The sequence below is a fragment of the Cyprinus carpio genome, chromosome B11 (genome assembly GCF_018340385.1).
Source record: "Cyprinus carpio isolate SPL01 chromosome B11, ASM1834038v1, whole genome shotgun sequence".
Taxonomy (NCBI): domain Eukaryota; kingdom Metazoa; phylum Chordata; class Actinopteri; order Cypriniformes; family Cyprinidae; genus Cyprinus; species Cyprinus carpio.
This window is the reverse complement of record NC_056607.1, coordinates 6,139,181-6,283,359: the sequence shown is the minus strand read 5'-3', so window position 1 is coordinate 6,283,359 and position 144,179 is coordinate 6,139,181. Positions and strand designations below refer to the sequence as shown.

Here is a 144,179-nt window from a genome sequence, read left to right as displayed (position 1 = left end):
TGGAAGCATATGTTGTTCTAGAACTTGGATATACCTTTCAGCATTGATGGTGCCTTTCCAGATGTGTAAGCTGCCCATGCCACACGCACTCATGAAACCCCATACCATCAGAGATGCAGGCTTCTGAACTGAGCGCTGATAACAACTTGGGTTGTCCTTGTCCTCTTTAGTCCGGATGACATGGCATCCCAGTTTTCCAAAAAAGAACTTCAAATTTTGATTCGTCTGACCACAGAACAGTTTTCCACTTTGCCACAGTACATTTTAAATGAGCCTTGGCACAGAGAAAACGCCTGCGCTTCTGGATCATGTTTAGATATGGCTTCTTTTTTGACCTATAGAGTTTTAGCCGACAACAGCGAATGGCACGGTGGATTGTGTTCACTGACAATGTTTTCTGGAAGTATTCCTGAGCGCATGTTGTGATTTCCATTACAGTAGCATTCCTGTATGTGATGCAGTGCCGTCTAAGGGCCCGAAGATCACAGGCTTCCAGTATGGTTTTCCGGCCTTGACCCTTACGCACAGAGATTTTTCTGAGAGACACTGCCACTCTGAGAGGCTCTATTTATAACCAATCATGTTGCCAATTGACCTAATAAGTTGCAAATTGGTCCTCCAGCTGTTCCTTATATGTACATTTAACTTTTCCGGCCTCTTATTGCTACCTGTCCCAACTTTTTTGGAATATGTAGCTCTCATGAAATCCAAAATGAGCCAATATTTATCATGACATTTCAAAATGTCTCACTTTCAACATTTGATATGTTATCTATATTCTATTGTGAATAAAATAAAAGTTTATGAGATTTGTAAATTATTCCATTCCTTTTTTACTCACAATTTGTACAGTGTCCCAACTTTTTTGGAATCGGGTTTGTAGTTGCTTACAACAGCACAGTACAGTTGCTTCAGTAGCTGGGTTTCCATCACCCTGCTTTTATGTGCATTTTGAAGTATCGCATCAGAATCAAGTTATGGAAACGCTGAATTTCGAATAAAAATGCCTCAATTCGCAAAAAAAAAAAAGTTTTTACGCTTACTTGAGGTGGTTTTTGATTTGTGCGAAAAAGGTTAATGTGAATAATGGGAGATTGAAATGCATTTTACGAATAAATTCCTCCAAGCGCATCAAGAAAGTCATATGACTTTGCACTATGGGATGACAAATCCTGACTAACCAGTAGACCGATCACATTCCACAGCATCTAAAATGTTGTTATGGTCATTCGGAAATGCCCAAGTAAAGTCTGTCAAAGTATTTCTGTATAATTGCCTCCCAGAACTGTTAAACGGCTGTGTTCCCAAACAGCAGCATCCACATCCGAAAGCAATAACCGCATTCATTGTGTTTCGTCTGTAAGTAAGTGTAAGTAATTTATTATATATAAGAATTATTATATTCAGTAGCTTCTCCTACTTTTCTGAGTGATTTATAGTGCCAGTTTATCAGGAAGTGATGATTTTATTCTCTTTGACTCATTGGATGGAAACGGTGCTTATTCGCAAATGTTTTGTGCGATATTCCAATTTTGCGCATAAGTTAAATTAGCAACTTTGGATGGAAACCCGGCTTGAGATAGTGTCTAATAACTTGTGCCATATACAGTGACAATAACGGCCATCCATGTGTGATATGCTTGTGCTATAATGGAATATGACTTCGTCCAGTAGTATTAGCTGTGAAAGAAATTACTCTTGGCTTGAGAGTCTCTAGGAAAGCAAGTACATAATGATGGCTGGCAAACACATCACCTGCTGTTGGGCTTGTTTTCCTCCCATCTGAAAATAGAAGCTTTTCGGCATTTGGTAAGTTGCCAAATTGAGGACATTTGTGGTTATTGTTGGTGAGGAATTTATCACAGATATGACTGTGTTTTACACATTTGTGTGGTGAGGCTCTGACATTATTGTGTCTTCCCCACTGCTGGCACGATAATTCTTCCTGCAGCAGCCATGATTCTGTGCCTATCAGGCCCTGTAGCCATATGGTGCTTGCTAAGTACACCTCATCAAGGTGGCTCTCAGTTTGCATTGCATGCAGTGGCCAAGCCAATTTGCTCGCTACACAGCAATATGTCTGCATTAACGGTTTTATCTTAGAAGACTGAACATGTCACAGATTCGTTTGTTGACTGGGTACCAAACTGCTATTATAATGCACTATATAAATATGCTCCAATGTGTATTTTTCAACATATCAACAAATGAAATATACTATCATAGATTTTGACCAAAAAATTAGGCCTAATTATCTTTGAAGTCTGCCTAATGTTACTGCCTAAGTTTTGAAACAGCCAAGCTATGGTGCCCTAAAATGCTTTTGAAGTAAGTAGCTTAAAGGGATAGTTCTCCCAAAAATGAAAATTCTGTCAGTAATTACTCACCCTCATGTCGTTCCAAACACATAAGACATTCTTTCATCTTCGGAACACAATTTAAGATATTTTTGATGAAGTCTTTGATGTAGACAGCAAGAGAACTACCACGATCAAGGTACAGAAAAGTGGTTCAACTGTAATGTTACGAAGCAATATGAATAAAAAAATTTTGCGCAAAGAAAACAAAAATAATGACTTTATTCCACATATTCATCTCTACTGCATCACTTGTGGTCGCCTTGCTGTCTATGGGAGGATCAGAGAGCCCTCAGATTCCATCAAAAAAATCACAAATTAATATCAAAAGATTAAACAATACCTTACCCATTCTAAAACAACACAAGTTTTAAAAAATAATAACATAATTTTACTGTGAAATACAATGATAAATGAAAAGTGCATTCAAATTTACTCACCCCCAGGCCATCCAAGATATAGGTGAGTTTGTTTCTGTAGCATTACATCACTTGCTCACCAATGGATCCTCTACTGTGAATGGGTGCCATCAGAATAAGAGTATAAACAGGTGATAAAAACATCACAACAATCCACAAGTAATCCACATGACTCTAGTCTATCAGTTAACACATTTTAAAGTGAAAAGCGTCATGTTTGTAAGAAAGAAATTTTGTTGTTTCTTAAAAATGCACAGCTTTTCACTTCATTCATCTTTAACTGATGGACTGGATTTGTGTGGATTACTTGTGGATTATTGTGATTAATCAGCTGTTTGGATTTTCATCCACCCATTCACTGCAGAGGATCCATTGATGAGCAAGTAATGTAATGCTACATTCATACAAATCTGCGTAATTTTCATTTTTTTGTATAACTATTCCTTTAACAGATTTTGTTTAGTGCTATTAATTTATGTTGATCTCAGAACTGGCTGACAAGGAGACTTTTTTTTTCATCTTGGCACTGCAAGGCCTTATTGGCGCCTCCTTCCTTCTTTGTCTCTCTGAAATCTCAAAGTCACCCTGGTGGTGTATTCCAGGTGTGCCACTGGCAGGTCTGATGGAGTCACAAGGTGTCCCTCAGCCCCCATGACCATGCCAGCTGCTCCAATCACTCTGATTAGCCAGAGTTTGTGTCTCAGAGCCACTGGAGAGGACAGGGCACCTCTGGGTCTGAGGTGCTCTTTACGGACATACTGAACATACTGAATCAAAAGAGGGAATTCAACTTGTCTATCTGCAAATAGCTTATGACAAAATCTAAATTTGGTGGTGTATTATGGGGATTTCAGCCAATCAGATTGCTTATTGAATTCAAAGCCCACATTATCTTGTTATATTGTTTCATTGAGACTTGAAATGCGTGAAATATGTTATCTGAAAAATCAAATGTGAAACTGTAAGTCATAAATATTTAAATACAATTCCTTTTTCACATCAGAATTATTCTGCTGAAATACCAGTAACCCTAGAGGCAATCATTACAAGCCTAGCAGATAAAAACAGAGATGAAACAACACTCTTGTTTTATCCCCAGAACACTTTAAATGCACGCTTTTCTTCTTTTTTCCATTTGCCTGGGTGAATACAGATTGAATCCGTTCCCGGGTCAGCTTGCCACCGGAATCTGTAATTTGTTCCTGCGTCGAGGGAAGTCGTTGCTCTCTTGTCTAACTGGCCTAATGTCAGCCGGGATGACAGTAAGTTGTGATAAGTTCTAAAACTCTCACTAAGGTCTCAGACTTGTTTAACAATTCCCACAAGAACAGCAAACCACATTCAACATAAAAAAAAAAAAAAAAAAAAGCCATTTATAAAAAAAAAAAAAAAAAAAAAAAAAAAAGTTCCTCTCAATTTCCCTGATGCCCCTATAATTTTCTGCATACATGATGCAATAAACAATCCAGGAGATTATAATAACTGTGCCTTCAGAAACTCTTTAAATACATGACCTCTATATACCCAGTGAATTCATTTATTTAACCCTCTGGAGTTGACTAACGCGGATACGCGTTTTGTGGCAAATTCTCCTGATAAAACCAAAAGGAACTTAAATTACACTTTCAGTTTTGATCGTACAGATAAGAGCAATACATCAAACAAATATGTAAAGGGTTTACTTTTATTTGTATACACACAAAACGTTGTGCATTTATAAAATAAAGAAAACAAACAGAGTACGCTGTCTGCCGCCTTGGTTCTGCATGATCATTTAGAAACGCATCATTAAAATGAACCAACTCAGCAAAAAAAAAGTGTATCAAGTAAGCTGTAAATATCATTGACAATAAATCTGCTATGTGGTAATTGTGTTCTTTTACCTATAAATTACTACTAGTATCAGTGACCATCACAATAATGTTAATAATGCAGTTTATTTGCATAAACAGTATGCTTACTTTATTTCAGATAAATAATAACCTGTTGCAAAGCGAGCCAATGCAAATAAGCAGCCCACTCAGGAACCTGGAACACAGCTAAGACCAAGCGAGGCACACACTCACAGGAGTCTCTTCAAAAAAAAAAAAAAAAAAAAAAAAAAAAAAAAAGTCCTTCAGAGCACATAAACATTTTGGAAATGCCAGGTATGTGATGTTCATTTATATATTTCAACATGACACATGAGCCTGCATTTATTTGATCCAAAATACAGAAAGTTGCTGTAACATGGAGTCAGATGTTCGGATCCATATGCAGTACTTTATTAACAGAATGGTCAAACGGACAATGATCAGAGGAAATCGTCAGGTATGTAAGGGGATATCCAAAATCAGCAACAGTAACAAGCAGAGGTCGGGGCAGGCAGCAGAGAGTCACAGTCAGTATAAACAATCCAAAGTCAAACACGGAAGGAACAAATACTAGGAAAACACTTGGAAATGCCAGATAGAACTAAACAAGACTTCACAATGTGAGTGTGGATGAGTGCATCCTATGTAGTGTCACTGATGGGAAACAGGTGAGGTTCAGTAAGGAGTTCCTAGGCAGGGGTCTATGGGAAATGAAGTCCAGGGTGTACTGTGTTGTGTGAACACAATACCCCACCAAGGAGCGGCTTCCAGATGCTCTATACAATCTAGGAGGGCGGTGGAGTGGAGTGGAGGCGGAACAGGGGGAGGGACGGAGGGCCAGATACAGGGGCCCGTCAGGGCAGAGCAGGTGGCGTGGGAGCCCGCCAGGGCGGAGCAGACGGAGCTGGGGCCCACCAGGGCGGAGCAGACAGAGCTGGGGCCCACCAGGGTGGAGCAGAGGACCACCACAGTGGAGCAGATGAGACAGAAGCCCACCAGGGCAGACCAGAGGACCACCACAGTGGAGTCGATGGCACAGTAGAGCAAGTCTGGTCAGGTAGGACTGAAACAAAGAACATGAACAGGTTAATGGCGGCCTCCGTGGCCGTGAGGAGGTGGTTAGGGAGTTCCCAAGCGGCCTCCATAGCCATGATAGGGCAGGCGGTGAGTTCATGGATGGCCTCTGTGGCCGTGACAGGACAGACAGCGAGTTGGTGGATGGCCTTCGTGGCCATGACAGGATAGAACGTGAGTTTGAGGATGGCCTCCTTAGCTGTGACAGGACAAGCAGTGAGTTCCTGAGCGGCTTCCGTGGCCATAACAGGACAGGCAATGAGTTCATGGATGAATACTACGGACACCTCCGAAGGTTCTGCAGCAGTTGCCACCACCTCTGGAGGTTACACAGCAGTAACAGTCTCCTTGACGGCAACACAATGGGCTGAGAGAACATTGCTGGGTGCAACAGACAGGATGTGATGAGGATCTGGAAGTTCAGCTGAGAGGTGACAAGGCTCTGGAAGTTCCGCTGTGGTATGATGAAGCTCTGGAAGATCTGTAGTGATTTGACTGGGCTCATGAAGATCAATGGTGACTTGACTTATGAAGTTTAACTGTGGTTTTACTTGACTCATGGGTGTTAATGGTGACTTGACCTGACTCTGGAAGATCAACGGGGACCTGACCTGACTCTGGAAGATCAATGGTGGTGGCCATCTTGTGCAGTGGCGCTGGGCTGGTGGCCATCTTGTGCAGCAGCCAGCTTGTGCAGCGGCGCTGGGCTGGCGACCATCTTGTGAAGCGGCGCTGGGCTGGCGACCATCTTGTGATGAAGCTCAGGTACAGGGACCACAGAACGGAAAGGAGCTGGACACCTCGGAGTAGTGACCTCCTCAACTGTAAAGGGAGAGCCACAAAACTGCAAAACAAAGTCCATAAACTTTTCCAGGGTCCAGCTAGGGTCTTCCTCTGGTAAATTTAAGCTTATGTTAGCATCAAGACCACTCCAGAAACAGTCCTTTACCAAATCCTCATCCCCAGGCATAAGGTGGCTATACTGAAGGAATTCCTCCACATAAAGCTCAATGGGTTGGCCATCTTGAAAAATGGAGCAAAGCACACTTACGGGGTCGAATGAACTTTTAGCTGGCTCCATACCTGGTCTGGTGCGCAATAAAGCTGCTAGATCCTAGTTTGGCGAAGTCTTCTGTAACATGGTGTTAGAGACCTTCGGATCCATATGCAGTACTTTATTAACAGAATGGTCAAACAGGCAATGATCAGAGGACAGCGTCAGGTATGTAAGGGGATATCCAAAATCAGCAACAGTAACAAGCAGAGGTCGGGGCAGGCAGCAGAGAGTCGCAGTCGGTATAAACAATCCAAAGTCAAGCACGGAAGGAACAAACACTAGGAAACCACTCAGAAATGCCAGACAGAACTAAAAAGACTTCACAATGTGAGTGTGGATGAGTGCAACCTTTATAGTGTCACTGATGGGAAACAGGTGAGGTTCAATAATGAGCTCCTAGGCAGGGGTTTATGGGAAATTAAGTCCAGGATGTACTGTGTCGTGTGAAAGTCTGTGTGGTGAATAAACGGATGTGCAGTGACTGGATCATGACAGTTGAATTTTTCTAAAGCAGTAATATTGTGAAATATTTTTATTATTTAAAATAACTGCTTTCAATTTGAATATATTTTAAAATGTATTTTATTCCTGTGATCAAAGCTAAATTTTCAGCATCATTACTCTGGGTGTCAGTATATATATATACGACCCTATATATATATATATGACCCTCTTGGTCACATACCTGGCTGAAAGGCTCATTATGCAGCTCATTATGCAGGCCTTTGTCTTCTCAGGTGTGAATCACACAAAAATTCACGGTCAATCACAGCCACTTGCATATGCCCTTTAGAAACAGAAAGTGTCTTAGAAAATTTAAATGAATCTATTGTTTACTGTGAGTGAGTAAACAAGATGATTTTCATATCATTTTGAAGCAAAAATTCTACGCTACAAGGTCCAGTCTTGTGAACAAATGTTCTGTATGTTTTATGACCTTATTTCAGTCACTACAAAATTGTAGTTTTTTAACTAACCACGCATAAAGGTTGTTTTCTCAAAAAATACAAACAATCAAGTACATACATGCTATTTACATATTATTGTAGCCCTGTTTGTACTGATTGCAGTGTTATTAGAATATAGCCATGTATCTATTTATAAGCAATTGTAAAAAGCACAAAAGTCAGGGGATGTCAAAACTTCTCGAGGCCCCCAAAACCCCTTAGACCCCAGAGGATTAAAGAGATCACATTTTGCGTGCAGTATTGTCTGAACACGTTTAATAATATTAAGTTGCAACTGTAATGGTGGCACACCTTAATGATAGGAATTTCAACTGTAAACTTGGCTATATTATCAGTTCGGGCTCCAGGTAGAACTTAGTCTGCCACATTAATTAGAATTTAAGTTAACACTTTCTTAACCCAGGATAACTGAAACCACCAGTTACAATCAGGAATAATAACACAAAATAATTTGATCAAACGTTAAAGAATCAAGTCATTCAAAAGGTGTTGCTGTGAAAATGTAATGAATATATTGTTCAAATAACAAAAAGTAATTTTCAACAATTCTCAAAAAATTGTCAATCAATTCACAATTTAAACAAGGTCCTTCGAAGTTGTGTCAACATTAATAGTTCATAGGAAAAAAGCTTGCTTTCAACAAAAAACTGCAAGGAAGCACAACAGTATAGGACTCTCAGTTTCAATAATCACAGCAATCAATTCACAAGTTCAAAAGTTACTGTAAATGTAGGTTTGTTTGTTGAACGTGCGTGTTAGGTGTTGGTGTGTGTGAGTGTATGTGTGTGTGAGCTAGATCCAAACGCTGCCTGCCAGCTGTGTAGGAAAACTTGTGGGTAGACGAAAATGAATACGTGGGTTTGGAGAGTACCTGCGATGAGTCGTCGTCACTTTCGGAATCAGCACATAGAAACAGGAGAGCTGAAAATTATCGGGTGAACGAGGAACACGCCAGGGGGTAGGAAACCAGCTTGTGATCTGGCAACATGCTGCAAGTGGCATCGGTGTCGGAGAAGTGAGTCAGACAAAAACCCATCCATTCATCCGTACCAGGAATAAACAGGAACAGGCAATAATCCAGGCAATGACCAGGCCACAGTTTGCAGTCTGTGCCAGGAAGAATCCAATTATACAGTAATAGCTATTTCCTATGTTTGGCATTACTAATCCTCTCTTGTGCATCTGATTCGACAACTTGACTCACTCTGCGGCAGCACCAGCGATGCTAAGGTATGCAGCACACACACCACGTATCTTTGTGCCTCTTTGTACAACACACCACCTTACCCCATTTCTGATTCCTCTTTTATTCACAGAGCTCCACTTACGATTCTGTGACGTCAATTTTTGTCTCTTTTGTGATTGGTAAAACTGTTTGTGTGTGCGGTTTCAGTGCAAAACAGACTCGTCACCCCCCCTCCGCCCCACCACCAGGAAAAACACAACCTTCGGGTTATGAGGGATTTATGATATGCTTTAAAAACCTAAAAAATCAGCATCTTCAACTGAAGATACGTGAGTATTTCTAACATCTTCGCCCGTTGATTCTAGTGCTATTTGATAATTTGGTGGATTCAACTGCTGTATTACTCGATAAGGTCCCTTCCACTTTGGAGCCAATTTCGGACTGAAACTTTGTTGTGTGCTGGATTGTGGAAAGTTTCTGAGCCACACGCGATCTTGTTCCTTGAACGTGACTTCTCATCTGTTTTTATTGTAATTAATGTAATGTAGCTGTCGTTTTCTCGCTCTTCCACAATTCTCTTTCGCTTTCTCCTTCAGGCGTGCTATGTGGTTTACCACATCATACAGTGGATCTGATGGTGAGAGGCTGTTTTCCTGAAGCTAAAACAGCTTGTCAATGGGTCCTTGGAGTTTTCTGCCCAGTTGAAGTTCTGCAGGAGACATGCCAATAATTTCTTGGATGGCTGAATTATTAGCAAAACGGAGCTCAGTTAAGTAATTTTCACATTTTTTTTTTTTATTATAATTTTTATTTTATTTTTTGGTTTTCGTGCACATAGGAAGCAAACATACATTTTAAAGTGTGGTTTACCCTCTCTGTCATGTTTGTTTGTGGATGGTAAGCGGCCGTTAGTTTTTGTGCAATGTTTCATTTTGAGCACAGTATCTTGAAGAGAGAAGAGACAAATTGGGTTCCCCGATCGGATAGGATGAAGTCTAGCACACCCCAATGGATAAAAAATTTTTTGCGGAGAATTTCAACGATAATTTGTGCACTTGCTTAATGGATTGGGAACATTTCAACACAATGTGAAAAATAGTCTATACAGACTTAAAGATATTCATGGCGTCGTGGGCTGCTGGTTGGTAATGGTCCCATGAGATCCACTCCTAACATTTCATTAGGACGTGTTGTTGTGATGGGTTGTAACTTGCCTGCAGGTTTTTGATTGTCATGTTTATAGGTTTGACAATTCTTGCAATATTTCAGAATCAGAATCAGAATGAGCTTTATTGCCAAGTATGTTTACACATACGTGAACAGCTCTGTGAACAGCCAGCCTCTTTTGCAATGACCTTTTGTGTCTTGCCCTCCTTGTGCAAGGTGTCAATGGTCGTCTTTTGGACAACTGTCAATTCAGCAGTCTTCCCCATGATTGTGTAGCCTACAGAACTAGACTGAGAGACCATTTAAAGGCTTTGCAGGTGTTTTTTGAGTTAATTAACTGATTAGAGTGTGGCACCAGGTGTCTTCAATATTGAACTTTTTCACAATATTCTAATTTTCTGAGATACTGAATTTGGGATTGTCCTTAGTTGTCAGTTATAAACATCAAAATTAAAAGAAATAAACATTTGAAATATATCAGTCTGTGTGTAATGAATAAATATAATATACAAGTTTCACTTTTTGAATGGAATTAGTGAAATAAATCAACTATTTGATGATATTCTAATTATATAACCAGCACCTGTATTACAATGAGCAGTTATGTATGTACAGGTATATTATGTGCAAAAAAATTAAGTGTACACTAAGTATGTGTGTTAGATAAATAAGTGTATGTGTCTGTAAATATAAATAGTGTAGTGTGTTCCACAGTTATTATCAAGTGTTCATTAGATGGATTGCCTGGGGGAAGAAACTGTTCCTGTGTCTGGTCGTTCTGGTGCTCAGAGCTCTGTAGCATCGACCAGATGGCAACAGTTCAAAGAGGGAGTGTGCTGGATGTGAGGAATCCAGAGTGATTTTGCCAGCCCTTTTGCTCCCTCTGGATAAGTACAGTTCTTGAATAGACGGGAGGGTTGTACCGATGATTCTCTCAGCAATCTTCTGAGGTCAAATTTAGAAGCTGAGCTGAACCAGACAGTTACTGAAGTGCAGAGGATGGATTCAATGATGGCAGATTAGAACTGTTTCAGTAGCTCCTGTGGCAGGTTAAACTTCCTCAGCTGGCGAAAGAAGTACAACCTCTGCTGGGCCTTTTTCACAATGGAGTCAATGTGAATGTCCCACTTCAGGTCCCGAGAGATAGTGGTGCCCAGGAACCTGAATGACTCCACTGCAGTCACAGTGCTGTTCATGATGGTTAGTGGAGGGAGAGCATTGGGGAGAGAACGCAGCCCTGGAGAGCTCCGGTACTGATTGTACGGGTGCGGGATGTGTATTTTCCCAGCCTCACTAGCTGCTGCCTGTCTGTCAGGAAGCTGTTGATCCACTGACAGACGGAGGTGGGCATGGAGAGCTGCGTTAGTTTGGGCAGGAGGAGGTTTGGGATGATCGTGTTAAAGGTGAAGTACACAAACAGGATCCTCACATAAGTCTGTCTAGGTGTTGCAGAACATAATGCAGTCCGATGTTTACTGCATCGTCCACAGACCTGTTTGCTCTGTAGGCAAACTGAAGAGGATCCAGCAAGGGTCCAGTGATGTCCTTCAGGTGGGCCAGCACCAGTTTTTCAAATGACTTCATGACCACAGACATTAAAGCCACAGGCCTATGGTCATTTAGTCCTGTAATTTTGGATTTCTTTGGGATGGGGATGATGGTGGAGCGTTTGAAGCATGAAGGGACTTCACACAGCTCCAGTGATCTGTTAAAGATCTGTGTGAAGATGGGGGCCAGCTGGTCAGCACAGGATTTCAGACAAGCTGGTGTAACACAATCTGGGCCTGGTGCTTTTTTCCTTTTCTGCTTCCGGAAGACCTGGCGCACCGCATCCTCACTTATCTGTATTGCAGGTGTGGGGGAGAGCGGGGATGCAGGAGGTGTGAATGGTGAGGGCGGTTGTTTGGAGAGGTGTACATGACGGGTTGCAAGAGTTGTGAATGGTGTGAAGGGTTGTTTGGAGAGGCGTTCAGGGTGGGTTGCAGGAGTTGTGAATGGTGTGAACGGTTGTGTGAAGAGACGTTCAGGTTAGGTGATGGGTGTTCTTCTTTCAAACCTGCAGTAAAACTCGTTCAGATCGTCTGCCAGTCGTTGATTCTCCACAGTGCTGGGAGGTGGTGTCTTGTAATTGGTGATCTCTTTCAGACTTTTCCACACTGATGCTGAGTCGTTGGAAGTGAACTGAGTCCTTATTTTTTTCAAAATAATTCCTCTTTGCCACTTTGATCTCCTTTTCCAGTGTGTATTTAGCCTGACGGAGCTGTCTGAGTTTTTCAGTGAACCACGGTTTGTCATTGTTGTAAATTAGTTGAGTCCTGGTAGGAATACACATATCCTCACAGAAACTGATATAAGATGTTACAGTCTCTGTGAGCTCGTCCAGATCGGTGGCAGCAGCTTCAAAAACACTCCAATTAGTGAGGTCAAAACATGATTGTAAATCCTGCTCTGCTTCATTAGTCCATCTTTTTACAGTCCTCAATACAGGTTTAGCTGATTTTAGTTTCTGCCTGTAGGTTGGTATAAGATGAACCAGACAGTGATCAGAATGTCCCAAAGCCGCTCGTGGAACAGAGTGATATGCATCCTTTAGTGTGGTGTAACAGTGATCCAATATATTACTGTCTCTTGTGGGACATGTAACATGCTGTCTGTATTTTGGCAGTTCACGGGAGAGATTGGCTTTATTGAAGTCCCCGAGAATGATTATAATGGAGTCTGGGTGTTGTTGTTCTGTCTCTGTGATCTGATCAGCGAGTTTCTGTAAAGCCAGGCTTACATGCACTTGCGGAGGAATGTAAAAACTCACCAGAATGAACGAGTGAAACTCCCGCGGCGAATAGAACGGCTTGCAGTTAATGACTAGTGTTTCTAGATCTGAACAGCACATCTTCTGTACACCACTGTTCATTGATGTAAAAGCACGTCCCGCCGCCGCGCGAGAGAGCAGAAGGAGTTCATCCATTTTGTTGGGTAGAGAGCAGAGATTTGCCAGATGGATGCTAGGCAACGGCGTTCGAAATCCATGTTTTCTGAGTCTCACGAGCGCGCCAGCTCTTTTTCCCCGTCTTTGCGTCCTCCTGAAGCGTGTGATCAGCGCAGCTGCTCCACCGACAAGAATGTCCAGCAAAACATCAGAATAGTCGAAAACCGGTAATATATCAGAAGATGTGTGGTGCCGAATGTCCAGCAATTCGTCCCTGGTGAAACTGATTGCAGGAATATAACTAAAGACAGGACAAACTAACAAAAACACAAAAACAACTGCAGAGCATGTCACGGAGGCAGCCATCCTGTATCGGCGCCAGCTTCCTATGCTAAGAGAGCATTTTTTTATTATATTTTTACATTTACATTTTTTTAACATAGTTCTTGACATCTATCCACATCTTAGGCCAGAAGACAACATTCTGTAGACGCTTGTAGGTCTTGAAGATACCACTCAGAGGATGTGAATGGTAATGTTGGAGGATTGTAAGCATAAGACCCTTGGGCAGGTACAATCTGTACTGAACTTGTCCTTTTGACAATGGAGTCTTAAGGTACAATTTGTCTTCCACCATCTCATATTTTTCTGAGGTGTCTTGATTGTTTTCTGCCATTGCTTTGAAGATATTTTGAATTTCAGGGTATTTATGTTGTTCTTCCCATAGGTCTACAGCAGTGATTGGAAAGTCAACCTCGTTTTTTCAGGCTGGTGAACAAGTTGCATACAGGTAAGTTGGACATCCTGGCATCTGGTGCTGCATTTAGCTTGCCTTTTCTGTATTCAATGACAAAGTTACATTTTTGTAATCGCAGGGCCCATCGGATGGGATGACTTGTGGTCTTAGTAGAGGACATTACCCACTGAAGGGCAGAGTGATCAGTAACTACTGTGAATAATCTATGCTCCAGGTAATGTTGCCATCTCTCGAGTGCCCAGACAACGGCCAGTCATTCTTTCTCTGTGACTGAGTAGGTTGTTTCTGCTGGGTTTAGGCTTCTGCTCACATATGCTATGACTTCTTCCATCCCTTGTTCTCTTATTTGTGTTAACACAGCACCTAGGCCTGTGTCACTGGCATCAGTGTATACAGTGAAAAGCTGTTGCAAATTTGGATGACCAAGGACAGAAGGTGAAGTAAGACATGTCTTGAGTTGCTCAAATACTAGCTGACCAATGAAATGTTCTTCCCTTCTTTTTCAGAGCATTAATAGGTTCTGCAATTTGTGAAAAGTTTGGAACAAAAACGATAGTACCATCCAGCAAGGCAGAGGAACCATTATATTTCTTTGAGACTGGTGGGTACTGGATAAGATCGAATGGCCTTAATTTTGCTTGGGTCTGCCATGATACCTTGAGTGCTTACTATATGACCCAAGAATTAGATTTCCTTGAGATAGAAATTACTCTTCTTTAAGTTGATGGTCAATCCTGCATCTTGTAGCTAGCAAAAGACAGCTTGAAGGTCTTGTAGGTGTTGGGTTAGTGTTGATGAAGAGATTATTATATCATCAATGTAAACAAAACATAGTTTTCCTTGCAGTTTTCCTAATAGGGTCTCTATCAACCTTTGGAAGGTTGTGGGTGTATTTTTAAGCCCAAAAGGCATAACATTAAATGGAGGAGTGATGAAAGCAGTTTTTTGTTTACTTGAGTGGTCCATGACCACTTGCCTATAACCACTGTTGAGGTCTATTGTGGAGAAAATAGCTTCCCCTGAGGGTGATCCAAGAATTTTGGTCATGTTTGGCAAGGGGTAAGCGTCGCTTTCTGTTATGGCATTTAACTTCCTGTAATCAACACAGAATTGCAAGCTACCATCTTTCTTGGGATCAGGAACAACTGCAGAAGGCCATCCCAAGCATGATGGTTCCACAATTCCTGAACATTTCAGAACATTAGTATATCCAAATTGAAGTGTACAAACTTGGGTGTTTCGTGCTTAATGGGACTGTGAAGAAAGTTGCTAAAATGTCAGCATCGGTGAGGGAGTGCAATGCCATGAAGTCTTGACAATGTTCTAAATATAACAGTAGGTCACAATAATTAGAGGATCTTTCAAAGGTAGAGAAGGTCGGTTTTAAGTGATCACTTTTGACAGCAGGGGCTGTTAGATGTGCAGGACTTAATACTGGTTGAGCAGATATGGTGTGTGGAGTTGTAGATGTTAATACACTTTTCTTTTCTTTTCTTTTCAGTGTCTGCGTTGACTTTTCCATAAACTTTGAAATTGTTGTTTATTCATCTTCTTGTCTAGTTCATCCATTCTCTTGTTACCTCTGGCAACTTCTGCAGAAAGCCAACCTGACTATATTATATTATATTATATTATATTATATTATATTATATTATATTATATTATATTATATTATATTATATTATATTATATTATATTGTTTGACTAAAAAAGCGAGGAGGAGAATCTTGTATTTTGAAGAAACATGAGAAAAGTGACTGAAAGTTTGTTTATTTGTTTATTTTGGCCATTTTCTATTAATGCATGTAAATCATCATCATCATTATTATTATTGGTGTTATAAACTTTCTTCCAAGGTCAAAGTTTAGAGTAAAACAATGTTACCCTGGACCACAAAACCAGTCTTAAAGGTGCCATGTGTAAAAATTGATGTAAAAATATCCAAAAAATGACCTACACGCATCAAAAGAATGAGAAGAAATAAGGGCGATGATGTCATTAAAAAAATGTCAAGTTATAGTGCTGCGGAGATATCAACCTTAATTAGCATTAGCATTACTAGCCACGGCCCGACAGGTGTCGTAATACCAGTTTCGGCCATAGGAGGCGGTATGCGGGCAACATAACCACCAGCCAACCTGCAATACACGAATAAATCGCACGGCTTGTGGGCGTACTTGAACCTGATGTCAATCGTGTGGAAAGTACAGCCCACTTCTTCATTTCAGTTCAGGGAAGAGAGCGGAAGGATGGCTGAAGCCCTTGGCAAGAGACACCTACCACCACCACCCGCTACAGGGAAACAACCGCGCTCGGAGTCACAAATCAAATCCAATAAGAAAAGGAGCCGAACCAGAGTAAACATCGGCACTGCTTTCCATCGCTGGAGACAACTGATGGACTTGAAAGAAATAAGGTTCGACTCCGAACTTGCAACATTTCTTTTGGATTGGTAAGTAAGATGCTGTTAGTATTTCGCTAGAAGGTTTGTTTTGTATATGTTTGCGTATTTTTTTTTCGGGAAGTTATAACATAGAAATGTATCGAAAGCTGTTCGATAAACGTGCTAATGTTAGCGATGGCTAACCGTAGCTGCGTTTGATAATTAGCTAGATATAACTTACCCACAGATCCGATCCGGTTTTCACCTGTTATCTACCAAAGCCCGTCTCTACCAAGCTGATGCTAAAATGTAACATTACCTAAGAAGCTTGAAATGTCTTCGATGATAATGAACCCGAGAGAGAGACAGAGAGAGAGAGAGAGAGAGAGAGAGAGAGAGATAGAGAGAGAGAGAGAGAGCGCCCCGGCCGCACGCGCACTCACTCACTATATTCAGAGCGGCCAAGTTTTTGCTAATGAAAATCAAACTTGATATATGCTGCTAAATTAGCATCAGGCGGGCAGCATACGTAACACTCTAAATAGATGTTGTCCCTATTTTCACTTGTATATGTGCAGCTAAGAATACTTTATCATTTTTAAACTAAACTACAACAGTTTTGACGATGTTATGTAAAGTGATGGTGAAGTAAGTTATGCATTGGCGATCGACTGGCTAGCTCTGTCTAGTCTGTTTGTCTCCGTGTCCTCTTTGTTTCGTGGTTTTTTCTGTGCGTGAGAAAATTGATGTGTGGCGTGAAAGCGTGTGAAAAGAGTCAATTGCGTGTGTCTCACGGTGAATGCTTGAGAGTTGGCAGCTCTGGTTACGTTGGTTGGTGCTAGCTTTGTCAACATCAGCTGTCTTATGTTGACCAATGATGTTGACAGAATGCTGTCTGTCAAAATTAATTTAATTCAAATAATGTGTATATACAACTCAAAATGTAATATGAACAAAACAAATATGAACATATTCACTGGTAAAGGTGAAGGGGAGTAGCTTGAAGATGTCATGTTTCAAAATCACTTGACATCACCCAACGTTCCTCTGGAGGCAAAATCTTAGGCTTAGGCTACGGCCATAGCTCTATTGTTAATGTAAAGGCAGAGCATAAACACAAAGACTACTCCATATCTCGTTTGTTACTCTAGAGTAGACCAATTCACTTTATTGAGGCATACTGCCCCCATCTGGTATGGAATGTGGAGTATGACTTGATTTTTTTGCCAGATATGACACATGGCACCTTTAAGTCACTGGGGTATATTTTTAGAACAATCTAAAATATTTTATGCCAAAAATCATTAAGCAAGGCAAGTTTATTTATATAGCACATTTCTTACACAATGATAATTCAAAGTGCTGTACATAAAGAAAGTAAAAATAATCATGAAAAAAAAAATCATAAAAATAAAACAAGGAATTTAAAAACTTTGAAAATGATTTAAAAATTGATTAAAATGCATTTAAGACAGTTAAAAATAGAAAATGATTTTACATAAAGTACAGTGCAATCTTTTTGGGTTGCATAAAATACAGTGCAATACAGTGCAATCAGTTCGGACATCGCACAGTTCTTATTTAATAAATGCACAGCTAAACAGATGAGTTTTAAGTCTAGATTAGCACATCTGATCTCTCCTGGAAGCTGATTCCAACTGCGGGCGGCATAATAATTAAAAGCAGATTTCCCTTGTTTTGTGTGAACCTTTGGTATTTCTAACTCGATCCTAATGATCTGAGTGGTCTGTTAGGTTTATATTCAGTGAGCATATCTGCTATGTAATTCGGTCCAAGGTCATTGAGTGATTTATAAATGAGTGAAAGTACTTTAAAATCAATCATCATTGAAATTTTTATGAAAATTAATATCATTAGGATATTAAGTAAAGATCATGTTCCATGAAGATATTTTGTAAACTTCCCACTCTTAACTATATCAAAACTTAATTTTTGATTAGTAATATGCTTTGCTAAGAATACATTTGGACAACTTCACAGGTTATTTTCTCAGTATTTAATTTTTTTTTTTTGCACCCTCACATTCCAGATTTTCAAATAGTTGTATCTTGGCCAAATATTGTCTTATCCTAACAAACCATACATCAATGGAACGCTTATTTATTCAGCTTTCAGATTATAAACATAATCTGTAAACGCTTCAAACTGGTTTCGTGGTCCAGGATCACAAATAAGCATAACTCAATGTGCACTCGGCTAGTTTTTCACCATACTGAAAAAAATTACTTTATTTTTTATTCAATTCACTTATTTATTTATTTTTTTTTTTTTGTCTGTTTGTTTGTGTGTTTGTTTGTTTGTTTACATCAAAATTCACTTTTTCATAATGTTCATTTATATTTCACTTTTTTGTGAGAAAAGAAAAAAACTGCTTGAAATTAGTTTTGTATAAAATAAAAACAAATTGTGCTTACATATGAATTTCATCACATCGCTAAAGCCAGATTCTAAATAAATAAGTAAATATAACCAACTTGTTAATAAACCTAATGAACTGTACTACAATTCATATACTTCCATTTCAGACAGGACCACTTTGGCAAGTTACTTGAGTTTATTGAACACAATTTATCTTTGGCGTTATGGTTCCTTATGGGGGTTCTTGATCCCAAATTAATTGAACATACAAGAGCTTAAACATTAACACACTGGAACCATCAGCTTGGAAATACATGACAATTAAGACACTTAATAATGTCTTTAAAAGCGAACAGTGGTAATCATGTAGATGTGGCAGTGGGACGTCTATCCTGTAGCTTGGTTATGAGAATGAGTTTCTCTCAGCAGTGAGGTCCATGCCAACCGGGACTTGAAAGCCTTAGTGATCTGAAACAAAGAAGACATCAACCAGAAGGTGCACGGTAACATGCTCATGCTTATAATGGGGATGGAGGGAGGGTTGCGAGCCATTGGAGCATACTTAACGAGCAATAATGTCACGTATATATGTCCCATGTTTAATAGGAGAATGGTAGTGATTGGAGCGATTTGATAGCTGAACGCGTCAGCTGGTCACAGCACTATGCCTCCGTGGCCTGACTGAACTAACACTGTGCTCGATTTGTGTCATTTCATCATTTTCATGGTTTTACTATTATTCTAAAGTTTGATAAATTTTGTAATTAACTACAAGTTACAAGTATGTGTGTCCAAACTTTTGCTGGATACAGGAAAAACAGCCCTCACCCTGGTATGAGAACCTCGGCATAGATGGTGCTGCATGCGCATGCACGTCTTCATAGATGAGAGCTGAGTATAAATGAGGCAGAAAAATAAGCAGATAGAATAGTGGAATGAAGCACATCTTTGAATAATGAGATCATCATAATGACCGATTCCTCTCTGCAAAGCGAAGCTTCTTTCTGACCTAACAAACAGCACTGATACAGTAATTAATGTCAGATTGGGAGAGAAGCACTTGAAAAGGGGCTTTTAATGAGTCTTGCCGTGCATGCAGCAAAAAGGTCTTCTTGACAAAGAGCAAAGCTGACAGTAATTAAGTGTGCATTGCTGGCGAAGACAGGGCCACCACTCTCTAAAAATTTAATCTAAAAACAACAGCGAAGTGTCCTTAAGCATTAAAGATGTGTATGTGCACTTGTGATGGTTAAAATGCTAGTTGCTCCTAAGTGGCATACTGTCTGTTTGTAATTCTTCAGCTGTACAAACAGTAGATGACTTCATGTAACATCAGGTGACGTCTACGGAAAGATGCACAGACTGTGCAGTGACTAAAACAAAGAAATAACTCTATCATTCAGACAGTTACCCTCCACAATCACTCATTCTCTTCCTATGAAAATATAATCTCCACCTGATTTCTCTCATTTGGGTCTAGACTCTAGAGCTAGATCAACCACGTGTAATGGGCTGCTGGGTCGCTTCTGCCATTGTTTTTGAATGTGTCACGTTTTTATCTGCACTGCTCATTTTTTTTTAGCTGTGGACAATAGTGTTTTGGCAGATTCTAGTTATCTATTTATATGCACGAAAGGGTTTAAACATTATGCGGTAACACTGTGTTTTCTCCTGTTGAGTAGAAGTCCTCTCCCACTCTCTCCACGGATGGTGCTTTGGAATTAGTTTACAGCAAATCTGGTGGGGTGAGGTTAGCCATAACTGGCAGAATATGAAATAGTTACTTTTTATGTCATGATGATATTATTTATTTATTTACATATATGTTGTGGCAGAAGTATGAACCCAAAACAAGATCTATTGTCACTTGAGCATGTAGTTATAGATGTAAAAGTGTATATATTTTTTTTTTTTCATTCACACAAGCAAGGAACACTTTTAAACATAAATGGATATGAAATTACCAGACAAATACCAGACAAATTAATTCATATGAAAAGCATGGATATGGTATGAATATGAAAGTTTATAAGAACCTGCATGGCCAGGGCTTAACCACATGGCAGTTTATCATGTCGCTGTACACTAAAAACATAGGTACATGTTGCAAGGGTGCTTTAGATGGCTACTGCTGTCATTGCTATGCGTTTTTAGAGCACTCTCAACAACTCAAGTCAAAGTACCCATTCTAAAGTTTGTTCAGCAGTAGAAATCAAATGTCAGCTCTGCTTTAAGGCCATGACATACCAAGTCTACTATCGTGTTCTTTGTTTGTGCTTCTTGTTGGACTTAGTTTAGTTCAGTTCCGGTTTTCTGTTATTCCTTCATTGCTCCTTAATCACCTGTGACTTCTTACCCTTATTAGCGTCTAAACATAGGTAATGTCTGTTTCATTCATACTGGAAGCCAGAGGGGGCTCTTGTGCATAAACTCCAAATATGCTTCACAGAAGTAGTGTAACTGATAAGTTCACTTTGACTGATTAAACTTAAAGATAATACCAATGAATGTGACAATATATATGTGTTCCTCAAGCCAACGCCAGTCTTTTCGCAATAATAAAATATATTTATAATCCAATACTAATTGACATAGCCTTTTACAGTGTAGAATACATAGTTCTGCCTCATTCTATTATAAGAAGTCACATCAGATCACAAAAGAAAGTTATTTCAAACACTTGACTGACATTATAAAGTGTTCTCTTTTGTTTTACAACAGGTTTACCCTTACTTTTTATAGAACCGTGTTTTAGAAATGATCTTTCTCTATGGGATTTTCTACTCTGTGGCATTTACTTTTTGTTTTTTGTTTTTTTGAATGCATTTTTATTAGTTTTAAATTGCACAATAGACACCAAACAAAACAACAGCAATTAAAAAAATAAATAACTAAATAAATTAAATAAAAAATAAAAAAAATAAAAATAATGATAGTAATAGTAACGTATATAAGCAGTTTAAGTAGAAAAACAAAGAAGCACTCAATAGGGAGCAGAGAGAATGACACTCTTAGCAATAATCATTCCGTAAATTATGGTACTTTGTACAGACACATTTTAATCTAACAGAGAAACAGAAGACCCAAGTAATGCAATTTCTGGATCAGGTATAAACACAACCGTACATGTCAGAGAACCACTTAACTATGTCACACTAAAAATCTTAAAGTTCTAAACGTCCAAAAGAGGTGGTACAGAGAGCCTTCTGCAGATTTACACTGGTCACAAATAGGAGAGATAGTAGGGAAAATTCTGTGCAATATAGATTTTGAATAGTGCAGTCTATGCATCACCTTCAACTGAATTAACTGATATCTAGAATTAATAGAGCAAGATTGAATCCTGCTGAGACTGTCCTACCATACATCAGCCTCAATCTGTATGCCCAGTTCCTCTTCCCAAGCATTTTTCAAAAAATATGAAGAATAACTCACCTCTTGAGAAAATACATTTACAAAATCTGAAAACAAATGTTTGTAAACAAGTGAGCCCAACAATAGCTTACAAATCCTTCTTTCCTTCGGCAATGATTCAAAATTGGTTATTGTGTGACGTACATAATTTCTAATCTGTAACTGTCGAAAAAAAAGTGTGTTGTGGGGAAAGAAACTTCTCTATTAGCTGAGAAAATGAGGTAAAATGTTTGTTGATATAGAAATCGTCCAGGGTGACTATACCACTCAGCGTCCAGATATTGAATGTCATATCAGTGATAGTTTCACATGTACATGTATGATCTGTTTTAGTTTAGCCTTCTGTGTTTCCATTATACTGCCTAGTTAGTTTCCATGGTTTTTGATTAATTAGCTCCACACGTGTTTCTGTTCTTCTTGATTATGTTCAGTGGTTATAAGTCCTGTGTTCTCCCCTGATTCCTTGGTCTGCTATTAATGTTTTCTTCGTTTAGATTTGTGTTTGGTTGTGCCTATTCTCTCCTGTGGATTATTAAAGAACTCTTTTGATTATACTCCTTTGTTGTACTCTTTGTTTTGCACAACAACACATGACAGAATAGCAGACCCTCAAGGTGAGTAATTTTGTGGCTTTTTTTGTGTGTGTGTGTTGTTTCTTTCAACCCTCTCCCGGAATGGACCTGTCCGCAGTCCAGCTGCTTTGCCTGGAGCAGCAGGACCGTCCGCTGGAATACCACACTAGGGACTTTATCGATCTAGCATGCCTTACTCAATTCCTGGACCACTCGCTCTGTGTTTTCTACATCACCAGCCTGAGCGAGCGGTGTAAGACACTCCGCTTTCGTGGAGTGGGTGCTGGAGAGAAATGGACTGTATTTCTCCGTCTGCCCTGCTGAGGAGGACATCTCCAGCCCCACTCATGAACCAGAGACTTTCCAGCCATCATCCTGCTGAATGGAGCAAATGCCAGAGCCCAAGCCATTCATTGTCCCGGAGCTAGGACTCTAAAGTGAGACTGACCAGATGTGTGAGCCCGCAACACCGTGCGTCGTGGGAATACTGGTGGATATTGAGGGCTTGGAGGAAAGCCCCGCCCACACTCCTGCAACTCAGGGTGAGCAGCAACTGGTTTCTGGGAACTATATGGAGGAACTAATAGACATTTTTCAATGGACTTTATAGACTGGTTTGGGGAGGTAATTCCCAGTTCTCCTGTGTCTCCGCTGGCTCCATCCAGCCCTGAATCTCTTGCGTCTCCTCTGGTTCCGTCCAGCCCTGAATCTCCTATGTCTCCACTGGTTCCGCCCAGCTCAAGTCCTCCTGTGTTCCCTCTCAGTCTCCCTCTCCCACCTCCTCTTAAACCAGCCAGTTCCTCAGCTCCATTTCTGCTGGTACCTGTCAGTCCCTCAGCTCACCCTCAGTCAGCGCCATCTGTGCGCTCTGATCCACCTCGGGACTTCCAGTCTCCAGCTCCACCTTGGCATGAGGATCCCCTGTCTCTGCTTCCAGCCTTCGAGTCCTGGACTTCACCTCAGTCCTTTGCCCCATCGGTTCTGTCTTGGCTCCTAGCTCCCTCATCTCCACCGTGGCATGTCATCCCACCAGCTCCACCGGGCTCCCTTGTCCCTCCGGCTCCACCTTGATCAGTCTTCGACCAAAAATTCAATTTTTTTCAAATGCAACCGGGGGGGTGTATCAGTCAAGATATCCACTTTATAATCCTCCTGCCAATAGACAAGAGCCATGGAATTCGCTGCCCAATAATAATAATATTATTTCTTGGCTTCTGTAAATGTATCTTTGATATTCTGTCAGCTTTAAAGCCCCAGATAAAAGGGAGAACTGCCAAATCTGATGTTTTGGAAAAAAAAAGACTTTGTCAAAAAAATTAGATGAAAACGGTGGAAGAGGAAGTGTCCACCATTTGCTTATGTCTATCTTCAGATCTTCCAATTTCTGAGGAAAATTCATCTTAAAAATTTATTTGGGGCTTTTGGGCAGAACAGCTCCAAGATACTTAAGTCTGTCTGTGATTTTAAAAGGAAGATAATGCAAGAATTCAGTATCAAGATCAGCACCTAAAGACATAAATTCACTCTTCTTCCAATTAATTGTATATCCAGAGAACGAACCAAATGATTTTATAAGATCTAAAAGTATAAAAAATAAAATAATAAAAAAAAGTGATGTGACATACAGCCAAGTATGGTGACCCATACTTGGAATTTGTGCTCTGCATTTAACACATCCAAAGTGCACACACACAGCAGTGAACACACACAATCGGAGCAGTGGGCAGTCATTTATGCTGCGGCACCCGGGGAGAAGTTGGGGGTTTGGTGCCTTGCTCAAGGGCACCTCAGTTGTGGTATTGAGAGCACTGTAGATTCACTCCCCCCACCTACAATTCCTGCTGGCCCGAGACTCAAACTCACAACCTTTGGATTACGAGTCTGACTCTTTAACCATTAGGCCACAACTGTAATGTAATGATACACATTAGTGGAATTATTTCTAATACTAATCGCAAGAAGCTCGATTGCAACTGCAAAAAGCAAAGGACTGAGGGGACATCCTTGACGTGTCCCACAATGTAATAAAAATGGCTTTGACTTCTTCTTTGTAAGTACAGAAGAGGTTGGGTAAGCATACAATGTTGTAATCCATGACACAAAACGACTACTGGGATGGTGGGTTGGGCTCTGGGTTGGATGCAAGACATCTGCGAGGTGTGGCTGGACTCTGATGTTACAGACTACATCCGCTTCGTCTGCTGTAAGTGTGGATCTTCTTACCCACAGCGCGAAATTTATGTACTTCTTGAGGGTCCAGCGCGGATTTCCCATGGGCATGACGAAGCGGATTTCGTCATCCAGACCACACAAAATCCCTCCATCAAACAGATGACATCCATCTGGTACAGTGACAGGTGTTGAGAAACTCCTCATCATAGTCCTCCAGGTTATGGCCATTTTGAAACATAAAGACTGTCTGTCCATTAAGCCATTTGTTGCCTCTCCTTGGGGGAACATTAATGGATATATACAATATACATGAAACAAACAAAAATAAACAAACTGAAACACTTTCAAAAAATGAGAAACAAAGGCGGGGTAGATTGGCGCCATACTTTCTTTTAGGTCCAGTGTTCTGTCATGGTGCGGTGTGAGAAACATACGACGAATGCGAAGATGAAGATGAAGAAGAATAATCTTTAATATAATCCACACATAAGGAATCCACAGAAGGTAGCCAGGTAATACACGCACAACCCACCTTTAATAATGGGGAGCTTGACAAGGGAGAGTCAGGTGAGAAGGATGAACTAATAATGACATAACGAGAACAGGAACATGAACATAACCAAATATGGGCACAAGGAACTAACAGAGGCAAATCAGAAACAAGGTCAAACGGAGCACATGAGGGATAAAAACACAACAAAATGTCCAAAGGGGTGTGACAATATATTCATACTTTAACTTAAGGATATTATGCAAGTTGGAAGGGTGAGAGGAAATTCTATAAGAGGGTTCTAATTGAAATAATTCCTGTTCTATTTCTGAAAGGCGTTTACGTCTGTCTTTTCTGGCCGATGACTCAAAGCAGATAATATGTCCCCTGGTAACAGCCTTGAATTCCTAATGAAGTAGAGTCTGTGACTTTAGAATTATCATTGATCTTTAAAAATTCAGAAATCTTTTCAGACATAAATTGGCAAAATGATATGTCAGAAAGTAGAGAGGGGTGAAATCACCAGCGATGTGACTTACTCTTATGGCCAAGGTCAAGAACTTTTGAAGTCGGAGAGTGATCAGAAATTATGTTAGTATGATAGTTTGATATAAGGACATAAGGACATTATGTAAGTTTGGAGTCTAGTAAAAAACAATCTGTTCTAGAGAAAGACTTGTGCCTTTGTGAAAAAAAAAAAAAAAAAAAGAATAGTCTTTACCTGTGGGATGTGTCAGTCTCCATACATCAACCAGGTTCATGGATGACTTTAGGTTATTTAAAACTATGAGGCAGAAGACAACTGGCTTATTTGGGCAGACCTGTCCAAAAAAAAAAAAAAAAGATCAAATACACAGTTAAAATCACCACCCACAATCACATGTGAATCAGTGAAATCAGACAATAAATTAAATATTTTAGTAAAGAAGGCAGGGTCATCAATATTTGGTCCGTATACATTAAGAAGTATAACATGAAATCAGTAAATGTAAGCAGTTACCAATATGTAACATCCATTTGAATCACTAATCATTCTAAGAAGAACTGTTTCACAGATTAATTTTGAAACTGATCTAGCTTTGCTGAAGAATGTTGACTGAAAAATATGGTCAACCCAGCTGCATGTGAGCATCTACTCTTTCGTGGGCCTTGTGTCTCTAGTAAATACATAGACAGACAGTGATTTCAAGTGTGAAAATACTTTAGCTCGCTTGAGCACATGACCCAGGCCGCGAACGTTCCATCTTGTAAAGATAAAGCCACTGCCCCTTGAAGGTAAATTTGGACTCATACAAAAGTTGAAAATAAACAATGTACACCCTTTGAAAACAATCAAGGAGAGAAACGATCATATTAATGTTTATATTATTTATATTATTATTATTAATGTTTATAATATTAAAGTGACTGCTCAATAAGAGTCACGTACCAGAGCATGTCCAGCCTGCATACATACTGTATAAGTTATTTTCAAGACAGTGTCCCAATGAATGCCTCCACCTCCTCAGGTGAGGAAAACACCTTGTCAGTAGTGCCGTGGGTGACGTCTTGCCGGGTAGATGAAACCACTCCTCACTACAGCTCTCCAGAGATGCTTCCTAACATCACTGAATGCCTACCGTTGCTTCATTATTTCAGCTGGGAGATCAGGAAAGATGTGTATCGGCCGGCCCACATACCACAGAGGAAACTGTTGATGAACCAGTTGAAGTATTTTTTCCTTAATTTGAAAGTGATGAAGCGGCCGCGCATCCTCTCTGACGAGCTGCCTCCAGAGCCAATGAGCGCGATCCACTTCCAACCACTTAGAAAAGTTGCTTGCGCCCAACAGGTCAGAAATAAATTTTGTCAGAAATTCCGTAGGGCGCCCATTCTCGATTTTCTCAGGTAAGCCAACAATTTTGACGTTTTGTCACCTGGAGCAAGCCTCCAGGTCGATCACTTTATAATGGAGGGCTTCATCCTCTGACTGTATTTTCGTGCACTGCTGCTCAACGAGAGAGAGGCGGCGGTCATAATCCACCGTAGCATTTTCAACCTCCTTGATTCTATCCCAGAGGCTCACTAAAGATGCTTGAGTGGACGCCAAAGATGCTTCCAGGAGATCAAACCGATCAGTCATCATTTTGCTCATATTCTGTATTGCCAGAAGAATACTGCTAGATTCCGCTTCAGACTTCCCCGGTGGTGACTGAGCAGGAGGATCATTCAAAGGTTTATCCAACTTTGTTCCCCTTTCGGCTTTAGGCTTTGTCATTATATAGTTATTTTCCAAACAAAGTTATGTAAAGATACCGGTGAAAAAAACCTGAGTAATCAAAATAATGATCGAAAAATTATGAAATATAGAGAAGAGCTTCACCAACCCCATCTTTAATGGCATCAGAGTCACACCGATTAGTAAACAGTTTATTGCCTGTCTGAATGTGAACATTCAGATATATTTGGAGTCCCTCCTAAATTAAATTTAATTTTCTAATGTGTTTTATCATCCACCAGTTGAAAAACGTAAATCTAATCACAGTAAGTACACGAGAAAGTTCTACAAAACCAGGTCAAAACCTTTCTCTAAACTAATAATTTCCAGTTTGCAATTAAAAGAACAGATTAAAATACATGAAAAACACAGTAAACCAAACTTAGTCTCTCTCAGAATCATATGACAATTTTCAGGAGGGTATCACTCTTGTAATCTGTAGATTTAACTGCCAGCTGCCTCAGTAAAGTTATTAGAGGCTGGGTGTGTCTTGGTTATCACTACCGTGTTCTGGGTCCCAGACCTCTGTGGCTTTTAAACTGCACCAGAGCTTTTATGAGTGTCTCAGTAAGGACAGTCAGAATCTCATCAGTCCAGACAGAGTACCCGAGATGGAATCCACTGATAAGTTTTATAGCTCTTCCCTGAGGATATGGCCCCAGAAATCCGACAAGAGGAGGGAGGATACGAGCGCGGGGTATTTTTCCCCAGAAAATTACTTAAGATAGACCTCATCCTAAAGTTTTTTCTGTGGCGCAACAAGACTTCACCAAATTGTGGGGCAGTTAACATATTCAATGAGATAAATTCTACTTGCAGATTAAAAGAATAGACCCATTGTGCTCAAAATTTGGGCTCAAATTGTCATATTCTGTCCCCTTAGAATTTGCTTTGGGAAATGGTGAATGGAGTATGCTTTATTTGGCACTGATTATCTGGCATTCGGTGCATCTGAATTAAAAACAAGGACAAAATGGGCTATGGGCATAATAAAGCGGCTAAAGCGGTTCCTGGTTTTGCCAGTTTGCATTCAGCGTTTTCTATTCAGCTCATGTTTATGGAACTATTTAGTGCCATTTAACCAAGCTTTTATATTTAAATGGGGGCAGCTATAAGTCTTTACTATATTAGGCATATTATATTTGTTGCTGTCCACTTTGTTGCTGTGGTAACTGTGATTGTTCTTTCTCAGTAGCCTTATAATAAAACACACCCACATATTATTCTCATTGATTATTTTATTATTTATTTTTATTTATTTATTTATTTATTTATTTATTGATTGATTGAATTGAAAATTCCAGTATGTCATTTTATGTGTTTAAGATATTAAAAATGTTTTGATTTGGTTGGCCTGTATGTTAAAAAAATCTGGAAATCCAACCCTGCCATCTAAAGACATGACAACAGTGACACCACTGGATGAGAGATGGCCATGAATTTATAACATATCACTTTGAAATATAATGCACAGGGCCATGTTTGTACATTAAATACATTATGTATGCCAATATAGTGTATTAATATCTCCTCAAATGACACATGAGTATTAAATATGATCTTTAAATCCATAAATGTGTGGATATATTAAGGCCCTTGAAAAGAAGTATGGACACTTTGCCCTGGATATTGACATACACATTTACCATTGGTTGTGTTGATTTCTAATGGGCTTATGGAGGGGAGACTGGGGACATAGTTTGCTACAAATCTACCAGCCATCTTTTTATATAAGAAATATTTATAGCTGCCTAAAGTGCCTGTACCACTACTAGATGCCTGTAAAAATACATTTAATAAAACTTGTATCTCAAATGATGTAATTGCTTTAATGCTTATTATTACAGCATAGTTCATTTGTATGAATTATTATCTGTCAGAAATAATGACTGAACGAATTGTCTAAGTATGAGCTAAAGTAAATTAAAAATGTATGACTAAACTGAAATAAATAAATATAATCAATCTTTAAAAAAGCATAATAAACATTAAAAAAGATTTAATTGAATTCATATCATTTTAAGGTACACTTTATTTTTCACAGTCTACATTAGACATTCTATTAACTGTAAGTAACTTTGCAACTGCATGTCAATTATCAACATTATAACAGTATTAGTAGACTTTCTTATTAATATTGGCAACATTCCCCCAACAAATGTTCTACTAACTATAAGAAACTTCGCAAGTTGACTTATTGTACTAACCCTAACCCTACTAATACTCTAATGAGAGTTAGTAACTAACATGTAGTTACTTATAGTTAGTAGACTGTCTAAAGTGGACTGTCAAAATAAGGTCTAACAAATTGTAATTTTATTGTGGTTGTTGCATGATAAAATCAAGTGTGAGTACTGGGTTAGCATGATGATGACCATGACAGGTGTATATTTAAAAGTATGGTGGCAGGGCCTTCCTATATGCTTACATATTTAAATACACGTCATATGATTTGTGAAGTGTAGGGAAACAAATGGAAGAGCAGAAATCCTGTGTACCTTACTTCAACATACTTTGCCAGTGCAAAAATACATGTTAAATATGTTTTCAGTGGGCATTCACTATTTGCTTTGCTTGAGAAAATATGAAAATACACAGTTACAGTTGATTTAGTCAAGTTAGTTTTGCATTGAATGCTATATATGGGTATGCAGAGCATTTTGCAGATGGACTGAATACCCCTATACACATCCATGTTCTCTGGATAACTTTTGTCACTATAACTGATCTGGCAACAGAATTTTCCATTTGTTTGTTAAAATTTGGAAAACTTTCATGAAATAGACTTGAATTAGAAAAGTGCAAATGCATGTCTGATAAAAGGGTCAACTGCCTCCAGTTACAACTGTTCTCTCCTACTTGGATTTAAATGGAAGGTGCATTTAAAACCAGCCGTGATTTATATAATCAGTTGTTAATTTTAGTTGTGAGCAGATTAACACACTTTGACAGGATGTTGTCATTTTCCTCTTTGGTGAACATATCTGCATGTCCCTCATCTGCAGATAGCTTCACGTTACAGCTGTCATCTCAAACTTATTCCTGACGATTTCCGAATACACATCCAAATGCAAATATAAGTGAGATAATAACATAAGACCCATTTCCTACAGGTGGCCTTTTGTTATCTCTGTCTTTCTCTTTTTAAATGTGGTGTCTGGCCTAGATTTAAAGCACTATCTGAGGGAACTGCGAAAGGTAGATTAGGTTTGTTACTCAGCTAGAGTCTGCAAGCAATCATTCTCCTTTCCCTTTCTCTCATAGACAGCTAATCAGCACCTTCAATTACCCAAATAAATGAATCTGCTCCCTCTCCAGCCAGCATGAATTAAAGTTCACCATACCGTCTCAGCGAAATAAAGACCGCTCTAATTAGCTTCTGCGCTCCATTTTAATTGTCAGACCGGTTGAAGATTCTGGTCTATCTCTTTATCCGAATGGTGTGATGCAGCATCACCGTTTCAGCAGAAAGTCAGCATTTCAATTGCCTGGGTATCCTGTCGATATAAGGTGGAGTCCAAATGTGCTCATATTTATTTATTTATTTATTTATTTTTTTTGGGGGGGGGGTTAATTAATTATTCATTAATTCATATATATTCATTAATTCATATTTATTCATTCTTTCATTCTTTCCACATAATGATACAGTAATAAATAAGCATGTTATTGGTGTTCATTTGTTAGAAGTCTGCAACTGTGGGAGTGTCACTAAAATGGGAACAAATGCACTACATCAAATTCAGGGACTGTATGGTGCAATCTCTCTCCCCTGATGCAATGCAAAAATCGAACTCCTGCCACAACTGGGGATTAGCCAAGGCCAAGAGAAAATAATGATAATAATTACAATTATTGATCTCTTGTACCATGTGTGCAAACTGAGTAAACCAAGGTGTCTGCTGCTCATTCTCCTTCCTCCAGTGAGAGTTTGGAGCTTTGGTGGGTTAGATAATGAACTACTTTAAGCATTAGATGCCACACTCAAAATATTTGATAAACACTTACAAGGAGAAAGAGAAGAGGAAAAAGTCAAGTCAAGTCACTTTTTTTGGCTTTATGCAGTAGAGTTTGTTCCAAATCATTTTACAGTAATAAAAAGAATAGTATCAGAATCAATGATGCATGCTTTAAAAAAAAAGTAGGCAAATCCTAATCCCACTGTAAAGCATCTGTAGCAACACAATAAGTATAATTATTCAGTGTAAAGCAGTATATTGACTGAGCCAGACTTTTGACTATATATATATAGAGAGAGAGAGAGAGAGAGAGAGAGATAGATAGATAGATAGATAGATAGATAGACATATGTTTGATATGTTTGGGCGTGTGGGGTGGGGAGGGGGATATTGCAACATAAATCATTCAAATCATTTTACTGATAATAAGCTGCAAACATTGCAGTTCTAGTATTGAATTCTCTTGTGAAACAATATACAGATTCTTCACAGATATTCACACAAAAACACTGCATGCATATCAAGCCCGAAACAATAAGCTGATTAATTACAGTGGTGTAGTAATTATGTCAGGCCAGCATAACGAGTGTTTTAAATTAACTTTCTTATGAAACATTGATCAAGTAACAACATAATTTCACAAACTAGAGTGAGGAATTAGTTTGGAGGTTTTAGACCTGGGAAGAGACTCACATTAAAGGACATGTTCAGGCAGTCAGTCATGAAGAGACTCTTTGACAGACAGCAAATGGCCGTCTACCTCTGTATGTCTCTTTCTTTGTCGCCAGCTTGGATTTACTGAAATTTGAATGTCACAGTGCTACAAACTGAAAAATTGAGTCTTGTCTGTACAAGTGTGGTTTGGTTCAATAGACTGAAAAATCAGTCGATCAAACAAGTGAATGAATGGATGGATGAAGGAATAGTTGAATGACATCAAATAGAAACAAACAAGTGAACGAATGGATCAAAGCTTTAATAAGTTTAAAAAGTAATCAAAATAAAAGTAATTAACTATATATATTTATATATATATATATATATATATATATATATATATATATCTATATATATATATATATATATATATATTCTGTTAAATATTTTTACATGGACAGTATAAATGGATCCTGTGTTTTGTATTTTGGGAATGTGTCATTTTGCTATATCTGGTGATCCTTGGCATTTTTATAATGCTCCAAACAAGTCTATCTTTAGCATTTTTTTAATGTTGAGATGTCATTCATGCACCAACATAGTTGGATGAATTATACCCTGAAGTTTAGGATTTAGGTTTAGAGGTTTATTCAGATCTTAAACTCATTATGTTAGGGAAAAATAAAAAAATAAAAAATTATATATAATAATAATTAGGGCTGTCAAATGATTAATCACGATTAATCACATCCAAAATAAAAGTTTTGTTTACATAATATATGTGTGTATACTGTGTATACACATGCATGTATATATTTAAGAAGAATATGTTATGTTTATATATTAAATATATTCATATATAATATAAAATATAAGAATATAAATATATAAATGTATATACATGTAAATATTTTCTAAATATATAATTTATGTGTGTGTATTTATATATACATAATAAATATACCCTGTACACATACATATATTATGTAAACAAAACTTTTATTTTGGATGTGATTAATCGTGATTAATCATTTGACAGCCCTAATAATAATCTATTATTTTATCAAGCAATAAATGAAAGAAATGAAATAAAAAAGAAACAAACGAGTGATTGTCCAAGGCTTAATGGCTGTTCGTCTGCCATTTTGCAGGAGCATTTCTTCACATCTTTTTCCCTGCTCAAATTAATGTAGTTGAGGAAATCCATGCCATCCGAACGCATCTGACCTTTCTCTGATGAGCTAGCTGCGGTAGCCCACTGTTTTCCAGCGCTTCTGACGAGGCGAGAGGAACGCGCACTGATCCATAATTTAGAGAGCAGGCCAAAATCAGACGAGAGCGACTGCTTTGAAAACAAAAAGATAGACAAACAAGAGTTCGCTGAACCGCAGGAAGGAAAACCACACCAAATGCCAGGGACTGGCTCAAACGCTCAGAGCCTCATCCAGCTTTGAGAGGCCCAGAGCTGGAGGCATCGCCTTGCTTTCACCACAACACCATGAGGTCACAGAGTTTTGAAGCTGAAAGACACTCACTCATATCTAGAGGACATTACTCAGATATCGGACAGCAGACCTCTTCACCCTGTCTGCCTTTATCTGTCTCAGATATGAAGAACAGTCGCTTGCCTTTGGTGTTGTAATACTAGGCATTCGCCTCTCGCATCCCAAGTGACTTTGCTCATGATATCAAGAGGTATTGTGGTAAAATCGCCTGTTTGGATTCAGCTCCAGCCGAGCATACATTAACTCCGCGGGAGCGGATCTACTGCGTTCCGAGCATGCGATGCTTGGTTAACCCTGCATTCGCTTGAGGCTCTGAAGGACGGCAGCCTGAAGCCGTTTCATTCCCAGGAGCGTCTACACACCTGATTGCTTCACCTTCTCTATCCTAAGTATCCATTCTGTCAAAGCTCCTCCGCTGGAGTCTTTAGCCTCACTAATTAGCCACCAATTGTGGCGTTTGATGAATAAACCGTAGCCAACGGTTTCTTTCCCACATCATGGCTGATGAGATGTGAGTAACCTTCACTTGATTATCTGAGTCCAGCATCCTGTGCAAGGAAAGAGAGAGGGGTAGCTGTTATTCACAGATTCAAGGATTGTTCACCCAGTGCACTCAAGAATAAAGGGGAAAAGTTGTTACAATTTCTGATTTGGTTTACCTTGTGTAATTATACTTGTTGAAGCACAGTCATAGAAAGTTAATTCAAAATGAAAATTATATTATTATTCACCCACCATAAAATCTGAAATTGTTTTGTTTTTGTTGTTGTTTTTCCTGTGAAAAATAATTCAGATTATTATTATTATTATTATTATTATTATTATTATTATTATTTTATTTATTTATTTATTTATTTATTTTTTATTTATTTAGGAAATAGCAATATTATTTATTAAATTTTTTTTTTTTTTTTTGAGGTAAATGGTAACCAAAAAACTCTTTGGTCTTCAAAATATTGTATCTTGTGCTCCACATAATGAATTTATTTATTTATTTATTATTTTTTTTTTTTCACAGTGTGCATTAATGAGTACTTACAATGTACTTACTTAAAAAAAAGTACTGGTAATATAAGGGTTTAGTTTAGGTTTAGGTGCAGATTAAGAGTTAGTACCTATTTATTACCCAGTTACTATAGTTACTGTTATAAGTAATATGTAGTATGTTACTATTATAAGTAGTACGTAAGTAGAATGCAAGTATGTACAGGCAGAGAGAGAGAGAGAGAGAGAGAGAGAATAGGCTGTCAAATGAAGTGCCACTGACTTTATGATGACAGATTGTTGTTGTTTTCTTTTTTGTTGTTGTTGTTTTTTGTTTTTTCAATAAGTGACAATATGTCTGTACATCCCAAATTCAAATGTACTGAAAAAAAAATTATACAAATTATTTTTAAGGTAAGTGGTTGCAAACAATTTATTCTAGCTACATTTAAAAAATAAAAACATGTTGAAAGTTGGTCAACTAAATTTGCATATTTAAATTTATCTAAAACAATTTGATTGCAACCACTTACCTTAAAAAAATGTAGTAAATTCAATGAATGTATGTAATTCAATGAATATGTATATATATACATATATATATATATATATATATATATATATATATATATATATATATTTTTTTTTTTTTTTTTTTTTTTAAAGCAGCAGTTGCACCCCCCCTAAGGAATGCCCTGGTCTGGGACATGAATATTAATTAAAGTTCGGTAATGTTCATGACTGATTTGCTGATTTTTCTTTCTTCTGAAAGCAGGGGTTCTCAAACATTTTGTATGTCTCGCTATATCTGACCCACCCAGTTCAGGTCTTGCAGTCTCCACTAATGAGCCTATGAGTTGAATCAGGTTTGATAGATGAGGGAGAAATACATATGTGCAGGACAGGGGATACTCCAGGACAGGTTTGAGAATCACTGTCTTAAAGGGTCCAGCCAAAAACTCTTAATATATATATTAATCTGTACATAATTATATAGAAAATATTATTAATTTAAAATATAATTAATATACAAAGACATGACCTGGGCAGGTCTTGATCATTTTCATGAGACAAACATGTCCAACACGTCATCAGTTAAAGCGCTGAATAGCTTTATCTACAGCAGTTAATGCTTTCTGTGGATGTTGTTACAGTAAGTTCATTTCTTGAGCTTGTTTGCTGGTGTTGTTTGTCACACTGATGGGACACAAAGGATCCTCACTCCTGTATCTGTATTACTATCTTAATAACCTTACCCTGTCCATTCTCCCAGCACCTATTACTCCCAAACACGTACATCGCTGATCTGATAGAATAACCACTTAACCATCAACTTTGTGCTAGTATGTGTAGATGTTGCCCTATTGCTGTCTTTATCTATGTCATAAATCACAAGTTATTACTAATATATAGCAGGTTAGAAGAAAGATTACTACAGTATATATAGTATACATATATATAGTATAAGAACTTCTTTCTTCATGATGTAAACATTGCTTTATAAGTTATCTCAATGTCACGTAAACAAAGAAACAAACGGATCATTAAAGAAAACATTGTGATTTCTGGAACAATCCAGTGACTCCTCAATCATTGTGAATCTTCATTTGTTTGGAGTTGCGGCTGGTTTAATGGCATACTGCATCACTGTTTTGCGCAGTCTTGCCACAAGGTCCATTAAGTTGTTTCTATTCATTTTAAAGTAGGCAAACAGACTGGCAGCAGCACTGGCAGAGGAACAGAATAACCGTTAAGAATAACAGAATAAGAGAATAAAATCTGGAAGAAAAAACATCTAAAGAGTGAGCAGACAGATTTAGAAAACAGAAATAGTGTAAAAGCTGATAGGAAACTTTTTTTATAGAGGACCAAGCAGTGAAATAGTCAGTCTTCTCAGTCAACAATCGAGTGTCACAAAATTGTGTAGCGTACTGGAGTTACTGGGGTATTCTCTATAAATGCAACTTACTGTCAGTGAATTTGCATATTCATTCAGCTTGTCTGCCATGTTTATGTATTGCTTTGAGTAGATAGATTGCAATCAATCAATCAATCAATCAATCAATCAATCAATCAGTCAGTCAGTCAATCAATCAATAAATAAATAATCACAAAGTAAGATGGGCTGTCATTTTTTTATTCTTTTTTTTTTTTTTTTTTTTCTTTTTTTTTTGCTTTGCAAATCATAAATAATATTTTCTATTTAATAATAATAATAATAATTAAGGTTTTTATTTGGTTGGACACATTAAGAAAAAAGAAAAGTCAGCAAATCAGTTAGGATTATTTTGCAACCATTATTTCACCTACTTAATATGCATATGCCAAGTTTATGTCCCGGGAACATTAATTCACTACATATAAACTCCACAGCTATGTGGAAGGAACCTAGAATGACAAAAGGTGAAAAATAATTTTCAGTCTAATTTATCACTTTGAGTATATACTATAGATTGAATGTGTTTATTTATTTATTTATTTATTTATTTATTTATTTATTTGCCAGCTATTTAAAGAAGATCTCAAAATGGCATAACTGAATGTTTCACAAACTATATGATGCTGGCTGAGTGTCTCTTCTCATTGCTTCATCAGAGGTCTGCTTTGCTTCCATGTTCTTCTAGCATGACAGAGCCGATGCTTGCCTCTTTCTGGGAGGCTTCAGAGCTTCAGTGTGATATAAATACCCCATTTGCAGCTTTATGAGGAGCCTGTCTCTACCTGTGTCTACAAAGGCAGAAACTATTCTCTTTCAGCGTCAGGTGCTTTCAGTTTACCATGAATTAGAATCTGGCTCAGGCGGCTACACAAGGGTCCAAATGACCTTAAAAAGCTGTTGCAGGAACTGTTATCTTTGGCGGAAGCTCTGTTATCTCCTCTCAAAGCCTGATGCTGAGAGAAGCCCTCCTCTGGAGCCACCAGAGCATGTTCGTCTGAGACATGTATCAGTGTGTAAACTCACACTTACACTTACACTTACTGCTACCTTGTTTAATAAACTTGTCGCAGAGGACAGGTCTGAGAAGAAAAAACGCTCTGCATGTGTTTCTCTTATGCCTATTCATTCTTCCTCTCTTCAGCCTATTGTTGTTTAGTGTTTGTGCGTAGGAACAGCAGTGTGGGTGTCTCCACAAGGGCCGTCGAGTTGTGAGAGCTCTCTTTGCATCTTAATGTCCTTGCTTTCACTAAATGACCGGAGAGAGCAGCACAGCGGTGCGACTGAAACAAAAAGCATCATTTTGCATTGTATGGAAGTTTGTCCTCGTTCCAGCTGTGCATTGAGAATTATGGCTCATTGGCTCCCCCTGCTGAATGGATAGAGATGTACAGGGAGAGTAGTTGCTCTTTGTTACAACTCTTCAGAGCTTAAATACATTTCTCAGGTCTTTGCATTGTTTTTAAATAAAGTGTAACCAAACAAATAAAAAGATTAATTTGTTAATTCATTCATTCATTCATTTAAGGGGCTTAAGCAAATAATTATTAAAATAGAAATATTGAATTATTATTATTATTATTAAGTCTAATGAATTAAAGTCTAATTAAAATATTGATTTATCATGCATAAAACTCATTTATATTTATGTTAAAATATAAATGTAATTAAATTTAAATTAAGCTAATTAATTACATCCATAATTAAAATATTAATTAAACAGTAATTAATCAAACAATAAATAAAAGTGGGTGTCCAAATCTTTTTGTATATGTATTTTACATTATATTTTAATGTATGTTTAATGATTGATTGACTGACTGATTGTCATTTTAATATTAACAATAAGTATAATATGTAAATAAAATTAAGTTGCCAATATATATATATATATATATATATATATATATATATAAAAATGGTCTTTCACATTCTTTTGGCCACATTTGTACACATTTGTATTTGCCCCATTTTAACTTGCTACATTTGAATATTTCTGCATATCTCAAAAAAGAAAAAAAAAAAGTTTCTAACAACATTCAGTGTGTAATATTAATTTTGAACGACAAGCCAAACCTTCATTTTCATCAGGATTTTCAGTGTTTGACTGTGTGAATGATCCTCTTTGACAGAGTGCATGATGGGAAGGAGACAGTGAGAGATTACACATCATCAGAGCAACGTTTGCCAGGAGAAATGTGTTTGCCGTTCAAGCAAGGCATATTTTAGAAATGCTGAGGCATATCAAAAGTGCCAGCACTCTCTCAGTTTAATGCACCGAACCACACTTGCTGATTCGAACTTGCGCTTTTTGTAATTACATCTCCAAAAATACCTCCTAAACCCATTACATTACAGAAGAAGGTGAGAAATGAGATTCTATATTTATCTTATTGGTTTTATCTTTTAATTACACATTTGATCACAATTGTGAGACTAATCTATGAGATTTCCATTTGGATCATTCGAATCGTTGGACCATTTCGGAGCCAGCTGTAAAGCCCATAGGCATGTACGTATTCAACATGTTTTCCGAGGGACTGAAATGCATACTGAGGAGATGGAGAAAGAACAACCTTCACATCAAAGCAAAGAGGATATTGCTGGGAGCCGATGTGCTGAGCTCCAAGCGCATGAGAAATATCTGATAATCACTATCTCTGAGAGCAAGTGAACTTCAGCCAACTTCAGAAAGCAGAAATCGGTGCAATTACACATCCTATGAGCCATGCTTCCCACACAATGTGCTCTTGAAAACAAAAGGTTAGCTCTTTCTGTATTTATCTGAAGTTCTATCTAAAGATTCAGCTTAAGAGAGTGAGAGGCTATGTCATTTCATTTTTTTGAGCGTCAGCCCGCAAGAACAGTCTTTCAATGACAACAAAGGGCCATGATTCAACAAGACAAGTAAAATGAGAGAGTCTGTTTATATGTTTCCATGCTGCTTTTTCATTTATTTGTTTTTTTTTATTGATTATATTACTCTGTACTGTAGTACTATAAAAATCATCCTTCTTTATATTGTCTATTCAAAATGCATTTATTCTTATTAAATTTATGTGCAATGAACATATATTACTATATTATTTATTCATCTGTAGTTATGTATTTTATGATATAATATGTTAGCACTGTATAACTGATATAGGCTTATGTTTTATTTATTTTATTGTATTTATTTATTTATTTTATTCGAAATATTCCCAAAAATATCTTGATGCTTAAATGTGTAAATACACCTTTATAGATTATGTTAGTTGATATATATAATAGGCGATGGGCAAAAAAAAAAATCTGTCTTTTTATTTAAGTACCAGATATGGGTGTCATGCCATATATATATTTTAATACGATCTACTTTGTATTTAATGTGAATTTAATAAAAACATTGTAAGTTAATAATTATAACACTTTCATTGTACAGAAAGAGAGCAAAGAATGTTTACATTATCAAACAGCATTTTTATTCAGTCTAGCCAGATTTTAAGCACTCTCAAAACCTCCCATTATAATCACTGAAGCTGTGTACAGTGTGAAATTAACATCTTACTTATATTCGTACGCACATCTGCACTTTGTTGTTTCTGATGAGAGAATTTGCCAGGGGATTCAGTCAGCGAGTGAGTGAACAAAACAGCAGCGTTACAGCGATGACTCACCTGAACGCTTCTGATTGGTCATTGCATTCATAAGCTCAACAGAGTCGTATGTGGTTGGTTATAATGCACAACGCCAGCCAGCAAACACAGATTTGAATTTAGCAGCTGGTGATGAATGTTCTAATCACACCGGTGTGATTGTATCAAATATAAAAAATATTATTAGACTATGTTTTGTCTCTTGGAAGCTGCATTCAAAATCCACTAGGCTCAAAAACCAGTTTGAATGGACATAACGCTCCTGAACATATTGAGCATAACGCTCCTGAACATGTTGAGATATTTGCACTGTTAAACACAAGACAATAATACTAACAAAAAGTTTTATTCAGCAAGGATTAATCAAATTGATCAAAAGTGAAGAAAACACATGTAATGTTCAAAAAAAAAAAAAAAAAATATATGCTATGCCTTTCTTTTGAACTTCCTATTAATTAAAGAGTCCTGAAAACTGTATCACTGTTTCCACAAAAATATCAAGCAGCACAGCTGTTAATACTGATAATGTCTCTTGAGCACCAAATCATCAGTATATTAGAATGAAACAGTACATGACGGCCCTAAAAATTTAATGTTCTCCATTCATGTCAAATCAAGTGAATCGAGTGCATCAGTTCTCAGTTGCAATTTTTCTTTCTGAGAGGCTGACCTCAAAACATGTCAGCTCCCTGAAGAAGGAAGTGGTAAAGTAATGACCTTGGGAGCCGGCTGTCAGTTTAGGTTAATATCAAGATGCTTCTGAACCTTGCCTGTTGATGGAGAGTATTGATTCAGTGAGATTTGCACAGTAAAGCGGCAGACTTGTCAAAATGTTCCTGTTCTAGGAACCATAATGCACATTTAGCAAACACTGACAAAATGTTTTTTGTTTTTCTCTCAGAGTAGTGAAAGAGAGCGCGAAGGGAATGGTCTAATTTACCCACACTGCCTCTGTGATGAGGGTCCATCCATTATATCAGCGCACACACGCACACATGAGTCCTAAGAGGATCTTCACGTAATTACTGTGGGTACGCTAGATTAAATTGGGCCTGTGTCCAGCTCTGAGCAAAAATACTGAGGACCATTTTCAGTCAAACATTTCAAGCCAGCTGATAAGTCATTCAGCACACAATGGTTGGCGGAGCAGGTTACTGCCCTTAAATTATCCGTTTACATTTTCATTGGATTCCACATTGAACCCCGGTAACCCCCACCTGATTTCGCCTTCCTTTTGAATCTCAGTAATGCTACAAAAGAGATAGTTGAGGGAAATGTGTGGAGATCACATTGTTCTCATGTGCGTCATATCTGTCTCTCACACTAGCTGTGGAAAAGGGGCTTTGTTAGCTGAATTACATATCACAGTGGTTCTCATAGCTTTATTTCCTCTCTAGATTGGATGTTTTCCATTGCATCTGGAAAGCACACATCAAAACCTCCATGTCTGCCTGGCTATTTATGGCTTGTTGTACTCTAAAACTTCCCCTATCCTATTCTCCTGTTAATAATCCAAGCTTTTCACTTTAACTGATCCCTATTCTTTGCAAAAAGGATTATTTGGATTTGATGGGGTGCGTTGAGGGTCCGGGGGTTGGGGGTTGTTGTGAACAAAGAGGAAAGCTAATAGGGCTGCCAGTGGAGAGTGAGTTAAAGGGAGAGTTAAAATTCAGTCTGGTTTGACATCTAACATCTTTGACCGATCTTTGATGTCAAATCTGATAATGCATCTTGATGCACCATTTATGCACACACAAAAAAAGTAGCATATAGCCTCATAAGTTTTTTTTTTTTTTTGTTATTATTATTAATTTATTTTTTTCTTTCTTTTTTTTTTGCACTAGACAGCACCAGTCCCTATTCACTTACACTGTATAGAAAAGACTACCTTTCTGTTCCATAGAAGAATGAGAGTTTGGGATAACATAAGTACATGTTGATATAATTTGTTTTTGGGTTGAGCTAACCTATTAATTTGTTGATGTCTGTACTGAAAGACCAAACAGAAGAATGCAATATAAGTCCTTTGTTTTTGTTCAATTCAAGACACCACTGAGACTGGGAGGAAACAATGGAGATTGTTCTTTACAGCAAGACTAGGATATAAAGATGCTTCTAAGAACATGTCGACTTGCAAAAAAGATGGATTTTTGATGAGATTTGACTCACTCTGTGTACTGTGATGAACCAGAGTCAATGGCCTGATCTGCAGTATACCTTGTTAAACTAGTTATGAAGGGTACATAGATATCTAGTGGTCTTCCAAACATACATTTAATCAAAGTAGTGTACAGTATGTGTATGCAGTTTCAAAATCAAAATGAATGAATGAATGAATGAATGAATGAATGACATCCAGCAATAGCTAGAGTGCATGTGCTCATTTGTCTGACTGACAGAAAATATACTATAGGCAACAATACAATAGTAATTGTTTTCTTATAGAGTTTTCTTGTATTGTTCGGCTACCGAGTGTACAAGGTTTTTCTTGTAGCCCTGAAGGAGAATTTATCTACCTGGTTAAAAATAGCCCTGCTAGCGGTACAAGGTTTAAGATGGTCTCAAAGGGCCAGGTGAGTCTGACACCGCTGGTACCACGGGAACTGATTATTTTAGCAAGTCAACAGAGAAAAGAGTTTCACTACAAATATTCTCAGGCAAATTCAAGAAGACACTTAGATTGAATTGCTAATGCATTTGGATCTTTTGAGAGATCTCAATGTTTCAGTTTTTTAATATACATTTTTAAGTATAGTATGTTAATGACTGCTGAAAAGGATAAACAGATATAGTTTTTTGTCTTTCTGCTAGTTTAAGGAACATCAAATACATCTCGGATCAGGTGAATCAGATCGAGTTTACTTGTAAAGAGCAGTCACTTTTATGAAGGAAAAAAAAGCAATAGCCTTCAGATGAAATCAGACAAATGTCATGGCCTCAAAAAACTAATTTCATTGCAAAACAACAACAAAACTCTTTATTCTGTGTGAGAGATGTCACACAGATGTGTTTAAACTGAGAGACTGTGCGTAATGCATCTGAAGGATTCATAGTTATTACAGATTAATGAAAGATGTTCTAATGGCCTTTACGTTTGTATGTTCATGTTCTTAGTGCATTTCATATTCTTGTGCTTTTCCCTGAGTGATAAATTAGCTTGATTTCCATCCCAAAACAGCAGAACAACTGTAGTACTGCATAGGGAGCAAAATAATATTTGTGTCGTTTTCACTGGCAAAGACAGAGGCTCAGTGTATGTGCATTTGCTTTGCTTTTGTTCATGATACCAAATATTTTTTTTTTTTTTTTTTTGAAGGACTTTGTTTTGGTTAAAAATAACACTTGAGTTTGTTCTTAAATCTTTCCTCCCCAAAGGACAAAGCAAAAGACATCTCTTAATACGGCAAGCATGGGTGGCAAAGTAAAGGCAAGGAAAGGATTTTTGTCCTCATCAGAAGAGCCAAGACGTGTTAGAGCCAATTATGGACTGTTTCTTTTGCAGATGCATCCGAGGACAAGAAGGGATGCGAGAACAGAGGAGAAAATAGGTGACTTAGCATCAGCTGCTAAAAGCCATGTGCTTTAATAGGCCTAAACCTGCAACTGATCTTTACAAAACATATCCCACAGTTTTGATGTACTGTACGTGTCATTATTCATTTTATATATTTTTGTAGGTTTTTTTTTTTTTTTTTAGGGTATTTACTTGTGTGTTTGTGAGAATATGGAAAGGCGGTCACACCAGATCTAAATGAAACCTATGCACAACAAATACATCCAAAATCATTTCTTTATACATCAACTTTTTGAGTTCACTCTTTTTCACACACTAATGTGATTATTATGGATTTTTATATTCATGTATACAAGTTATATAAGACTATTTAGTTGTTTTTACCTTAGTACTGTGTTTGTACTGGCCTGTCTCATAAGAAAAAAAAGTTTGTTTTTCTCTCTTAATGTAATTTTATTTAAGGAGTAAAGCTGTGTTGCAGAGGTGAATGCAATCAGAAAGAAAAATTACTTTTTAAAAGCAAAGGTTTAGCACCTACTCTATGATCTGTCATCATGTCTTTGTTTTTGTTTTCTGATAAGTAGGTAATTCTCCTCATTGTAGGTTTAGCCATTAAGATGTGCCAACTGTTTTATTTCTCTGTTGTAGTTAAGACAGTAGGGTATGTCTATACAAAAAAAAAAAAAAAAAAAAAAAAAAACTCACTTTAAAAATAAACCTGAGAAATATTCACTGGAATTAAATGTGTGACAGCTAATGCTGATCTCTCTTGTAGTAGGCCATCATTAACACTTTAAAGGACTGCTGAGAGAATATGAAGCAAGCAGGAAATTACACCTTGTTTTAGCACACATATTGTAACTTACATTTATTTGCAATGAAGACGAAAATTCTTTTTTCTTTCTTTCTTTTTTCTTTTTTTTTGCTATAAATGTTGAACTTAATGTTAAATGTCATGCCACATGAGTGTGTGTTGAACATTAGCGGGACCAAAAAAAAAAAAAAAAAGGATGTTATGCTATATTGAAGGGTTGATAAAGATGTTGGTTCTCTACGCCCTTCTTTCCTTCGAAGAATAAACCCTTTGTAGAATTATGGCATAAGGATGAGCCCTTCAGAAGGGAATGCAACAGAAGTGAGATGCTCAGTCTTGCTCTCTCTACACACCTGCCTCTAATTTTCAAATCACTTAGATTTGATTATGGTCTGATCTAAACTCTGCATGTAGGTTGATATCCCTATAAGATATCCCTATAAGATAATCTCTGAATGAATGAATAGTTTTCATTGCTTACAGAATGTCTAATGTGTTATTCACATTTATTTCAATTCAATACACATTTATTTGTATAGCGCTTTTCACGATACAAATCGTTGCAAAGAAGCTTCACAGAAAACTACAATTTCAACAGTACATTAGGAGTAATGTCTATAGAAAGTCTTTGCTTTACCAGCAGATGGCAGTACTGCTCTGTTTGTTTTTGCACTGGGTAAAATCACCATTGACCTTTGGCATTACTGGGATTAGATCATTGGTCTTCAACCCTGCTCCTGCGGACACACTCTGCAGAGATTAGCTACCACCCTGATCAAACACACACTCTTCTTCTTCTTCTTCTTCTTCTTCTTCTTCTTCTTCTTCTTCTTCTTCTTCTTCTTCTTTTTAATCTTACTTATCTCAAACCTTTCAATGGTAGTGTATCATGGTTTCTAGAAAAAAATAAACTGTACTGGGCAACAAAACCATATTTTCAGTTTAGATAAAAAAAAAAAGAAAAAAGAAATAAAGAAAAAAAATCTGCATATTATAATGATTCCTGAAGGATCACATGACACTGAAGACTGGAATAATATTGCTGAAAATGTAACTTTGCCATGACAGGAATAAATTATATGTCAAAACTTATTATACAATAATAGTCAAGCTTATACAATAATATTTTTTGGTGTTTTTATTGTTTACTGCATGGGGAAGAAAAAAATATATAAATATATAATCAGCATTTGAAATATATTCCAGCATGTCTCACACTATAAAAAAATTAAAAAATAAATAAAAATAGCTTAATAGCTCAAAAAATAATAATAATAATAATATTACCATCTGTGATTGACGATCAGCTGAAAATGACTTTGTGATGTCATCAGACTGGGCCACATGCCTGTGTAATGGCAGCTGTCCCTTTTGTGGCCAGACTCCCAAAGTAGGGGACATTGTACATGGTACGTCCTGACCATAGTACTGTTCACCACTACATTTCTTCTGTAACGTACAGTAAACATACAGTAAGTAGACCACCCATGCCTTGATATAGCCAGTAAAAATCAGAATCCTGACAGCTACTCTGAGGCCACCCCACCATGAGATTTTCCCAAGACTTCCTACTCTGTCACTGCCAATTACCATAATCTCATTGCAGTGGATAAGTCCTGTAAGGAAAGCGGAGGAACAGGTGCCACGGATGGTCTGGTTGACTATGACTCACGCGCTCAGTTTGTTTTCAGTTTGTTTAAAGCTAAGAAACCCATGATGACAAAATAGCTACCTCATGCTTACAAGCTGGTCCTTTTTGTCAAGCCAAAGAATCTCAGAGAGACTTAGTTATTATTATCTAATCCAACTAGTCACTTTTGCTGGACTACCCCACTGTTGTCAAGGTGCCAGGGAGAGCGAGAGGGCTTTTCTGTCTGCACCCCCTCCCTCCTTCCCTCCTTGGTGGAGCCGAAGTGGACACAGCTCCAGTCGAGGAGAGGAGAAGAATTCGGAATCACAAGGAAATCTCTGGGGTCTGGGCCTAGCAGACAGACAGCAACCCCAAAGTGTCAGCATGGGGGCGTCCTATGGCAAGAAAGTAAGTACGCTTTTGTAATTTTTGTTAAGCAGTTTAGGTAACTGGGTTAGTGTTGAGTGGATGACACAGGCCATGGCTTGTTTTGAACATGACATGCATCTTAAGAGATTGTTATGAATCAGAATCCTCACCAATCATTCAAAGCTGCTGCTGTGTCTTTAAATCATTTTAATATGTACAGTAGTGAGAAAACAATATTTTAATATGTACAGTAGCATCTTTTAAAATACAATTATTTATGTGTTTTCCAGAAGGTATACTTAATTGCGAATGCGCATTTTAGATTTTTTTTTATTATTATTTTGTTATAGAAGTCAACATTCATGCTTTTAAATGAACACTTGTTTAAAAATCTCTAAAATAACAGTTGATTTCATTATATGCACTTGAATCCAGGACACTTTCTGTTGACATTTTACATCAAATACTTTATACAATTTTATACCTTCTTTTATACAATTCAAAACCAAATTGCTCTAGTTTCCACAAGTTTCGGATTAAACCAAAGCCCATTGTTAGTGTTTTGAATGTTTGGGTAACATCCAGTGGAGTATTGGAGTAGTAACACTGAAAAATATTTGAGCTATGGGGAGGACTGCATGCTGGGAAGGTGTGGATGGTGGGTGTGGTGGTGACTGAAGTTGACTCATTGCTCGGTTCTGCTAGTGACAGCTGACAGCTGCTGTAGAGAGGGTTACTAGAGGATTACAGGATACAGGAGCCTCTTCTGATTACCTATGTCTGAGTCATTTGCTTGTACAATCAAGTGTCAGATTTATCAGGGTGAGGAGTCACAGTCAGAATTAAATAAACCGTTCATTCATTTCATGGATAAGGAACTGTGCTGTATTGTACTGCCATATGCATGTAGCTAGATGAACAACTGTTTTGTAAATTAGCACCGTATTGGATTATTAGCATCAAGGACCATAACTACCTGTTACTAATTGTGAAAACAGTTATAGGTGTATTGTGTCTGTGGGTTATTCTTAATCTTTGGCCAATTTTATGTTAGCAAGATTTATTTATTTATTTGTTAGTTAGTTTGTTTGTTTGTATATGTATGTATGTGTCTATGCATGCATGAATGTATGTATTTATTTATTTATTTATTTATTCATTCATTCATTTATTCATTAATTTATTTAAAAGGGACTTTATCAATATAATTTATAATTAAGTATTTGAGCTAATTTCCATATGTCTTTTTTGTATAGACTTGTCTTTCCCAGACCCACTTTGTCAGACCCAGGCTTTTATCTGAGTAAAGTAATTAATTAAGAGTGAAGTAATAATAAACTGTTTCAATATTTTATGTGAAAATAGATAGATTCTTTTAATATACAGCACTTGTTTACAATAGTAAGTATGCAGCAGTGTCACTGAGTTTGAGATGACATGAAACGTGGTGTGTAGAGGATTACAAAAAAAAGTAAATATCACTTGCAGACAGAGTATTTTATTGTGTATCATTTACAGTAAGTAAAGTCAAATTTAAAGTAATTTGATCAAATTTAAATGAAATGAAAATACTGTGATAGTGTGAGATGTGGTGGACATGACATCGGTGAAAATGTTCATAACTTTCAGAAATGTAACATAATAATAATAATAACAATAATAATAATAATAATAATAATAAACTGAAAGATTCAGATTAAGAAGTTTATTGTCTAAATGTCCACAAGTTTCACAAGTAAATGTCTACCAATGACCATGCACATTGCTCTCCAGGACAAATAAAAGTCCCACATGCAAATTGGTGCCAGACCAATTCAGCATCCTGTATTTGCTCAAATTATACAGTCGTGGCCAAAAGTTTTGGCGGTGACATAAATATTGAGTTTTGCTTCAGTATTCGTAGATTATTTTTCCACATGTGTCTATGGTATACTGAAAAACAATGATAAGCATATCATAAGATTTTAAGGCTTTTATTGGCAAAAAATGTAATGAGTCAATAATTACAGTGTTGACCCTTGTTCTTCATAACCTCTGCAATTCACTCTGGCATGCTGGATATTAGCTTCTGGGCCAAATCCTGACTGATGGCGATCCGTTCTTGCCTTATTAGTTCTCAGAGTTGATCACATTTTGTGGGCTTCTGCTTGTCCACTCGCCTTTTGACGACTGACCACAGGTTCTCAATGGGATTGAGATCCGGGGAGTTGCCTGGCCACGGATCCAAAATTTCAATGTAATGATATTCGAGCCACTTCGTTATCATTCTGGCTTTGTGACATGGTGCTCCATCATGCTAGAAAATTCACGGATCATCATCAAATTTCTCATGGATCGTTGGAAGAAGTGGATCTTGCAGGACATTTTGATACCATTCTTTATTCATGGCAGTGTTTTTGGGCAGAATTATGAGAGAGCCCACTCCCTTGGTTGAAAAGCAACCCCACACATGGATGGTGTCTGGATGGTCCACTGTTGGTCCAACACAGGACTCATGGTAGCGTTGACCTTTTCTTCCCCGAACAATCAATTTTCCAGATGTCCCAAACAGTTGAAAGGGAGATTCATCAGAGAAAATAACTTTGCAGCTGTCTTCTGCTGAGCAGTCCTTGTACTTCATGCAGAATTTCAGTCTGTCCTTGACGTTTTTCTTGGAGAGAAGTGGCTCCTTGCTGCCCTTCTTGACACCAGGCCATTGTCCAAAAGTCTTGGCCTTACTGTACGTGCAGATGCTCTCACACCAACCTACTGCCATTCCTGAGCAAGCTCTGCACTGCTGGAGACATGATTCAGTAGCTGACTCCTCAGGAGGAGACGGTCCTGGAGCTTGCTGGACACTCTGGGACGTCCTGAAGACTCCTTCACTGCAGTCAAACCTCTCTCCTTGAAGTTCTTGATGATCTGGTGAATGGTTCTTCCAGGTGCAATATTCTTTGTAGCAATTTCCTTGCATGCGAGGCCATTTTGATGCAAATCGATGATGGCTGCATGTGTTTCTTTGGAGGTAACCATTGCTAACAAAAAACACCATGATTGGAAGCGCTTCATCCCTCCTTTTACAGCAATCAGTCTTGCTCTCACAATCTATTTAGTATGATAATGATAATGATTTGACCTGACTAGTACTCATTCACACTTTCACGTGCTGCTGATATGTTTAGTCAATTAATGTTAGCTGGTCATTTTGTGTCAGTATCAAAAACCAGTGAAATTTATTTTATTTATTTATTTATTTATTTATTTATTTATTTTTGGTGAAAAGTTCATTTTTTGGCCAATGAAGCTTTTAGCAATTATTAAAAATGCATCTGACTCATCACTCTACACAATAATCTAGAAACAATGTGAATGAACACCACAATAGCTTAAGCAGCAAAAAAAAAAAAACACAAAACTTAAATCACCACAAAAATAATTTTGCCATGACTGTAGACTTATTTTAAGGTTCACATCCACCTCATTCTGTTCAACATGGTGGATCATATCCTACCTTAAAACTTATATTTGAAGTAAAAGATGAACAAGGACACCTTGTTGAACAAGGATTCTTGTTTCAATAGTCCAGCAGTTATTGGAATGTGAGTTCTTCAGTACTGTCTAAGGTGCAGCACAGAAGCAGTGCTCAGTAAGAGAGCTGAAAATGTCAGCTTGTCTGAGCTGTAATTTCATCCTCTCTGCCAGCTTCCGGGCCACTTGGTATGAGCTAAATACCTCGACTGGACCCCACAGTTATAGACACTCACATCACAAGACCCCTCTTTCACTTTTTCAAATCGGCTGATGAACTGAAGCCTAACTGTAAAGGGAAATCATGCAAACATTTGTAATTATTAATACAACCTAATGCAGTGCCATGCGCTGCTTTGTTGTGTCTGGTTAACTCGGTTGTTTTAATTAAAACTTTTTTTTTTCTTTTTTCTCCATGTTCATCCTGTTACAAGCTTTATTCCACTGAAGCGTGTGTTTCCGCTGTGGCATTTCATGCATGGGTGAGATGAGACGCACCTGCACAAAGCTCACTCAATCACGAGTGAATATGGAAAGATTGGTCTCTATCCAAGCCAATGAAATCTCTGCTAACATTGGCAGTGTTTGTAATAGCATACTACCACACTGCTTGCTCTAGCATTTCTGTCAGTGCAAATATATTGTGTATTTATGCATGGAATACTTGGTTTACCCATTTAATTTGCCAAAACATGTGGTATATAACATATATGATACATACTGGATGAGCATATCTGCTCCTAAATTATAATAAATAACAACAAAGCTGATCTAGGATCAGGACTAATGCAGCTACGTCAGCCAACTCCTGAGCAGAGCACTTGCATGTGATTGCCCTACTGCTAAATGGGATGTCAAGTTGTGCTAATGCCTCCTGTGCCAGAGACCTACTGAGGAAGATTAGACCAATCAGACAAAATCCTTTCTAAATGATCCAAGAGTCGAGCTAAAAATAATTACACGCTCTGGGAAGGAATTTAACTCTGAAAGAACAGGTGTTTATGTTCTACATGGGCAATTCCTGATTCCTAGAAAGGTTATTGGAGACAGCACCGATCTCTGATGCATTTAAAATGGTTATTTACTGTTTTTTTTTTTTTTTAAATAATCAACAGACTTAGTCTTATATAGTATTAGTGTAGTCTTATATGTTAAAGGTGATTTTTTTAAATCTCATTTTTGCTTGCGTGTGGTGATGTTGGACTGACATCTAGTGGTGTGGATGAAGCACAAAAGTACAAAGGTTTTCAGTCACCACTGCCATTATAGAAATGCCCTACAAATCTGGTGTATTTGTCACCCTTGATTTATTTATTCCACAAATAAAAGAGAGGCAGGTCATGCAATCTCAACATGGCGGCCACCCTGAGGTGACCCACTTTACATATTACTCTTTGTAGGCTACTTATACAGGTGCGTCTCAATAAATTAGAATGTCGTGGAAAAATTCATTTCAGTAATTCAACTCAAATTGTGAAACTTGTGTATTAAATAAATTCAATGCACACAGACTGAAGTAGTTTAAGTCTTTGGTTCTTTTAACTGTGATGATTTTTGCTCACATTTAACTAAAACCCACCAATTCACTATCTCAACAAATTAGAATATGGTGCAAAAACACCTGCAAAGGTTTCCTGAGCCTTCAAAATGGTATCTCAGTTTGGTTCACTATGGTACACAATCATAGGGAAGGCACTGCTTATCTGACAGTTGTCCAGAAGACAATCATTGACACCCTTCACAAGGGTTCTGCACAATCCACAAACATTCATTGCCAAAGAAGCTGGCTGTTCACAGAGTGCTGTATCCAAGTATGTTAACAGAAAGTTGAGTGGAAGGAAAAGTGTGGAAGAAAAAGATGCACAACCAACCGAGAGAACCACAGCCTTATGAGGATTGTCAAGCAAAATCGATTCAAGGATTTGAGTGAACTTCAAATCGAATGGACTGAGGCTGGGGTCAAGGCATCAAGAGCCACCACACACAGACGTGTCAAGGAATTTGGCTACAGTTGTCGTACTCCTGAACCACAGACAATGTCAGAGGCGTCTGGGTTAAGGAGAAGAAGAACTGGACTGTTGCCCAGTGGTCCAAAGTCCTCTTTTCAGATGAGAACAAGTTTTGTATTTCATTTGGAAACCAAGGTCCTAGAGTCTGGAGGAAGGGTGGAGAAGCTCATAGCCCAAGTTACTTGAATTCCAATGTTAAGTTTCCACAGTCTGTGATGATTTGGGGTGAAATGTCATCTGCTGGTGTTGGTCCATTGTGTTTTTTGAAAACCAAAGTCACTGCACCTGTTTACCAAGAATTTTTAGAGCACTTCATGCATCCTTCTGCTGACCAGCTTTCTGAAGATGCTGATTTCATTTTCCAGCAGGATTTGGCACCTGCCCACACTGCCAAAAGCACCAAAGGTTTGGTTAAATGACCATGGTGTTGGTGTGCTTGACTGGCCAGCAAACTCACCAGACCTGAACCCCAGAGAGAATCTATGGGGTATTGTCAAGAGGAAAATGAGAAACACAAGACCAAAAATGCAGATGAGCTGAAGGCCACTGTCAAAGAAACCTGGGCTTCCATACCACCTCAGCAGTGCCACAAACTGATCACCTCCATGCCACGCCGAATTGAGGCAGTAATTAAAGCAAAAGGAGCCCCTACCTGTCTTATGAAGTATTCTTATTTGTTGAGATTGATGGGTTTTTGTTAAATGTGAGCCATAATCATCACAATTAAAAGAATCTTAAACTACTTCAGTCTGTGTGCATTGAATTTATTTAATACACAAGTTTCACAATTTGAGTTGAATTACTGAAATAAATGAACTTTTCCACGACACTCTAATTTATTGAGATGCAACTGTATGAGCATAATCTTGGAATCTAACATAATGCATCTTTAAGTTACACTGGGTTGATTTTACAATAACTAATATATAAAAATTATAATATTATGCTATATTATATATTAATTTATGACATGTTTCTTAAATATTATTGCGCACCATGTCTTGCTATAGGACAGATTGAAATGTTTTGTGATAAATGAAATGCCACTGATACAGCTTTTTTTTTTTTTTCTAAATTTATGTTACACTGTGGTTATTGATCGCATTAGGCTATTATACTTCCAATATGAGTTTTCATTAGTAAAGGAAAGCATTGATATTAGGTTTTTGCTTAATTTAATGTTAATTTTATTAAATTTGTGTGTTCATTTGAACATCTCTATATCTGAAATTATACAGAGTTAGACTTAGCTTCTGGTTGGCTGATGTCAGACATTGAATGTGTACGAGAAAAAGTGGGTCAGATTCAAAGTAAGATGGATCCAGATACCAGAATGTATAAGAACCCTGGAGACGAGTAACTGAGCCTGTCCACGGTGCACTTCAGCCTGGGCAACAAATGAGTCTCTGATCAATGGACTTTAAACAGGACTCTTAAAGCAGAAATCCCTTTCTCCTTCTCTCTCTCACTGTCTCTCTCTTTCAGCATTAGTACGGGTCTCATTTCACTCCATTAACAGAAAAAAAAAAAAAAAAAACTCTCTGAAATAAGAAACAACACTTCAATTTGAAGGCTAAATCATGGGCTGTAGGTAGAGATAGAGGTTAATCTGAGACTCTGGAATGTTGAAGTTACAGAATGACTGCTTGGATGTTTCCTGTTACACTAGACATTTTGTTTCACTAAATTAGACTTAATCTTTCGGTATTTATGAAATGAAAAAATCATTGACAGTATGAATAACCAATAATTATTTTTTGTAAAAAAAAAAATCATATAAAAATCATGATTCATACAACAGAATCCGCTGATCACAGATTCTGTTCTTCTCTGCTTTCAACGTGTCAAACTAGGTCAAATGAAGGCATTTTTACAAATAAGAAAAAAAGTGAGGGACATGGTTCACCACTCATCATAAAACCTGAGAATGATTTTTGTCATCCCATTAAACTGGAGGAATTCAGTAGGTCACAGGAACTGGAAGTTGTTCAATTTGACAGGAAATAAGAAGACGAGAGAATATGAAACATGAATGAGCACCAAAAACTAAAATAAATTAAATAAAAAGAACGAGCGCTTAAAAGGAAAGCTAGAACAATTTAATTTTGTGTAACACTGTTTACATGAAATATGAGAAATTGCAAGATCTCTACAACATCTGGTTTATGAACATGGTTTTTGATGAAAATGATTTTATGACTTTTTTATTGCAGTCAGAGATTCCAGAAGAAAGATATATTTAATAAAACGGTATTATTTATTTTATTTAAGATTAAAACTGTGTTATAAGTTATTATTATTATTAAATGTTTCATACTTCATACTGATAATAAGCATGTGTGCCCTATTAGATTCAGATGTGTCTCTAACTATTCGACCATAAATCTGTTTTCATTTTCATTGTTTTCGGTTTGGCCTTTAAAATTAGCCCTAATCTTCTATGGGAGTCTTACATCTGTCCCACTGCAGCTGATCAACCGTTGATCAAAATCAGCACATGACTGCACACAGGATTCAAATGAAGTTAATGAGTTAAACACTTTCCTTTAATAAAATCCCTAGAGATTTGTCATTTGTAATTGAAACAGTTGTGACCGTTGTGACATGCAGCTGATTTGTTTTTGGCATATGAAATAAGATATATATTAAAGATATATAAAAAGATATAAAAATATATATTTATATATATATAACCTGCACTGTGTATCATGAAATATTTTTGGAGAAATATATCTTTTTATATCTTTTTTATATATCTTTAATATATATCATATTTCATATGCCAAAAACAAATCAGCTTGATTGTATTTATTTATTTATTTATTTATTTATTTATCTATGAATAGTAGAGGTACAGCACTAAAGGAATGGTTTTATGGTATGACATAAACTGAGCATGTGAGGATGTGTACTGATTTATTTGTAGGACTGTGTTCCCCACCAGGTGGCACAATCAGCCCAAATGTGAAAATGCCTTTGACAACTATCAGCATAAGATATACTGGAAAAAAGACTTGATTGTATTTAAAAACGGTGGTCTACTATAAAACAATTGTGTGTAACAACATAAGGCCAGCATATAAGGTTTGAATACATAAGGTGCTAATTTTATAAATGGCTGAATGGCAAAACTTTTATTCCCGTTACTTGCTGTATTTCAGTGATACATATTTCACATACATATGGCCAAGAAATCACCATGTCTGATGATCAAGTGAGAGAGAAAAATCTGTTCTAAATCCACAGATGAGAAGACTGTATTAACAGCTGTTAATCTAATGCTAATATTCACTGTGATTTCCAGTCAAACAGTAAATTCTAAGTGAGGCTGTAGCCTGGATTGAGGATGTGCAAAGCTACAAAAATGAACTCAAACGAATTTGGATGAAAGATTTGTTTACTCACAGATGAGTTTAGAGATGTAAATTCTCTGCAAATGTTTTAAAAGTCCAACAACAGTCTTACCTGATACCCTGACAATAAAAAAAGCTAAAAATTACTTACTCATCGATCTCTAAAAGTCAGTTGCTGAACTGCTACTTTAGAATGGTTATTTTCAAACCTGCTCTGGGTTGTTATGAGTTATGACTGTGATAAGCGAGTGGCATTGATGTTGGTTTACACAAGGATGAGTGTATTCTAATTATATGTGCAGTTGTGCACACACTTTACTACACACATGTACACTTATTTAATAGAGTGGCCCCAAGCCGCCCAAGATTTATTACCATTTCCACCTACTTTCATCTCAACAGGTAACCAGAAGATGGACTCTGATCTTGTGTAGTTTACCAGGCCTTAGCTGCCAATAAAACACATAATTACCATTAGGGGAAGGGAAAATGTTTAACTAATCCTTTAGGGATGCTGAAATGTCTGTTTAATTGCAACATTTAGATTCAGATTCAGGCCCAGGCATTGGATCAAATCTGCAGAACTGTGTCATATGTAGTAATCAGAATGATAAAACATATTTTATTGTGGATAAAAACATTCCATTTCAGTTTTTGTCCGGGTGCTGCAACAGTTTCCTGCAGAAGACTGGAGCGTTGATCCATGCCCATGTTCTCTAGTAGGTTCCGTGGATAATTAGCAGGCTGCCTCTTCCCTCTGTGGCCTCTGCTAATTGTTTGTGTTGTCTAGGAAACCTGAGAACCCACAGCTTGAAACCAGAGCAGCAAAGCAGGGCCAAAATCTATTAAAAACACCCTTTTTGTTTGTGACTTATGCGTGAGGATGCAATATCACTTTCCAGTACATTGGTACAGGGGCGCGTTCTGAACAGCATAAATAAAACATGAGAGATCAGAACGGGCCACAAGCAGAAAGGTCAAACGATCACTTCGGCCAGTAACTTGACACTACAGGTGAGGCGCCGTGGCATCCAGCCCATCTTGGAGGACAATGGTGCATTCTAGGGGAGGTCACGCTTGGCTCTCCTCAAGGTTTAGTGATGCCAGATTGCTTTGGCTTTGGCCTATATTCTGTCCCTTGTGATAGATGAGAGGACAACTTTGATTTCAGAGAGCTTGTTGTTCTTCTCAGCATTACTACATTATATTGCACTGGGTAAAACTATAGTACTGTACCATATATAAACTTATCCATAATATGCTTCATTATGTTATTCACTTTAAAAATGTCCAATCAAATTTATGGTAAAAGTAAAGTAAAAATGTAGTTAGTAATGTTGTAATGTTTTAATGTAATATAACATTGCACATTTTACATAATCAGACTATACTTTTTGATTACTTTTAGATGACTTTTGACCTAACTTGTACATCACATTGATTTAAATAGGGATAATCTTGTACCATTTTGATATAAATAAATACAAAGAGCAATAGAATGCATTTAATTCATTGTTATTATCAACATGAAGTTTATTAAACCTTACATTAAATCACAGTTTCTTAAACTGGTGTTTGTAAAGAACTGTAGGGGGTTTGTGAATATAATGAAAAAGGTTTTTTTATTTTTTTCGTTGAGGAATGTCAAGTCACCTTTATTTATATAGCGCTTTTAACAATACAGATTGTGTCAAAGCAACTGTACAGCACAAATGAGGAAAATAGTGTCAATAATACAAAATTACAATAGTAAACACTCATTTTTCAGTTAAAGGCAGTTCATCATTAAATTCATTGATGTCATCATCCAGCTCAGTTCAGTTTAAATAGTATCTGTGCAATCAAGTCAACGATATGTAAATGAAGTGTCCACAACTAAGCAAGCCAGAGGCGACAGCGGCAAGGAACCAAAACTCCATCAGTGACAGAATGGAGAAAAAACCTTGAGAGAAACCAGGTTCAGTCGGGGGGGGGGGGCAGTTCTCCTCTGGCCAGACAAAACCAGCAGTTCAATTCCAGGCTGCAGTATTGTCACATTGTGCAAAGTACTCAACTGGTTCCTGTGGTCTTGTCCCGGTTGCCATCTGAGACAAGGTCTTTACAGGGTATGGGGCTCATCTAGTTGCCCTGGTCTCTGCTGACTTTCGGGGCTGTAGAGGTCCTCGACGGATCCTGATCCAAAATCTAACCCAGAAAAAGACTGGATTTGGTGGCTACGCTGACCTTGGAACAAGAGAGAAACAGACTAATATTAGCATGGATGCCATTCTTCTAACGATGTAGCAAGTACATCGGGTGTTATGGGAAGTGTTCCCGGTTCCGGTTGACCTAATTAATGCAGCCTAAAAACCCTTTAACGGATTTGAATTTTAGAAATGTATTAGTGTTATGTGTAAGCCAGGTTAAAGAGATGGGTCTTTAATCTAGATTTAAACTGACAGAGTGTGTCTGCCTCCCGAACAAAGGTAGGTTATTCCAGAGCTGGGCGCTAAATAGGAAAAGGATCTGCCGCACGCAGTTTTGATATTGTAGGTATTATCAAATTGCCAGAGTTTTGAGAACACAGCGGACATGGAGGACTATAATGTAACAAGAGCTTATTCAAATACTGAGGTGCTAAACCATTCAGGGCTTTATAAGTAATAAGATTTTAAAATCTATACAATGTTTGCTAGGGAGCCAGTGCAGTGTTGACAGAACTGGGCAAATATGGTCATACTTCCTGGTAGTAAGAACTCTAGCTGCTGCATTTTGGACCAGCTGGAGTTTGTTTTTTAAGAGTGCATAGCAACCAACCAATAAAGCATTACAATAATCTAACCTTGAGGTCATAAATGCATGGATTAACATTTTTGCATTTGACATTGAGAGCATAGGTCGTAATTTAGATATATTTTTGAGATGGAAAAATGAAGTTTTACAAATGCTAGAAACATGGCTTTCTAAGGAAAGATTGCTATCAAATAGCACACCTAGGTTTCTAACTGATGACAAAGAATTGACAGAGCAGCCATCAAGTCTTAGAAAGTGTTCTAGGTTATTACATGCAGAGTTTTTAGGTCCTATAATTAACACCTCTGTTTTTTTTTTTTTTTTTAGCAGTAAGAAATTACTCGTCATCCAGTTTTTTATATTGGCTATGCATTCCGCTAGTTTTTTTTTTTTTTTAAATTGGTATGTTTCGCCAGGCTGCGAAGAAATATAGAGCTGAGTATCATCAGCATAACAGTGAAAGCTAACATTGTGTTTCCTGATGATATCTACTAAGGGTAACATGTAAAGTGTGAAGAGTAACGGCCCTAGTACTGAGCCTTGAGGTACTTCATACTGCACTTGTGATCAATATGATACCTCTTCATTTACTGCTATGAACTGAAGGCGGTCATAGAAGTACTATTTGAACCATGCTATTGCACTTCCATTAATGCCAACAAGTTTTCTAGTCTATTCAAAAGAATGTTGTGGTCAATAGTGTTGAACACAGCACTAAGATCCAATAGCACTAATAGAGAGATACAACCATGATCAGATGATAAGAGCAGGTCATTTGTAACTCTAATTAGAGAAGGAGATAAGAAGGAATATAATTGTGAGGATATTACATTTTTCTAGTATCTTGGACAGTAAAGGGAGATTCGAGATTGGTCTTTAATTAATTAGTTCTTTGGGGTCAAGTTGTGTTTTTTTACGAGAGGCTTCTGTTGCGATACTGTAGTTGATGGCTGCATGGTTACAGTTTTATCTCTAATAGTATCAATCTTGGAAGTAATGTAGGTCAAAAAGTCATTACTGCTGTGCTGTTGGGAAATGTCAACACCTGTTGATGATTTATTCTTCATTAATTTAGCCACTGTATTGAATAAATACCTGGGGTTATGTTTGTTTTCTTCAAAAACAGATGAAAAGTAAACAGATCTAGCAGTTTTTAATGCTTTTCTGTAGGATAGGGTACTTTCCCACCAAGCAATACAAAATACCTCTAGTTTTGTTTTCCTCCAGCTGCGCTCCATTTTCTGGGCTGCTCTCTTTAGGGTGCGAGTGTGCTCATTATACCACGTTGTCAGACTGTTTTCCTTAATCTTCCTTAAGCGTGCAGGAACAACTGTATCTAAAATGCTAGAAAAGAGAGAGTCCATAGTTTCTGTTACATCATCAAGTTGTTCTGAGGTTTTGGATAAGCTAAGGAATTGGGATAAATCAGGAAGATTACTTACAAAGCAGTCTTTTGTAGTAGAAGTGATAATTCTACCATACTTGATACAAGGAGTAGAATTAACAGTTTTAGCTATATGTAGTTTGCACAAGACTAAATAATGATCTGAGATATAATCGCTTGGCTGCGTAATTTCAACACCATCAACATCAATTCCATGTGACAGTATTAAATCTAGGGTATGATTTCAGCAATGAGTAGGTCCTAAAACATGTTGTCTAACCCCAGTAGAGTTCAGAATGTATATGAATGCTGATCCCAATGCATCTTTTTCATTATCAACATGGATATTAAAATCACCAACATTTAAAACTTTATCTGCAGTCAGCACTAACTCGGATATAAAATCAGCACATTCTTTAATAAAGTCTGTATGGTGCCCTGGTGGCAGTAGCCAGTACAAACATTATAGGGGATCTATCATTAATACTTGTTTCTCTGGATAATGTTATATGAGGCACCATTACTTCAAACAAGTTATACTTAAAGCCCGCCCTCTGAGAAATACTGAAAACATTGTTATAAATTGAAGCAACACCTCCCCCTTTACCTTTTGGACGTGGCTCATGTTTATAACAGTAATCTTGGGGTAGACTTGTTAGGTTATGATCAGTGATCATATCATTTACAAAAAGTGCTTTCGTAGAAATGGACCTGATAATCAATAAGCCAAGGTTTATCATCTGTTTTTTATTTGTTTAACATCAGTTAAATTGTTACTCTTAAAAAGGTGTTTTTTTATGTTTTTGTTTTTTTTTCTAGTTCGGGGAACAGACACAGTCTCTATAGTGTGATATCTAGGTGAACGAGTCTCTATGTGCTGAGAATTAACTGATTTCTGTGGCGTGAGGCGGCTAGCAGACGGTTGGTTTAGCCAGTCTGTCATGCTTAAATAACCTACTGAGTGATAATTCAGGTAAAATACATGCTTAAATAACCTACTGAGTGATAATTCAGGTAAAATTAATGTGTTTATCAGCAGTTGATGGAATGTTGAAATACTTCTTAAACCTGAAATGATTTTTGTAAATCCAGTGTCAAATCCTTAGTCACCTGACTAGTGATTGGTCTTTGGGTGAATGTCCACAAAACTGCAAGACTCCCCCTTAAAATATGAAAAAAGAGGAATTGGGAAGAATCAATAGATTGTAAATAAAACATTGCTATTGTGTGAATCATAAATATGTGCACATACATTTAATATTTATTCTACAGTATATTGTACTATTCTGTACAGTGTACATTTACGTCAGACAAGTTTACTGGTGCAGCTAACACACCCAGCGGGCACCTTGATATCAATTTGATGTCATATATTAGTCAGTAATTGATTAAGATGCTGTAACATCATTTTCAATTCATTTTGGACGGCAACTTCTTCCAGTGGTAATTGGATGAAAATAGGAAGTGTTTCCCACACTGAAACTGGTATAATGTTTATAGACCAATGTGTTTGACATTCAGTTTACATCAAATCAATGTCATGTTGAGATTTTGACATCAGTTTGATGTCTTTTTAACATCAATTGCCCACTGGGTAGACTGTAAACTATTGGGTGGTGTTCCTATCTAAAAGGTGGTTGGCGCTTTAGATAAAAGGTGGGACTTACATTCCTACAGCTTTCAAATGATTCTAATCATTACCATATCCTCACTCCTATAATGTTCTGTTCTATATACTATATGCTGGTTTTTTTTATTCACGGTTCTAGAGATGTTGTGTATTGTTGGCATTTAATTGGTTTATTTCTGCCAGTATTGTCTGAATAATCACAGGCACACTGACACATATTGACTGGCTTAAGAAACATTTCACCACAGAATCAAGATATGTGAAGCCCAGTACCACAGCTTAATGGACTGAAGGCCATTCCATAATTAAGGGAAAGCATTCAGTGCTGAATAAATCCAATTCAGATCTCCTTCATACTATTAAACACCACTCTACCATTCACGGAACGCTGCTCCAAATATGGATTGACTCTTAGTGAGCATAAGCTTATTTCAACCTGATTCCATTGTTACTTGAGGAGGCTTTGCATCTCTCAGCCTCTAAGTAAGTCTTTGTTGATTATAATACTATTTAAAACCTCTCTCCCAATGAGAGGAAACAAATCCCTTTTAAATACAAGTAAATTAATTACATCTCAATAAAGCTTCCTTTTTATCTCAGGCCTGAGGGCTTATTCAGAGGAAAATTGCATTCATATTTGTGCAGGTGAACAAAAATCCACTGTTGGTTTTGTTTGCAAAGGGTGTGTAAGTAACAGTTAACATAAATTATTGCACACACAGGATTTTCCTTCTAGGTTGTAAGAGGTGTGTGTGTAAGCCTGAAATTAAAGAGATTTCTTCCTTCCTCAGGCTTCCATGTCTTTACTGAGAACGATGAGACAGTGAGGCTCTTGTGAAGACACCAAGCCTGAGCAGGCCTCTCCTAGCAACTGCAGCAACAATATTCATTCATTCAGCCGGAGTGTTCTGCTTTGAATATAGCTCAGAAAAGAGCCAGAGTCCTCAGGCATTAATTTGTAACTGCAGGCTGTAGAAAAGCTGGGTGATGTGAGGTCCACTTAAAAGAAGAGCGGTTTGGGCTCCCAGTGCTGAATCTCCAAACTTTTACATTTGAGACCAAGTGGTTTCATGCACACTGAGTGTAAATACTGGGGTTAGATATGAAAACTGTTTGACTTGAAAGCAGTGATTATTTTATTGAAATATGGGAAAGCACCTTTAGATTGAACATTCTGCTAAACATTTTATTTTGTGTTTTACAAAAGGAAGACATTTATATAGGTTTGGAACAGCACAAGGATGAGCAAAATATATTTTGGATGAACTATTCAAGAACAATCCAACTAGGAAATATCAAAAGCTCAAGAAAAAAAAAAAAATATTAATTTTATATTAAGTGGCCTTAACTACTATGCACTTACATAAAATTATTGTGTTCATATTGTATTGCAAAAGACTTTTGCTGCTATTGAGGTGGGATATGGGTAAGGTTAGGGACAGGTTTGGTGGTATGGGTAGGTTTAAGGGTGGGTTAAGTTTTAAGGGATGGGTCAACAGTGTAATTATAAATGTAATTACAGAAATCAATTACTGTTGTAATTAGATGCATGTATTTTATGTACATTGCACCAAGTGATTCATTTAAATGTAAGTGGTAGTTAACAAGAAAGAAGTTTCTTTGCTCACCTTAAGATTCTGCCTTCACTTTATAGAGCATAGAATGCTTCTCCTTGCAAGCACTGCACAGCAAGAAATGGAACAGCTGGCTTCATGTTACAGTGACAGAAGCATATTTAATGTGCCTCTACCTTTCCAGCATTCATGACCACTGAAGACTCTCATAATACATCCTAAATCAATTGGAGAAAAGTGCGAGCAGACAGAGAGTCAGTAATGTTGTGATTGATGAGATTGGTGTGAATATTTGTAAGCTGATAAGCCTCTTTTTTTTCTTTCTCTCACACAGCAGAAGGCATACAACATTAAGCAACAGAGTGTGAAAAACGGAAAGCACCTGAATGGAGTGGGTAAGTCTACACTTATGCATCCTTGAGAACAATGAAAGCCGCCCAACAGCCCTGCAGAGGAACAATGCAATGTTGCCAAGGTTCCTTCTCTTCCATCCGAATGTCTTTAACCTTGTTTTTTGACACATCATGACTGGGTCAAAAAGACTTCCGAAGTTCCAGCCATACTTCTTGGCATAAAATAATGATAAAGGCTTTTAAACTTGTCATGTGCCACTGACTCTAAAAAGATAAAAAAAAAGTGAAATGTCCATCACTTGAAAAATATTAAGTTTTTTTAAAGTAATGCGAAGTTTAGTTGTTCATCAAACTTGCTGTATTAATATACAATAGAGCAGCGATCAAGTCAAGTCAAATTTACTTGTATAGCGCTTTTCACAATACTCTTTGTTTCAAAGCAGCTTTACAGAAAATCATGATATTATTCTATAGAATATCTTAATACCATTATACCTTATAGTTAAATTTAGCAAATTAGATGTGAGTGATAAAATAGTTTACATTTTGCGATTCAAACAATCAAGCAGTTGAGATATGCTATATAGTATATATTGCCCTACCTAAACAAGTACACTGTATCTATGCAGATATATATCCAACATTATATAAGAGCTTGGCAATGATATAGTTACATTTTGCAAAGAAAAATAAAATTTAATATGTAGTAACACTTTATAGCAAATAAATAAATAAATAAATACATTTTTAAATAATGTTACACTGTTCCACATATCATTATACAATTTTGTTCATGTCATAGTGACAGTCTTGTCTTATATAACCAACAAATACCCATAGAAGCTCTATTTCCAGAGGGGAAATAAATAAATAAAATAATAATAATTCTGCGGATAAACAAGTTCAGATAAGCCTGACCTGATGATCATGTCTAGAGATGTTGTTTTATTGTAGATGTAGACATGAACAACGTGTGATTGTATGTGTACTTATTTTAAATTACTCAGTGTATGAATTTCTGAAGGATGAAAGCTTCTTGGTAGTCCAATGGTTAAAGTGAGATTTAGCAGAAGAGCAAAAGAGAGGGATTAAGCCCTCCACTAATCCTATCAGATTCCTGAGAAAGAGAGAGTGTGTATGTGAAAAATAAAGTTGGGAGGAGCAGGAGGGGTGTGGCTTTGATGCTCAGTGGTCACATGACTGTTTACACTGTGAGAGAGGAGGCATGTGGGTGAAGAACAGCAGAAACTCAGGGGAAACGGCCCTCACATAAACATGTAGGATATCTTGCACACACATACACGCACACACAGGAAACAGCAGAATGGACCAGAGAGTTGAACACAGTTTTTATCCCCCTGAAGGCCAGCCCAGCAGACCCAGAGATGTGCTTGTTAAGTCAGGTAAGACAGAATCAACTGCTCAACTGCGGCTGAGATTACAGGATGCTGATATAATGATGCTGTGTTATGCAGTGGAACTTTACCAGATTCAGTGGTAGTACTAGAATACCAATCATAAGAACATTTTCACTCTTATAGTAGAATAAATATATTTAAATTTTATTTAAACAAGTTCCAGCAGTGCACATTGTAGTATTGCAATGTAATAACTTAGGGACAGTGTAGTATTTACATATGTATAATGTTTTTTTTTTTTTTTTTTTTTGAGAAGTTGCTGTAGCAAATACAAGACAAGCCAAGAAGGCAAAATAATGACACAAAAGACACTTGAACAAATCAGTGAGAAACAGGGAACCATGCTTGCTCTGGGCATAGTGCCCAACTTGTTTCTCAAGTCTCTAAAGTGAGACAACAGACTTCAAAACTCTTTGGCAGTCATTTGAAAGTCACAATTTGTCATTTACTTTATGCACTTTTGTCGGCTGGTGATAAAGATGTAGCAATTTTTAGGTGTCAGTATCACAGGATAAATCATAAATCAATCCTTAGTGACAAGCAGCATCATCTTTCACAATTTAGTTTTTTGTAATGTTTTACCATTTGCTGTGTTTGTTTTAGCCGAAAAGCACAAGGTCCACAATGTATTTCTGCCTGATCGTGATCGACGCCAATAAACCCTGCTTTCTGTATTTGAACAGTTATCTTAAATCATCCATCTCTGAATGCCCAGCTTTTAAACAAACAGACCTTTCACCAACATGTCTGGGAAGTCTATTAAGCAGTTTCTTTGTGAATTAAATCTTAAAGGTATAGTTACCAAAAATAAATATTATGTTATATATTTTTTTCAAACTATCCTTTCAAGTCTGTAGTCTTGATTTTCCATTCTATTCTATTATATTCTATTCATCTAATATTAGTAAAATGACAATAAATCAATAAATAGCTAGATAGCAAAGGAAAAAAAGAAAATCTTCCTAGTTACACAAAGTTATGAAACTGCATGTTAAAAACTCTTTTTATTCATTCGTCCAGACTACATTTAGATGCTTGAAATGGGTTATATTGTGTTATTGCCCATAGAGACTGCTGCTTTGCTTCTTGCTGGGCACCTTTATAATGCAAATCCCCTGTCTGAGAGCTGTGCCTAAATTTTATGGCTTGCCAAGGACCAGCATTCAGTGGGGATTATGGGAAATAGCGCTTCACTCCACACAGACACATACACACACAGTCATGGGAGAATGGGATCCCAGGGCATCCTCTGAGAATGCTGACATCGCCATGACAACTGTCAGCATTCTGTTTGTATACAATCCATTCTGGGAACAAACTTCTTATATAACAGCGGATTTTTTGTATAAACAAAAATGGTCTTTGTAATGCTGAATACCTGGTAGTCAATGGAATAATTCAGTGATGTAGAGGAATCTAAACTGTCTAAAACAAAACAAAAGTTCTTAAAGGGGTCATATGATACTGCTAAAAAGAACATTATTTTGTGTATTTGGTGTGTTTATGCAGTTTATGGTTCAAAAAACACATTGTTTTCCACATAATGTAAATTATTGTTTCTCCTCTATGCCCCGCCTTCTGAAACGCGTCGATTTTTACAAAGCTCATCGCTCTGAAAAGCGAGGTGTGCTCTGATTAGCCAGCTATCCAGTGCATTGTGATTGGCCGAATACCTCAAGTGTGTGACGGAAATGTTACGCCTCTTAACATATTGTGATGACCTAGAGTGAGCAGAGGCGGGCGGCTTGAGAACGGTGTGGCAGGCGGATTCTACGAAGGAGCATCCGTTGGGCTTGCGGCAACCACATGTGACGACCCCGGGCTGGACGCCGCTTCGTCCATGTTAAAAACTGATCCACAGTGCAAAGTTGATGTATTTCCTCAGCGACCAGCACGGATCAGCTCCAGGAATGACGAAGCAGATATCGTCCTCGTTTGGAAAGCCAAACAAAGTAGTTTTGCTTTCACAGTTAAACACACAGCGTCTATACGACATGGCGGCAGCGGCAACAACAATACTACAATGAGAATAAAAGGTACGCCTTCTTTCTTTGCGTGAACATCTGGGTGGCGTTATGCAAATCTTCCCACATAGTGACTTAGACGTGGGGGCGTGTTAGAATGAGCCGTTTTAGGAGGGCGTGGACCAGTCTTAACTTTTATAAAGAATATCTCTTTGGATTTGAGACCAAGAGCTTGTAACACTCCAAAGAGAAAGCAAAAATTGAAATCGCATCATATGACCCCTTTAAAGCATCAGTTATTTGCCACTTCTTTTGATGTTTTAAAATATATAGCAGTGCAATCCTGATATTTTAAATGTGACTTAAGTATCACTTCCTTTTAGGGCAAATGTACATATAAATACACTACATTTTTAGGTCCATTATATAGCAAAATGTCATACTAAAGTGTTTTATTACCATCTGATACCATAACTGAAGCATAGTTCTGTACTTTCTTGTAAGGGTTAACATATCTTGTCCCTCTAAGCATATTAGCATACTTTCTATGTATAGGCCTACTGAATCACTTTCAGTTATGCTGAGTATATAAGGAAACACCTGCTGCAGCCCCACAAAACAGACACCAAACGAATCTAATTAACCTCACTCTTTATCATCTGCAATTCTTGGAAATGGGCTCAGATCTGATCGGCAGAAACCCATGACTTCCCTGTCTGTGTAACTCCTGGGTTTGTGGGGGATGTTGATAAATACATTATGCCCATAATAGAAGGATATTCACTTTCAGGGCAGACAACAGTTCACCCTCTGCTGCTCTTCACCATGTTACTGATCTCTAATCAATGAGATCAAGGACAGTCTTCCAGAACGCCAGATTGTGTAGCAATACAAAACGTACTGTGGCACTTGTGTGTATGTGTATGTATAAGTACTTTTGTCTCATACTGAATTCTATCTGTAAGCTCTGAACTAGCACACAAAATCTTTTGCATTTCATAACCATGACGCAACACTCTCCCTTCACATAATATTCATGTTGGCTACATACTCACACAGTTTATTCAGTTAAAAGCAAGTAGACATTGCAACACATTCATGTGCCATTACTAAAAGAGACTTTGCACACACAAACATGAAATAAACACTTCAACCCTGGTGTCCACATTTACACACTAATGATATGTAGACTTGTTTTTAAATGAACATACTGTAGGTATTTTTTATTTATTTAGTGTGTGTGTGTGTGTGTGTGTGTGTGTGTGTGTGTGTGTGTGTGTGTGTGTGTGTGTGTGTGTGTGTGTGTGTGTGTGTGTGTGTGTGTTAGGAATTGTTTTGTTTTTTTTTGTTTTTTGTTTTTGCAAAAATTACGACGCAGTCTCTGTCCAACCAGTGATCATGGATTCATTATACTAATAAACATCAGATTTCCTTGATATTTATTTTTATGATGAATATAGTCAAAAAATAGTTTATCTTTCAAAGTGCCACATCAAGGTAAAGGGAAAATAACAATGTTAAGAACAGTTGTATTTCTACCTAGATTTTGTGAATGTGATGTTTTGCCCTACAAAATACCCTGCGGGTGAATTTTGACTGTGGGCTACTGTGTTGATCAGCACATTGCTAGGTGGTTTCTTGGGTTGTTAAGCATAAGCATAAACAAACATAAACATAAACACTGGTTTACATGTTTTATGGGTTTGTTCCATAGGTGTAATGGTTTTTATAGATAATGGTTTTATGTTTATATTTACTGTATATAAGCTTGTTTCCCAAAATGTTCTAAATTTAATGGTATTACTATTCTTGTAGGGACATTTGGTCCTCTTTTTACTGGGAATACCAGTACACACACACACACACACACACACACTAATTAAAACTCAGAAATGTGTTGTGAAATTGCTAACCTCTGATACTAAACCCTGGGTCACAAATACTTTCACATGCATGAATTCCCTTCACCATCTTGCCTGTCATCATCATCATCATTTCATCCCTGTCCTCTTCTCATGCACTCAGATTGAGAAGTGCTAAGAATTGAGCTCAGCTTTTTTAATATTGAATGGTGGAGACTGTCTCTGGTTCCTCCTCCAAGCATAGCATTGTTCTAAGCAAGCTTCATTGCATATGACACCTGATCTACTGTCACTTTAGCACAGATCACTGCGCTTTTAATCTGTCCTAGAGGAGTGGCTCTACCCACGATGCAATTGGGCTGGTTTGCATTATGGATCTGGATACAAGTTTGTCCTTTAGTGGTGATGAAGTACAAACGTGTCAGAAACTTGTCTCTATTTCACAATAATTGGATAATAATATAAAAAAAATAAAAAAAAATTTAAATCATCATGCAAATATGCTTAATTGTCATTACAAACAAACAAACAGACAGACAGACAGACAGATCGATCAATAGATAAATAACAACAACTGAACGGTCCTAAAATAAGCCTAATTTCCAAATTAATAATTTCTGAACAGACTATAAAATGATTATATTAAAATAATCCATTATGGTCAGAAATATGCAGTCATTGCACATCAATACTTTGCCTGTGTGTCTTAGTTAGAGGTTAGGTTTTGTAAAAAATAAAAATAAAATAAAAAATAAATCTACATATAATTAAATAAACAAACTATAACTTAAAATAGCTGGACTCAGCAGAAGGAAATTAGAGTTAAGGTATTTCCACCCAAACCCAGAGGAACACAAATACTCTGCATGTCCACCTGCTGGCTTCAGGAAACCTGTTTCAGCTCACATGGAATCATTTTCAATTTAGCAGAGACAACCTGTATGTGGTAGTGTAAATGTAAATGCTGGTTCTCTGATGTGGGTTGTTTATGCTGCACCATCCCACTTCCTGCTGTTTATTACGTTCTCCTTTTGCGTCATTCTTTGCCTTTCTGCTCCCAGTAAAAAGAAGTCAAATGGGAAAAAGGCTACTTCCTTCCTCTCACATTGTTTTCTCTCTGTCTTCAGCCTCAGCTTATGCAGATATCCAATGGGAACAGCCTCATCAGCCGAGAACCCCGGACAGGGATCCATTCGGTTACCCTCATCGTGAGATGCCCCCACTGGCCAGTTATGCTCCTCAGCCTGATTACGTGACAGAGGAGGATGATCTCATCAAGCCTAAAAAGCTGATTAATCCAGTGAAAGCCTCTAAAAGCCACCAGGAGCTTCATCGGGAGCTGCTTATGAACCATAAACGGTATGAGGATACACAAGTTTACAGTACATAAACAATCTTGCAATGATGACAAATCTATCACAGTCTGTCCATGATGGCTTCTGTGATCATTTTTGCAGTCTGGTAATGAGTCCAAAATAGACTGATTGGTGTTTTCCTGTTACATCCCTTTAAATCATCTGCTTAATGGCAAATAATACTCACATTCAGAGTGAGGAACATTTCTTTAAATGTTTCTAAGGGTAGGTTATGTAAACAAAAATTAGATCCTAACCAAATCCGAGCCATATCATCTCTGTGCTTCTGAGCAAGACATTTATGTTTCTTATGAATCTATGCGTACTGTACTTAAGTAGGATGATAGTGTGTTTGAATTTAGCCACATCCCACTCTCACTCTGTTGTATTGCACTATTAATAAGTGACACTACTTTTAGGCTACATACTTCATAGTTTGTGAGTTATAGAATTCAGTTGCCACCTGAATGAATAACCAAAATCTGTGTGTACAGAACAAGATTAAGAAGACCATATTTAGCCACATTTTGTATGTGGTTGTAGTTAGTTACTCTCCAATAACTGTACACTACAGACCTGTTTCTGTCTAAAATCTCACTGCTGGACATGTGAACAATGCATTTACTTTTAAGAAGTCAATTAGCTGACACTTTTATTCAAAGGGACTTACAGCACATGTACTACAGAGACTGCAACTTAGAGTTAATTGTGGAATATCAAATTGTTGTTCTCAGCTACGGGGCAGCAGGGCGTGCTCTGCCTGTGCTTTTTAGGGGTTCTAATGGCTCATGTAGTGATGAGGACATAATATTGTAAAAAGGCACTGTATTTTTGCCTAAACCAGGATCCTGCCAATTTCTAGGTTGCCTCCTGATCTGCATCCTAGCCAAATTTGCCTACTGGCCTCTTCCTAATGATTTCCATGTACATAGATACATCACAGTGCCCTATGTGGCCTTTCTCTGAGTCCACACATTCATGATGTAATGCCACTCAGAAGGGCGCATTGAAGGGCAGATAACAGGATTCTCATGAGCACCCGTCTAAAACCTAAAATGACAAACAGGACGCCTTATGGCAGGACTATACTGTTCTTGCAGGGCAATGGCCAGAGTGTAGTTATAATTCTAATGATCCTTATACTGTACAGCTGGTTCTTATGTTCTTAATTAGGGCTGAAACTGCATTTGTGGCTTTCCAGGAATGGAACTGCCCTCTAGGAGCAAGATTGCCAGACATCCTTGACTTTGACCAATATGTAGTTACCAGTATTACTCCGGCTATCTCATGTGCTGAGACTAATACAAACCAATGAAGTTGCAGACAGCATGAGTAGAGGGCCTATTTATTAGAGGCTTTCATTACAGAGAAGAAGACACTGTTTTTTGGGTACGTTTGTTAGTGTGTGCCCTCTGTACCACTACAAAACACTTCAAGCCGCAGAGAGCTTACTGGCACAGTGCCGTGTCAGCCATTAAGCGGGTATCTTTTAGTCACCGTTGGCACTTGTGCCTCTTTGGTGCTCAGAGACCCTACAGAAGAAGTCAATCTCTAGAGGACATTACAAGAGAGAAAAAAGAGATGTGGATCTCACATGCACACATATAACAGTGGGCATCAAAGGTGGCACAGTAGGCACAAGGGTGTCGGAGGAAATAGGTCACTCTCAGAACAATCCCTCTTTTAGCAAACCTTTTCAAGATAAGCTTTTTATGTGCCAGTGATGTTGCAAAACTCTTTACTAAAAGAGCTACACCAAACACGGACGCCATCACTCAAGGAAATTGATGCTAAAAGAAGACGCTAAAGGGGGAGAGTCAAATTTGTCTCAGATGTCACTGTTAGCCATGACAGGAAAACAAGACACCATCTGTGGATCATTTCAGGAACGGATCGATGCCAACGATCTGAACAAGGTTTAGCAAGTGACTATTCATAGCCGAGAGCTGAGATAGGACTAAAGAGCAGCATGCTATTATTATGAGGGCTCTCAGGAGCTGTTTGGGGGCTGATATCTCTCTTGTTATCTTCATTAACTGCCCCTTGTGTTTATTTGTTGTTGTCTGGCTGTCTCTTCAGTTTGAAGGACACCATCTAAATTAGCAAGGATACTAATTGGAACTCCCACATGTGCTGAACTCCACACACACACTTCCTTTCCCTTCTCCCAGCACCTGTGGCACCACTTCACTGTGGAGAGAACAAGCTCACACATAATTTAATTATCAGTCTGTGAGTGTGTGTGTGTGTGTGTGTGTGTGTGTGTGTGTGTGTGTGTGTGTGTGTGTGTGTGTGTGTGTGTGTGTGTGTGTGTGTGTGTGCGCGTGTGTGTGTACGCATATGTCTATCCTGGCACTAAAGTTAATAATTATCACTCGTGTTAGCAGGAGCTTGGCACCTTGAGAACAGTCATGAGAGCTTATCCACTTTTGGTAATAGATGGAAGGCTCATATATATTCAGTTAAACTGCACTTAGACAAACAAACACACAATTCATATGTCATGGGCTATCAAAATGAGCCCATTATCATTATCAATGGGATGTGCCTCAGCCATGACTAAGATGGGAAGTCATAACATTGAAGGATAAGTACAACAGGAAACTAATGGATATTATGCATTACATAAAAAAGCACTAATTTTACAGACTATAACAGATTTCCAGACACACACACACACACACACACACACACACACACACACACACACACACACACACACATGATGGTTTTTTATACTTTACACACACAACACAACACACACACACACACACACACACACATGGGTTTATGTCCTCATAAGTCAATACACCCACATTATACAAAGTATATGAAAAAACAAGTTTTACAAAGCTCACAATTACTAATTAAACATGACAATGCTGCCACCTGCTGGATGGCTGATGGACTGCTTCAGCTGATAATATGATGTTTTCTGTGTTCTATTCTATTCTATTCTATTCTATTCTATTCTATTCTATTCTATTCTGTTGTTTGTTTCATTTCTCAATGTTTTGTTTTTTTAATTTTTTTTTTCTGTTTCATTCTGCCTAAACTAATTACCTCATGCCAATCAAATTCTATGTTTTATTTATTTATTTATTTCCTATTTTATTCTATTATACTCAGAGGTATTGGTGTGGAGAACAAGCCAGAATTGCAACGTGTGTTGGAGCAAAGAAAGAGAGAGCAGATGATAAAACAAAGAAAGCAGGAGGAGGAGGCCAGGAGGAAAATCTCTCCATTGGAACAGGAGCTTCTCAAGAGACACCAGAAACTAGAGGAGGTAGAAAAAAACATGCAGTCATAGAGTGTGTGATACGGACCTGGACTAATGAGGGTCAATATCCTCTTTTATTGTTTCATGTATCTCAGAGGTCCTAACAAAGCAAACACATTTTATTATGTTTACAAAAATCCTATTTATTGGCAAACCAGCAACTAAGTAATGTATATATTTGTTTTTCTATGTACTATAGCTAGAGAAGGAACAAGAAAGATTGGAGGACAGCAACTGCAGTGCTCCGGAATTCATAAAAGTGAAGGAAAACCTGAGACGAACATCGTTTACAAGTTCTGGAGAGAAGGAGGTGTAGGGGAGTAAACAAAGACTGGATCCATGTGTATTTGTGCACAGCCTGTAACATAGAGAGCTGCTGCAGCTCCTAAACACCACCCACACAACTCTGCTTCTCTACTTCCCGTCTCACACCAACAATACACTCACCTCTCTCTGTAGGAGGTTCAGAGAGGTCGGAGATAAGGACAAGACCCAAAGGGCCTCTGCTACACCTTCACATTATAGGGAAGTTGATGCTTAAGAGGTTTCAGGAGACTGCAACGAGAAAAAGAGTGTTTTTTTCTGCTCTGTGTCGGACTTGATGGGTTAAAGATTAACTGTCCAGAATGCTTTTGAGTTTGTTTGTATGCATGGATGGACAGCTATGTTCTGGTTCTGCCACATTAGATGAAAAAGTGAAAACAAGGTACAGGGATTAGTTTCAGAGTTAAACCCCACCGACCCCCCACCCTCCCGGCTATTTCTCTCTAAATGACAGGCAGAACATATATAACACAAGGCGGCGATTACACAAACAATATCAGTATTATAGGCAAATTGTTTTTTATCAAAACGCCAAATATTTGTTCATTGCCTAATTTTAAACATTGTCTCTTATACTTAACAATCAGCACTTGTCACTTTTAAATGAAAGTATAAGAACTATGATTATTTTCAGCTTTCATCACCCTTGATTTGCAGTATAACACCTTGCACGTGTGCACACAAAATTAATTGTACTCCTAAGAAAAAATAAAACAACAATTAAACATGGATCATCACTGCGGTGATGGCTAAAATTATGATGTACTTTTACGAAGCTAACCATTAAATTATTTACACATCATAGAGTTAAACCAGTATAAAAACAGGAAAGTTTCTGTTTTGTGCTTACTCCAGTGCCTTTGTTTAAATAATGCAACATGATAGGCTGCCTGACTGTTACTGTGGTCTGTATGTTGCATAGAATTTTGTTCATAGTCATATCTTTATGAAATGTTCCCTAATAAAACAGTTTTACATTGTTTGGGTTTTCAAAGCACAAAGTAAAACTGAAATATGTAATTTCTGCCTTTTTTGGCTCCTGAAGCCATTGGATAATACAACAGTCAATGTGTTACTTTAGTTTAATGTTAATTTAATTGTCATGTTGTTGCAGTAAAAATCATGAAACAAATGTTTTTTGTTGTTGTTGTTGTTGTTTTTTTTTTTTTTTTTTTTGTAGTTTTAGCCATGACCTTTTGATTGTTATAAACAGAGAACTTACACAATAAAGAAAAAGTACACATGCTCCATGTGAATAAAGATATGAATGGTTCTTTCATTTTGTGCGCCATTTTCCTGTCAGTAAAGAATTAGTTGCAATGCATTAAAGGGATACTCAACCCCATAATGAAAATTTTGTCATTAATCACTTACCCCCATGTTGTTCCAAACCCGTAAAAGCTTAGTTTGTCCTCGGAACACAATTTAAGATATTTTGGATGAAAACCTGGAGGCCTGTGACTGTCCCATATAGACTGCCAAATAAATAACAGTGTCAAGGTCCATAAAAGGTATGAAAGTCGTCATCAGAATACTCTTTAAGTTTAAGGTTATATGAAGCAATGGGAACACTTTTTGTAAGCGAAGAAAACAAAAATAACGACTTTATTCAACAATTCCTTTGTCAACGGTCTCCTCTGTGTCTCTCCATATCATCGCATGCTGCATATGCTCTTCTGTATCATCTGCACCACAAGGATGCGCTGTTTCTATGTGTATTTAGCTTTGATTTGAAATAAAACAGCATGTCCTTGTGGCGTGGATGACCCAGAAGAGCATACACAGCATACGGTGATATGGAAAGACACAGAGGAGACCGTTGACAAAGGAATTATTGAATAAATTTTTGTTTTCTTCGCTTACAAAAAGTGTTCCCATCACTTCATATAACTGTCTGATGGCAGATGGAGTATTCACATGACGACTTTCATACCTTTTATGGACCTTGACACTGTTATTTATTTATTTAATGGAGCTTTTACGGGTTTGGAACGACATGGGGGTAAGTGATTGATGACAAAATTTTCATTTTGGGATGGATTATCCCTTTAATTCATTCAAACCAATACAAGAAATTCTGCTTTTGCAAAATACACACATGCGAAGAAAACCATTTGCTCCATCTACATGCACGAACAAGTTAACAATAAGCTATCAAGTTTAGCCCTGTGCTATTTAGATACTGCCAGCTCTGTGTCTGCAGGGCCAGGCATCCAGACTTCCCTGTTGTGGAATTTCACAAACTTCTAAAGTTATACAGTAGAGAATAATGTGTGTGTGTTGTGAATTTTAAGTAGATGGTCTAAAAGTGAAGTGGCGTGATGATACAGGAGGTCACAGGGCCTGGTTTGGGGTTATCATGCTCGGTTTCACTTTAATGGGTCCTCTGAGTTTTTTTGTTTTTTTTTTTCACTGATGGAAAGTCTCCATCTCACCCTTCATCCAGCTTCTCGATAGCTTCTTAATTAGAGGGACAGGTAACACTATACCCTGAATCACAAGACCCTTTGTCCACAAAAACACGCTATCCACTTCTAATCTGTTTAATCCCTAAGAATCTTCAGGATCCGATTTGTTGTGCTCTAGTAAACAAGGGCTAAATTGTTTGACGTGAGGCAGTTGCAAACCTGAACTGAACAATGACACACCTGAACTACTGGCAACACAACAGCCTGAACATGAACACAGTGTTTCAGAGAGATGCTACAGGTGTAAATACAAACCACGCCAACACACAATACATTTGCTATGAATCATTTACGATTTGTTTTTTAATTTAAAATGTGATTAATAACTGAATTATTGAATATGATGCATTTTTTTGCATGTTTTTAAATGTTTTTGAAAGAAGTCTCTTAGGATCATCAAGACAGCACTTATTTGATTAGTTAAAACAGTAATATTGTAAAATATTATTCATTTAAAATATTATCAAAAATACTAATTTCAAAAAAAAAAAAAATAATAATAAAATCTTACTGACCTAGTCTTTTGAACGATGGCGTAAGGCTACTTAAAAAAAAAAAAAAAAAAAAAAAAAAAACATGACATTATTTTTGCCCAGGAAAAGCAATAAAGTGTTGTTGTTTTTTTCTCTCTCTCTTATATACAGTACATATATACATTTCTCAAAATAGCAATGTATATTGTCACACTATATAGAGTAAGCTGTCAAAATGGTCCATTAAACTGCTCATTACAGGATTTAATCAAAATACAGGCAATAAAACTGGTGTGAAACGAACAAAAAAAATCCACAAATCAAAAATATGAATATCTAAAACACATATAATGACAAACCTCATAGCTCAAAAGACTGACTTAATGTATCACTCAGTGGTTTTATTTTATTCTCATGTTTGTCCAGCAGCTATTAAAAAAATAAATAAAAATTTGACCTTTGCTGAAATATAACCCTCACAACAACTTCCTCATTTGACAACTAGCTGTATAGGCTGCCATATAAAATGTTGAATCAATCATATAACCAATATAAACAAGCCTAGACAGAAACCAGTTTAAGCCTGTATGTAATATTTAAGTAATTAGGATGGAATATTTGTATGTTATTTATGTACCAACTAACAAGTGCACTTAAAGATTGTAAGAAGCATAACATTCAGTGACACATCTTTAGATAAAACCTGCTGTCTGTCTCTCACTGGCTTGGCCTGAGACCAGTGTTTACATTTCATAGTTTCTGATAACATCTTAAGATGCACAATGCGCCCAGTGTTGGCTCAACTGTGCTTTGGTTTATGTAAATGTACATTCCTGTTTTGGTCCAGTTGAGTCTGTTGGGGCAGATGCTGAAGGCCACACCCCTCTGAGACGAATGCTGCTGCTGTTGATGTTGCTGTGGGAGGGGCTTGATTCTCAGGTCAGGTACAAAGCAGCAGGACTCAGGACTCAGAGCTGAGATCAGACATGGGGCCACACAGACAGATGATACTAACGCTGCTCGCCCTGGCGTTTGTGACCTACATCTGTGAAGCAGGTATGAGAAGCTTGTGCTGCTCACTTTTCCTTTTCATTCATTCATTCATTCATTGATAATGAATTGACAGTTTTATTTATTTTTTTCATTAATAATGGTAGTTTTATATGTAAAATATTTTATTTGATTATATCGTAATTTTATACATATATTAATTATATCTATTAATGTCAATTATTAATAAAATATTAATGTATATTAGTTTATATGCATTATTTATATTAGATTGAATTTTTATATATTAAGCATACCATTTAATATGTTGCTTTCAATAATTTCAATAATAAATATATTTTTTAATATGCAACTAAACTCCACGTCTAGTCCCGCCCCAACATAGACTGTAGTAGGTTCCCTATGAGAAACTGATTATTTACTTACTTACTTACTTTAGCACTTCTCCGGAAGTCTTCTGCAGTGGACTTTCTGAGGTCTGGGCGAGAGAAGCGGGCAGTGAGATGTCAACAAGGAGGCTGTAGCTCTGAAGACAGTGAGGCAGAAGAACTACTTGAGGCCAACTCAGATTACGTGAGTTGAGTACAAATGTGCAAAAGCCCACAGCAGCTATCTTGGACAGTATTTAAATTTAGATTGTATAAAAGCCTTTTAAGAGTATAATAAAGGTGGTTTAGTGAAATAATCTTAAGGGCTTGGACCCTGTTTTACTGACAGATGTATCTGATATATAATGTAAGATCATTTGTGTTGCATATGGAACTGAAAAGCACCTCATGAAACTGCTGATCTATTTATTTATTTTTATCAGGAGCAGGACAACTCAAAGATGCTTTTTAATGGTGGATCACAAGCGGGGGTGCACACGGTGAGACTCCCAATCAGTCATGCAAGACACAATGAATTATGTTTATTTTTTTATACCCAATTGGTAAATATACTTAAGATGTTCTTTTAAAAGAAGTCTTAAAATCTAAATTTACCAAACTATAAGGATGTTTAGATATTTTGGAAAACGAGACGAAATGCTTAATAAGAATATTATTGCTATGTGCATAATATTTTATATTTTACTGTAGTATTCTAAAAACATGCACTTGACTATTTACTGTGACTGATATTATTTGCTATATGTAATCACTACAATTCCATTAGAATGGACCATGTTCCCTGGAAGAAAGACAGTACTGTATTTCCAATGCTTGCTCACATGTCTCGATTACTAACATGTAAAGTGGAATGTAACACAATCTATCCATTGTGGGGCTTCTCTGAACTTCTTCCCTTTCTCTTTGCCCACCTCTCAGAGGCCTGACGGTGAGCCACAGGGAGAGGGCTCAGGTATGTAGCCCTTCGGCTCATGGCTTCAGGCCTGTGAGAGTCCACACAGTGGGAAAGACACAGAAAGCCTGGGGGAAACTCCACTCTACTGCATCACTGAATACAAGCACAGGTGCTCAGAACATGGAATAATGTCAGATGCTATAAAAAGATCATAGAATGTGTATAGAGAATAGAGTGCTGAAGTGTGTTGGATGCTTAATTTTGCATATATATAAAGTCTGAGATGGATAAGTTTCTCATGTAATTCTAACATAGATGGTGATGCCAACTTTGGTGCTTTATAAAGAATGCTGCTGAAAGCCTTTATCTGTTGTATAACCTGTTATGACACTATAGTCATGGTGCTAAATTGACATTATTCATTTTAGAGAACAGTGTTTAGATACTACACAAATATAAAGAATGAACCTCATTTTACACAATATACCTTCACTATTAAAAGTTCAAAGGTACCTCAATGCTACCATGTTACAAACAACTTATATTCAAATGCAAAAAAAAAAAAATGTCTCTGCTACATAAACACAAACTATTTTTATTTCCTTTACAAAAAGGTTGGCATGAAAATACAGTATGATTTTTTTTTTTTTTTTTTTACTACCATGAAGACAATGCAATGAAATTCTTTGAAATGCCTTACTATACCATTTTAATGCCATGGTATATGAATATTATAATCATTCAGTACCATGATATACAGTATGTCAAAGTACCAAGGTATTGCTATCTAATACTCTCAATTATCAATGTTTTGGCAATGTCAAAACACATACAATACAACCTGTAGTATTAGTGATAACGGTTTTCTTACGGTGTAGAGAATAAAATCAATGCGGACTATTTTTACAAGATTTCTTTTCTTAAATCTGCTTTCTGCCGATTTATATTTCATGCAGATGATAAATGATGTCCTATTGTAATGGAAATAAAGATTAACTGCTTAGAAATATTCTCCCGCTTTCTATCCTCGTTTTAATATCTACAAAGGCTCAATACAAAAGTAAGCTGAAATGGCAACACGAGTAAACAGCTCATGTTTTTGCCTGAATATTTCATTCAAATAACTGTATCAGATGTATTATGTAGTAGTAATGTTAACTTTGATATAACTTTAATATTAACTTTGTTTTTGCTGTCACCTGCTGGCTGTAATTCATATGGCACCACCACAATACCATGCTAATTGCCATTTTTGGTATCTTTATCTGCTCTATGGGATGGAAATGGATACTTTCTTCTCCTACCTGAGCAGGAATTTTTAAGGATGTCGACAGGTAAAGGTTTTCGTTCACATGAACACCTTAGAGAACCTCGGCACACCTGACACCACGTCCTGTGACTGTGTGTGTGGCGTCCCTGGCGGCAGGTTGCTAGGCAATGCCAGGCATGTAAACATGGTGAGGTGTCAGCTATACCGTGGGAGACAGAACCAAAGGGCAGGAGGGCAAGCCGGGGCCAAATGTATAAATTTCAGGAAGAAATAGAACACCCTGGAGCCCCACAATAAAAGAGCAATACAAACTCTGCACAGAAATTTATGTTTGCTAACCTTCTGCCAAATTACACAAATGCTGAAATATGAAATGCTAAAAAGGGAAATGGAGTATATACTATAACAGATGTGGGTTGCTGTAGGTCTATGTGAAGAAAAAGAAAAAAAAAACCTTTGTAAGAATAGTTTTGATACAAAAACAGTATTCTGACATTTTAAAGTGAATTACAAAATAAAAATATTAATCCACCTGGATGCTATTTGTCCCAATAAATGGCCCATGAAGGTACAGCTTTCCAAGACATAGTTGTTGCCTTTCCAAAACATAAGCACACTACAATGTTTGACAGATGTTTGTAAATCCAACATTGTTAGTTTTATGCTTGTCTGTTTAAAACTAACCACACTGTACCGTTTTCCCTAATCTAGTGTATTGCTCTGATAAATATAATAAAACATATTTTACATGCAGTAACATTTAAAGAAAGTTTAGACATTTTTACACACATTTAAATTACAAAACCCTAATTTAGTTTTTCCATATTCTAGATTATTTCTATTACAAATATATTAAAACATATTTTTACATGCTGTATTATTTTTTTTATTATTATTTTTTTTTTGACAATAAGAAAGTTTAGACATTTTTACATAAATTACACTAGCTCACTAGTTCACAAATTACACTAGTTACACTGGTTCTATGCTAGTCTGTTTAAAACCTACCACACTGTACCATAAAATTTATTGCTCTGATAAATAATATTCCATATGCAGCTAAATGTAACACATTTAAAAAGTTTGTAGGCATTTTTACACAAACTATTAAAAATTATAAATGCAAAAAAGAAAGGGAAAAAAAAACATATAAATTCATAAAAGCCAGGTCATTTTTGAACAAAAACACCAAATTAGGTAAATGATTTTCAGCATGTTACAAGGGTTTAATAATAGTACTGAGTCCGATAGATAGATAGATAGATAGATAGATAGATAGATAGATAGATAGATAGATAGATAGATAGATAGATAGATAGATAGATAGATAGATAGATAGATAGATAGATAGATAGATAGATAGATAGATAGATAGATATTTTAGTTAGGTTGGCATAATGGTGAATCACCTACAGGTGGCAGTAAAGCTCAGTATAAACACTAACACATAATTCCACACTCTAAGTCCACAATGAGTCATTTTCTAAATTAGATCTTTTTGCAATTGAAAACAAATGTGCTGACATTTTGTGCAGATAATTTGAGATGATGTTGGGTCCTTCAGCCTGGAGTTAGACTGTGCCTTCAAACAGAAATAAAAGCATCACAGCAGTGTGTATATCTGCAGCTAGATCCAATGAATGAGCCGCGTGGCTGATCAAAGTCTGGGTATCTTGGTCCAGCGTGAATGTCTATTCTGTGCATTAGATCTGAGCTTCAGGAATCTAAATCCCTTTGAAGCCTCTGCAGACTGGATTAGACATGAACAAATTATGGACTTTACCATCGTGACACAAGAGTTAATTATCCAAAAAAAAATGTTATTTGCCCTTGGCTTTATGCTCAATATTTCATTTTTAGCACAAATATTTATTTCAAGTAAAAATAAATAAATAATCCAAATAGACAAGTCAATCAAAACACTGAAGATCATCTTGCAAAATACATTTACTTCCTACAATTGCTGTGTCTCAAAAATATATATATATAAAGGAATAATGTTGGTACAGATTGGTACACTCTAATAGAAGAAGGAATCACATATTTGAAATCTTTTTGAAAGTTAAAAACATCTCACAGCGTTCCTGCAATCACAGACCTTAGTAAGCCCTAATGGGGTAATTTAGAAATGTGATTCCTCTGGGTTTGTGCTGTCCTGTAGAGTGATAAATGTTCTGCATGTCATTACATGGCATGCATTAATGATTTGCTTGAGGGTACGCTTACCTGTCAGATGTTTATTCTTAACCTTAAACCTCATGTAATGAGAAAATGGTTTATAACCCTTATTTCTGCAAGTAAACAAAGGACTTAAATTTGTGTCCGGACATAGCTATTTCCTACGTAAACATAAATGGGAATCCTCTTTGGAGTTGGTCAAATCACACAAAAATACACTTAACAATCTTTGATTTATTTATTTTTAAATCTATTTTATTAGTGATATATAAAATTGATTATAAAAAGTTGTAATGCTGTAAATACTTTTTAAGACAATGATTTTTCAGTATGGTATATATATACATAAGATCTTTTATATTGTGGATGTGCTTCTCATAGCTATTTTTAGAGGTCAACCAATATCTAATTTAACTGACAGCAATACTGACACCAATACTTAGAAAACAGATTATGCATTATGTAACACAAGTTTTAAACAAAATTTATGATATGAAAGATATTGAAAGCTTTATTGGTCTGGCTGACATATCAGGGTCTGTCACTATTTGTTTCCTCACAGCAAAGCCAAACTGGAAACAAAATGAGTTAAAGATGTGGAAAGCTCATATGCATGATGTAAGGGCTGAGTATGTGTTTAATCTGGTAACAAATATATATGAATGGTTTCATAACATTTCTTGGCTTTGCATAAAGAATATTATACATTGTTAATAATAAAACAATAATAATACTTGTTTTTTTTTCACTGATTTCTTGGAGCGCACATTGCTCAGGCGTGGAATGAAAGCAGAACTGAAGCTCTTGCGATTGTTTTCTGCTGCAGATGTAATATAGCTGAGCGTCACTAAAGTGTTCTCCATTAACCGCGCAGCGTAATGCGCAGAGCGCACAGGGAAGAATGGAAAGGAATAAGACCTATAGATCAGTCTGAATCCACAGATATGCATTATACCCTAAAGTAGAGAAAACCAATGTTAAACTGCCTTTAATATCAACGCGTATCTTTTACTGCATTTGAGAGGTTGGATTACTTGTCTGCGTTTTACGCGGACCTGGATGAGTCTTTTTTTCTAGGGGAATATCAGAGTGAACCGCGCGGAATTGCTTTTTTTTAGGCAGTTTGCACGAGTAAGGTAAGATTGCATATCATGGGCACTCTGCTGGCATTAATATTAGCGCTCTCCCTGAGCGCATCATGGGGATGCCAACTGCCCCACGACTGGAGACCTCAGACGGAAGCGTGCCGCGCAGAGCTGGCGGAGATCATAGTCTTTGCCAAGGTGCTCGCTCTCCATAAAGAGTCTTACAGCATGTACAACTACCTGCCGTGGCAGTACGACACGGATCTATTCTTCTCCGCGGAGATCGAGCTGCTATGCGATCAGGCATGGGGCAGCATGCTGGAAGTGCCAGCCGGGTCCAGGTTCAATGTCAGCGGGTTGGGGTATTTCCCCTGCTACTCGTACAGTGTCATGGAGAACAACTCATATTATTTCTTCTTAAGGTAAGATTAAATGGCAGTAAGGATTTGCTCATGTTAAAGGTGCATTTAGTAATATTTTGAATAATAAGGTAAAATAAAATATATAAAAAAATAAAGATGAAGAGCCGAAGATTCCATACATAACATTGACACAACACACTTATACATACTAATTATATATAATATATAACTAGCAAACAGGTTTAGCGTGAAGTAGTAGTAAAATACTTTAAAGTTTAACTTATAAAGTTTAACATGAGTCTGAGTCACCACTATTTGAGAGCACTTATACATCACATCAGTTGGCTTATTAAGGATTACGTTTTACATTTTAGATCATAGAATGTTTGTGGGATTTGAAGTTGTTCATATTGAATCAGCAAAAGTTGTTTTGTGACATTGGCATGGAACAAGATATGAGCTGGCTTCAAACATTCATTTCCCATGAGCATGAGAGCTCAGTATCAGAACATTGGCTTGGCTACAACTGTGCACAACTGTCTGACATCTGTGCTCATTGTCATCTTAGAACTTAAGCTTCTATTTGTCCTTGGTTAGGTTACGTTAATGGAAGGTCCACCAGGGATATTCACAAAGAATGAATACTGTGCCAAACAACCAATATCTCCCTCTATTTCCTTTCATAATGAATGGAAAATGGTTAACCTTGTGTATAATGATCATGAATCCTGTGATCAAAACATATGTCAAACTTAATTAGCTCTGGCTTGTCTTTGTTTCTATGTTTATAGTGGGGATGAAATCACATTTTCAGATGACGTTACAAAGGATGAGGAAGTTAACAAACCAATAAAAGTACAGCCCATTTGGATAGCGATCATGCAGTATATGATTCACTGTTGTGATTTCACTTTTTCTCAAAGACACACACTTTTGAAGTGATTCATAATAATAGCATAAGGCTTGAATATCTTGACAATTCTTTTTTTTTTTTTTTTTTTTTGACTTGCATTTCCTGTCTCACGCTATGATCTGATCAGATAAACTGAAGAATGTTTAACTCCCTCATACAGTGCAGTACTGGATTTATCACAGTCAGCACTTTTCTGGCCAAGTAGTTTACTTGTGGCAGCAAAGTTTTACCAAAGCAATCTTGCTTGTTGGGACCACGAAACAGCTGTAACTAAGAGTATACAAAAATGTACATAAACAATATACACAGAGAAAACCTGCAGTCATATAAGGTTGGTTCTTGAACTATGGATACTTTTGGTCTTATGCTTTTTTTAAATGAAACTCTCAAATACTTTTGAAACTCAGTACTTTCTTTAATTTGTCTATGTCCGTAAAACAGTGAATGTGGATTACAGAGAAGTACTATTGTTTTTGGTTATTTTCATAGCAAGCATTGAATGTATCATAAACACTCACCTTTTGACACATTATCCATATTTTAAAATTGAAGAAAAATAATAATAATAATAATGTGTTGGTCATGGTGAAAAAAACTCCACAGCTGAGTGACAATAAAAGTGCATATAAGTAATTTTTTGCATGGTAATTATTAAAATAGTTTATTATTAATGCCCTGTGTGCTTGAATTGATTATATTGATTGATTGATTGATTGATTGATTTATAGTTTTATCCAAGGCAATAAGTAAAACTAATAAGTATACAGTCACATATGGCAAAGTGTTCTTCTTCTTCTTCTTCTTCTTCTTCTTCTTCTTCTTCTTCTTCTACATGTGTAGAAGGGTCAAACTAGGTCACTGTAACAGGAGTCATAACTATTAACAGAAAGAGAGCGTGAAGGCAGCAGTTTGATTTCATGTTATTTTTAAAATTAACTGACATTAATTCTCTGGAAAGAACTTTTATGTCTGTCACATGACCGTAACATAAGGCGTAAGTAACAATTAAAGAATAATTGAGGACATGATGACAATGATTGTAGCACAAATAATGCGGGATGAGTTACGAATTTAGGAATTTTGTAAATGCATAGCCGTGCACTTTGTAACAAATTAAACATATGTCAACTAGTCAGAATAAAGAATTTAACAATGTCATAAAATAAACCATTTTAAAGGGTTAGTTCACTCAAAAATGAAAATTCTGTCATTAATTACTCACCCTCAAGTTGTTCCAATCCCATAAGACCTTTGTTGATCTTCAGAACACAAATTAAGATATTTTTGATGAACTCCGATAGCTTTTTGACCCTCCATAGACAGCAAAGCAACTACCAAGTTCAAGGCCCAGAAAGGTAGTAAGGACATTATTAAAATAGTCCATGTGACATCAGTGGTTCAACCTTAATTTTATAAAGTTACGAGGATACTTTTGGGTGAAAAGAAAACAAAAATAATTACTTTATTTAATCATTTCTTCTCTTCCATGTCAGTCTTCAACGTGCGTTTATGTGACGATGAGTAATTAATGACAGAATTTTCATTTTTGGGTGAACTAACACTATAATGCATTGTAGTTGAATAACTGCTTCTTATTCCTTGTGACAGTACTGTGCTATGAACATAAAATGTAGCTTTTCACAGTCTATGAGAAAGCAAATAGATGGATTACTAATAATTCTCCCAGTCTCAGAGACAGAGCAGTTAAAACAACTCTGGAATTCCTTCCATTTGACTTAATTACACAGAACACACAGTGCCCAAGTGCTCGAGTGACCTGAGGGCAGCAGGTTATAGGTCCAATCAAGTGCTAACAGGCTGTTTTGTCATTTGATCAAGTGTTTGGGAGTTGCTTACTCTTACATGCTTACTGCTTTTGTCACTTATTATCTAAAATAATATTAATCAGAAAAGTATTTTTTCTTGATAGCAAGTAGGCTCTGACCTAACCCCAACAGTCTCTACATTAGCCATGATCTCTTGAGTGCTTGAGGTGTTGAGCTTGTTGGATGTTAAGTTTGTTTTATTTATTTTATTACACCACTGTTCCTTTGTTTAATCTCGTCAACTGATATTGAATTGTACACTCATTTCAGGGCATTGTTTTTACAATTACTATCAGTGACGAGCCCATGCTTGGATGACCAGTGCTTTTGTGAATTTTATGCTAAATTCTTACTAATCTGGATTTCAGAAACACTGTCTAAAGAAGTTTGATTGTCTCTCATTTTTTGGTCTCTTACATTCATTCCATGGACATATTCACATAAGGTCCATGAGTTACTGTTCCTGTTTTGTTTGAGGAACAGTCTAAAATGGCTAATATTTAAGACATTATTCATGTGATGATCTTGCATACAAATCTTGTTATGTTCTACATTTTTAAACTGACACATCATGTTTTTTTTTTTTTATTTCTTGCAAATATCACTGTCAATAATGATAAACCAAGGTGTCAGGGTATGAAAATGAATACTTGCATATTAACTATTGACTTTAATTAAAGGGATACTCCACCCCAAAATGAAAATTGTGTCATTAATCACTTACCTCCATGTCGTTCCAAACCCGTAAGAGCTTTGTTCGTCTTCGGAACAGAATTTAAGATATTTTAGATGAAAACCAGGAGGCCTGTGACTGTCCCATAGACTGCCAAGTAAATAACAGTGTCAAGGTCCAGAAAAGGTACGAAAGTCGTCGTCAGAATACTCCATCTGCCATCAGACATGCAATTTGGGTTATATGAAGCAACGGGAACACTTTTTGCAAGCAAATAAAACAAAAATAACAACTTTATTCATCCGTGCCACAAGGTCGCGCTGTTTTCTTTCAAATCAAAGCTAAATACAGGTAGAAACAGCGCATCCTTGTGGCGTGGATGATAAAGAAGAGCATACGCAGCATACGGTGATATGGAGAGACACAGAGGAGACTGTTGACAAAGGAATTGTTGAATAAAGTTGTTATTTTTGTTTTCTTCGCTCACAAAAAGTGTTCCTGTCGCTTCATATAACCCAGATAGAACGTCTGATGGCAGATGGAGTATTCTGACGATGACTTTCATACCTTTTATGGACCTTGACACTGTTATTTACTTGGCAGTCTGTGGGACAGTCACAGGCTTCCCGGTTTTCATCCAAAATATCTTAAATTGTGTTCCAAAGACGAACAAAGGTTTTACAGTTTTGGAACGACATGGGGGTAAGTGATTAATGACAAAATTTTAATTTTGGGGTGGAGTATCCCTTTAAGTTAATTCCTAAATTAATGAGTCAGTTGAAGCATGTTTATGGTACTTTCATGATGCTTATTTGGTCATTTTTGAAGCTCTAAAACAACTCATTTCACTTTCATTGTATTAAAATGTGCATTAAAGACATTCAGTGCTTTCTTTTGGTGTTCTGACAGAAAACCTTGCCTCAGTACACATGCACAACTTTTCTTCTCTGCCTTTTAATGTCCCATATGTCATGAGTCTAAGCCATGAACCAATCAGACAGCTGGTTCCAGTTTGGCCAGACAATGCTCACTAGTCAAACCATCAAAAGCCTGAGAAACTGGAGACACTCTGCATGGAAACAATAATTAATGCAATGTGGTGCACGGAACAACTACATTAAGGTTCCCATGAGAGGCTCTCTATTTTAGGGTGGTCAGTGAATTAAAAAGGTTATATCCTGAAGACGCATGAAAATGTGTAGGAGAAAAGGGGGAACCGATCTGGAAGTTATTGGTTATTAGTTAACATTATGGTATTTTCAGCAGGGTTGGTAAACAATGCTTTCAGAAAAAAGAAAAAAAAATGTAGGGTGGTATTTGTGCATTTTTACCACATTTACCACGTTTTGAGAAATGTATTATATTGCATAAACTATACAAACTTCATACCACCTCACATCCCATAGTACACCAGAACGTTTTAACAAAAACAGGCACTTTCATTTAGCAAATATTCAACGCCTTGCCAATAAGAATGTTTACTAAATATTTATCTCTTACTCATAGATCCTCTTTTTAGATGCTCAGAAAACTGTAACACTCTGTCTTTTGGAATGTATTTACAAAATGAAATCTCTCCTTTTCTTGTCTTCATTTTCCTTTAAGGAATAGTTCTGCTAGAATTGAAAATTCTGTATTCATTTTCTCACCATCTACATGTCTTTCTAAAAACACCAACGAATATAAAAGAAGAAAATTTGAAGGATCTACACACTCTTGAAACAACGGTTCACAGTTAGCATGTCAAGCTTCAAAATAATAGCCTTTCTAATGCATTACAATAATTAATGTGCCTTATTGCTCTTTATGGTGCTCAACACCCACGGTCACTATTAACTGTCAGTGTATGATAAAGAGAAGCGTGTTAATTCATCAAAATACATCTTCAAAGAAAACTAACAGCAGACCAATTTTCTAAAGTTGAAACTAGAGTTGAAATGGCCTTCCAGACCTAGACATTTGAATCCAAAATATTCTGGAGCTCAGCTGAAATCCATCAGAGAATTCTGGAACTCTTTTTGGATCTAGATATTCCAAGTCTGGCATTGAACACAGGTTTTGTAAAAGCCCCTGAGCTTCTGATGCCCCTCTAAAGAGGCTGATTAGATCCAGATGGAGGGACTCTCTGCTGTCAAGGTCCAAAGCCAATGTTTCTGTCAGGGAAAAGGGGATATGGAAGCCAGGTGGAAAACTATTCACCTCAAAACCGTCTCCCTCACTGTGAGCAACAGTGTTTTGCAGCCAACAAACTTATGAACAAAGCTTACATATGTTTGACTTGATCATATATATATATACCCTGTATATATATATATATATATATATATATATATATATATATATATAGACCCTGATCATATAGTGTCATACAAGTAGTAATTTTCCAGACTGTTCATTAAACTGTTAAAAAAAATGCAACTAATGCCTCTGGGGAATTCTGGCTCTCTAACGTACACACATGCATTAACTTGTCATTTGTTTGGAGTAACTGTGTTTTTCTTTTCCCAAACTAAAATTTAAAAATATATACATTGTTGATGATTACAAGTGAGTGCGGCAAACCATTCAACTTGCAAAAAAATAGATTTTCCTGCAGGCTGATGGCAGCTGAAACACACATCAAATATAGGAGGACAAACGTAGTGGAGAGTCTGTGTGAAGAGAGTGTCTCATTTCCTCAAATTGTGCCAATGTAACCATGGTTTTTGTATTAATATTTTTAAAACCACCCTTGAAACTTTGATAACAGACTTTCCTCATTTCCTCTCTGCTGGGAGGTGTGTGTGTATGTGTGTGCTGATGTGTGAAAGTTTGCAAGACTGCAGGCTGAAACAGCAGGGGACCAGCCAAAGAACAGCTTTGTACACCAATCACAAGTAATGAATTCTTTACTCACACAGCTACAGAGACAAGAGAAAGAACAAAGAGAAAAGAATAGACCTCCCTAAGCTATGCGTATAATTCCTGGGACACCACACACTGTGTAATTAACCTCTTATGTTGATTACATATATTTTTACTCCTCAATATTTTTCTTTAAACGTAATATTTTTGCTAATGCTTTAGGCTAATGCAAACACACACACATGTAAAAAACACAAATAGAGGTGCCCCAGCATACCCTTTATTTGGTACCTCCCCTCTCCTTGGCCGCTTGCCTGCCTAAAAATGTATGGGTCATTGACATTAAATGTCCCAAGTGGTCATAAACTATTACAACGCTGAGGCCCACACAAGAGAAACAAAAATACATAACGAGTGTGCGACTTTCGTGGTATAGCATGATTTTGTAGTGGTAATATTGTCTCTCATGTTTGATACACACCCTATGGCATGCATGAACATTACAACAGGCTGAAATTAAACATTATAAAGCAGGATTTTTCATTTTTTTGCTAAGACATTGCTATGAGCTTGCTAAGGTGTTCAGAATGGTTTTGAGCATGCTAATGTAATGGCAAAATTGCAAAACGGCCAAAAAATTGCATAACTCAAATTAGTCAAAAGACCACCCAAAGCTCTGTGATATTCTGGGGTTTGGTTGTGGCCTATATTGTATTTTTATCAGAAATCAGTTTTTTTATCAGTATTTTTTATCAGCCACACCTTTTAATAAGTCTGATAATTTATCATTGATGTCCATAGTACAGACTATGTGGGGAGTTATTGGCATGTGTTCAGATCACATATTAATCCAGGCATAACAATTATTTATCATAGTAATGTACTTTTTGTTGTATTTCTTCTCAGGATGGATGAAAACTACAGCATCATTCCCCATGGAGTCAACTTCCAGGACCCCATCTTCTCTGACACACCAGAGAACCATCGCATGTTTGCCAGCTTGTTCCAGTTTTCGAACTGCACAGCTGGCACACAGGTTCACATGTACACCCCAGACTGGGAGGTACAGGAGGACAACAGAGTGAGCTACTTTTAATGTATTAATACAATAATAACAACAGCAGCAGCAGCAGCAGCAACAACAACAACAACAACAATAATAATAAACAGCAAATGTAACTTTCACCTGTTTTAACTCTGATGCATGAAGCTATAGAGAGACTAATTTCCAATCATGTCCTGTTCTTGCTTGCTGTGTGCTTGTCTGTGTGCACATTAATGGACAGCATTAGTGAGGGCTGACACTTCATAGTGAGCAAAGAAGTGTGAAAATCTTGCTTGTTCGGGTCTTTTGCATGTCTGTTTGTGGTTCTCTTGGCTTATGAAAATAGATGAGGGACTCTAACAAAAATTTCTGTGGCTATTGCATGTTTGTGGCTATTACACACAAAAATCAACATTGCAGTGGAAGCAGTATTAATATTCCTCTCTGGACATCTGTACTTCTTTACTTTTGCATTTGCCTTGGGAGAACATGTTTCTTATATTGTTGGTTGTGGTATGTTTAAACTCTAAACCAGAGGTTCTCAGTCTTGAATCACAACTCTGCATTGGGTTGTAAGGGATTTCTAACAAAAGATTCTTACTGACTGTATATATTTTAATAGGTTTTTTAATATATATATATATATATATATATATATATATATATATATATATATATATATATATAATATATATATATATATATTAAAATATGCTGTGGTTTACATGGATGCCTCTACCACTGGCTGGGAGGCCACATACGATGGGCATGCAGTGTCAGGGATTTGGACAAGCCCCCAACTGCACTGCCACATCAACTGCCTAGAGTTGCCTTGAACTATCTCAGAAAGAGCTTTCGAGGCAAGCATGTGCTGGTCCACATGGACAACAATGCAAATTTTGGGTACATCAACCGACAAGGTGGTCAACACTCCAGTCGGATGTCGCAACTCGCACGCCACCACCTCCACTGGAGTCTGAAGCATCTGAGGTCGCTTCGTGCTGTTCATATTCAGGGTCTGCACAACCATTCGCCCGATGAGCTGTCATGAGCTGCACACCCCAGAGAATGGAGACTCCATTCCCAGATGGTTTGTAGGACAGTTCTGGACGGTTTGATTTGGAGACATTACAGAGCCACTCAGGTAGACCTGTTTGCCTTTCCAGAGACCTCTCACTGCCAGTTGTTTTACTCCCTGACCGAGGGAACACTCGGCATGGATGCACTTGCACACAGCTGGCCATGGAGCCTGCAGAAGTATGCATTTCCCCCAGTGAGCCTTTTTGCACAGACGCTGTACCAGATCAGGGAGGACGAGGAGCAGGTCCTGCTTGTGGCACCTTAATTACTCGGACCTGGTTCCCAGAACTAATGCTCCTTGTGACAGCCCCTCCCTGGAAGATTCCTCTGAGGAAGGATCTACTGACTCAGAGACGGGGCACCCTGTGGCACACACGTCCAGACCTCTGGAAACTTCATGTCTGGTCCCTGGAAGGGACAAGGAGGTTCTAGGTGACCTACCCCAAGAGGTAGCAGACACCATCACTTAAGCGTGAGCACCGTCTATGAGACACGCTTAGACCTAGAAGTGGAACCTATTCATCGAGGGGTATTCTTTTCACTGAGAAGACTCCTGAAGATGCCCGATCAGAGTCATGCTTTCCTTTTGCAGCAGGGGTTGGAACGAAAGGCTGTCTCCCTGCTCCCTTAAAGTCTATGTTGCTGCAATTGCTGCTAACCACGACCCCCTGGAAGGGAAAGGTAGCATGACCTGGTCATCAGGTTCCTTAGGGGGGTGAGAAGATTGAATCCTCCTCGGCCCCCCTCAATACCCTCTTGGGACATGACTAGGACTGCCCCCTAATAGTTGACTAATTAATAGTTGACCAGAACAGGCTTGGTCGACTAAATTTTCATTGGTCTGTTAGTTGCGAGAAAAAAAAATCCACAGAAAGTGACACAGTCAGAGACGGAGAGCTCATTAGCACAGTGGGCCTGGCAAATCCACCTGCTAATAATCATGTCGGGAAGACAATCTAAAGTGTGGGATTATTTTGAAAGGATAAAAGTTGATACCAAAAAGGTTGTCTCCAAACTTTGAGGGGCAAACATTTGTATACCATTCGTCGACATCGAACATGACATCATTTAAAACATGTAAGTAGACTAGTAGGCTAACATTAGCCACTTAACATAGCCACTCATTTTAATGGTAACATGCGCCAATATGTTTGTATAGTATCCAAGTATTTGTGCAGACAGAGTGTGAAAGTTAAATGTTTAACTTAACGTGCATTTCTCTAGGTTCATCCATTATACTGCGAAGAAGTTGTGATTTGTGCAAATGTTATACTTTTATGAATAAATTATGAATATTCAGAAAAGCTCCTTGCCTTTTTTTCCCCCAGACACATTCATAATCATATCTTTTGCCGGTATCGTTTTATGCATGTGCAAGTTCTTAATGTCTATTTTTAACATTTATTCTTATGGTTTAGTATTTCTCTACAATGTAAGACAATGTTACAAATAACATTTTTTCTCAGCCCTTCAAATCAAACCATTTCCCCCAATATTTGCTTAAGTAATTAAATTATTATAATAAACAGGCGATTAGTCGACTAATGGCTTTAATGAATGACTACTGGTCAACTAGGAAAATCTTTAGTCATGGGCAGCCCTAGACCTGACTCTAGTGCTCAGAGCACTACAGCAGGGCCCATTTGAGCCTTTGCAGTCAGTTGAGCTGAAGTTTCTCTCAATTAAAACTCTGCTCCTGCTTGCACTGGCCTCCATCAAGAGGGTAGGGGACATGTACACATTTTCAGTCGACAAATCATGTCTAGAGTTTGGGCCGGCTAAATCCCAGGTAAACCTGAGGCCCCGGCCTCGGCTGGCTATGTGCCCAAGGTTCCTATTTCTCCCTTCAGGAATCAGGTGGTGGATCTGCAATCACTGAGCCCGGAGGAGGCAAACCCAGCCCTAGCTTTGTTCTGCCCCGTCCGAGCCTTGAGATGGTATGTGGACTGGACACAAAGCTTCAGGACCTCAGATCAGTTCTTTGTCTGCCAGAAATGGAGGAGGGTCTGGCGCCAGGCCCTCACTCAGTGAATGGGAGAACGGGTTCCATATGTAGTGACCTAAGTGGATCCCATATGTGTAAATTCCACGGTATAGCTTAGCGCATTTGTTTCCCTGGCAGACATTCTACCATTTCCCAAGATGGTTACAACCACCTCTAAATCTTCCATATGCACCTATCCATATGTGTAAGTTCTCCCATAGCCTCCTTCGGAAAGGATGGGAGTGGAGACGTCATGTCAGCGAAAACATGAGTATGTGTTGCCGTGCTGCCTAATTATACTCGCACTGTGATCAGTGGCAGCTGGATGCAATCATAGCATGCCAATGTGCATTGGCTCGTTTAGTTTACACTCGAAGTGGATTACATCTTAGTTTACATCTCTAAGCAAGATCCCAATGTGTTGGTCACCGATGTGACATCTCCATTCCCTCCTTCAGGGAACGAGGGTTACATATGTAACTGAGACGTTTTCTCACTACATCATACTCCTTGTATTTTAAACCACATGCCTCATGTAGGTCAAAACAAGAAATTTACACCAAGCTTTAAAAATAAATAAATAACAATCATATAGCTGTAAATTAAACATTAAATAGAGATGTTTTGAATACCTGTGATTTTGTTTTGCAACATTTTTCAGCCACACTTTATTTTAAGGTCCAATTATCATCATTAACAAACCATTATCTATAACTTTTGCTTCAATAAACTCAAAATTAATTTGCTGCTTGTTAATAGTAAGGTATTTGTTAAGTTTAGGTACTAGGATTAGGGGTATGGAATTTAGTCATGCAGAATGTGTGCTTTATAAGCACTAATAAACAGTCAACATGTTTATAATAGGCATGCTAATAAGCAACTAGTTAGTAGTGAGAACTGGTCCCTATACTAATGTATTACCCATTTTTCTTCTGGTAAAAACATATTATTATTGAAAAAATGTGAGAAACATTCTGTATTCTTCTGAAGTTTACTTTACACCAGTTTAGTCCAAGTATGGGAGCCAAACAGATGCTTTATATAATTTTTACTTACCTCTATTGACTTCATGTTTACTTCATTTCCATCAGCTATGGTGCTCCAACGTGCAGAAGGCCTTATTTGAGGAGGAAGAGAAAGTCAAAGACCTCTCCCAGAAAGTAAAGGTCCTGGAGAAAGCCAACAATCACCTGAGGGACAAGGTGAAGAACATGAAACGTCTCTTGAGGCAGGCCAAACGTGAGACCAAAGAGCCAGTTCAAAGCTTCAAACAGCTTCACGAAGCTGAACCAGAGTTACCACATCCACAACAGGACACCACCCAGGATCAGAAATCCACTCTCAGGAAAATCCTGCCCAAAAAAGCTTAAGAACTAAAAGCCATTCCTGCATTGGAAGAAATTTGATTACAGAAAATTACAGTGTATTGGAAGATCCAGACTAACTTTTCTTTACTGACTTCATATAGTTTAGACAAACAGCTTTTTCATATAACTGGCTGTATAATATCATGAAAAGTCAAAAAAAAAATTTGACTTCACAATCATTAAAAAATAACATGATCCTTTTATCAAAATGTGAAAATACTGATGCATTGCGATTTTCAACCACAACATGAGGTAAAAATGCCAATAAAATCCACATAGTATTTTTTTTTTTTTATTCTGACTAGAAGCAGATGATGTTAATCAGGCAGAGCCTGACAATATACAGCACAGTGTTTTGAATTTATTTGGACAGGTGGTTATATGGAAATACATTTTGGCACAATGTAGCAACACTTGAAAAAATAATAAAAAATAAATGAATAAATTTAAGAAAAAAATCACCCTTGTCCCCTTGCTGTATAAGTCATTCATCTTAAAACTCCAAGAAACATTTACTGTCGAGTGCGAGACAGACCAAAAAATAAAAACTTCTTTTTTTTTTTTTTTTTTTTTTTTGTGTGTGTGTGTGTGTGTGTGTGTGTAGAAGTGTTTCCATATGTAAAGTCTTATTTGAGCTTTTATGTCTAAAATATAACCTTAAGAGTCAATCTACATCATGACTCTGTTGTTTTGGGATGAGCTTTCCTTCCAGTTTTTCATGTAATAATTTCAAGTTATATATTAGTTTCTTATGAGTTTTATAATTGCAAACAGGGTGCTGAGCACTTAATAAATGTAATCTTTACTCAGTGAAGCTTACCTTAAAGTGAACTGTTCATCATTTAAAGAACAATTTACTGACAAGGTTTTGAAACAGTTGTTTTTGTTAATTTGTTATTTCTGTTCTTGTTAATCTGTCAATTATTGTTTCCTGTTTACCACATTCACATGTATGCTAATGAAAAATAAAATAAATGTCACATTTTCTTTAATCTTTGTCTATTACCTTTTACACATTTACACATATATGTCCTCACCCTAAATTTTATACAAGTAAATAAGTTGCTTTGAATAAAAGTGTCTGCTTAATAGTGTAAATATAAATTTACATTTACATTTATGCATGTCATAGGAAAAAAAATGTCATAGGTGAAGGTAAATGTGAAGTGTCTTGATTGCTTTGATTCATATACAAGCTGTCAAATGTGCTCTTGCCAGGCTATAACCTGAACTTTATCCAAATGGTTATTTTAAAATGATCCAAATTACAGTTTCAACAGGAAGTACTTCAACACAGGGCATGACTATTCATTAATTCATTGAAATGGGCTTGATTGTCCCATTTAATTGGACAGAAGAAGGGTTGATATGTTGCATCCAGAATGTACAATATTTAATTCAGTCCAAGACACCTCACTAGATTGAAATTGGGTCCATGAGGCTCCTGAGACCTGAGAAATATATCCTTCTTCTTCTCATGTCAAATCTCAGGAATTTGAAGCCCTTGGAGGAACACTGTTTCCAAACACATGTTGTACATACACAAAATTTCTGACTCAGACTAATTTTAGACTTTACTGAGGATACCAGAGGGATTATAAAGGCTGTCTGGTTTTCTCCCTGTGTTTGAGAAATGAAGATCATTTGTGTCTCATCCAATGTGATGCTAAGCCAAATATAAAGTGCAAAGTGAAAATGTTTCCATAGATCCCAATATTTCCTCTAACGTTTTTTGAACATATACTGTATATATATATATATAGCAGGCCCCCCGTAGAAGGATGAGACTTTTTACTGATGGTTTTATGATGTTTAATCCTTCCTTTTTGAACTATAAACCATACACCATATCACCAACGTAAGAGCTGAAATGCATACAAAACATGTGACCGATTAGCTAACATTGTTCACATACTGCTGTCTTACATTGATGCAAAAACGAACACATTATCAAGCAAAATGAACATATCTCAAATTATTTAAATACCTTTTGCCTCTTTGGAGGGGCTGCAAATATGAATTTAACGTTCATCACTGCTCCGTGTTGAAGTTACTACCGTATTTGGGCTAACAAGCTGTATACTGCAAAACTGCGCTAGCCAGGGCGCGCGCGCTTCCCAAGGAAGAGGAAATGCGCGTAGCTTAAAACCGGAAGTCAACCATTTCACTATATAAATTTCAAAATAAAAGACTTTTCTATACAAAATATACTAATGGTTATTTACAATATATTGTGATGGGGTGAAGAAGCACACGACACGAGGATAGAGGTGAGTTCCCCGAAGGGTGGATTTTATTGACCAGAAAATGGGGAACCCCCCCCCCCCAAAGCGTCGTCCTGTCCCTGTGGAGAAGTGGAGAGATTGGGAGAGGGCGGGGAGTGGAGCCTGACAGACCTGCGAAAGCTGACCATATCCTTGAGAGATCATCGGTGTTCGCATTGGCCGTCCCCGCCCGGTGTTGTACGGTGAAGTGGAAGTCGGTGTCCTTCGCCCGGGCCATCCACTGTAGGGGGGCGTGGTCCGTGATCAGGGTGAACTGGCGGCCGAGGAGATAGTAGCGGAGCTCCAGGACTGCCCACTTGACAGCCAGTGCCTCCTTCTCGATGGCTGCGTACCTTCATTCCGCTGAGGTCAGCTTCCGGCTGATATAGATCACCGGGTGTTCCTCGCCGTCGAGGACCTGGGAGAGGATGGCTCCCAACCCGGTATCGGACTCATCCGTTTGCACCAGGAAGGGGCTATTGAAGTCGGGGGCTCGGAGGACGGGCTCAGATGTGAGGGCGGCCTTCACCTGCTGGAACACGCTCTTCGTCTTGGGATTCCACGGGACCTTCTCTGGTTGCCCCTTCCTGGTCAGGTCTGTCAGGGGAGAGGCTAAGGAGGAGAAGTTAGGGATAAAACAGCGTTAGTATCCTGCTAACCCCAAAAAGGCCTGTACCTGTGTCTTGGTGGTGGGCTGCGGCACGGAGAGGATCGCCGCCACCTTCTTCTCCTGGGGTCGAATGAGGCCGCGGCCCACCTGGTAGCCGAGGTACTTGGCTTCGGTGAGGGCCAGGTGACACTTACGGGGGTTGGCGGTCAAGGCCAGCCCGGCGGAGTTCCGACAGCACCTTCCGCAGCCCCTCCAGGTGATCCCCCCAAGTCTCTGAGTGGATGACAACGTCGTCTAGGTAGGCGGCCGCGTAGGCTTGGTGGGGCCGCAGGAGGACGTCCATTAGACGTTGGAAGGTGGCGGGAGCCCCGTGCAGGCCAAAGGGAAGGACCCGGTACTGCTAGTGGCCACTGGGGGTCGAGAACACCGTCTTCAGCTTGCCTGCTCGGTTAAGGGGACCAGCCAGTAGCCCTTGGTGAGGTCGAGGGTTGAGATGAACCGGGCCCTTCCCAGGCGGTCCAACAGCTCATCAACCCGTGGCATCGGGTAGCTGTCAAACTCTGAGACTTCGTTCAAGCAGCGGAAGTCGTTGCAGAAGCGGAAGGTGCCGTCGGACTTCGGAACCATGACTATGGGGCTGGACCACGGGCTGCGTGATGGCTCAATGGTCCCTAACCTCAGCATCTCCTGTACCTCTTCCTCGATGGTGTGTCACCGAGCCTCCGGAACCCGATAGGGCCACTGCCGGACGATCACCCCGGGCGCGGTGCGGATATCGTGCTTGAGTACGTTGGTCCACCCAGGCTGGGGAGAGAACACATCGGTGAACTGACTGACCAGGTGTTGCAGCTCCGTCCATGTCGACAGCCACGGGAGGTAGTTGAGCGAGGGCAGAGAGCTGGGGCCTGGTCCCGACCCAGCGCTTCAGGAGATTCACATGCTATAATTGATCTTCCCTCCGTCTTCCGGGCTGCCGGACTCGGTAGGTGACAGGACCGATCCTTCTGGTGACGGTGTAGGGACCTTGCCAGCTGGCCAAGAATCTGCAGGCGGCTGTGGGGACTAGGACCATGATGTGATCTCCTGGCTGGAACTCCCGTGGCTGGGCCGCCCTATTATAGTGCCGTTGCTGGGCTTGTTGGGCCTTGGCAAGGTGTTCCCGGATGATGGGCATGACCCTGTCGATCCGCTCCTGCATCTCCCGGACATGTTCCACTGTGGACCGGTGGACGGCAGGCTGTTGCTCCCAAGCTTCTCTGGTGACATCAAGCAGGCCGCGGGGCTGCCGGCCGAAGAGGAGCTCGAATGGGGTAAAGCCGGTGGAAGCCTGGGGTACCTCTCGGATTCCGAATAGGACATAGGGCAGCATCTTATCCCAGTCTCGCTTGTCCTCGGCAGCCAAACGGCGCAGCATCTGCTTGATCGTCTGGTTAAATCGCTCGACCAGGCCATCGGTTTGTGGGTGATACACGGTGGTGCAGAGCTGTTTGATCTGCAGGAGCTTACAGAGGTCAGCCATTGCCCGGGACATAAAGGGGGTGCCCTGGTCAGTCAGTATCTGGGATGGTATGCCGACCCGACTACTCAATAGGAACAGTTCCTGGGCGATGGCTTTTGCGGTGGCCTTACGGAGGGGAATGGCCTCCGGGTAGCGGGTGGCATACTCCAGGATGACCAAGATGTGTTCGTGTCCCCGGGCGGACTTCGGCAGCGGCCCCACTAGGTCCATCCCGATCCGCTCGAAGGGCACCTCGATGATGGGCAGCGGAATCAGCGGGCTGGGGGGAGGGGTGCGTGGCGATGTCCGCTGGCAGGTGGGACAGGCTTGACAGCAGCACGGGGCGCCGTCGGGGCTTCTTCGCAGCCTGACGCTGAGGGTGGTTCCCGTCGGGGCTGGCAGGCTGGCTAGCAGAAGCGAGGAGGCGTGATGATCGCGCTGCCAGAGTCCAGGAGGGCGAGGAATGGTCAGCCGTTTATCTTCACTTTCGCCCGGGGGGCCTGCTTCGGGGTTTCCGCGTGTACGGCACAGCCTGCCAGCCAAGCCCGTCCAGGGGAGTGGGGAGCTTCGGTGGGCATGGGCTCATCCTGTGGGACGGGAACCGCCGGCCTGCTTCCTGGTCGCTGGGTGCCCTCCGGCGTGCGTCGCTCCTGGACCACCCTTCGGGGAAAGGGGGGCACTCGCTCCCCAACCTCCCGGTGTTGGGTGGCCTCCACCAGTTCAATGGCCTCCACCAGCTCGTCGACGTTGGTGGGGTTCCACATGCCTGCTGCCTGACGGAGAGGGCGGGGAATGGCCCGTAACAGGCGGTCGGCCACCATGCGCTCCGCTACCTGGTGTGCGGTGGGACCCCCGGCCAGTAGCTAGTGTTGGGCGAGGCGTGAGAGGTCGGTGACGATGAGCCCGGGCCGGCCGCCGTGGGTTGTAGGACCAGTCCTGGAAGAGTTGGGTGGCGCTAATGGGCGATAACCCGACCCGCCCTAAGATCTCCTTCTTCACCTCTTCATATGAATTACTCCGCTCGGGGGTAAGCATAAAGTACACCCGTTGTGCTTCTCCCGTCAACAATGGCACCACGATCCGCGCCCACTCGTCCCTGGGCCACGCCTCCCGGGCGGCTATCGTCTCAAACATTTGGAGGAATGTCTCAACGTCACCATGTGCTGTCATCTTGGGGATGAGCTGTGCAGCCTGGGCACGGGGGTCAGGTAGCGGAGTTCGCGGGGTAGCAGTCATGCAGAGTTCCCCTTGTCGGGAGGCCATGTGCTCCATGATCTGCTGCTGGCGGATGCTCACCTTGGTGAGGTGCTTGAGCAGGTCTTCCATCTTCGGGGGAGGAGTGCCACCTGGGGAAACAGGAAGGGAACATGAGCCACACAAAGCCCAAAAAAAAACGTCCGTAGAAATCCAAGTGGGGTGATAAGGAATGTGGGGGTATCCTGATCGGTAGCTTCTTCACTGCAATGCCCGCATTCTCCACCAGTGTGACGGGGTGAAGAAGCACACGACACGAGGATAGAGGTGAGTTCCCCGAAGGGTGGATTTTATTGACCAGAAAGTGGGCTTTGATCCAAAGTGAGAAGTTTGCCAACGCTAAGCCCTCTCTCTCTCTCTCTCTCTCCTCTCCGTGCGCAGTGCTGTGTGGGTCCGTGAAGTCCGTGCGAAGTGAGGGCTGGCGGTCACACACTGCTGTCTGGGGAAATAACAGAGGTAAGTTAGCCAAGTCTTTGGAGACATCTCTCACCTCGGTGTTCGCCGGTGCGGCTTATAAAGCCGAAGCTTGATGGGGCGCAGGTGTGACCGCTCAGCCCATAACGAGCAGGTGCCGGTGTGCCTGCTCTGTTTCCAGGGCGACGCTGATGAGCGCTCGAGACACGTGTCGCAATATATATATATTTACAAAAAAAAATAACTTTTGAATGACTGAGCTTTAAAAGTCATACAACAAGAAAATGGAAATGGATTTTGCGGTAAATGTATGATGTGTAGAAGTGTTTTGACATTTATGGACTTCTTATATACTTCCAAACCAACAATACAAAACTGGTATTTTTATCATATAGACATTAAATAACCCTCTTCAGTAACCTCTTTTTAAAGCAGTATATCATTGTAGTGCTGCACCCTGCAAGAATCTGTTTTTACTCTATTAACATGCTCCAAAGAAGACATACACACACTGCATTTTCAATATAAACTATGTTCTCAGCCAAGCTGCAGAACAGATGTTTTGACAGTATTGTGTGGTGGATTGAACATCCTTAGAGACTTTATTCTAATTATAGACATCAGAATCCCAGAAAAAAAGGGAGTAATGGCTGAACAAATCAAAACCAAATATAACAAATAATCCAACAGACCCCTCAACCAACAACTGGACTGGGTTCCAGGATGTTGGTGTACTAAGCTGTAACTAACAACCAGAGGCAGAAAAGGCCTCTGTAAGCAAGGACACAATAAGAGATGAGACTGGTTTTACGACCCAAAAGAATTTAGAGAATTTTACTCTTACTTAATTTACTTTTAAAAAGACACACAAGGCCCATAGAAAATAACTTCTTCCCATTATTTCATAGACAAACCTTTCTATGAATGAACATGCATATCCCCAGGACACTATGTGTAATATTATTATTTTGTATATTGTATTTTGTATTGTATGTGTTTTATGCATGCATTATGATATAATTATTAGATAATGTAACCCTATTGGTGTCATATTTTACTTCAAGATAACCTTTGCTTAGTCCACTGAATTTGTGTATACCACATCCTCAGAACATGCATTGCATGCTTGTTATATTATTCAGAATATAAAGGCAAAAACTGCCTCCCCACTCTGATCATGTAAATGAGCCAACTTCCAAACAAAGGAATTTTTCCCACTTGAAATTACAACTTTTTCACTGGTCAAGCCAAACTCAGAAAATGTGACCTCTACAGAAGTTAAAAGGCCTTATATCTGTGACCGTGTCTCTTTTCACCCTTCCGTTCTCTGACTCTTTTTCTGGCTGCTGTTCGAGTGGAAAGGACCGGAGATATCCAGTCTGACTGCAATGCCATCAACAGGAGTTCAAAAGTCCACTTTGTTACAAATGTGCTGATGGTTTCCTCTCTGGTGGTTAATTGACTCCTTTTCCATAGCTTCATTCCCTGTTACTCTAACAGTTTCATTCATTCACTTACACTTGCCCTTTTCCCCATTGTTACACCCTTTTCCTAAGAATGCAGGAAACCACCGCACACAGGCACTGCTTAGCCAAACAAATTTATTTAACTTTAAAAAATAAACATGTACAAAACAAAAAACAACCAACGAGGGGAACACACCGCTATACTTTTTTTAGTAGGTTCTTTCATGATACTGTGTAGAATTAACTCTTTAATATAATCCACATAAGGTAATCCCCAACAGGAAGGCTTGAGACACACGTAGATGTGACTACTGACTACAACTTAAATGGGAGAGCAAATAAGGATAATTGACAAGACACACCTATACGTAATGACACAATCAAGGGGAGACAGAAACTAGGTCAAGGAACATGGGGGATGAAAAGAAAACAAACTCAAAGTCCATGAAGTGTGACACAGTGTATATGATAGTCAGTATGTCAGCAAGTGCTTGTAAATAGTACAAATAACAACAGTCCAAACAAACACCATTAACAAAAATCAAAACCTAAATGTCCAGTCTAGGGGAAGATGAAATAAAACGGGAACTTCTTGGGTGTGGCAGTGATCTCCCATAACCTCCATATCCTGTGAGAGCTCCGGCAGACTCATGTGTAAACGCCAACAACAGGCAACTGTTTCTGCCTTCATTGAGTCTCTTTCAAAGCACGTTGATTTATCATAGGTGCAAATCCACATCAGCCAATCACCTGTAACTCAGGAACACAGAGGAACACAGGTTAATTTGGAGACATGACAGAATTTTTAACCAAGTCAGTCATCTTTCTGAGCAATAGTTCAAAAATTAAGGCAAAAATCCCAATAATACCCCTCCATACCTAAAAGATGTATCAGCTCTTTTTTGTTTATGGGAGAGGAAAACTTTGTATGTCCAAAATTTTGGCTTGAACAGGACGCATCTCACCTTGTCCAACTTCTTTTCCCAAATATCTTACCGTAGTCTTGGCAAACTCTTTGCTAGATTAACTTTAAAATGTGCCTCTGCTAAACCCATTAAGAGAGCTTGAAGACATACCAAATGTTGTTCCCAGGTGTCACTGAATACAATCACATCATCCAAATACTTGCCACAACCTTCTAGACCATATATATATATATATATATATATATAATATATATATATATATATATATATATATATATATATAAAGGTGTTTTTATTTACCAGTGAATTTGTTCATTTAATCAAAAATAATGGATAACAATATGCATTAAATTGGACGCATAACCTATGTTAGCAAATAATTGTGTGGGAAGGATTTTCCTGCTCATCTGAATACACACAAATGTTGCAAGGCAGAATCAATCAATTAAGCATTCACTCACTTCTGACAGTGCATTTAAACAGAGCTGTGTTTCCCAAAAGTAGCCTATCATAAGAAAGCATTGATGTTTTTGGGAACGGAAGCCCAGAACAATGCAGAAAAAACATATATGTTTGAGTTATTTCACAATAAACAAATTGAAACTGTAGCCTAGTTTATGCAGTACATTTATTTAAATTTGAACGTTAAAAGTTCATATTGCTCGTGTTCTATTCTGTATTGTTAATATAAATCATACACTCTCCGAATAAAAGGGTTGCATTTTATGCATGCAACAGCCTATTACTGGCATTTCCTTATGACAATGAACCATGGTTTTCCTAAAGTGACCATAGTTTAACTATAGTATTTATAGATTTCCATGGTTACCACTACAGTAAATTTATTTTAACCATGTGTAAACAAAAATATTACCTAATAAGTTGCAATTAAGGCATATTGAATGTTAAAATGCATTTCAAATATAAAGTTAAGTGGGTATTATTAACCATTGTATTCTTAGGAATTTAATAATTTAATACATTTCATAATTAAAAAGTTCAGTTTAGAAGTATCGTATCGATATCGACGATACTGGCCATTAAAAGTATCTGTATTGTATCGAAAACAAAATAAGTGGTATCGCCCATCCCTACTGGACGGTAGTGGGTGTATTTCGCAAACTGAAACCCATTAGACTGTATAAATATAACCCTGATGGTGTAATAAATTAAATTATTTCTTGCGATTGAGGAGTTAATGATACTTGCCAGTTCTGAGATCCAATTTGCTAACAAAGATCACTATACCCACTTGATCTACACACTCCTCTATTCGAAGAAGGGGAAAAGCATCATGGTTATTAATAGCGTTTAGCTTGCGGTAATCAGTACAAAAACTATAAGCAGAATCTGGTTTCTTCACCAATAAATATGGTGAAACCCAACTGGAGCACGAAGGAACAGCTATCCCATTCTCAAGCATATATTGCACTGCAGACTCCAGTACTTGCCGTTTACTGATAAGAACCCTATTAAGTAGAACATTAAAAGTGACGTGACATTCAGCCAAGTATGGTGACCCATACTCAGAATTTGTGCTCTGCCATTTGCAAACCTGTGTATGGGTTGTAAATCGTGGACAAAACTTGAGTAGAACATTGAAAACATGAAAACATTTGCAAACCTGTGTATGGGTTGTAAATCATGGACAAAAAAAAATACTGACAGTGCTCTGCATTTAACCCATCCAAAGTGCACACACACAGCAGTAAACACACACACACACAGTGAACACACACCCGGAGCAGTGGGCAGCCATTTATGCTGCGGCGCCCGGGGAACAGTTGGGGGCTCGGTGCCTTGCTCAAGGACACCTAAGTCATGGTATTGCCGGCCTGAGACTCAAACCCACAACCTTAGGGTTAGGAGTCATGAAATCCATTTGCATATTCTTACAAATTTTATGGAGAATCTTCCTCTTCTGATCCCTGTCGCAAAACAGAAAGTCGACCACATACTCTATGACCAAAAACTAGATAATTTGGGCTAAATCCCAAACTCTCTTGCTGTACCTCTCTAGGTGCAAGCAGCAACCAAGGTAATTCTTCCTCTCAATCAAGTTTCAATGGCACACAATAAGAATGTAATAATGCATTCAACGTTTGGTGGAACTGTTCAAGAGCCCCTTGACTTTGAGCATGATATGCATTTGATTGTTTGTGTTTTACTTTAAGCACACTCAAAATATCCACAAACATACATGAAGTGAAATTAGTCCCTTTGTCACTCTGAATGGTTTTAGGTATCCCAAAGATAAAGATGAATTGGGTTAAAGCTTTTACAAATGCTTTACTAGTAATCTTTCTAATAGGATGAGCGGCTGGATACTGATTTGCTTGATACATCACTGTTAACATGTATGCATTTCCTGATTTAGACATACATAACTGACCAACGCAATTGCTACTTCACCATGTGCGATGTTCATTACTACCCCCCGAAATGGCCTTGTCACCACCACCTGAATTAAGGATTCCTCCATCAAACCTTTCTTACAGGATACATATGTAACCCTAATGTAACCTAACCCTAATGTAAGAGTAGCTTATCTTGAAAAAAATATCCACTGACAGCACTTCTTACCTCCTCAGCTGAAATAACACCCTCATGGTTGAAATAACATTCTTATTGTTGAGCTTGGCAGTGCTCCCCTCACTGCGGGAGGGTTACTTAGAGTATGAGCCTGCTGCTCCCATATTAAGCATGTGAGTTCCCTCTTGATTTGGGAATTCATTATTCCACTCTTGGGGATTCCGTTTACAGCCAAGACTGCCCTCGTGGTAGTGCTCCCCTCACTGCATGAGGGTTATTCATGAGCTTGCCTTACCAAGTTGGAGCATGTGAGTTTTCCTCTCAATCTAAGAGCTGAGAGCTCTGCTCCCGATGTCCCAAGTGCAGTCATAGCTGCTTGTACATTAGCTTGGCAGTGCTCCCCTCGCTGTGGGAGGGTCACCTATCAGCCTGCTGGTCCTGGATGGAGCATGTGAGTTCTCTCGATTCCAGGACTCTGCACCCGGAGCTCCATGGAGCAGCCATACCAGGTTGTTAGGCCATCTTTTGCCTCCCTGTTAGGCTGCTCTTATGGTTGAGCATAGCAGTGCTCCCCTCACTCTCAAGGGTCACCTATAAGCATGCCTCTCTCAATGTGAGCATCTGAGTTCCCCTCTCATGTCTATGTTTCGAAGTGAAGCAAACTTTAATGGATTTCCCATGCTAAGGTCATAGGGAGCAAAGAACACTGTGTAGGGACCGTGTCAATCGAAACACATTTTATGCATGGAGCTCTCTTCTAACGAGCTGGTTACTGAAATCAGGTGTGTTAAATAAAAGAGGCATGCAAAATATACAGAGAGGTGGTATGCGAGGACTGGAATTGAGAACCAGTGTTTTAATATAAAACTGTTGATTTTTAGGTATGATAAACATTTTAAACTGCATTGCACCTGCAAAAAAATGGAAAAGTACATAATCTAATTCATAAATATTAAACCATTTTTACATGAAAAAGTATTGAGTTACTGACAGTCTTTGGTCATGAAATGCACTTGTTTGTTTGCATTGAGTGTTAATGTTTATAATGTTTCCTTTGATTTATTTTCAAGAGCTGGGGTAAATTATTCTTTTGTCGATTTAAGTATGGTTATAAAGGTCACACAAAATGATATTCAACCTCACATTAGAACCTTTTTACATTAAAGTACACAATCAACACATGAGATTATTATTGTCAAAGTTTATATGCTGTTGTTCCATCCAAGACGTCACAGAAACAGTTTCTAAAAAATAACCTTATGTCACTCGTCGCATATTGTCATGATTGCCATCAAAGCAGGTTAGGACAAAACTCTGATTAACATGGAAAAGATACCTTGCAGCATTGCATTGTGTCTGGTTATAGAACACTATGTAAGGTTAATCCTAGCTTTGTTACATTTATTCTTGAAAGAGGGTGCCACATTTTACTTAAACTTCTGTGGGACAGGACTGTCATGTAAATGTAAAGTATAACTACAGAGATTGGAATGCTACGTAGAACAATACATTTGTATTCATCAGGGTAATTATTGCTAGCCAGAGGATCACTTTGATGGGGAATAAATATAGTCTTGTAACCTTCGGGCCCGTTTCCTCTCTATCCAAGAGACAACCAAACATCAAGAGAGCCAAGAAAAGCAGTGGAACAAGATGCATGTTTAACCCAGAGCCACAGGCATAACAAAGGCTAACACAGCACTCATATAATTAAAGAGTAAATGAAGGCATGGACCTGTGCCAAGCCATTCTGCTCACTTGTAGATGGGAGAAGAGTAAATCTGCTAGATTAGCCTTTTGCACGTTATTAGCAAATGTTTTTTTGTTTTGTTTTGTTTTTTACTTATTTTTTGTGGTGTTTGTATGTGCGTTCAAAAGCTGTTCTAAAGACATAGGCTTTCCAGCATGTTTTATGACCTACAACTTCTCAGACAGACAAGAATGCTGGCAACAATACAGTCTCTGAGAGCTGATGTGTTTAACAGTTTTCCTAGCTTTTGATTTAGTATAGAGCAGTTTCTCAGCCCAGCATCTGCCCAAATCATTCAGACAATAATTTAAACAGAAACAAACATAAATTGAACAAATCTATACATGGAACATGGAAATTTTGGGTGTAGACAATAATAATGAACTAGCATGTCTTGATTTGTTGTCGATGACCACAACATCATGGAAATTTTTGTAAAACAGTAAAACAGCTAAAAAAAAACACCCATTGTAGTTTGAAAATGCCCACTGATTAAGAAACGTGGAAAAAAAAAATTGAAGTGTTTGAATAAATCATAACTTTTCCTTCAAACTTAAATATGCTCATTGCTTAAGTAATATTAGTAACACTTTATTTTGATGGTCCCCTTTAGACATTTTGTTTTTGGCAAAGTTTTGGCAGTGACATCAATTTTGTTTTGCAAAGTTTGCTGCTTCAGTATTTGTAGATTATTTTTCCACATGTGTCTATGGTATACTGAAAAACGCTGATAAGCATATCATAAGTTTTAAAGGCTTATATTGGCAAAAAAAATGTAATGAGTCAATATTTACAGTGTTGACCCTTGTTCTTCATAACCTTTGCAATTGGCTCTGGCATGCTGGATATTAGCTTCTGGGCCAAATCCTGACTGATGGCGATCCGTTCTTGCCTTATTAGTTCTCAGAGTTGATCACAATTTGTGGGCTTCTGCTTGTCCACTCACCTTTTGACGACTAACCAGAGGTTCTCAATGGGATTGAGATCTGGGGGGTTGCCTGGCCACAGATCCAAAATTTCACTGTAATGATCTTCGAGCAACTTCTTTATCACTCTTGTTTTGTGACATGGTGCTCCATCATGCTGGAAAATGCATGGATCATCACCAAATTTCTCATGGATCGTTGGAAGAAGTGGATCTTGCAGGACGTTTTGATACCATTCCTTATTCATGACAGTGTTTTTGGGCAGAATTATGAGAGAGCCCACTCCCTTGGTTGAAAAGCAACCCCACACATGGATAGTCCCAGGATGCTTCACTGTTGGCACAACACAGGACTCATGGTAGCGTTTAACTTTTCTTTTCCGAGCAAACAATTTTTCCAGATGTCCCAAACAGTCAGAAGGGAGCTTCATCAAAATAACTTTTTCAGTCTTCCACTGTCCAATCCTTGTACTTTCAGCCACCTAGCACTGCATTACAATAGTCCAGTCTAGAGGTCATGAACGCATGAACTAGCTTTTCTGCATCAGAAACAGGTAACATGTTTGATAGCTTGCCAATGTTTCTAAGATGGAAGAATGCTGTTTTTGTAACATGGAAAATATGATTTTCAAAAGACAAGTTGCTATCTAATATAACACTGAGATTTTTGACTGTAGAGGAAGTAACAGTACATCCAAATAGTTGCAAATCGTAATCCAAGAGATTCTGTGTACTGTTTTTTGGTCCAATAAGTAATATCTGTAATTTGCCAGTTCACAAGGATCTAGTTGTGGTTTCTTAATTAGAGGCTTAATAACCGCCAGCTTGAATGGTTTTGGGACGTGACCTAAAGACAACAACGAGTTAATAATATTTAGAAGCAGTTCTTCTGCTACAGGTAACAACTCCTTCAGTAATTTAGTGGGTACAGGATCTAATAAACATGTTGTTAGTTTAAATGCAGTGATAAGTTTATTTAGCTCTTCCTGTCCTATAGTTGTAAAGTACTGCAGATTATCTTTGGGTGCAATGAATGAAGCTGAAGTACTAGACACTGTAGAATCTACATTTGTAATTGTATTTCTGATGTTATCTATTTTATCAGTGAATAAATTCATAAAGTCATTACTATTAAACTGTGAGGAAATATTTAGATCAGGTGGTGTCTGGTTATTTGTTAATTTTAGCCACTGTGCTAAATAAAAACCTTGGATTATTTTGGTTATTTTCTATGTTTGTGGATATGCTCGGCCCTGGCAGTTTTTAGAGCCTGTCTATAGCTGGACATACTGTTTTTCCACGCAATTCTAAAAACTTCCATGTTAGTTTTTCTCCATTTCCGCTCAAGACTATGAGTTTCTTTCTTGAGAGCGTGGGTATTACTGTTGCACCATGGCGCAGTACGTTTTTCTCTAACCTTTTTCAATTTGATGGGGAGCAACAGCTTCTAATGTATTAGAGGAGATAGTGCCCATGTTGCTAGTCATTTTATCTAGTTCATATGTGTTTATGGGTACACAGAGCAGTTAAGATAAATCAGGCAGGTTAGTTGTGAATCTGTCTTTGGTGGCTGGAACAATAGTTCTGCCCGGATAATAATGTGGAGCAATATAGTTAATATCAGTTATACTCAGCATTCACAATACAAGGAAAAGGTCAGAAACATCATTTTGAGGTACGATATCTATATCTGTAAGATTGATTCCATGCGATATAATTAAATCTAGCGTATGATTAAAACGATGAGTGGGCCTGGTGACATTTTGCTTGACTCCAAAATAGTTTATTAGGTTCTGACTTGGGTTTATTTATATCTGACAGTGTAATGTTAAGCATCAGTATTTCAAATGAGTTAAACCTATATCCTGTTTTCTGAGTAACACTGAGAATATCACTATATATTGTTGCAACACAGCCAACACGACCAGTCTGACGGGGCTCATGCTTATAACAGTAAGGTGGAGTAGACTTATTAAGACTAATATAATCATTTGAACCAGGTTTCAGTCAAGCAGAGTACATCAACTCTATTATCTGTGATCATTCCATTTACAGTAACTGCTTTGGGTGAGTGGTCTAATGTTTAGAAGCCCAAACTTTAAAAATTGTTTTTGTAAAGTATAGTCAGATTTTATCTAGATCCTGCATTAAATTTATATTTTGACCTCACTATTCAGGGAACAGATACTTTATAAATTGGACAGCGCAAGTATTTCTATCATTTAAAGTATAACAAAAGCCATCATAGCAGTTATTTGAGAATTGTCTTACTAGTCATATGTAGAGTAGCGTCCTGGAGATGTTGTCCGACAGGAGTTCTGCTCCGACTCTGCTGGGGTGCAGGCCATCAGCACGAAAAGGCCTGGGATGCTCCCAGAAAAGATTCCAATTATTAACAAAGAGCAGTTTCTGTTCTCTAAACCATGACAATAACCATTCATTTAAAGCAAAAAGTCTACTGAACCTTTGGTGTCCTCATCGATATGTGGGAAGCGCCCCTGACATGATGATCATTGTCGCAGGCGATGTGCTGCGCACCGTCTAGATCAGGCTCCTGATGTCCCTATTCAGTGATTCCATCTGCCACAGCTTGCTGTCTTTAACCCCCATGTGAAGCACGACCGCTTCAATGCTCTCGTTGCCCTTCAGGATCGCGGGTATCTGCGCAGAAAAAAAATTGAGAAGACGAGCACCAGGAAAACAGTGAGTGTGCACTTTACCTGCAGCTAACGTAGCACGGACGGGCCCGAAGATGGAGTCACCGATGATCACAGCATCACGTTTTGTCTTGCGGTGGGGAGTGAAGCAGTTCCGGGTGGAGATCTCGAAGACTGGAGGCGGCAGAGGTGGAGAGGTCATCGCCCAGGGCCTAGCTTGCGTCTTCTGCTGTGGGTGCACCCAGGGTCCATGGTGTCCCAGCACCAGAGTGAAGGACATCTGGCAAGATCGCTTCCTGGGTGCACGGGGCCTGTGCAGAGAAACACACAGAGTAGAGGTGGTGGGAGTGTTAGCGGCACACTGTATACTTACACCGGACTTGTGAGCATCAGCCCAGGATGTTTCCAGCGCAGTCGCGGATCTGCTTCTCCATGGCCTCCAGCTCAAGCTGCACCGAAAGTAGCGAATGTGTCCTCAGCTCCGCTGGCAGGCATCTTGCTGGATCCGGTTAGACATGAGGTAATCTGTCAGCGTTGCATTCAATCCTCCACCAACACCATCTCTCATCGTGCTGCGCATTAGTCTCTGGTCTGCCTGAGCATGTTCATGTGTTTTGGAAGAGGCGTGGCTTTGCAAAGTGATTATGCAGGGAGGGTGGGGATCTTGCTTTGAAAACTAGCTTGCTATCGCTAGCCTTTCCAAAATCACCTACTCTACCTTTAAAGTGAACTGGGTTTGGTTTTTAAAAACAATCTATAGACGGTTTCATCGGGCACACGCGCCTGGCCCTAAATTAACTTCCGTTCTGTGTTTGTTTATCACTTTGGCTATGGCGCTGTTTACAAACGCAGTTAAAGTTAAGGTGATGAGTAGACTGAAGCTGGGCTCAGGTGGTTGTGCTGTGGGATGTGTTTCCCAAACATTTATTTATTTGTGGCGCTCACAATATCAAAACTGACTGAATGTTGAATAAACATGAGCACGTACTGCATGTTTAAAAATCAAAACAAAGCACTGTGTTTTTATATTGCTGTATTTCTGATTAGTCTATTAAATTTTCGAAGTCATTTTCATTTCATCTTGCATGTTATATGCCTTATAAAGCAGGGTTTGTGAGCTCAGCACTGCTTTGTGTACAGCAATTACTGGGGAAACCTCTGTTTCTCCCGCTTTAAAGCACCTACTGCTGGCAGAGAATGAATTTGCATATTCAGTAAGTCTAATTTACGCATCAAACATATTTTGCTTGTTATCAAACATAATCTGCTCTAGAGGGACTACTTAGCTGTTGTTATTGATTGTATTTGGAAGTCTACCGGAAGTTAAGTTAGGGCCACAAAAGAGCACATATGCGCAGTAACGTTTGTTTATATTGCTGCCATTGAAATCGTCTATATGTGAAAACACCCTTAAAGGTTGTAGTATTTTGACATTTTGTATTTTTTCCCACTTATGTTTTTGAAGACTAATCTCTTGTATCTTTTTTAATTGATTGTGTTCAACTGTTTAAAAAATAAAGTGACTCAACAGCTGGAAAATGTGTCATTTTAGGTTTTTCCCAAACTTTTAAATGGTCAGGAATTTGTTGTAGTTCAGTTGAAATGCAGATGAAATATTAATGTTGTTTCAACATTAACTTGGTACATCAAATGGCAACATTGTTTTATGTTGACATTTCAGTAAAATTTTTAGTGTTTCAACAAAAGTGATTTAGATTCATCATCACATTGTATTATTGACCCAACATTACCTCTGTTCTTCTTCTTCTTCTTCAACAGTGATGTAGAATCAATATCATAGTGTAGTGCTGATTCAGTGACACTGCTATTTTTTTTTTTTTTTTTTTTTTTTTTTTATAAACATTGTTTCAACATTAACTGAGGGTGAATACATGATGATGATTAAATAATATTACCATTGATTTTATTATTATTATTATTATTATTATTATTATTATTGTATTTATTTTTTGTTGTTGTTGTTGAAATCTCACCATTGTTTAAACTTTAAATGTAGGTGCAAGTGATGTTTAACCAATGTTGAAGCCCTATCCAAATCTTCAATACTTATCTTGCTTGATCTGTCTACTGCTTTTGACACTGTTAACCACCAGATCCTCCTGTCAACCCTACTGGCAAAGGGCATCTCAGGAACCGCACTCCAGTGGTTTGAATCTTACCTATCAGATAGGTCCTTCAAAGTATCTTGGAGAGGTCACGTGTCCAAGTTGCAACATCTAACCACTGGGGTGCCTCAGGGCTCAGTTCTTGGACCACTTCTCTTCTCTGTCTACATAGCATCATTAGGTTCTTTCATTCAGAAACATGGCTTTTCATACCACTGCTATGTTGATGACACTCAACTCCTCTCATTCCATCCTGATGATCCGACAGTAGCTGCTCGCATCTCAGCTTGTCTAACAGACATTTCTTGCTGGATGAAGGACCATCACCTTCAACTCAACCTTGCCAAGACAGAACTGCTTGTGGTTCCAGCAAACCCATCTTTCATCACAATTTCACCATCCAGTTAGGCACATCAACCATAACTCCTTCAAAAACAGCCAGAAACCTTGAAGTTATGATTGATGATCAGCTAACTTTTTCAGACCACATTGCTAAAACTGTCCGGTCCTGCAGATTTGCTTTATTAAACATCAAGAAGATCATGACCTTTCTTTCGGAACATGCTGCACAACTACTTGTTCAAGCTCTTGTTCTGTCCAGGCTGGACTATTGCAATGCTCTCTTGACAGGTCATCCAGCCAGTTCTATCAACCCTTTACAATTAATCCAGAACCCGGCAGCAAGATTAATTTTTAATGAGCCGAAAAGAATACACTTCTCACCTCTGTTTATCAATTTGCACTGGCTACCAATAGCTACTCGCATAAAATTCAAGGAATTTATGTTTGCCTACAAAACCACCACTGGCTCTGCAACCCTTTACCTAAATTCATTACTTCAGACTTATGTGCCCTCAAGAAGCTTGCGTTCTGCAAGTGAACGTCGCTTGATTGTGCCATCCCAAAGAAGCACAAAGTCACTTTTACGGACTTTTAAATTAAATGTTCCCTCCTGGTGGAATGACCTGCCCAACTCAATCCGAGCAGCTGAGTCCTTACCCATCGTCAAGAATCGGCTAAAAACACATCTCTTCCATCTTTATTTGACCCTCTAACTTTAGCACTCACTATTCTATTTTTATTCTTAAAAAAAAAAAAAAATTCTAACTAGTTTTCTTATCTTTTTGTATTCAATCTGTTTTCTTTTCATTTATTATACAATTAACAAAAGCAAAAAAAAGACCTCTAACACTAACTTGCTCTATTCTTTTTCTATTCTATGTTTTCTTTTTATTTATTATATTATTTAAAAGCCCTTGCTGCGTGTACTGCATTTAAGCTAACTGAGACTTGTTATAGCACTTGTATATCATTGCTCTTTTGTTGATTTTGATTGATTCCATTGTCCTCATTTGTCCTCAAGTCGTTTGGATAAAAGCATCTGCTAAATGACTAAATGTAAATAACGTTGATTCAATTACATTTTCATTGACTTTTTTGTTGAAATCTCACCATTGTTCCAACATGAATTGTGGGTGCAGAAGTTATGTTGAACCAATGTCACTTCATGACACTTGAGCAACATTGACCTAACATTGTTTCAATGGTTGCTTGCTATCTGGGTAGTTGACCAAATGATAACAGAATATCAGAGGTCAAGATAATAAAGTCATGGAACAGCAATGCACCGTTTTGCTTATTTACATGTTTATCATTGTATTATCAAGTTACGTCACCTTTATTTATATAGTGTTTTATACAATACAGATTATGTCAAAGCAACCTTATGGTGTTAAACAGGAAAATAATGTTTCAGTGATGGAGACAAAATTCAGTTCTGCTGTAAAGCAACTATAAAATGAGGATCTGGTTTGGATATGGACTGGATCTGAGTGACTACGGTGACCTCAAAATAAAAATTAAGCAGACAGACTAACATTACTGTAGATGCCATTCTTCTTGTAACAAGTGCTTTGGATGTTAAGGGAAGTTTATCCAATTAATGCAGCAACAATCCTTTAACTGATCTGAACTAAAGGAATGTGATAGTGTGTTATGTGTATGCCAGGATAAAGAGATGGATCGTTAATCTAGACTTTTGTCATGTTATGCCTGAGAATGTGTATTTTTGGTTCCGGTTCTGTTTTGTAGAGTGGGGAAAGTATAACAAAGTATGTGTAGTACACTAATGTGGAATGAATGACGTGTGTCAGTGCAAAATAGCAACAATAACTTTGAATCTTTGAATCATTTGTAACATAACATTGGTGTCAGAAATCAGGACTGGTGAACACTGACATATTTATGATTAAAATGCCAGTGATACTAGACCCACGGTGAGTGCGAAATGCACAGAGCACAAGGATACAGTACACTGTATTAGCTGCCAGTGGATGTGAAAGGTGCAGGAAAGCAAAGTGCTGGAGAGACAAGTCAGGAAAGCAGCGCACAAACGTACACAAAACCATTTCGAAAAGTCAATTATTATTTGTTCATATACAGTGTGTATTTTTGGAAAATGAAACGTGCCAATATAGCTAGCATGTATAGCACACATTTCCTCAGTACCTGTGAACCTGTAACTTTTCCCATGATAAATACAGAACATGTTGCTACTGATCAGCAAATTGTCCGATTCCAAATTACATGACAATAATTAAAACTAGTAATGTATTCCACTAAATTACACATTTTAGGTAATATAATCAGACTACTTTTAGATTATTTTTAGATTACTTATGACCTAACTCTTTTATAACATTAATTTAAATAGGATAATCTTGTACCATATTGACATAAAAATACAAAGAGTAAGTAAATATATCCCATTTGTTGTTATAAACAACATGACGTGCATTAAGCTTAATTAATTAATAATTCATTAAATCTTTTAAAAAATGTAAATGACAATGACATGATGAAATGAAATGTGAATGACAACTGACAAAATTACATATTTGATTTGTTTTCCTGCATGTCATAAGACCAAAACCAATGTCAGAGAACCATGAACATGCAAATGTGATACTTAATTATTAAAATATTATTTTTAAATCTCAAAGTAAATATGCAATTTAAGTAAATATATAGGTGAAAGAGGATCAGATGACAAAAAAGTTTGTGAATTTGTGCATTTTAATGTATTTCAAAGACAAAAGCCTCCAAATACATATAAATACATGGTTAAATAACATACAGAGTGATAATTCAATTAAAAATCAATGTATTCATCAGTAGTTGGTGCAGTGCACAAACACATCTTTAACCTAAAATGATTTTTGTAAATCAGTGGTCAAATGCTGTGACTGTTCTTTGAATGTCCACAAAACTGGAAGACTTTCTGAATGTATATAACCAGTAGGCTGTTTTAGAAAGGAAATTTTAAAAGATGAAAAAGCGTATTTAGGGAGAATCAACCAATTATGAATTATTTATTGGTATTGTATAAATGATATGTAATCATGTAATCCATAAAAAAATAACTATAGTCTGATTACAAGTATTTTAAAATGTGATTTACTCTAATTACAACTACTTCAATTTTGGAATCTGGTTACATAATCCAGATTACATGTAATCAGTTACTACCCAGCTCTGCTGATCAGATAAGTTAAAATCATTGGCTCTCCACTAATTAAGCTATATTGCTGTCAACAATGATGTGTGTATTGTGTCCGAAGTCATAGTTTAAAAGGACAGTGTTTGAAATACGACATGCACTTTCATTTCTATTGCAGGTTCTGAGTCTGTGAATAGTACTCTGGGTATATTGTCCGTACACTGTGTGTATAGTCATGGTTTAAGACAACAGCATTAAGAATAAAAGGAAATTTCAGGACTTCATATTTGACTTTACATTTTTTATATATCATGGATTCCTGTCCTCTGTAGAAACCCATCATCAGGCCAGTTTATGTCAAGGCCATGTTTATTACCACAGTAATATGGTTTACGTGTAGCTTGTTAAATTATCATTACACACTTAACGTATAGGTGTCTTTCAGACTGAGAGAGGTAATAGTCTTTTTCTGATTTTAATTTCAGCAAATGTATGCATACCCCTTTTTTTGCTGCCAAGCAGCAACATCAAGCAGACTCCTCATGGCGCCATCGGCGGAGGCGAAGCGCCTTGAAAATGTGGAGTCTGGAAGGGCCAAACCTAAGGAGGAGGGGCTGGCAGAGGCCAGTACTTTTGTCAGCACAAACGGTGGAGGCCCCAGTGACCAGTTTTTAGTACTGGCTCACTGAAAACATTAGTTTGGGAAGCTCCAGGGCCAGAGATTTAGATGGCTCCTGGAAAACTCTCTGGGGTACTTAGTGTATTTGGTGTTCAGCATTTCCAATGAGACAGCCCAGACAACCCCCCTGTCAGAAAATATTCCTACAGTACACTTCTCATATTAAAGAGATGGCAGAAGAAGTGGAGAAGTATGAGAAGAAGCAGGAAATGCAAGCAGAAGCCAGGCAACTGGAGACCAGGGCTGCTTGATGGTGGAGTTTGGTGACTTCCAGGGCCGGTCCATGAAGGATGTTTATGAGGACCAGAGCAAGGAGCACTGCTGTGGGCACCAGTGTACACCACCTCCAACCTCCAGTGTCTCTGCACCTCCACCTGCAGCCATCCGAACTGGTGTACAGCAGATCGGCACTGTCAAAGCGCCGTTGGCTCGTGGCAAACATTTGTCTCCTTCACAGCTGGCAAGAAAACTCGTCACCAGTTAATTAAACCCTGTGAGTTGGAGTGTGAATATTGAATTTTCCCTACAGCAGTTCTACATGTATTCATTTATCATTATGGCAAACTTGTCCACTTGCTGTTTCCAGATCCATTACTGCAGTCCACTTTACCTCCTCAAGCTATGGAGCCCCTAAAGGGTCATTGTGGTGGAAAAAAATCAGAGTGAGTGAAAAAATATATTTTTTATTTTTTTGCGTTCTCTCGCAAAACGTTTGCGTTCCCTCGAGAAACTTTGCGTTCCCTCGCAAAACTTTTGCGTTCTCTCACAAAACTTTTGCGTTCTCTCGCAAAATTATTTGCGTTCACTCGCAAAACATTTGCGTTCTCTCGCAAAATTATTTGCGTTCCCTCGCAAAACTTTTGCGTTCTCTCGCAAAACCAGCTGAGTTCAGACAAACACTTCCTGTTTACTTAACAGCTTGTAGTGGTTTATACAGCTCCATAAGTTCACAATGGGGCGGTTCATAGAGTTTTGTTTTGAACTTGGAGAAATAGTCAGTGCATGCTTATTACGGCACGGTTTTGGGACATACTAAAACGCTTAATGTAAAACACTGTGTGAGAGCCGTGGGAACGGAGCGAGGCCGGTGGAGCACCTGCGCCATTCACCGGTAGCGAGTCCCGCAAAGGAGAACTGAAGGAGGGACTGATGACAGTGTTGGACGATAGAGGACCAGGCTCGGACTTTATTTTGTGTTTTGGTTCTGTTTGTGTGCGACAGTCGTCCACGAGTAGGGGCTGTCGCGGTCTTTTAGGTATATTTTATTATTAAAGTTTTGTTTGAATGTTCGCAGGTTCCCGCCTCATTCTTCCCGTGACTATAACGTTTGTTACACACTGGATGACTAAATTCAGTACACAGATTACACACCATATTATTAAAGTAAACAGACAAGCAGAATAGCCCAGAATATGAACGTAACCTGGTAAACTGCACTTTAAGCGTAGGCTATCCCTCATAGAAAGAAAGAGTTTTATTTTAAACTTGGACTCAAGTTCAAATAGGCTACAGTCAGCTTTACCTATAGTTTAAGACATGGTTTTGGGACATTCTAAAACGCTTAATGTGGATGTAGCTACTATAACAGTGACATTGGAGGCCCAATTCGGTAAGGCCTAATAAATACTATTAATGCTAATAAAAATTGTAATATTAATAACCTTATTAATAGCTATCAGTAAAGCAAATAGCCATAATACAACCTTTCTCCCCCAATTTAAAACCGTCAGGATATAGAAAGGATCCTTAAGGAAAGCTGGACAAAGACAGTAGGCTATATAGGCTAAAACCAAAATATGGTAAACAGTTTATTAATAAAATATAGCCTATTATGCACAGGAAAGCAGACAAGCCCAGAATAGCTAGAAACAAGCCAAAACCTAATGTAAAGCGAAACTGGGCTCACGTACAGCTCTCTTTCATCACAAATCCAAATGTTTCCATATTTGCAATGTATTTGAAGAAAAAATCATAATGAACAAAAATGTGGCGCACTGGAGTGGGCCGGGGCTCATTTGGAACTATTATTTTGTTGTAAAATACAATATGGACAGTATTGTGTTTAAATTTAGGCTTCTTTTAAAATTTAAAATGTACACTTAATATTGCCTTTTTTGTTGAACTGTTAGGCCTATATAAAATCAATTTCACATATGCAATATTCTGGATATTCAGGGAAAATTGCATTCTCGTATAGGTTCCAGAGCGAAATGAGAACGTAACAGTGTTTGCTTTATAACATTTCTAATAATCTTTTATATTATTGAATCTTCAAACTGAATTCAAAATCGCATTATGCCCTACTGTAGCCTAAGTGACGGTGTATTTTGTTTCAGCGATTTGATCGCGCTAGCGCCTCATGCGCATATATTCATTGCAAGTGCGGCCTGTTCATTATTAAAATAAAGAATCACCAATACAGATATAACGTTACACAATCAGTTTAAATAATCTGTATTATGTCTGTGCCGTATCGTGAGCCCCGGCCCACTCCAGTGCGGCACATTTTTGTTCATTATGATTTTTTCTTCAAATACATTGCGAATATGGAAACATTTGGATTTGTGATGAAAGAAAGCTGTAGGTGAGCCCAGTTTCGCTTTACATTAGGTTTTGGCTTGTTTCTAGCTATTCTGGGCTTGTCTGCTTTCCTGTGCATAATAGGCTATATTTTATTAATAAACTGTTTACCATATTTTGGTTTTAGCCTATATAGCCTACTGTCTTTGTCCAGCTTCCCTTAAGGATCCTTTCTATATCCTGACTGTTTTAAATGGAGGAGAAACGTTGTATTATGGCTATTTGCTTTACTGATAGCTATTAATAAGGTTATTAATATTACAATTTTCATTATCATTAATAGTATTTATTAGGCCTTACCGAATTGGGCCTCCAATGTCACTGTTATAGTAGCTACATCCACATTAAGTGTTTTAGAATGTCCCAAAACCATGTCTTAAACTATAGGCAAAGCTGACTGTAGCCTATTTGAACTTGAGTCCAAGTTTAAAATAAAACTCTTTCTTTCTATGAGGGATAGCCTACGCTTAAAGTGCAGTTTAGCAGGTTACGTTCATATTCTGAGCTATTCTGCTTGTCTGTTTACTTTAATAATATGGTGTGTAATCCGTGTACTGAATTTAGTCATCCAGTGTGTAACAAACGTTATAGTCACGGGAAGAATGAGGCGGGAACCGGCGAACATTCAAACAAAAACTTTAATAATAAAATATACCTAAAAGACCGCGACAGCCCCTACTCGTGGACGACTGTCGCACACAAACAGAACCAAAACACAAAATAAAGTCCGAGCCTGGTCCTCTATCGTCCAACACTGTCATCAGTCCCTCCTTCAGTTCTCCTTTGCGGGACTCGTTACCGGTGAATGGCGCAGGTGCTCCATCGGCCTCGCTCCGTTCCCACGGCTCTCACACAGTGTTTTACATTAAGCCTTTTAGTATGTCCCAAAACCGTGCCGTCATAAGCATGCACTGACTATTTCTCCAAGTTCAAAACAAAACTCTATGAACCGCTCCATTGTGAACTTATGGAGCTGTATAAACCACTACAAGCTGTAAAGTAAACAGGAAGTGTTTGTCCGAACTCAGCTGGTTTTGCGAGAGAACGCAAATAATTTTGCGAGAGAACGCAAATGTTTTGCGAGGGAACGCAAATAATTTTGCGAGAGAACGCAAATGTTTTGCGAGGGAACGCAAATAATTTTGCGATATAACGCAAAAGTTTTGCAAGAGAACGCAAATATCTTTGCGAGAGAACGCAAAAGTTTTGCGAGAGAACAAAAAAAAATAAAAAATATATTTTTTCCTCCCACCCCAAATTTTTTCACTCACTCTGATTTTTTTCCACCACAATGACCCTTTAGGGGCTCCGTATCAAGCAGCAGAACCCCCAGCCAAACATTTGGCTTGAAGCTAAGGCAGCTTTTCGCTACTGGTAAGTAAGCACCATCTTACATACATTTGTCTCTGTATATTGTTCACAGTAATAGTTTTAACATTTGTTCTCCAGGCACTTCAGCTCCCACAGCTGAAGGTGATGATGAGGATCTGGTATTTGCTGCTAAATACAGGTGTGGTATATAACACAAATGCAAATATTATAAGAATGTTTTGTGAAAACACGCTGAGAATTATCATTACACACTTAACGTATAGGTGTTATTCAGACTGAGAGAGGTAATAGCTTTTTCTGATTTTCATTTCAGCAAATGTATGCATACCCCTCATTTTTAAATATTTTTTTTGTTAACAATAGAGAATTATTTCACATTATGCCTCAAGCAGGATGCATTCTTTGAGTGCACTTCTTCAAAACCTTAAGGATGTCCAAAGGTGTCAGTGTATTATTTTTTTTAATTTATTTATTTTTTATTTTTTTTGCGTTTCCGAACTTACCTGTTGTTAAACTATCATCACCGGATAACTTTTTCACACGGCTTGCCCTACTCACTCACTCTTTAGCTTCCACTGAGCAGACAGGATGGTGGAGATTCATTGTTCTAATGATTAGAGGGACAGTTTTTCTTTACTGTACAGTATCTGTGTGCATGCTTCATGTCTGTGGGCATCATTAACTAATACTGAATTCATCACACCTCATTTTCCTTACTCCATTCAATCTGATCCTCAATAAAGTGTACACTGTGTTCTTTGCTTCTTAACACTAGTGCCATTTCCTTCACTAATTATTGACACTGCTTTGCAGGCTGTTTGTGGGCTGCATTTATGGCATATTACTATCAATTGCATCAGTCATCCTTACAGTATATAGTTTTTGTTACTGTTCACTCAGAGGCCTGTGCTGGTTCTTCTCCATCAGTGGAAACACCAGATCCTCCACATCATCAGCCACCATCTGAGGTTCCAAGTCACTGAAAAGATCATCTTCCACCTTTCCAGTGTGAGTGGATTTTTTGTATTTTACGAATAGCAAGATTAGCTACGTAAAATTAGCCTATGATTACCTCAGCTGTCAGAATTCAGTCAGCTGGATAGATCAGGTAATGTTAACTGTCAGTAATGTGTAAATACTATTAACTGTAAATAGTTCTATTGGTTGTTAACCCTCCTATTGTGTGCCATATATATTTATACTCAAAAAAGAGTTGTATGAGCCAATGAGGCACACATAAATAGCAAATAGAAGTTCAAAACATACGTTCACAAAAACTTAAGTTGATAAAAAGATCTATCACAACATGATATATGTAAGATAATATATGTATTATTATGGATTTATAATCTGCTATAATATGGCGGTCATTTTGGACCAGGAACACACAAAACTAGCTAAAATGAAATTAATACAACAGGAGGGTAAATGCTGTGTTGCCGGGCTACAATGGCAGTTAGTGTAACATGTTATGTATTGTTTCAGGCAACAACATGGCTTCAACTAAGTCACACTAAGGCATGAGAGATGCTGAATGGCTTGCGTGTCTGGAGAGTTTTGCCCGAGCAGGAGTTTGGCCATCTAGGCAGGGGAATAGACCTTGTCCCCGACAAAAAAGTTGGCATGAGTTGTATCAAAAGGTAAGTTATGCTGCTAGATTCATGGGCAAACTAATAAACTCATATGATAAAATATTGTGATTTTTTTATGTATTTACAATGTAAATACAATGTAATACTGATATAATTATGATGACTTATGGCTGTTTTGGGATCCAGTGTCATAGAAGGACACTTTATGTTCACAAATAGAAAAGAAAATGAGGGGGCAGACCACCCTTCTGAAGGAAGCTCAGAAATGTATTTGTGGATTTCACAAGGTCACTTATCCTTGTTCAAGTTGCATAAATAGATATATGTGTTTGCAACATCAATGTGTCAATTATCAACTATATCTAAGATCACATGGAGGGAAGGCTATATAACATTATGTGTCTGGTATATCTTTATGCATATATCACAGGTTCATCCACCAGTCACAGTGGATGCATCACAGAGCACCCCTGCCCAAAACACACCCTCTGTCAGTGTTGTGTCATGTACTGCATAGATGACAAAACTGACATTGTCAATGGTAATCAGACCGTACTATTGCAGGTATCACTGCAAACATTGAAACATCTCAACCTTTGCCTGTAGTGTAAAGGTTTTGTTATCACTGACTATGACAAATCTTTTCAGTTTGAAAAGTCAAGGTTTGGAGGCTCACATGTGGCAGCAGCAAAACCCAATTTGAGCACCCAAAGGAAAACCTCTCAGGTTAATATAAAAGACATGACATCATAACTTTATCACTACATCATTTTATTGCCTTAAAAAATGGCAATCCCCATAATAGATTAATCATAATGTTTGACTCCACAGACATTAGAGCACTCCAGTTCAGCCGCAGCTTCATGCCCACCCTCTGATCCTCATCCTCCTCCATCCCCCAAACCTCATCGGCCTGTCATCCAGCCCTCCTCTCCCTTCTTCATTTCTCCACCTCAGAGATCAAAACGCATCAAAGAAACAGCAACGCCATCCACTATTTCTGAGTTTGTTGTTGTGAGGAGCCAAATAAAATGTCATTCAAAATATAAACATGCCTTCATTATTTAACGCTCTGTTAGCTTTTATTTAAACCAGTTTTTTTGATAATATCAGCAGGTCTCATCTCAGCCAGAAGATCTCCCACTACTGTGGCCACAGACAATGCCACAGCAGGACCAGAAGTGGGTGTCAGAAGCACTTTTTAGGGTTGGTGCAAAGGGAAAGCTGGAGATGTGTGAAAACTTACATTTGTGGTATCACCCCCCACCACCAACACTTTTGTACCACCAAGGTCCAACACCTGATAGATTTTTTTCACAACGTCTCTTGCTCTGAATGCCATATAGGCTGTGGAAGGTGTGGCTCAGGGTAAACCCTGCCTGTGCCAGACATCAGCTGTGTGATGGTGGTCTGCACAGGAGGGTACGACAGGTGTTAGATATTGACAGATACTACAACCTGGTGACAGAGACCCTGATTTGCACCAGGTGTAGAAGTCATGCTGTGCTGCATCAGTTGGACCTGGCCCATTGATCTGAATTCAGGGTCATCCTCAAACGCAAGTAACTATTTTGCAGTCATGTTCACTCATGTGGTACCTTTTTTGGTAAATATTACCTACAGTAATTAGATACCTGATAACAAGATACTTGAATGAATACTTTTTTCCAAGGTATGCCTGTGACATTCAGGTTCTTTGGTTGCTGCATGAGAGGGGCATAGGAATGGCCCAGTGAGGATCATCAACCAGCTGAGGGATAACCACAATGAGGAGTGGTTGAAATGTGTGGTTCAGTACACATCAGAGTGTGTGGCCTTTTTTGATAATCCTGGCCTGCATCCACTGCACTTCCAATTTCCGCCACCACTTGCTCCAGTACCCAGCTACAAATGGCTCCTCACTGTGTACAGTCAGGACATCCTCAACAGGCTCAATCACATAAGGGCCAGCATAACATCCATGTATGGATCAATTTTATAAATGGATTCAACTAAGAAGGTCAGATGAGTTGCTTTAATGATTGTACCCTTATATATATATATATATATATATATATATATATATATATATATATATATATATATATATATATATATACATATATGTATGTATTGCTAGACCAAAAGAGCTTTACTGGCCCCCCCCCTGAAATTTGGCTGGCGAAGAGGCGTGTCTACGTGGTGGCCAGGGGTGGCACTGCCCCCCCCCCCGAAATTTGGCTGGCCATGAGCAAGTGCCCCCCACCCCATCTGCCACCCCCCACCCCCCACCCCCCACCCCCCACAGATATCTTGCGATAGACTTATTTTTAGTAAATTTCTAACTGCATCTGGCAGTGGCGGATCCTGGCATGTGTAGCTGCCTAGGGCCGCTTTCTTCTCCTCTTTACACTTAATTTTAGGCGGTTTCTATAGCGTGATATTTGACAGATATCGAGAGCGCATAATGTTACGTGATCCATGTAATGCGCGAGCACGAATCTTCACTCGCAGGTGGATTTCCTTCACCCACACAAAACTGGATGTGTGCTTTCCTACATTGTTCTTTTATGAATTGGCTCTGCTTTTGCTCAGAGATTACGTGTATGCTCAAATGTTCTTGCATCACTGAAGACTAGAAGCGTTTTTTTTACTAATTCATATGAGTAGGCTTATCTCATTAAATGGAAGCAAGCTGATTATAGTCAGCCTTCTTTAGTTATTTATTTTATTAATAGCCTACTTATTTTAGTTAGGTGCTTAACTTATAAATATGCATTTATTCAATTGTTTTATTAAGTGCATTTGTATTTTGTTGTTGTTTTGTATATAGTTTTTGCAATAAAAGCGTATTAACCAGGTTCCAAAAATAATCACTGAGGGTGCTTCTAAAATAAGTGAGGGTGCTCTAGTCTTAATGCCCATTTTCACATCCCGTCTATTGCTTTGGTCATCATTGTGTCAATCACTGCTACTTCGAGAGTGAATCCCACATAAATATGCAGATGTCATTCCCGAAACTTTGCAACGTGTGTGTGCCTGAAAAACAAAGTTCTACATTTTAAATAGATTATAGACTAGAAAGCTTGCAAAGAGTGCTCTTTACCACTAAAAAAGTTTTTAGTGGTAAAAAGCCACCCTCTTTTGAGCCAGTGCCCCAGACTGGCCACCCCATTTAAAATGCTCTAGACACGCCCCTGGTTGCATGTTGTATTATTAGCTATGCTTATTGTTTCTTTCAGATTACCAAGAATTTGGCGGGCCTGCGAAAGGCACAGCACAATGGCTTAGTAGCAATGAGATAGGTCAGGTGCTGATGAGTGTCCTGACTGCGAATGAAGGTGTTGGGTTAGACCTCATGGCTGCCAGGCTCATGGAGCGATACCAGAGAGCTGGTGTTGATCCTCCCACTGTCATTTATGTGGACTGTGACTGCTGCAAGAAAGTGGGAGAGATTAAACTGAAGAGGCGGTTCAGCGGCTGCCCCAATGTCATCATCTGCCTTGACACTTTCCAATTTATGTGAAGTTTGGCAGTAGTCTGCACCACTGATGTTGTGATTTTTGAGTGGGACGCAGGGGATCTCACTCTGCTGAGAAGGGCCAAGAGGGAGCAACTCACCCAACAGGGCTGGCCTGCAATGACAGAGGCAGAGCTGGACCGTCACAAAAGTAAAGATGAGCTGCTCCAAAACTGCAGGAGGAGAACACGATGAGAGGAAACCTCTATCCACCTCCTTGATATGCTCATCCGAGAACTCATGGGTGGCAAAGGGAAGGATGCCCTTGGTGTTCCTCTCCTTGACATTGTGAGAATGCAGCACATCTGGAATGTCCAGAGGTGGCACGTCACCTGTATTCAGGACCCTCCAAATGTGCTGCTCTACATGGAAACTGGAACCATAAACAAGGGTGGGGTGGTTCTAAAAACTTATCAGTGTACCAGAGGCTCCACATCCCTGGAATCATTTCACTGCCACCTAAGCAGATTTATTCCAGGTTTGTCATGACAGAATATACCACATCTTGAAAGTAATACCTGATTATTTAGATATTTGCAGATAACAAATAATATTTTCTCAAAACAATGTTTGACTTTCTATTTCTTTTACTAGGGAACAGCGCAAACGGCCTGAACTTCCAGATTTATCTCCTGGAAGGTATGTTATGCTGGAATCAGGACCAGGCTGCAGCTGCTGTTGCAGGTGGAGGTTCAGCTCACACTTACACAAGGGAGCTGGTTTACTCTGTCAGTGAGAACTACAATAAGTTGTGTGGCAGGAAATTGGTCCCTAGCTTCACTCCACCTGCAGTTTGCACAGGTAAAAATATTTTGATAAATGCAGTTCAAGATGTAGCAAGTTTTTGTTAAAATTTCAAGTGCTTCTGGACAATAATAATGTCATTTTGACATATAAGAGAAAATAATACTTATCAGAATTTTTGTACACTGAATTATGTGTTCTAAGTGTCAGGGCAGAAAATAAAATACATAGTAGAATATACAGTAATCCTGTCTTTTTATGATAACCTCTGAATTATGTATTTTTTGTTCATGCAGACGCTGACAACAAAAATATTTACTGCATTTCAGAATAAACCTTTCTGATTAATTTCCTTTAAAAACGTTTCCTGTTACAAATATTTCCACAGGGGAGCTCATTGGCATGCAGTAATTGTTGAGGCAGTATAGTCAGCCCCTGGAGGACATGTGCCCTACCTCTGATAGGACCTCTCAGTTGCTGGAGGAGATAGATGTGGAGGAGCAAGTGGAAAAGGATGAGGGTTCCATTAATTTCTTTGGAGAGGAAGCCACAGTGGCAAATCCTGTGGCGTCAGATGACTCAGTCCTTTCATGTCCACCAGTTCTACCAGCTACACTGCTGCTTAGTGTCCAGGCTCCTTCAGCTGCACCGCTGCTCAGTGTCCAGGCTCCTTCAGCTGTACCACTGTTCAGTGTACAGTTTCCACCAGTGCCCAGTGTCCAGGCTCCTTGAGTTGCACCGCTGCTCAGTGTCCAGGCTACACCGAAGCCCAGTGTCCAGGCTCTTTCAGCTGCACCTCTGCCTAGTGTCCATACTCCTTCAGCTGCACCTCTGCTCAGTGTCCAGACTCCTTCAATTACACCACTGCTCAGTGTCCAGGCTCCACCAGTGCTCAGTGTCCATACTCCTTTAGCTGCACCTCTGTTCAGTGTCCAGACTCCTTCAGCTGCACCGCTGCTCAGTGTCCAGGCACCACAAGTGCTCAGTGTCCAGACTCCTTCAATTACACCACTGCTCAGTGTCCAGGCTCCACCAGTGCCCAGTGTCCAGACTCCTTCAGCTGCATCTCTGCTCACTGTCCAGACTCCTTCAGCTGCACCACTGCTCAGTGTCCAGGCTCCTTCAGTTACACTGCTGCACAGTGTCCAGGCTCCTTCAGCTGCCCCACTGCTCAGTGTCCAGACTCCTTCCGCTGCACCACTCCTCAGTGTCCAGGCTCCTTCAGTTGCACCGCTGCTCAGTGTCCAGGCTCCACCAGTGCCCAGTGTCCATACTCCTTCAGCTGCATCTCTGCTCAGTGTCCAGACTCCTTCAGCTGCACCACTGCTCAGTGTCCAGGCTCCACCAGTGCCCAGTGTCCAGGCTCCTTCAGCTGCACTGCTACTCAATGTCCAGGCTCCACCAGTGCCCAGTGTCCAGACTCCTTCAGCTGCACCACTGCTCAGTGTTCAGACTCATTCAACTGCACCACTGCTTAGTGTGCAGGCTCCACTATTGCCCAGTGCCTAGGCTCTTTCAGCTGCACCGCTGCTCAGTGTCCAGGCTTCACCAGTGTCCAGTGTCCAGACTCCTTTAGCTTCACTAGTGCTCTAAGCAATGGTAAAATTTCCTTTTCTATACCAGTTGTCACTCATTCAGTCATTTGCCATTAAACAGCAAATCCCACAAACTCACTTAACAGCATGTAATTACCTGTTGATGAGCACTGCATTCCTGGAATGGACCGGGTGGATGCGTTGCCGGAGTGTCTGGTGGAGCTACATACACAGACAAGCCTCACTATTACCAACCAAGAAGTTGCAACCATTGTGGGTTTGTGGCAGAACCTGAACCAATTTGATAAAGACAGTGCTGCTCGTCATCAAGACAGGCTACTTACAGGATGTAGGTCCCCGAAAAAGAAAGCTGTCTTCACTCCTGGTGTCGATGGCACAGAAAGGTGTGTTTTTGGTTCTAGTGGCTCTCCAGCACAGTGGCCTAATTGCTGTTGCCTGGAAATGATTTTTATAAGGTTATGTATTATCCACCAAAGCCCCAAAATCAGTAGAGTGCCTGTCTAGATGGGATCTCATTCTTTATGATTACAGACGAATTCGGCAGCTAATCCTGAGCAATGGAATGGTGATGAGCGAAACAACCATTCAGCTAGTTGAGGTAAATCAGAGGACCCTTACAATGTGGCACAATGACAATTTAAAGGGTCAGGAGATCTCCATGCTGTTGCAGGGGCTGGACCTTCCAGAGGTACGTCCAGTGGCATTGGATGCTCTGCCTCCAGCATGAGTACAGCCTGTTGTGCCTCCACAATATAGCCACCAGTTGCATAACTACTAGATGCCACCAGACATAGCTGGACAGGCAAAGACAAAGTTTAGAAATATCAAACCCTCAGCTACCTGTACATCTGCCACAGCAACTTCACTTGAGCCATCAGCCTTAAGCCAGAGACACACCCCAGACAGCAAGCAGTTTCGGCCCAGATCAGGCCCATATCTGGCCGGCATGGATTTCACGCGGGCCAGATGTGGGCCGGATCTGGGCTGAAACTGCTTGCTGTCTGGGACTGCACAATTTTCGGCTGTCCCAGACGAAAGATTGGCATCATGAAACAATCATCGCGATTTCTGTGATCGTGGCTCCTAATCGGTGGTCCTATGTCCTACAGTGAGAGAGGTTCAAAGATGGCCATTGTCACAGTCTTGCAACCAAAAATAGCCTACAATAATTTTCTGGCAGTGTCAGAAATTCAGCATGATCATCGCACAATGTGTTTGCAGTTACGACTTATGTTTACTGAACAACCAATAAAAATGCGACATGGCGCTAAAACATAAAACTGCTTACCTCAAGCTCTTATTTCTTCAACTTTCACCGCTTCCACTTTTTTTCAGCACACATAAAAACTACAACTGTCAAAGTGTGATTCATTATGTTCTTTTTGTTTACCACTAGCGCATGCTAATGACGTTTTATTCTTCTATAGAAACGTGCATTGTAGCCTACGAGTCAATAGGTGTCATCATCATACAATCTACATGCATGTCGTAGCCAAGTTTATTAGATCCATGTCACACAGTGTGACCAGCGATGATCTTACAGGATTGCTAAAATCGTGCAGTGTGTAGAAGACTTCACCCTCAGCATTCAGCCATGTTCAGCCAGCTAAGGACACTTTATCCCAGGCCAACAGCACCACACCCATTGGTTCCTGACACACTCACTGCCCCTGTTGTGTCTCGGCTGTTTCTGGTGCCCTGCCCAGGCCTATTTTCCACCATTAACCCTGGAGCAATTTCTTCTGCTCCACCTGCAAATGACACAGCCACCCCAACCGAACGGTCGTACAATCGTTCTGTAGAAGCAAATACGTGCAGAAAGCGTGGCCAATTTCGTACACAAGAAAATGGCCATAGCCAGTACAAAGACTAAATATTTTGCCCAAATAAATAAACAATTACTAAGGAGCAGTAGTTACAGAATATGAGAAAATAACACACTTTTTTCTGTGTGATACATTTATTTTGCTCTCTTGGTTGGATTTGTTCTGTTCTTTATCTTCCAGACATGTTTAATGTTAAAGTATTATTGTCACGTGTATGTTCCCATTATGTTCCTGTTTGTCTTTATTTGGTTTGTTTCCTGTTCTCTTTATTAGTAGTCCCTGTTCCTTGTTATTAGTTATCCTCCCCACCTGTCTGCCCCTCATTATCTGCCCTATTTAGTCCTAGCCCATTCTGTTCTACCTTGTCTGGAATTGTTAATGTCAACCTTTCCTATGTGTGTTTTCCTGTTTCCTTGGATGTTATTAAAGACTGTATGTTTCAATTGGACTCTTTGTCTCCTCACTCCGTGCTCCTCACATTAGCAGACCGTGAAAATTATACTGTGCACTTTTTTTTATCTTGGATTATTATTATTATAGAAACCCGATTCCAAAAAAGTTGGGACACTGTACAAATTGTGAGTAAAAAATGAATGGAATAATTTACAAATCTCATAAACTAATATTTTATTCACAGCAGAATATAGATAACATCAGATGTTGAAAGTGAGGCATTTTGAAATGTCAAACCAAATATGGGCTCATTTTGGATTTCATGAGAGCTGAGTCAAGATGGGCAGAGGATCACCAATTCCCCCAATGCTTTGGCGAAAAATAGTGGAGCAATATCAGAAAGGAGTTTCTCAAAGAAAAATTGCAAAGAGTTTGAAGTTATCATCATCTACAGTACATAATATCATCCAAAGATTCAGAGAATCTGGAACAATCTCTGTGCATAAGGGTCAAGGCCGGAAAATCATACTGGATGCCCAGATCTTCGGGCCCTTAGACGGCACTGCATCACGTACAGGAATGCTACTGTAATGGAAATCACAACATGCACTCAGGAATACTTCCAGAAAACATTTTCAGTGAATACAATCCACCGTGCCATTCGCCATTGCCGGCTTAAACTCTATAGGTCAAAAAAGAAGCCATATCTAAACATGATCCAGAAGCGCAGGTGTTTTCTCTGGGCCAAGGCTCATTGAAAATGGACTGTGGCAAAGTGGAAAACTGTTCTGTGGTCAGACACTTCAAAATTTGAAGTTCTTTTTGGAAAACTGGGACGCCATGTCATCCGGACTAAAGAGGACAAGGACAACCCAAGTTGTTATCAGCGCTCAGTTCAGAAGCCTGCATCTCTGATGGTATGGGGCTGCATGAGTGTGTGTGGCATGGGCAGCTTACACATCTGGAAAGGCAGCATCAGTGCTGAAAGGTATATCCAAGTTCTAGAACAACATATGCTCCCATCCAGACGTCGTCTCTTTCAGGGAAGACCTTGCATTTTTCAACATGACAATGTCTGACCACATAGTGCATCAATTACAACATCATGGCTGCGTAGAAGAAGGATCTGGGTACTGAAATGGCCAGCCTGCAGTCCAGATCTTTCACCCATAGAAAACATTTGGCGCACCATAAAGACAAAGATGTGACAAAGACCTAAGACAGTTGAGCAACTAGAAGCCTGTATTAGACAAGAATGGGACAACATTCCTATTCCTAAACTTGAGCAACTTGTCTCCTCAGTCCCCAGACGTTTGCGGACTGTTATAAAAAGAAGAGGGGATGCCACACAGTGGTAAACATGGCCTTGTCACAACTTTTTTGAGATGTGTTGATGCCATGAAATTTAAAATCAACTCATTTTTCCCTTAAAATGATACATTTTCTAAGTTTAAACATTTTATATGTCATGTATGTTGTATTCTGAATAAAATATTGACATTTGAAACTTCCACATTGTTGCATTCAGTTTTTATTCACAATTTGTACAGTGTCCCAACTTTTTTGGAATCGGGTTTGTAGAAAGGTTTATGTGTAGAGGAAGCAATATTAAGTGAAATACAAAAATGTGTATATGTGAGTATGTACATGTATACATACGCTATAATGCATTGGGAAATATATAATAAATATTAAATAACAGTAAACTATTATATTATTATTATAGAAAGTTTTATGTGAAGAGGAAGCAGTATTAAAATACCAAAATGTGTATATTTTTATATATATTTTTATATCTTTTTTTGTACTTATATTTTATATAGACTATGTACATAAAATACTTATTTTTAAAAAGTACATTTTTCTTAATATGTATATAGTAAATAAATTTATTTCTCTAAGAAGACTGGTGTGTTGTATTTATTTGTTTTATTGCATGTAATGAAATTCAAGGTGTAGAGTTGTATTCAGTGTCATGTAGCTTTGCACGCTGAATGAAATAGTATATTACAATATAGTGTGAATGCAGTAATAAGGGTGTTATTTTGCCCATATTGCCATAGGAAATGATTACCTCACGGACAAATTACTATTTTAGTAATATGGATTAAAAAAATAAATTAAAAAAATCAAACTTAGAAACGAAACAATCATTAAAAATCATATACTACATTACTTTCAAAATCAAACTTAGAAACGAAACAATCGATAAAACAAATGCACGCATAACTTTATGTGACAGTGTGGATTCAAACCTGTGACCCGAATTCCTGAATTTCTCACTTTTCTCTTCCCCTTTCTCCCCCTTCTTCCCCTTCTTATATAGACAAGTCTTCCCTAGCTTTGGCAGAGTTGGGAGAGTGTTAGATTGAAGATCTAAAGGTCACCTGGTTCGATCCCGGGTTTCAGCAGGTGTCCCTAGTTGTTTCCTTTTGTTCGAGGAAGCCAGTGACCAAAATTCAGCAGGTTCCAACCCCTCTGTCTAGCTGCTTCCCCACAGCAACAGCACTATCTGCCTTCCAGATGGCCACCGATGAAGCAATGTTGGTTCCATGGTGTAATGGTTTGCACTCTGGACTTTGAATCCAGCGATCCGAGTTCAAATCTCAGTGGAATCTGCGTGCTTTCTCTGGGGATTCCGAATCTTCCACACTCTGCTTGCCTCTTTTGACCACAAAAAAGTGTTAACTACAGCTACTCACAAATAGGGTTGGGAATCGAAAATCGATTTCAATTACAGAATAGGATAATTAAGGTCAGGAATCGGATCCTTGTTGTCAAATTAAAATTTAGATTCTGCCTATCGATTTATTATGCTTTACTTTTTCTTCATCTGTGAGGACTGGACCTTGCTCGGTAATCTAAGCGCTCCAAAGTTTGGCTACATTTGCAATCAGAAGCCAAAAAAGCTAAGTATAATATCTGTGATAGCTAATAGGAAAAATTGCCGTTCTATTTTGCACACAAAAAGCTGTTAAAGAGTCCAGTTTTTATGTAGCCTGTTGATTTTTGTTCATGGTATTCAACTCCAATAAATGGTTTGCAAAAAAGAGACACAGGATAAATGTTTGATATCATGATTTAATCACATTGGAATCGAAAAGAATCAGAATCGATAAGGAGAATTGGAATTGGAATCAATAAAATTCAAATGATATCCAGCCCTACTCACAAATCAGGCAACCAACTGGACCTTATTTACACATGACACTGCTTCACTGATCTTGTACTGGTTACTCCACTGCACACCTCGGATCCCTTCCTCCTCACTCTTAACTTCAACATGGTTCCTCACACAACATATACCCCTCCACATCATCTTTCGACGTAACCTACACTCACTCTCACCCTCCAGGCTATCTGCTATGGTTTCATCTTCACTTCCTCCCCCTAAACAGTTAGCATCTCTTGATGTTAACAGTGCTACTGATACTTTCTGCTCCACTCTTACATCTTGATTAGATGTAATCAAACTGTTCTACTAATAAATGAATTTCTCATTATGTTGTGTACTCAATAACTTAAAGGTTTTGTGTTTTTATTGCTCCTTAGATCTGTGTCGGACTGGAATGTTGGCGAACAATAAGGCCTAATCATACGTAATTAACTAATTTGAACAATTACTTAATTTAAACTTTAGTAATTTTAACTGCTTTTATTAATTTAATTGTTTAAGATTACTGCGTGATAATTATTGATGAGCTAGCAATGTTAATGTATAAGTGCTAACCCTTAAGGCTACATGCATTTATTTTATCAAAAATCAATTTTAAAAAGTAATATTGTGAAATATTATTACAATGTGAAATAACTATTTTCTATATTAATAAAATTTAAACATTTAGCAGACGCTAGCATCATTACTGCAGTCCCCAGTGCATGATCCTTTAGAAATCATTCTAACATGTTGATTTAGTGCTGGATTTTTATTGGTACTCAGTTATTACATTTACATTTATGCATTTAGCAGACGCTTTTATCCAAAGCGACTTACAGTGCATTCAGACTAACATTTTTTACCTACTGTAACATGTGTTCCCTGGGAATCGAACCCACAACCTTTTGCGCTACTAACGCAATGCTCTACCACTGAGCCACAGTTATAGATAACGGTTCTTATTATTATCAGTTGTAAAAAAAAAAAAAAAAAGTTTTTGCTGCTTAATATTTCCTGGAAACATTTTTATGATTCTTTGATGAATAGAAAGTTTTTTTTTTTTTTTTTTTGCAACATTATAAATGTTTTTACTTTTTCAGTTTAATGCCTAACCTATATGCTGAATAATAATAATAAAAAAGTGTAATTTCTATTAAATAACACACACACACACATCAAACATTTGAATCGTTGCAGATCATGGTTTCGGAATATATTAAAGAGCATAACTGTTTTTCAATATAGATAATCAGAAATGTTTCTTGAGCAGCAAATCAATCAGCTTATGGAATGATTTCTGAAGGATCATGTGACACTGAGGACTGGAGTAATGATGCTGAAAATTCAGCTTTGATAACAGGAATAAATTACATTTTACAATATATTCGGAAAGAAAATAAATATTTTAACTGATAATAACTTTTAAAGTTGTAATTAAAATATAATGAATTTCTGTGACGGCAAAGCTGAATAAATAACTTTTCATTCATCAATAAATACTGAAAAAAGTAATACAGGTTCCCCAAAAATTAAGCAGCACAACTGTTTCCAACACTGAGCTTTAGTCAAAGCAATAAATAATATTTTTAAGTATATTAAAATAGAAAACCATTATTTTAATACTTCACAATATTACCTTGTAAATTTCTAGAATTATTTAAAAAAAAAAAACAAATAACTTAAATAAAAAAAAAATACAAAAAAAAATTACAAATAGTTATGTGTCCAAACTTTTGACCAGCCCAGTCCCCTTATTAAGCAGGCAAAATGCTGTAAGGTGCATCCTGAATGATAAACACAGAGAAGGGCACTGAAGGGAGGGAGACATATATTACATTATATTGTTTGGTATGGTTTTTTATTTTTAAAATCCTTGCCAAAAGATGCTTATATTTCTGTTAAGTGTATGCTCCATGTTAATTGAGTAAATTAATTGAGAAAATGTCCAACAACACTATATAACTATCTGTTTCAATACCAGGTTCCACTTGAGAGCCGGGACTGTCAAATAGCAAGGTGAATCCTTTTTTTTTTAAGTGCAGGTTTAGTTATTCAAGCTATTTGAATGCCACGATCTATAATTGAGTATTGATAATATTGAGTGCCTGATAATGTTACTAGTGCTGTTCAAAACAAACTGTTTGTTATAGGACCGATTGTGGCTTGCAGCTTTCTGGAGAAATACTCCTACAGATAACTTCACACTCAGCACCCTGAACAATATACCTGTTATGACAGTCATAGTCATCTAGCAATGCTATAGTCTGTGTCATTTGGGAACAAACTATTTTTCATCTCAAGTCAGTGATTAAAGTAAGTGTGTAATGGAAAATTACAGGAAAATCAAAAATGCTTACCATGTATAATATTTATAATGTGGAAAAGCATATAAAGTGCATGCATACTTATTAGGTCAATATTCTGATCATATTTTTTAGCACTTTTACCAATTCCAAACCACATCAGTCACTATTAATTTTGTTTACAATCATATATCTAATAATTATATAATTAACTGGAAGTGAAAATGCTCACTGTTGTTCCAGAAGGAAACACAATGCAGTAAGGGGTGAAAACTTTTGAACAGAATGAAGATGTGTATTTATCTCATTTTGCCTAAATATATTTTTTCATTTAGTACTGTCCTTCAGAAGCTCCAAAAGATACTTGCATATTTCCCAGAAGACAAAATAAGTTCCACTTACCCTGATCTTCAAATTCAAAAAGTTTTCATCCCCTCCTAATGCATTGTTTCCTTCTGGAGCATCAGTGAGTGTTTGAACCTTCTGTTATATTTGCATACTGTATGAGTCCCTCCATTGTCCTCAGTCTGAAAAGATGGCTCTCAAAATCATGAAGTCATTGTTGGAAAGAGTTCAAATGCTGACAAAACACAGAATTTGTGGGACCAGAAGTATTTTTCTGAAGAATATCAGCCAGTTTAACTGTTCAGGACAAACAAGGGACTAAAGCAAATAACACAGCTGTGGATCATTCAGCTAACAACACATTATTAACAATCAAGGGGATGTAAATTTTTGAACGGGGTCAATTTTATAAATTCAACTATTATTTTCTCTTGTGGACTATATTTTTTATGTGAAATATCTGATTCCAGTCAGCACTAAATATAAAAGAACATGCATTTTGTATGATCCCTCTTATTTTGGTAAAATAAGTAACATTTAGCAGAATCTTCAAGGTGTACAGCATGTAAACTTTTGACCTTGTGTGTGTGTGTATATACAGTATGTGTGTGTACATGTACAGTATGTACTGGTGCTGGTCATATAATTAGAATATCATCAAAAAGTTGATTTATTTCTCTAATTCCATTCAAAAAGTGAAACTTGTATATTATATTCATTCATTACACACATTGATGATTATAACTGACAACTAAGGAAAATCCCAAATTCAGTAACTCAGAAAATTAGAATATTGTGAAAAGGTTCAATATTGAAGACACCTGGTGCCACACTCTAATCAGCTAATTAACTCAAAACACCTGCAAAGGCCTTTAAATGGTCTCTCAGTCTAAGTTCTGTAGGTTACACAATCATGGGGAAGACTGCTGACTTGACCATTGACACCTTGCACAAGGAGGGCAAGACACAAAAGGTCATTGCAAAAGTGGCTGGCTGTTCACAGAGCTCTGTGTCCAAGCACATTAATAGAGAGGCGAAGGGAAGGAAAAGATGTGGTAGAAAAAAGTGTACAATAGGGATAACTGCACCCTGGAGAGGATTATGAAACAAAACCCATTCAAAAATGTGGGGGAGATTCACAAAGAGTGGACTGCAGCTGGAGTCAGTGCTTCAAGAACCACTATGCACAGACGAATGCAAGACATGGGTTTCAAATGAGGAGAGGCACACAATCCACGTTGCTTGAGGTCCAGTGTAAAGTTTCCACATCTGCTGGTGTTAGTCCACTGTGTTTTCTGAGGTCCAAGGTCAATGCAACCATATACCAGGAAGTTTTAGAGCACTTCATGCTTCCTGCTGCTGACCAACTTTATGGAGATGCAGATTTAATTTTCCAACAAGACTTGGCACCTGCACACAGTGCCAAAGCTACCAGTACCTGGTTTAAGGACCATGGTATCCCTATTCTATTGGCTTAATTGGCCTGACCTTAAAATCCATATGGGGTATTGGGAAGAGGAAGATGCGATATGCCAGACCCAAGAATGCAGAAGAGCTGAAGGCCACTATAAGAGCAACCTGGGCTCTTATAACACCTGAGCAGTGCCACAGACTGATCGACTCCATGCCACGCCGCATTGCTGCAGTAATTCAGGCTAAAGGAGCCCCGACTAAGTATTGAGTGCTGTACATGCTCATACTTTTTATGTTCATACTTTTCAGTTGGCCAAGATCTCTAAAAATCCTTTCTTTTTATTGGTCTTAAGTAATATTCTTATTTTCTGAGATACTGAATTTGGGATTTTCCTTAGTTGTCAGTTATAATCATAAAATTAAAAGAAATAAACATTTGAAATCTATCAGTCTGTGTGTAATGAATGAATATAATATACAAGTCTCACTTTTTGAATGGAATTAGTGAAATCAACTTTTTGATGATATTCTAATTATATGACCAGCACCTGTATGTATGTGCATATGTGTTATATGGCATTAACATTTTCGTCCACATTTTTTGAAAAGGAGGGAACTGTCATAAGTTGTGGAGTCAGATGGAGGGCTTGCATTTACCTCAAAAACGGTATTGCAGAGGACTCTATTACAACTACAGTAGAACCAACTCAAGCACACAATGGTGATGCACATTTATAAGAACTTTCCCTGTGATATAAAATTTCCCTGTGGTAACAATTCAGATTCTTCTCATTCTCATTGTGTAGCACTGGTTTAAATGATTAGTTGACTTCTGAATTAAAATTTCCTCATAATTTCCTCACCTCCATGTCATCCAAGATGTTCATGTATTTCTTTCTTCAGATGAAAATAAATTACGTTTTTTTTTTTTTTTTTTGAGGAAAACATTCCAGGGTTTTTCTGTATATAGTGGACTTCAGTGGGGTCTATTATTGTTTTAATAGAATGTTCAGTACAGTAATTTTCTATACATCTAAATCAGTACTTTTTGTTGTCTAAGAGCTTCGTATAACAACTTAAAAAAATATCAGTGGCAAAAGACAGTAGGATATTTAATTATGCATTATGTAAGAGGCTTGTAATCATTGCTTTAGTGGTATTATTAATTTCTGCTTAAATACAGACATATTCTGCTTATCTGATTTTTATTATCTGGGAAATGTACAAATACTGTGGAATATGGACATTACTCTTTTTATTTGTAACAAAGAAACAGGCATTTTCTGTAAAACTGTATTGAAATATGTATTGTGAAAAGCACTATACAAATAAACGAGTTGTATTTGAATTGTATGTATGAATGTATACAACTTGGAAAAAATCTGCTAAATGTAAATGTAATTTACTCATGAATTAGAGAAAGATTGTTCTCTTACAGAGCAGAGTAAGACTTTTTTTTCAGAACTTAAAATAAATGAACTGTAGTTGAAATCAAATCAGTACAAACCGTGCAGTCTGACTGCAGTACACAGTGAGTTCACTGGCTTCACACCAGCGATTCTGTTCCGTTTCGTGTCAGTCAACAACTCCTGCTGGAGGGTGATGAAAATGTTTCTGCCTCATTTCTTCAAGTCTGGTCATTCCCTCTTTCCCTGTTTGGTGTCGACGCTTAAACACTGCAACCAGTGTTTTCTGACTGGCTCTCAGACCTCTGCACAAAGGCTTATCTTCATTTTTCACAAAGGCATTTGGGGCCTACATTGTCTGAATGGAGACCACCCTGTAATGGCTATATTCTATCACATTTTCAAGAACCCAGTATAAGATTGTAATTGTCTTTATCTTTGTCATATGTTCCTTGATGTAAATTTTCTTGTTCTGTCAGATTTCAGGATCTTCCCCCACTGCAATGTCTTTCTTTTTATCAGTAAAGCAAGTTATTCTTCAAAACAATCCCTCCCTCTCTTCTTCTCATGCAGCTTTCCCTCATTTCTTGCTTACATTCCCAGTGCTCTCTCATAAAGCAAAAAACTCAGTTTTCTGTTAGACTTGACCACTAATTTGTTGTTCAATACAAGCTTGCCAAACTATGAAAGATTAGAAAAACTATTTGTTCCACCTCTCCAACCACTGCTGCACATGAACGTTGGAGAGAAACTATGACCTTTGTAGAAAGTCTAATTCCTCAACCTCCCTTTTTCTGATTTTTGCTGATGTATTCTTGTTCCTCACTAAGTAACAACTACTGTCACTGATGAGTATAAATAAAACTATTAAATACAAACAAAGTTACAAATTAAATTATTTGAAAACTTAATGAAAATAAAGGCAGGTCTGGGCCCACTAAAAGGGTCAACTGAACAGAACCAAACACATATGAAACAGCCCCAGCGACGTAACTGCCGCTGCAGTTGCCATATGGCCCAGGAGCCTCAGAAAAAGTTGTTAGCGGTGCGTCTTGCCTTGAACCATCTCAAAGGGCACTTATGAGGCAAGCACATGCTGGTCCAAATGGACAGCACAGCAACCATTGCGTGCATCAACCAACAAGTTGGTCTACGCTCCTGTTGCATGTCGCAACTCACCTGCCACCTCCTCCTTTGGAGTTGGAAGGTTCTGAGGTCACTTTGTGCCATTCACATTCCAGATCTGCTCAACTGTATGGCCGATGAACCGTCATGAGCTACACTCCCGGGAGAATGGAGACTCCATCCCCAGATGGTCCAGCTGATTTGGAGACATTTCAGAGCTGCTCAGGTAGAACTGTTTGCCTTTCCAGAAACGTCTCACTGCCAGTTGTTCTAATCCCTGACCGAGGGAACACTCAGCACGGATGCACTGGCACACAGCTGGCCGTGGGTCCTGCACAATGCAACACTTCTATATTCAATATGCGTTTTCCTTAGTGAGCCTTCTCGCACAGACTCTGTGCAAGGTCAGGGAGGATGAGGAGCAGGTCCTGCTTGTGGCGCCCTATTGGCCCATTCAAACTAATGCTCCTCCCGACAGCCCCTCCCCGGCAGACTCCTCTGAGGAAGCATCTACTGAGTGGTCCAGACCTCTGGAAACTTCATGTCTGGTCCCTGGATGGGACGCGGAGGTTCTTGGTGACCTACCCCAAGAGGTAGTTGACACCATCACTTCAGTGAGAGCACCATCTACAAGACACGCTTACGCCCTGAAGTGGAACTACAGTGGTTAGTGTTGACCCCTGGAGATGCCCAATCAGGGTCGTGCTTTTCTTTTTGCAGCAAGAGTTGGAGCGAAAGCTGTCTCCCTCCACCGTTAAAGGGATACTCCACCCCAAAATGAAAATTTTGTCATTAATCGCTTACCCCCATGTCGTTCCAAACCCGTAAAAGCTCTGTTCGTCTTCGGAACACAATTTTAGATATTTTGGATGAAAACTGGGAGGCCTGTGACTGTCCCATAGACTGCCAAGTAAATAACAGTGTCAAGGTCTATATAAGGTATGAAAGTCATCGTCAGAATACTCAACTCAAAACAAATATTCTCTGCTCCTGCTTGCATTTGCCTCCATCAAGAGGGTAGGGGACCTGCACTCATTTTCACTATTACTTCATTTGCCTAGAGCTTGGGCCGGCTGACTCCCAGGTAATCCTGAGGCCCCGGCCTGGCTATGTGCCCAAAGTTCCCACTACTCCCTTCAGGGATCAGGTGGTGAGCCTGCAAGCCCTAGCTTTGCTATGTCCCGTCTGAGCCTTGAGATGCTATGTAGACTGGACACAAAGCTTTAGGACCTCAGACCAGCTCTTTGTCTGTTAGGAAGGCCGGCAGAAGGGGAAGGCCGTCTCTAAGCAGAGGATGGCCCACTGGATTGTGGATGCCATCACCCTGACTTATCAGGCACAGGGTGTGTTCTACCTGCTCAGGTTGCGAGCTCACTCTATTAGAAGTGTTGCATCCTCCTGGGTGCTGGCTCGTGGCACCTTGCTGACAGATATTTGTAGAGCTGGGCAACCCCCAACATGTTCGCTAGATTCTATAGCCCTCGTCTGGAGCCGGTATCCACCTGTGTTCTCACCTCAAACGGGTAGAGGCACTGAGAGGCCCCGGTTTAGTGTCGGCTTGCTAAAACTGCTCCAGAGTGTCTGTACTGTAGGCCCTGTCGAGCTTCTTCGTCCCCTCGGCAGCCAGACGTGGCTGAACGTCCGGAGCCAGGCCCTCTCTTGCTGAATCCTTGAAAACCGATCAAGGTCTGGGTTCCATATGTAGAGACCTAAGCAGATCCCATATGTGTAAATTTCACGGTATAAACTCAGAGCCTGTGTTTCCCTGGCAGCCTCCTGCCATTTCCATGAGGGTTTCATGGAACTGTTGAGAGTGACCGACTAAAAGGGAACTCTCGGTTACGTATGCAATCCTTGTTCCCTGAAGGAGGGAACGGAGACGTAACGCCCTGTCACCACCGCTGTGCAGCCTGGTCACAGGCTCGGCTCTTCAGTGAAAACCTGGTATGCATTGCACCTGCTGCCTTTTTATGCTCATGCTGTGATCAGCGACAGCTGGATACAATTATCACATGCCAATGTACATTGGCTCATTTAGTTTACACTCAAAGTAGATTGGTCTCTCTAAGTGAGATCCCAATTCGTCGGTCACCGACGTGATGTCACCATTCCCTCCTAAAGGGAACGAGGGTTACATATGTAACCAAGATGCTTTTTCAACTGCTTACGTACAAAATCTTTACTTGTCACATAATTTCTGAAACCTGACACTCAAACACCAGAACCACACACCAAATCTGCAAAACCATACACTAATTCTCAGCCTTTGACTCCGTTTTCAATTTCATAAAAGTTTTTCTCATTCACTGTGCATTTCTCAATTCACCCTTAATATTTGCAAAGAAGTATGTGCATTTCTCAAAACAATTCATACAAACAGCACCACACAATGGATTACCTGCAAAAGCCTGTTACGTACTCAAAATCTTTAGTTCATCTCTCAAAAGTATTTATGTCAATGAAGATATCAATTCCATCAGAATGAAAAGTCCTTGTGTCATTGTTCACAAACAAGATAGTCAAAATTAGTCATGTTGTCAATATAACAGTGCACTCTGTTTAGTATTACCTATTGTAAACTATGGCAACCGTTTGGATGACAGTTACTCTATTGAAATGCATGAGGCTGCAATTCTTGTGTATGCCATATATCCATTTCAAAAGTACAAATTTACACATTACTGTATGTGGAATACTCATTGAAAGAGACAGGATAGGATTCCCAGTTACACTTTTACTAGTGGTCTGACAACAACAACAACAAAAACACATTACAACGTCATTGTAATGAAAAGAAATACAGGCACAAAGGCAAAAATACAAAACTAGAAACACAAACACAGTAAACACTCCTTAGCCAGAACTTTCATTTTGCATCCAGCACTTTATGAGGAATTTCAGAGAACTTAGTTTATCATTGGTTGATCTACTTTGTCTTCATTAGTGAAAGTCAAGATTTACCGGCACAATTCATGGCAAATTTACAAAAAGACTAATAGAAATGTGTAGAAAACATGCTTGACAGTTTATGATAACTATCAACCATTTTGCATGTAATGACTTATACGATGAACTAATGACTAGATGTTTTGAAGGATAAGATTATTGCACAGAAAACTATATAATACATTTTGAGCAACATGACATTAGCAACTGATAATGTAGGAAACCGCAGACAAATGTACATAATCACTTGCATGAATGTACCAAAGCAATCGCAACT

The 144,179-nt window shown here is 38.5% G+C and overlaps 2 protein-coding genes and 1 non-coding gene across 4 annotated transcripts; all 3 read left to right on the top strand.

Moving 5' to 3' along the window:
* Nucleotides 1–46,179: 46,179 nt before the first annotated feature.
* Nucleotides 46,180–74,486, top strand: si:ch211-236d3.4 (protein FAM107B). Of its 2 annotated transcripts, XM_019074158.2 has the most exons (5): nt 46,180–46,476; nt 63,001–63,061; nt 69,391–69,622; nt 72,748–72,904; nt 73,098–74,486. In XM_019074158.2, the coding sequence occupies exons 1-5, from the start codon at nt 46,453–46,455 to the stop codon at nt 73,212–73,214; spliced, it is 591 nt and encodes a 196-aa protein (XP_018929703.1). In that variant the 5' UTR covers nt 46,180–46,452; the 3' UTR covers nt 73,215–74,486. The 2 variants fall into 2 exon arrangements, with proteins under 2 accessions (XP_018929703.1, XP_018929704.1); XM_019074159.2 differs by lacking the exons at nt 46,180–46,476; nt 63,001–63,061 and adding an exon at nt 64,229–64,422.
* Nucleotides 74,487–82,727: 8,241 nt separating this feature from the next.
* On the top strand, nt 82,728–96,068 carry ccdc3b (coiled-coil domain containing 3b). Its single transcript, XM_042733676.1, has 3 exons — nt 82,728–83,413; nt 90,516–90,690; nt 94,810–96,068. Exons 1-3 carry the CDS (start codon nt 83,058–83,060, stop codon nt 95,086–95,088), a joined length of 810 nt encoding a protein of 269 aa, XP_042589610.1. The 5' UTR covers nt 82,728–83,057; the 3' UTR covers nt 95,089–96,068.
* Nucleotides 96,069–133,753: 37,685 nt separating this feature from the next.
* trnaq-uug lies at nt 133,754–133,825 on the top strand. The gene has a single exon. It is a non-coding gene; the product is annotated as a tRNA-Gln (tRNA).
* The last annotated feature ends 10,354 nt before the right edge of the window (nt 133,826–144,179 follow it).

Bases quoted from the DNA above. Each gene is read 5' to 3' on its own strand.
- si:ch211-236d3.4 (XM_019074158.2), top strand. From the start codon at position 46,453: ATGGGGGCGTCCTATGGCAAGAAA. The intron at 46,477-63,000 runs GTAAGTACGCTT...TCTCTCACACAG, and splicing joins GGGCGTCCTATGGCAAGAAA to CAGAAGGCATACAACATTAA. The intron at 72,905-73,097 runs GTAGAAAAAAAC...TATGTACTATAG, and splicing joins GACACCAGAAACTAGAGGAG to CTAGAGAAGGAACAAGAAAG.
- ccdc3b (XM_042733676.1), top strand. From the start codon at position 83,058: ATGGGCACTCTGCTGGCATTAATATTAGCGCTCTCCCTGAGCGCATCA. The intron at 83,414-90,515 runs GTAAGATTAAAT...ATTTCTTCTCAG, and splicing joins TCATATTATTTCTTCTTAAG to GATGGATGAAAACTACAGCA. The intron at 90,691-94,809 runs GTGAGCTACTTT...CATTTCCATCAG, and splicing joins AGGTACAGGAGGACAACAGA to CTATGGTGCTCCAACGTGCA.